Source organism: Dipodomys merriami, unplaced genomic scaffold (assembly GCF_024711535.1).
Source record: "Dipodomys merriami isolate MVZ:Mamm:240054 unplaced genomic scaffold, mDipMer1.0.p SCAF_185, whole genome shotgun sequence".
Lineage (NCBI taxonomy): Eukaryota > Metazoa > Chordata > Mammalia > Rodentia > Heteromyidae > Dipodomys > Dipodomys merriami.
In genome coordinates, this window is record NW_027203215.1 from 834,779 (window position 1) to 978,957 (window position 144,179).

General features: G+C 43.5%; 1 protein-coding gene and 2 long non-coding RNA genes across 14 annotated transcripts; 2 read left to right on the forward strand and 1 right to left on the reverse strand.

Moving 5' to 3' along the window:
* Positions 1–29,331: 29,331 nt before the first annotated feature.
* LOC138830178 (uncharacterized) lies at positions 29,332–70,583 on the forward strand. The gene is made up of 4 exons (XR_011372899.1): positions 29,332–29,497; positions 64,598–64,672; positions 69,044–69,124; positions 70,433–70,583. It is a non-coding gene; the product is annotated as an uncharacterized lncRNA (long non-coding RNA).
* Positions 64,677–79,045, reverse strand: Sema6d (semaphorin 6D). 12 transcript variants are annotated; one of them, XM_070026619.1, is made up of 19 exons: positions 78,937–79,045; positions 78,409–78,520; positions 77,716–77,776; positions 77,544–77,606; positions 77,351–77,452; positions 77,045–77,135; positions 76,497–76,616; positions 75,765–75,853; positions 74,824–75,041; positions 74,569–74,700; positions 74,075–74,230; positions 73,810–73,983; positions 72,725–72,865; positions 72,561–72,638; positions 72,112–72,212; positions 71,847–71,882; positions 71,665–71,721; positions 70,185–70,352; positions 64,677–68,509 (listed from the first exon to the last, which is right to left on the reverse strand). In XM_070026619.1, exons 1-19 carry the CDS (start codon positions 79,043–79,045, stop codon positions 67,221–67,223), a joined length of 3,297 nt encoding a protein of 1,098 aa, XP_069882720.1. In that variant the 3' UTR covers positions 64,677–67,220. The 12 variants fall into 12 exon arrangements, with proteins under 12 accessions (XP_069882720.1, XP_069882722.1, XP_069882724.1 ...); XM_070026621.1 differs by having other exon boundaries at positions 64,678–68,509; positions 72,112–72,173; XM_070026623.1 differs by lacking the exon at positions 71,847–71,882 and having other exon boundaries at positions 64,678–68,509; positions 72,112–72,173.
* On the forward strand, positions 74,965–78,992 carry LOC138830177 (uncharacterized). The gene is made up of 5 exons (XR_011372898.1): positions 74,965–75,049; positions 76,077–76,211; positions 76,401–76,492; positions 77,253–77,461; positions 78,910–78,992. It is a non-coding gene; the product is annotated as an uncharacterized lncRNA (long non-coding RNA).
* Positions 79,046–144,179: the final 65,134 nt, after the last annotated feature.

Genomic DNA, 144,179 nt, shown 5'->3' on the forward strand with positions numbered 1-144,179 from the left:
CTTTCACACACAGCTTGTGCTTGATTAGTCCTGGTTGGGCCATAGACACATAATTTTCATAAATTTGAATAGAAATACTTTGTGGCTAACACACACAATCTGAAGTTTAAGGTTCCCAGGTCACCTTTACAATGGGGTAGGTAATACAGAACTCTAAGAGTTCACTAATCTACCTGCCTTCCTTGAAGTTCTTACACCCCTAGAGTCTTCTTAATACTACCGAAGAACTCTCTTTAGAAGAGTCTTTAGAGACACTGAGATCTTGGAGCCTAAATTTAGATCTAAAGTAATCTGATGTTTGTGGCCACTTACCAACCTCTTGTAGAACATATCTAACTCTGACATAGGGTGTAGCACCATCATGTAAGAAACATGATCATCTCATTTTTCTTTACTCAGTGAACTTGGTATTTCAGTGATGGAAGCATCCTTCTGCTCCATGGATAGGTGTTCAAAACCTCAGGATACTTTAAAAATATTTTTATTTAAGTAGTTACAAAGGAGTTACATCAGTCTGTGAGTACGATGCATCTTGATTGAGATTACCCTTTCATCATTCTCCCTCATTTCTCCCAACCCAACCCATTTCCTCTACTTTGGCTTCCATTTCTTTTATCAGTCATGGGGTTTGAACTCAGGGCCTGAGTGCCATCCCTGAGCTGCTTTTTGCTCAAGGCTAGCGCTCTTCCACTTGGAGCCACAGCATCACTCTTCTTCTACTTTAGCCTCTTGTCTAATGGCTTTCCCTAGGGAGGGCTTATAACAAGCCTTGCTTGTTGGAATTGCTGGAAAGGGTCCAGTAACCATTCTTGGGCAATCCAAACGGGTATTCAGGATGGCAGTGACTTCCCATGATAGTAAAGTTCTTTTGAGTGCAATATCCTTCCCTGGTGACTCTGTACCTGGCATTTCCCTCAACTGTTAGAAGTCAGCAAAGCCAGAATCTCCATTTGTCAGCATCAGCATGTAGTGGTTTCTTTTTTGCCTCTTCCCTTTACATAATGGGACAGAATCGAGGACTGGCAACGTGAATGTCTTCATGTCATGCTGCTTTCGAGATTTTAGTTCCCACTGTCATGCTTCTTTCTCTACCCTTTGGACCAGCAAAGCCAGAATCTCCATTTGTCAGCATCAGCATGTAGTGGTTTCTTTTTTGCCTCTTCCCTTTACATAATGGGACAGAATCGAGGACTGGCAACGTGAATGTCTTCATGTCATGCTGCTTTCGAGATTTTAGTTCCCACTGTCATGCTTCTCTACCCTTTGGACCAGGAGAGACTCACTATGGAAGGATTTGATTTTCTGGACTGCCAGCTTGTGTTCAAGGATGTTAGTTTTCTCAAGCATGGCACTTAACAGTTTTAGGAAATGCTGATACAACTGTAGCAATTTCCCCCAATTTGTTTTTGACAAAGAATTCTCCTCAAAATTGAGTTGGCTTCTTTTCCTTTGTTCTAAAATGCTGGTAAACACAATTAGCCTCATTAACCCCAGCTTCAGTTTCAGAACCAAAAATTAGCCTACAATCACTGGTTTGCTGGAAAGCACAGTTGTAATTAGTCTTTAACTGACTGATATAAAAAAAAAAAGGCTGCCTCTTTTTACATTTCTTTGACATCTCAGAGTATAACACATGTCTGAACTCTCCTCTGTTGGCACTGGGGGGTGGAAGGAAAAACAAATCAGAGATTTCAAGCGGAGACTTGAAAACTGATATTCTTGAACTTAGAAACCAGTAGGAATTGGGTGGAAAGACTATATGGTAAGAAGCAAGGTAAATGCTTTTAGGTATGTTCTCAACTCTATTTTTGCGGCCCAAAGATGCTAGGATGGCACTGTTATCCCTAAACAGAGTCAAAAAATAGATGAGGGGGAAAAAGGGCTTGCTTTCTTGGCATAGGTGAGCATCACTAAGTCCTTGAAAACAACAACAACAACAACAATCACTAGTTTCAACAGGGCCTTGTTGGGGGAAAAGAGAAAGCCACATTTTAGCACAGTTTATGATCAGTCTCTATATTTGTCCTCATTGCGTGTTAGTACTTGAAAACAAGAGTTGTAGTCCTTGTGATCAGATGACTTGGGATCATGAGTCCATTCATGAAATGCTGTAACGCTCACCCCTCCTTTTGGCTGGTAGCCCAACGACATTTCCCAGTATAGAAAGATGATCTGCTGATACATGGAAAATAATTTGTGGTGGTTCAATGAGGTGTTTGGGTTTAAGGTTGACAGAATGTGGCTGGCAGAGCCCAGCCAGGATGGTTATCTGCTTATTGGAACCCAGAAATTTGAATTGGTCACTGGATGTCTTGATCTGTTCTGGCTGCTAGAACATAGAGTATCATCGACTGAATGTTTGCTGTACCACAACCTTGTTTCTTGCTTTATGGAAGCTGGAAAAGTCTTCAGCTTGAGGCAACTCAGTGCCTGGGGAGGAGGACCCACTTTTTAATTTGGGGTGCATATCTTCCTGATGGCTCCTCCGATGATGGAAGGGAAGGTTGTTTTTTGATATCGCTCTTAGAAAGATCCAGATTCCATTCACCAGGGCTCCACCTTCGTGATCTCGTCACTCGAATTTCAACATCGGAATTTGAGGCTGGATGCAAGCCTTCAGTTTGCAGCATTTCAGTAGACAGCACTGCAGTGTGCCTCCTGGATTGTTTGCTTTAGCTAAATACTTCAGCACCCAGAGTGAGAGAGCACTCCTCACTGCAGAGAGCATGCCCCCCCCCAGCCTTATCACCCTGAGGTCTTATCTAGCTTGGTATTTTTCCAGTGAATACAAAAGCAAAATCATTACCTCCAGGCTGAACAAGACAAGTCTTGGATTCTTTATCATACCCATAATTCCTTTATTATCCTTCCTTGCCTCCTCCCCATGCAACTCTGCTCGCCTAACTCCCATAGTTCTTGATTTTCGGCGTGCTTCTCTGGCATGGGCAAACTCAAGGACTCGGAATTGTGTCCGTGTCAGGGTAGACCCTGGCTGCAGGGCTGTGACATGGAGCCGAGTTGTTCTGTCTCAGTGCTCAAATTGCAAATGAGAAATCCTCTAATTCAAATTGAAGCTTTTCTGTGTCACTCCTGTAATAGTGAAATAAAATAGTCACTGAGTCAGGAAATAATCCAGGGCAGTAAAGTGGCTTTTATTAGGCACCTAAGGCATCAGTTGCAAATAAAGTAATGAGAGAGGAAATTAATATTATTTTCTCGGTGGCTCGTTGGCAAAAATGGTGTGTGACACTTGACTGAGTGGCAATATCTTTGGAGTATCTGTCTTGTTCTCCTCGGTGTGGTTTATGCAAGGAACTCCGTCTATGCAATTGGAAATGGTCACGTGATTGGCTAACAGGATTTACTCATCCGGAGTAAATCAGAGGATTTACTCAACCTCTGAATTGGAGGAATCTGTTTTAATAATTCTTAGGAATGATTTACTTCCTAAAGGGGCTTGCCCCAAGTGGTAGAGCACCTGTCTAGCAAGCCGAAGGCCATGAGTTCAAAACCCTGTATGCCCTCCCTCCAAAGTTCAATGGTTTTGAAATGTTGCTGGGCACCAGTGGCTTACCCTATAATCCCTGCTGCTCAGGAGGCTGAGATTCAAATATAAGGATTCAAAGCCAGTTTGGGCAGACAAATCAGACAAATCTAATAACCCCAAAATGCTGGAATTAGAGGCACAAAGAAACACCTGTGATTCAGAGAGCCCAGAGATAATGTGAGGCTCTGAGATCAAGCCCCAGGACCAGAATTCTCAGGAATGTACCATTTAAGAACCATCATATTCCAAAGAATACCATGGGGCTTCTTACTGGCAGAAACACATTTTTGCTTGGCCATCCCCCATCCTATTTAATATACTTTCTTTAGCCTTTTGAGCCAAATGTGGCCTTTATTTTCTGTCCATTTCAAGCAAGGGTCATCGCATGTCCTCTCCAAAGGAGAAAGACTCGGGTGGTTATTTTGACAAGATATTCCAGTGTAGAAACCTCTCTCTTTCCCTTTCATTTCTTGCATGTTTCTTTTGGATAATTAAACACAGAAAGGTCACCTAGCATCCTGGCAATAACAGGAAATGGGAGGGCAGGAAGGAGGGAAAGCAAAAACACACAATCAGTATAAGGAAGTCAACACTGTGTGTGTGTGTTTTTCTCCTACTTTCTCTAGAGAGGGATTAGTTATTTATTGATTATTCATATGCCACCTACTTCCCCAAAGATTTTTGAGGTAGTCCAATTTTCACGCACCTCACAAACACCTGCATGTTTCTAAATTTAATTTCTTGGCAAAACAACACTCCACTGCAAAATTTGATTTGAGTGCTTCTAAGTTTCTGTGAAGTTAAAAAAAAAACGTGTTTTAGCTAAAATATCTGAAACTTGCCCTAAAATACAAGAAATGATGGTTTCCTTTCTAGTCCTCCTTATTCTAGCTTTCATGAGGAGGGAAAGCTTTATTCCCATAGCCCCAGCATTTTATTTTTTGAGACCAGTGTCACCACGAACCCTCTAGCTTGTCTACAGTATTATTAACTCTCTGGAGTTCTTAGAGTTGATACAATGATGACAGCCATATTGAAATTATCCAGCCTCTTTTACAGAAGCAAAAGTATAAGATCCTGTCTTGTACTAGGTTCTACCTAGAGTTCAAGTAGCTGGGGCTGCAGACTTGTACCACCATGCCTGGCTATAATGTGCATTAGACTTTCTGACACATCCTCATTCTTCATAGGGTTTTTTTTTTTTTTTAAAGACTACTGCCACATGAAGCCTTTGGTGCTAGTTAGGAGTTATCACAATAAGGCTGCATAACAAGTAACCAAACTTGAACAGCATGCAGCAGGGACATATTTTTTCCCCCTTACAAGTCTACAGGACAGCTGCATGGTCCCTAGGGTCTCACTTTGGTTCACTAGTGTATGACAGCTGTGTCATATCTGACAATTTTGTTCTGTCCTGTTGTTTTATGATATCAGACCACTGTGTGATGTCAGACATCTGTGTGAGGACAGATTGTAGTACCAATCTTGCCCTGGTTCTATCACATGGAAAAAGGTTGGCTGGCTATGTGATGTAGCTTAGGATGGCTTTAGTTGAGACATTTGTGCGGTCTTCTTTGGGAGTCTCTGATTCTAGCACATAACCTCAGCTTTGGCCTCTTGGTGGTGAGATCCTTGTGAGGAAAAAAAAGGAAACAACCAAGTCTCAGCTTATTAGGCTCAGAGGGAGCACCCCATCACTTCTGCTACACCCTCTAGCTAAAGCAAGTGACAAAGCCATTACAGGCCCAAGGCTTGGGAACTAGACTGTACTTCTTACGCGAGGATCCACAAACATGGGAAAGATAAAGCCCTGGACAAACGTCTGCAAGTCAGTTGATGCAGGCTTTCTGTTTAACTGACTTGCAGTTTTCAGTTGTGGTTTGCTTTATTTTTCTTTGAGAGTAATTTAAAAGCGAAATATTCCAGGACTTGTTTTATCTTCCTTTATTATTCCCCTTGGAATCAGACATATTTTAAAAGACAAAAGCTTTCTTACAAGAGCAAGGAAAGATGGAAAGGAAAGAAGCACACACAATTTTAAATCTGGAGTGACTCCATCATTCTGTGTGACAGTTAGCCTCTATAAAGAGAAGACCAATAATGACACTTGCCCCTAGAACACACAGTGGCCTCCTTCATCCATATTCATTGACAAGTATGAGCCATCTACATACCCTACCACTCTAGCGTTCATTTCCTAATACCAGGCCGAGAGAAGCTATGTCCTTATCTTTACCTTTACCTTGGCTGCTCCCTTCCTCTCCTCACTGTGATTCAACTTCACACTTCAATGCTTTGGTCAGCTAGCATCCACAGTTTGAACCAGCACCCAAGTATAGAGATAAGAACAATAAGAATAGACATATAGATTCAGGAAGAGATTTCCTCTCCTTTAGTGTCTTGTGATCTTCACCTAATCAAGTGTTTCAGTTGGATCCTATAGGGAATGTGTGCTTCTCCTGTTTTTCTAGTCTGCCTTCCATCTCAAGACTCCCAGTGGAGTTAGTCTACCTTAGGCCTCCAGAGCACACAAAGGCCATTCTAATTGACCAGCTCATTCTTTGGCAAGCCAGTCCAGTGTAAGGGGTGAATTGTGGTCAGGGGTGAAAAGAGAAAGGCAAGATTGAGTTCTGTATTGATTCATTCATGTTGAGAGCTCGCCACTCTACAGAATGGAATTTAATTAATATTTCAGGGTTTTAGTGAAACTTGTTCTCACTATGACTTTTCCTGTCATTATTTATTTGAGTCTTCGGTTTGTAGAACTCAGTCTCAAAGAAGGTCTTTTATAATCAGTAGGAGTTCCCCATGGTTCTCTTGATTTAGTTTAATTCCCCAGTCCAATCACTGAGAAAGAAGAGGTTGGTTTTCTTTCACTGGAAAAATAGACTTTAAAGAAAGCCATATGTAGTCTGTAACTCTAAGCACTCTATTATTGGTTGCAGTTCAGTATATTTTTAACCTCTGTTCGCAATACAATGAGTCTTTGAGATTCATCTTGAATCATTGTCAATGAATCAGTTCCTTAAAATGAATGTGACTATGGCTTTGTGATTTTAGGGCAATCTAATGTCTTTTCTGGTCAATTATTCTCCACCGTTAGTGTTTCTCTGTCTGTAGAGATAAGTCAACTAAGGAAGCCAGGCCCAAGGAAACATAGGTCCCATGGTTTCCCTTATTTGCAATAACTAGTGTATGTCTGAGACAAGCAGAAAAGCTCAGATAAGATGATGTTAAGCAAAATGAACCCCAAGATAGGGACACAAGTGGTTTTTTTTCTTCCTTACTATTGTTTCTAACATATTTATAAGGGACCATGTGATTTTTGTTGTTGTTGTTGTTGCTTTGTATGTCCCTCCCCCAAGGTATAACCCCTGCTTTGACTGTATTTGATGTTGGTAAAATTTGGGGAGGGGAAGGAAAAGAACCAAAATGTTTAAATAGGGATACAGATTGACCCATTGCAACAATGAGATGTACAAGGCGCTATGTCAAAAAACGAACTTTACAGTTTAGGAGGGGGAGGGGACTGGGGGACGGGGGAGGGGGAGTGTGAAGTTGGGGAGGTGGAGGTAAGGAATGGTAGGGGAAAAACAAAGGAGGAGGCAACAATGCTGGATAAGAAATGTACTCGTTACCTTGCTCATGTGATTGTAACCCCTCTGTACAGTATTTTCACAATAAAAAATTTTTTTAAAAATTGCCGGACTTCTTATCTTTCAGGATGGTTCTCAATTGTCTATGACTATGAAGATTTTGTCTTTCCTGAATTTGAGTCTTTCCTGAAACTTACTTCTTTCCACATCACCTTTAAAAAAAAAAAAAAAGGAAAAAACATTTTCCCACTCTCGAATCATTTACTTTCTCTGCCATACTCAGAGTCTATTTGAACATTCGTATAGTAGTCTCTTAAGACTGGCTAGGAATGGTTACCAGACCTACAAATTTATAGCCTCATTCAGCAAAAAAAAAAAGAATGTGTTTCTTCAAATCCTTTTGGATCAAAGAGATCAAAATCTAACTCTAGCTTGGACAAAATGGGGAATATATTGATTCACATAAACCAGGAATAATTGGATACAGGGATCTCATCATCATCATCAAGCGTGTGTGTGTGTGTGTGTGTGTGTGTGTGTGTGTGTGTGTGTGTGTGTGTGTGTGTGTGTGTACTTGGAGGAGAGGATACAACAGGAAGTAATTTGTTCTTCATCACTCTTTGCAAACCCACCCTGTTGACTGTTGACCCTCTGATCAAATTTACAGTTGCTTTCAGGTTAATGCAAGTCCATTGCAGCCTAATAACAAAACTTGCCTGCAAAGTGAGTATTTTTCCCATCTCCAGCTGGAGCCTGATCATAGTTTGGAGATCTGTAGAAGGGCAGAGTTGCTGTGGTCAGCTTATTTTCTCTCCCTGGTCTTTCTGTCTCTGGATAAGCTAGAAACTGATGAATAAACTATAACAGGAAAATGTCACAGCTGGTGCTGTTTGTTTTGAGGTTGGCATTTTGTGGGTCTGGCCAATGTAAGTGGACTGGTTCTTCTGCTGTGTTATGAGATATTTGTGGTGATTTCCTCAGGTCAGTTTCCCATCAGGCCTAGGACTGTAGTTTCCTGAAGTGGGAAATGTGGGTTCCCATTGGATCCTTAGAGTACCTCATCAGCCTTGGACTTTCATGAGTCTCTGTCACACAATCCACTGAGGAACCTAAGCAACAGAGGCCTTAGCCTTGGGCCTATACTTGAAAGGGCATGGATCCATGGGTACATGACATATAGTCAAACCTTTCACCTCACTATTATGCCATGTTCCTGGTAATTAGAATCCCAGAGTCCCAGAGCCTGATTCTAAGGGGGAACAGGCCTCTTCTCTGCATGCATCCTTCTGTGGGCAGATGCTCCCAGTACCCATACCCCTGACCCAAGAGGCATTTGTTCAGGAGCATTGATTGTGGAACCTTATTCCAGAGTTGTTTATTACTGATACTTCCAAAGAATTCGCCAAAAAATGCATATCTCCCCTTTCTTTCTTTCATAATTAAAACGGCATGTATTTGAGCAGCTGCTATGTGATCGGTACTTGTATTATGTCCTGAGGATTCAAAGGTAGATGCCTTTAGCCTGAACCAGGTACCTTGTGTTGATTTTCCATCAGCCAGATCAGAAGCCAGAGCTTCCCAACTAGGAATGACAGTTTAACCTTGCTTTGTTTCTTCTTGCTCTCTCTACTCTAGAATGTTATCTTGGGCACTGGAGATTCCATACATTCACAGTTTAAAATATTAACTATCCTTCCTTTCTTTAGGATGTAAGTTTAAAGGAAAATATCTCTGTCCCCCCCCCAGCTCTTGAACACTAGACTATGGTGTTTCTAAAACTTTATGCTTTATCACAATCTAGGAGGTATAATCTTTATTCCATCAGTTATATGTATGCCTTTGCTTTTTCTAGCTATGTTTTTCCCCCTCCTGGAATTTATATTTCTGCCAGATCTTCCCAGGAACTAACAGCCACAGAATTTATTTCCATTTATTGTAACCTCACATTCCAACACCAATAAATAATTCATCTAAATTTATGAACCCCTGCTGACCTTTGATTTCTTATCAGCTTAACTTGAAAAAAAAAAAACACAACAAACCTTTGTCTTTAGCTTTTACAGGTTGGCTCTGATCTGACTCCCTTTTTCTGGTTACCACCTGAATAGCTAGTGTTTACTCTGTAGTTTCCCACCTTCTCCTGCTTCTCCAAGCACAGGCTCTGGTTTATCTCCTTCCCCCACCCCCCAATGCCCCTTCTTCCCAGTTCCTGAATCTCCCATCAAGACTGTTGTTTTGTCTGCTGCTTAGCTCTTATTGGATTCTGGTTCCTTTATTGTCAGTCCTCTTCTCTTCCTCTGTCCCAGGTCTCTGCTCACTGAATTCTCCTCTCTTATCTGACAGTGCAAAACAGAATGTGCAGACATTGGAAAGTATCTCATCCCACCCAGTCATTGGTACCCTGTGAGCTGGGAGCTATCAAGGCAGTTGATTTTTGTGGGTCAATGCTGTGAGCGAGAGTAATCATGCCTTGGGGCCTCTTCTCCAGATTCCCTGTTCAGTGTTCCTCTCCCTGTGGTTTCCTACTGGCTTCAGTTAACTTTACGGTGCCCTGTTAAGGCATGTGTTTAATATTTTTCTTTGAGAGTTCCAAAGTTCCAGACAAGTGATGAGTGGAAGGGTTCATTCTGATCACTTGAGTGAGTGTTCTTCCTGTGAAGATTTCCCCACTGTGAAATTAGATTTCCTTGCCTTTCCAGGTAATTAGTGTATTGGGGAACTAGTCAGAGACTATGGAAAATCCTTTTATTCATTCAGGTTTTATCCTCAGATTTTAGCTCTTATCAATACAGTTCTTGCTTGAATTTTTACTATGGTGGTTGTTAAGTGGTGATTTTTCCATATTGTCATTCCTTTTAATTCCTTTTAATTGGTTTCCTATCATGAAGAACTTCCTCTTGCCACCCATTAATTTATTCATCCTTTACTAACATCAGTTTAGGTTCTATGATCCAGCTACCTTACTGTTCTAGATTTCAACACTGGACCAAACACCTTGGTTTCCACAACTCTCCCTTCCCATCTTTCTCTCTTGCCCAGATATAGTGGCTTCCTATTTTCACCAACGTCTGGATAGCTCATCATATCCTAATTGGTGCTCAACACTACCATTACTCAAGTTATTAATGTCCTGCACTGAATCCTGTCTAAAATACTTGAAGAGGTTTACGTTGAATGCACTTTTAGATTCTCATTATTCTCCATTGGCCACTGGTTTTTCTGTCACGCTTTCTTTCTTAACTCTGACTAGTCTTTGGATACACAGTTCAAGAAACAGAACTCATGAAAACTAGTTCAACAAACAAAAATATAAAAGAGACAGTTACTGAAAGAATTAGAAAAGCAGCGCAGAGTACCACGAGGCAAGCAGGATAGTCTGGAATCATGAAGCAATACAACTAGAAAGTACCTTCCTTTTATCTTTTCTGAAGAACAGAGTAAATGGGAAAGGAAACGGCACCCCCCAGCCTCATTTTCCCATTGCTTATCCCAGTGGTCAACATGAACTCACAAGCTTTCTATTACTCTATCTCTTAGTCTCAATCCTTGCTTGTTTCAAGTGTCTACAATCTCAACAGAGGTAAGATCCAGGGTGTGGTTTACATCATAAGCTTCACTGCTTAGGAAGCTTCTGCTGAGGAAGCTCCTTTGAGGGCAGACATAAAAAGACAACCCCTTCAGTTCAGTGTCCAGTACTCATCTGTTAGTTATCTTACCTGAAAGCTATTTGGATATCCTGTTTGTGCAAATGTGAATCTGTGCATATCAGCGAAATAGAGAAACCTCTCCTAAGATACCACAAACAAAATCATGGGATAAATTACAGAACAACAGCTCTTCAGTTCATGGCTGAACAGGCAGTAGAGTTAGGGAAGCCAGTGGAGCTTGAAATGAAGAAAACTTTCCGCTCTGAATGGAAGAGAGTGAGAGAAATGGATCGTGGGTGGTGTTTTATTACATAAATTTGATAGTGAATGTAAGTGCATTTATTTTCTTTTATTATTACTGCTTAATGTATATAGCATTTGTAGTTCATGAATTAGCTAGTTATCCAGTGTATGTATATATGTATATCACGCCAGTAGTGACGCTTGAAATCAAGGCCTTACACTCTTGCTTAGCTTTTTTTATTCAAGGCTAGTACTCTTTCACTTAAACCGCATCTCTAATTCTAGCTTTTTGATGGTTAATTGGACATAAGAGTCCCTTATATTTGTCTCCCGGGGCAGATGGTGAACCACAATTCTGTGATCTCAGCCTCCTGAATAGCTAAAATTTCAGGTGTGAAGCACCAGCACTTAGCTATGGTACAGGTTCTTAAGTCTCAGCTCATAACTGGTTAAATCTTAGTTTTGAAGGAATGTAGTTTTTGAAATGTGGTCCCTTGCACTATTTTTACCATTGCTGCTCCAGAGTACTTGCACAGATGCAAATTGCTAGATTTTTCTACTCGAGTATGGAAATCCTTTGCAAAATGATTACTATGAAATGCCTCCTCCTCACTGTTATAAGAGATTACTAAAAGTTGTCTTCACTTTGTGATGACAGGAGAATAATTTGCAAGATTCTTCCTATCATTGAAAAGTCTTGATTCTTGATTCCAAGGCTTTTCCTGTATCATGTCAAGCACACCACTAGGCCTTCATGGCTGTGGAAGAAAAATGCCCTCCTAGGATCTCACTGTTTTGTTTTGTTTTGTTTTTTTTGCTGTTTAATCCTACTCATATTAACTCACTGGAAAGTGAGTTCGGTTCTTAGGTCCTGGTGTTTCCAATTAGTTATTCCATATTTCCATATATCCTTTGGTATTTTGTGTATAAGTCCATCCTTCAGATTTGTGACATTCTCCAACTGACAATAAAGTCTCAGAGTTGCCGTTGATCTCCCCATTCATTTCAATATTAACAGACCCTCAGCTCTTGTGTTACCTGTCTGACAAGGTCTAGGGAAGTAGTTCAGTGATAGAGTCCTTGCTTAGAATGCATGAAGCCTTTGGTTCAATCCCCAGTAGTACAGCAAAAACACATCAAACAAAGACATATTTCCAGGGTTCCAGTCTCTTCTCCAGTAGTTTGCTACAAAAGCCCTTGAATAATAAGATGTAGTGGGGATGGAGAGAATGAACATAAACTTCTGGCGAAAGTACTGTACATGCAGGTATGAAATATACTTGTGAACATATACTTTAAGAGAGGAATGAAAGAATGTAAAACAAGTCCTGTCTGGGATGTGGGAACTAGTAGCAGGGGTGGAGAGGATCAATAGAGACAGTGAAGGTCACAATCCTTTCTGTACACGTGTGAAAAGAGATCACTGAAACCTGAGAATGGTTAGGGAAGGGAGCAAGGGCCGGAGGGGGGTGGGGAGGTGAGGGACAGTGGTGGAGGGGGTCACTCTGGTCGAGGCACATTGTATAGATCCATGGACATATTCAAATGAAATCTCCTGGTACAAATAATTGATACTAATAAAAAAATGTGGGGGAAAAGAGGAAAATACAACAAATAGAAGAGTTGATAACTTGGCTGTGTCAAAACTGAACATTTCTTATTAGTAGTAAGCAAATGAAGAGAAAAGATCCGTATTGAACAGTGTAGCCAAAATATGACCAAGAAATGTGTGTAGCATCTACAGGAATGACCATACACAGATGGGGGGGGGGAGGTTGGGAAGAGTGACTCAAATGATAGAGTAAAATCCCAAGTAGGGCAGGCTCTGAGCTAAGACCCCCCCCCAATATTACCACACCAATAAACAGATAGTAAAAAAAAAACAGCTCCATTGGGCTGGGAAGGTGGCTCAGTGGTAGAGTGCTTGCCTTGCATGCATGAGGCCCTGGTTCGATTCCTCAGCACCACAGAAGCAAAAAGAAAAAAGCCGGAAGTGGCGCTGTGGCTCAAGTGGTAGAGCGCTAGCCTTGAGCTGAAGAGCTGAGGGACAGCGCCCAGGCCCAGAGTTCAGGCCCCACAACCAGACCCCCCCCCAAAAAAAAAAAAAAGTTCCATTGCAAATGTAAACAACAGATTTGAATACATTCTTCTTGAAAGAAGCTATGCAATAATCACATGAACAAAAGGCCTGATAGATCATAATCAGGGAAATACAAGTGAAATCCACGATGAAATGCCACTTCCATAGACTCTAGTGGCTGGATCAAAGAAGGGCAGGGATTAGGGACAGCCAGAGCTCTCAGACTCTGCTGGTACAAATGAAACAAAATGCTAGAACTACTTTGGAAAACCGTTTGGCAGTCCCTTCTAGTGTTAAACATACGTCTACCCTTTGATCTGGGATTCTACTCCTGCTCAAGGCAAATAAAACATACCCACAAAAAGTCTTGCACAAGAATCTTTCCAGTAGCCATAGTCTCAACAGCTTTAAACCAGGAACTACCCAAGTTATCATGTAGTAAGAGTGAGCGTGTAAGTTGTGGTTGTCATTATCTTGCATACAACTCACAAATAAAAACGAAGGAATCATTGCTGAGTGTTTCAACACAGGTGAATATCAAAAGCTTGTTCTGCAAGAGAATCAAATGCCAAAGACTCACACAGTATTCTTTGATTTACATGAAGAATCAACAAAACTCCTTTTTTGTTGTTGTTGTTGTTGGTCGTGGGGCTTGAACTCTGGGCTTGGATGCTGTCTCTGCACTCTTTAGCTCAAGGTGGTTAATTGTGGTTAATTGGAGATTAGAGTCTCATGGACTTTTCTGCCCTGGCTGGCTTTGAACTGTGATCCTCAGATTTCAGCCACCAGCACCCGGCTTCAAAACTCCCTTTTGTGTGTGTGTATGTATGCTGGTACTGGAGCTTGAATTCAGGACCTGGGTATTGTCCCTTAGCTTTTTGTGGTCAGGTCTGGGGCTCTACCACTGAGCCACATTTCCACCTCTGGCTTTTGGCTGGTTAATTGAAGAGAAGACTCTCACATAATTTTCTGGCTTCCACCCAGAATCTTCAGATCTTGACCTCCTCAATAGGTGAGATTACAGGCTTGTGCTACCAGCAAGAGGCTCACTTTGGTTTATTTTGAGAAACTGAGATTTGCATTTAGGACTTGCTGCTTGGTAGGTAAGTGATCTACACTTAAGCCATGATTTATGCTCTGATTATTCTGAGCATAAGATTGTAATTTTTGCCTAGGCTACCCTGGAACTATGATCCTATTGATCTCAGCCTCCTCAGTAGCTAGGATTAGAGGGCTTGAGACATGGACATCTGGTCCTAAACTCACCTTTGAAATCGAAGCAGTAGTTTCCTTCCAGAGGATGGAGGTGTTTGGGCATTACTAGAAGAGACATAAAGCAACTTTGGGGGGTTTGAAGATATTCTGTGTCCAGTTAGGTTAGTATCATAAGTGTGTACATACACTCATGCTTTACCCACACTTGTGTTCTGTATGTAAATTCAATTCAATAAATAAGCAACTTAACAAAGCCAAACTGAATTCCATCAAGTCTCAGGACAATAACAAAGTGACATTTTATCTGGCTTAATGATGGAAAATATATAGCATCCGATGAAATCAGTGTCAGACCACAAGACAAAAAGAGCTGATAACAGAAAGCAATTTAGCCTTCGAACACTGTACGTTTTGTGGATTTTTACATTAAAGCTCTCCACCAATCATTTTTTTTCCATCTTAATCGTTCCCTAGCAATAGTAGTTTTATTTCTCGCCTGTAAAACAAAAACTAGTTTGCCCTGTTGACTCATATTGGTGAAAATAATAAATTCAATAAATCATCGTGGTCTTCCACCCTCTTTGCTGGTCTTAAGTTACTGACTGGCAGTGTGGCCACCAGGTTTGGCACTATCTGCATCAGCAGCCTTGCTGATTGCTGCTGCACAACCAAGGAGAGTTCAAAAGATTAGAGGAAAGCAGTCAGGGAGGTGAGGCATTCTTTATAGGAATTAGTGAAGATGGGCTGCCCAGCCTCATCAGCATAGATGAAAGTAGGTGTGGTTACTCAGCTAGGCCTGCTCTACACAGAGATCTCCTAGTGTGTTCACAGAACAGCACCATGTCTGTCTTCTCGATCCATAGGAAGTGCCAATGGTCATTTGACATCGTTTGCCCAAGCCCTAGATTGCTGAGTTAGCTCAGAAGTTGAATGTGACTCAATTGCTTTATTCAGTTTTATTATTGATATAAGGTGACACCGGTCCATCTTTCATTTGGGTGGCCATACTGTTTCGTATCCTTCTAGATATTTCTGAGACTTCTGATCTTGTTGTCTTTGATGATATTGTGTTCAACCCATTAAATAGAGGTTGCCTGGTCATCAGTGGGATTATACACTTACTGGTCCATCAAGCTCAGCTCAAGGTTTAGGGAAACATGGAGATGCATTCCAAGACTTGCTGGGAATAAATTCGTATCAGTTGCTTTAGTTTGCTTGGACTCATTTCACAAGCATCTCCAAATCTGGATGGTGGATGAACGGCGAACATTTCTTTTCCTGTTCTGAAGACTGGAAAGCCCAAGATCAAGGCAGATTCAGTGTCTGGGTGAGACTCTGTTTCACAGACAGTTCTATTTGTGTGTTTCTGTTGTGATAACAAAATGCATGAGGCTGGGTACTTATTGAAGGAAAGAAATGTATTTTGTTTGTGGCATTAGAGGATGAAAGTCCAAAATTGGCCAGTCTCATTTGTTTGTTCCAGGTAAAGCTCCCCGACCCCACCCACACCCCCCAGGCTGAGTTGCAACATGGCAGATCAGTAGAATAGGGAACCAGCCCCATAAACAAGGGGCAGAAAATGTGGGATGGCCTTGCTTTATAACATTACAAGGCCCACCTCACTCTACCCAGCCAGCATTGTGCACACACTCCCTTCTGACACCTTCCCCTAGCCCTCACCTCGTAAATACCACCTCGCAATATTGCTGTCACTGAGAAAGAAAGTTCTAGCACGTGGGCCTCTAGGCGAACTTGTAAGTTTTGGAGGGACACATAATCAGACCGTTGTAGTTGTGAGGCCTTAGTCACGGAATTCTTAGCACAGATATAGCCTCATCATCGGATCCTTTTCCTGGGAGCTGCTTTCTTTGGCCCTGATTGCTTCTCTCATTGCTAGAAGTTGTGCTTACTATTGTACACCCACTTTCCTGTGTTCTCCCCTATGTTTCCACTGAGAATGGCAATGAACAAGCTCTCAGAGCTATCTGATTAGGCACAGTAGCTTATTTTGTCTTGATAACTACATTCCTGGTCAAATAGTTGGCCCTAGATCCAAAATGCCTTCAAATAAAAGAATGCTGCAAGACACTCTGAAAACATTACAGGATGGAATAGGAGAAACCCTACGTCTCCTTGGCACAGGCCGAAATTTTCTTAATAGAGACCCAAAAACACAACAAATCAAAGAAAGGTTGGATAAATGGGATTGCATGAAATTGCAGAGCTTCTGCATGGCAAAGGACATAGCTAGCAAGACCAATAGAAAGCCCACAGATTGGGAGAAGATCTTCACTAGCCATAGAATGGACAAGGGTCTCATATCTAAAATATACCTGGAACTCAAAAAATTAAATCCCCAACAACAAATCTTCAAAGAAACAACTGCCCAATAAATAAGTGGGCTAAAGACTTAAAGAGAAACTTCTCTGAAGAGGAAAGAAGGATGGCCAATAGACACATGAAGAAATGCTCAACCTCCCCAGCCATAAAAGAAATGCAAATCAAAACTACATTGAGATACCACCTCACCCCAGTTAGAATGGCTACAATCAAGAACTCTAATAACAACAGATGCTGGAGGGGATGTGGACAGAAGGGAACCTTACTGCATTATTGGTGGGAGTGTAAACTTCTTCAACCACTTTGGAAAGTAGTATGGAGGTTCCTCAAAAGACTCCACATAGAGCTCCCCTATGACCCAGCAATCCCACTTTTGGGCATTTACCCAAATGTTTACAAACAAGACCACACTAAAGCTACCAGCACAACTATGTTTATTGCAGCATTATTTACTATAGCTAAGATATGGAACCAACCCAGATGCCCCTCAGTAGATGAATGGGTCAAGAAAATGTGGTATATATACACAATGGAATTCTATGCCTCCATCAGAAAGAATGACATTGCTCCATTTGTTAGGAAATGGAAAGGCTTGGAAAAAATTATATTAAGTGAAGTAAGCCAGGCCCAAAGAAACATAGGTCCCATGGTTTCCCTTATTTGCAATATCTAGTATATGTCTGAGTCAAGCAGAAAAGATCAGATAAGGTGATGTTAGGGAAATGAACCCTAAGATATGTATTCAAATGTTTTTTTTCTTTCATGTGATTGTTCTAACACATTTATAAAATTATTTCTTTGTTGCTTTGTATGTCCCTCCCCCACAGTATAACCCCTGCTTTCACTGTATTTGATGTTGATATAATTTGTGGAGGGGAAGGGGAAAAACAAATTGTTTAAATAGGGATACAGGTGGACCCATTGCAACAATGAGATGTACAAGTCATTATGGAGGATGGGAATGGATGGGAAGGGGAAACAAAGGAGGAGGCTACAATGCTTGATAAGAAATGTACTCATTATCTTGCCCATGTAATTGTAACCCCTCTGTACAGTATTTTCACAATAAAAAAAGTATGCTGCAAATCCTTGCTCATATACACACCCATATTTTCTATGCTGAAAACTGCCTTCCTGCAGTAGTGTTTTTTTCCTTTTAATTTACTTTTTATAAGCTTTGAACTTGCGTTGCTAACACTGATGATCTTTAGGCTAGATGCTTGTGGAAGCTCAGACTAATACAGAATATAGTTTAACCTAGAGTTGGGGATGGAAGAAGAAAGGGAGATCACAGCCAATCTACGTTGTACGTAATAACTTTTACTGGATTTGAGTGCGCACTTTTTGCACGCTCCTTTTTCAGCTCTTCTACTTTCTTTATTATGAACGTGGAGACTAGCTAAGCCCGTGTGTGGCCTCTTCATTTGGGCATTTGCCTTTGGACCCGTGAGATTCCCCTTGTCCAGACTGAGAGCCAGTCCCACGTGGTAGCCAGCAATGGACCTATACAGTCAAAGAAATGCTTCCCAGCTGCTCAGTTGCTTCGGCACTACCTTTCTGCTCTGCTGATGGAAGAGTCAGAGTTCTCCAGTCTGCGAAGGTCAGCTTCATCTCATGTTTCCAGACTACTGTTTCCTGAACGCTGATCTCTCCCAAAAGCAGTGTTGGAAGCAGCTTGGCCAATTTCTCGCATGTCAAACAAGAAAACACCAAGACAGTTATTCTTGGCTCCAGCTTCTGCTGCCCTTGGTTTTTATGTTGTGGCAAACTATTTTACCAGATTTGCAACCCACAGGTGCAGTAGGTTGCTGAGAACGGGGTAGACCTTGGAGCCTGGGGCTTGCTGGTGGAGACCAAGGACAAACAGCCTCGAATCCAAACATTTAAAAGTGGGCTTCACCAAAAGGATAACCTTTTTTTTCTTTTTTCTTCCAATACCTGGTTCTAGGGCTTGCATTGAGGGTCTGGGCATACTCCTTCAGTTTTTTCACGGGAGACTAGCGCTTTACCTTGTAAGTTCCACTTCCATTTTTTTTTTTCTGCTTCTTTGGAGATAAGAGTCTTCTGGACTTTCCTGCCGGGGCTGGTTTTGAACCTTGAACCTGAAATCTCTCTGCCTCCTGAGTAGCAAGGATTACAGGTATGAGCCACTGGTTGCCTGGCATAAGCGCTAATCATTTGTTACTAAAGGAACAGCTGCTAATGGGAGGTATGTCAGACCATCTTTCCTACTAGCACAATTTTATGATTGCATGGCGCAGAACCAGCAGGGTGCCAAGTTTACTGGGTGAATGTCTGTGAGGGATTAAGAAACTGAAGCTGAAAATGAACATTTCCACTAGCATTTTCTACATCGGTGCACCAGAATACGTAGCAATAGCTTCCTCCTCCCTTTTTATTTTTCTTCACCTTAAATAATACGAAGAATTGCAGATAGACAGCTCAGCTTGGGCCAACCTTAAAAGCCCACCACCAGATCCCCACCAAGATGCTAAGCAGCCCTCATACTGAGGTGATCCACCATCAGCTCCAAGAGAAGTCTGGGGCCCCCGCTAGGGGAAAGAGGAGAGTGGCTTTTACAAAAATAACATAATTTGGCTCCTGGAGAGAAGGAAAAGCAAAATGCGAGCTATGCTCTTTCCCCTTTCCCTCACTCACTTCTCCCAGTGGAAGCGTTCATTGGCTTAGTGTTCATTAAGGGGAAGACAGAGAAACTGCACGAGCAACCTGACTAGAGAGATGGTCAGATTTGAGGGTGTTCTACTGGCTTATTTGTTTCAAGATTTAAGGGGAACAGATCCCCTATCTTCCTTCTCCAGCTTTCAAAAGCAGCAACATAGCAAGCAATACAATGGAAAACTTTTAGTAAGTGTGGAACGTGTGACTCAGAACGATGAGAATTACTTCATCTGCTTTCTTGAGCAAATGTTGATTGAAGGGTTACTATGTGTCTCAACATGATTGTTGCTATAAAAATATTTTAAAAGATTCAGTCAAAAGGGTTATCTTGGCCAAAGAAGCCTTTCCACTTTCAGAACCAAGAGATTAGCTTGGCCTGATCCAAAAGAGTAACTGCTGAAATGCGACAGGTCCTTTCTGAGTCTCTTCTGTAGGGTTGCTGTGATTTTAAGAATCAAGCACTAGAATCTTGGAACTATTTATCTTCGCCGTCTCCCCTCCCCCACTTTCTACAACTAAATTATTTTTATCACACTGACATCACTTCTGCGAAACACAAACCAAATTTCCTTTCCCCTATCTGCCCTCAGTTTCTCCTCGATCCTGGCAGATGCTAGTTGCATTTGAAACTAGTCTCTGCTTGTCTGAAGTCCGAATGGTGATTGTTCTAGTTTCTTGCCAGTCAGTCGATTATTGTTTTTGTTCAGAGTCTTTTGTATAATGGCACATCTTTTCTCATCTATTGAGAGAAGAATCCTGGATAGACTCAACAAGAGACTATCGTTGGTTCCAGTAACCTGGTATTGCTTTTTATGTAATGAATACAAAGATTTCAGCAATGTACAGTTTTTGTTGTGGTTGTTCAGGACACACAGCTCTCAAAGATCTACAGGAATTTTTCCTTAGGAGAAAGATGTTGGTTCCATGATATTCTAAGCAGCTGTAAGTGGTCACATTATCCAAATAGTCATTTTAAAGTCTAGCGTGGTGTGTGTGTGTGTGTGTGTGTGTGTGTGTGTGTGCGTGCATGCACGTGCGTGTGCATGTAAGGGGAATGTTTGAAGTTGGAATGAAAATGAAACTAGGCCATTTTGCAGAAATTAAGCAATTACTCTTGGCTGATAGAATGTCAATTCATAAGTGACCCTTTAACAGCATCAAAGAACATCACTTGGATACTAAAAATTAACAGCCTCACTAAGCAAGCAGATGCATTTGTTCAGGAAAAAATGTCTGAGAGTTGCGTGAGCCCTCCAGCTAACATAGACTGCATATGATGGGACCCCACTTACCCATTGCTTGAAGAAAGACTCAGAAACCTCCATCATGTATAGCCAATAGGCTAGGACAGACAAGTGCATCACTTCGGAGGGAGACAATGACTTGTTTACTTTTCACTTGAGCTGAAAATGGAAGGTATTTCATACGATCTCAAAAAAACCTACCAGATGTTGCATTGTATTGCATTCTTCTGACAGCCCTATAACATGATGCTAAGAAAGGCGAATAAATCAAGTAGGTACAGAAAGCTTAGGGACAACATTCCTGAGAACTGGTACCACAGGAAAACACCTCTTTTCTAGGTGCTAGAGTAGGAAATCTCCTAACTTTTTTGGATGCTTCCTATACAAGCTAGTGTCAAGTATAGAACATATTTACTCATGTCTCCTCTCTTCCTTTTCTTCTTTCTCTTCCAATTTTGCCAAGCTAAATATTGTGAAACCAGAATAGAAAAACATATCATCTACACCGCCGTTTCAACTTGGGGACATTTTTTGCTTGACCCAGAGACACATAACTAGGAATAAATGCTGAGACTCTTTAAGATAACAAGTTTCTTTTTCCCAGAGTCCAGCACAGAATGGAGAGCTTCTGGTTCATTTTCCTTTCTCTACTCTTTGGACTTCTCAGGTGTTTTTTTTTAATAAAAGTAAGCGTTCGTAAATAGCATTAGCTAGAGGGACTTTATTCTGGGCGTCTGCTACTTTGTTTGGATCACTATTCTGCCCTAGTGACCTCAGTCCCAGTTATCTTCATCATCTGTTGTTGAGTAGCAAATTCCTTTTTGAAAAATGATGGCTCAAGACACAACAACATATATTATAATTTCGATGGTTTAGGGACTTAAGAACACTAGCCTCTGGCCTTGGATCCCTTGTGAAGTTTCAGTCAGGATGGAGATCAACAAGGGCTGTGGGTAGAGGACTGATTCCAAGATTGCACACTCATATTGCTAGTCAGGGGAGACCTCAGTTCCTTGTGAGGATCCTTCCATAGGCTACTGTACACCCCCAAAACATAGCGGTTGACATCCCATGGAATGCCCTAAAGAGAATAAGCAGGATATTTTTTATATAATCTAGTGTATGCAATGGGGCATGCTTTTATGCCTGCTTTCTAATCCCAGCTCATATTCAGTGAGTGGAACTGGCTACCATGGCTTCAAGGGAAGAATTATCGACATATCCTAAAGCCATCCCAGTGGCTGAATGGACTTTCTAGTTAGTATGGTTGCTAAGAGGATAGAAATAAATACCACACATTGAAGAAGAAAAAATAAAAGAAAACAAAAAACTGGCCAGGATGGCATAGACCTGCAATTTCAGCACTCGGGAGGCTGAGGCAGGAGGATTGGGAGTTTGAGGCCAGCCTCAAGATAGTGACACCTTGTCTTGGAAAAAAAGAGAGAGAGAAAGGAAGGAAGGAAGGAAGAAAAAAAGGAAGGAAGAAAAAAATCATAACTTTGCTGAAGGGTCTCTCCATTGTGCTCCAATAACATCTATTCCAAGCCCTCCCCCCCCCCATGCCTTCTCTCCACCTCTCCACATCCTTAGTTACTGATCTCTCACTAGTAAATCTCAACAACATTCTCACCTGCTAATAAGAAAAAAAAAAAAGCACCGATAGGACTAGATACCCCAGAATCCTGTAGTTATGGGAAAGCCAAGTCTATGTATTCAGAAGACAAAAGAGAAATGGTTGTGAAGAGAAATTCCCCACAGATGGGATTCTCTTCGAAGCTGATGTATCCTGGAGTTCTGGGAAGCGTTGCTAAGGCTTCCCAGAGGATTCCCTTGGCTCCCGCCAATGCCAGAGGCCAGGAACTTGTCTGTGTGGGGCCAGTGTGGCTGATTTCTCACCTGTAACACCCCTGAAGCTCCCCTGAGCTTCCAGCCTTTGCTTGGTAGTAGTACTCAGGGTAGTAAATCACCTGTCTTCCCATTATTATCCAGAGCCTGCCCGTAGACAGCTTTATATCCCACCTGGAAGTCTGTTCTGATCAGCCCTTCACTGACTTCCTTTCATGCTTACAATGGGCAAGAAAAGTGGCTTCTGGGACTACCAGCTCAGCCGGCACAGCCAGTCCTAATGGTCTGATCACTCGGCTACCTGCTCCTCCTTCCCACAGGATTCCCAGTTAGCATATCTGAGCCAGAGAGTCTGGCTGAAGCATCTTATTACCGTTTTATATAAAGCACTTACACAATTCCTAGAGGGGAGAAGAGTCTCCAAGGGAAACTCATCTCATTAGCCGGCTGCCCGCTTTCCCAGCAGCCAGAGAGGATCTGAGCAGCTGGGAGAGGTGTCGGAGGGGCTTGCTGACACTAATGCACTCACCTCTGGGCACATGGGCAGCATCATAGGGGGCTGACTTCGGGGGGGGGGATGTTTTTTCTCCTCTCTTCACTTTAGAGTCTTGAAGAAGAAACAAAGACATCTTTATAGAGGTATAAAAAAAATGTCCCTAATATCAAAGTTTCTGGGTTCCTCTATCTAAACAGGTCTCTTTAGGATTTGTTCTTTTCTCTCCACTCCCTTTTTTTTTTTTTTTTAAAGAAAATCTTTTCTTCTACGGCTCTATAGGACTCTGTACTTAGCCCCAGATAGATAAAGCAAATGGCTTCTGAAGATGTGTGTGTGTGTTTGTGTGTGTGTGTGTGTGTGTGTGTGTGTGTGTGTGTGTGTGTGTGTGTGTGTGTGTGTGTGTGTGTGTGTGTTTTAAAACACCCTGGGGAAGAAAGACCAGAATTTTTTTTTTTTAAAGGCCTTTGGTCACCATGTCTTTCAACTCTTGATTTATAGGAGCCATTCAAAGGAACTCTCTGGAAAATGGCACTCTTTCTTTCTTTTTCTTTTTTTTACTTCCTTTCTTCTTTTGCGACGAAAGCATCAGAGAAAACAAGCCAACTCCCAGGTTGACAGGAGGCTGTCTTCAGAGAACTTGGGGATTGACTTTGCCAAGGTTTCCAGAGCAGACAGATGAATCTGGATGTTATGTACTCTGGATGCCAAGTCATCAGGGAGCTCATCTTCCTGCCAGGACTCAGGACTCAGGGAGGGGAGAAACAATCCTGTAATGCAGAGGTGGACAAAGCAAGGCTAGGTCTTCTGAAAACTCTCCTGCCCCACCACGGACCTGGCAAATCTCTCTTGATCCTCCATCCAAGGTGCTTCACATAGTGTTAGCTCACCTCATCTCCTTCTCATATGGGGATTTTTAGCCAGCATTTCCACAGTTACGGCAGGTGGTCTGAGGATGTGTGTGCGTGTGTGTGTGCATGCGAGTGTGTGCATGTGTTAATATTCACGTGTGGCAGCACCCCCTTCCAATATCTGAGAACACCTGGTTATCTACAATGACCTTCTAAAGGGTAAGGTAGACTTGGAACAAAATACTCCTTTCCTAGGATGTATTTTCTTTTTTATTTTAATTTTTCAACAGAATATGGAACCCTATCATTACAGCTAAGAGCAAATATTCTCATACTTTTTAAAGGATTTTTGGCAGAACTGTCTTTCTCCATTCTCTTTGAGAAAAGGGGTAGTCAACTGATGACCTGACTTATTAACTCACTGAAGCATGAATGGAAATAATTGTGTCTATCATTTCCTTGTGGAAAAGTTACTGTGTAATCCATGCTTTTTACCTACCAAGGTAACTATTAATAGTCCACATGATGACTTGGAACAGAGCCTTTACCACTATTGATGGATTTTCAGGGAGAGAGAGAACTAAACTTTTGTTGTTACAAGACCTGGAGAACATTGGCTTGCTTGTTGCTGCAGTCTACCTGATATTTACAGTTCCCTCTCAGAAGGAAGGGACGTAAGTTGCCAATGGTAGTGAATTTATAGGAATAATACATGTTTTAGAAACTTCTCGCTAGAGGAGGGATCAAAAATGTTTCATCTCTAGTCTAGGGATCTATATATTATAAAAACTACAAGAGAGAACCCCAGATTTCATAAAAATTTAGCTTTGTATCCCTTCTGCTATGGGAAGATAAGGAATCACTTTTTCTTTTTCAATTGCACTGTTATAACTCAAGATTAAACTAATCTGTTTTTCTCCTGTGGCTGGTGTGCAATCTACTACTTCTACAACATATGTAAATCTGCTATTTACATTTTATCCAAGTGCATTTTATCCCTTGGACAGGATTAGGGTGGAAGGAGAACATGAAGTAATCATGCAATCTGGCAGTATTCTTGTCCAGAGCGTAATTATTTTCTTAATGAACTCTGACATCTGCCATCTGTAGAAGAGACTTTGGAATAGATCTACTTCAGGACCAATAAGAATAAACAAAGGCTGCTTATCACATTTTACTATTGTCAGATGGATTAGTAGGAAGTCTTATGTGAAGAGTCTGCATGTTAAGATTAATCATAATCGTGATTGTGATTATTTAAAAATTAGGGAATCTTTGGCTAAGAATTGAGAGCCTGGATTTCTCAGAAGAGTATTTAATGCAGAGTTTAAATACTATTGCTCTATGGAGGACAAAGTCCCAGGACACTGAGTGAGTCAGTGGAAGGTGACAAAGTCAAAAGCCGTGGCTCCAGAAGGAAACATGGTTGGGTGCCTGGAGGACTCTGGGGGGCGCCATGGGGATCTACTGCACCTCAAAACAATCAGTCACTGGAAAAGTGCGAACACTTTTCTATTGATTTCTTTCTTTCCTCTCCCTCTTACTGATCAGATGTCTGGATTTTTGTTATGTGTAGGCAGTTAAATGCTTATCATCATAGATAGCTGTCAGTGTGTTTCAGGGGGTTGCGGGGCTTCATGGGAGAAAGCCACTTGACTAAGGATAGAGCTTAGATGCTACAGACTATGTCTACACTGACGGACCTTGAAGGCCAAGACTGTTGGGTAACACAAGGCCTAGGTAACCTACTGGAAACTTGAGAAAGTGAGACCTGAATCCATTTTGCAGAATGGTGACATCTTTTACAAAGCTAAGGGGCCGGCAGATATATCCAGCACATTGAAACCAGGGAGGGTTTGCCAGCCCATGTGCCTCCATGCTCTCCATTCAACAAAGCCAAGGTGTTATGCTACTCACAGTTAAAATAGCCGCAAGAGTAAGCTGTACCTACTTGGTACCAGAAATCAGCCAAGTAGCTAAAGTGAATAACGTAGATGCTAATGCATCTGATTTATTGCGGTAGTTCCCAAGATGCAATGTGAGGAGAAAGTGAAGGGTTGTATGAGCAAAAATGGAAACACTAGACAGGTCTTACTCTGAATTAGAGTACTTCAACAACCCCAAGGCTTCAAGGTGCCTTATTTTAATGACGCATGCTTAACCCAGTATTCCCCAAACTTACTTCATCATAGACTGTTTTCTTTTTTGTATTTCCCATTATCCACCGTCCAAGGAACTGGCAAGACTTAGAAAACATAGAGATTGTTTTGAAAGGCCCTGTGATCAGGTAGGCAGGAATTAATCAGCATCAGAAAACCTGAATGCTGCGCGCCACCCCTGCGTGTGACATTAATTCGTTGTCACTTTGCAGTCAAGCCAGACACCCACACCCTGCGTTCATTGCTTCGTTTTCTCAATTGAAATAATAGTATGTTACGAAGATGTCAGAAAGGCCAGATGAAGGAATGGATGTGAAGGCAGTTTGAAAAGTGAAAAGGAAAGGAAAAGCAAATGAACTCTCTCTACTCTTCAAATGAACAAGGCGGTCTACGACTGATTCAACAAGCGCTCTTCTTTTTTAACAAATGAGTTCTGCGCTGATCTGAGCAGGTTTTGTCTTTTTTCAACAGACTCTCACATCGTTTTATGAATGCAGACAGCCAAGAAGAGCGGATGTGGAGTGGTTGCCAGAGTGAAATGAGCAAGTCCTGCTGCCAGCTTCCCACCAAAAAAGTAGGTGCTTGGACCGTTTTATTCAAAACCAGTTCTCTGAATGAGCTGTGTGCTGAATAAATAACACGGAAATGTGTGTGGGACTCGGCTTGGGAAACAGGAAATGAATCTGAGTGGAAGGTCTGCTCTGTCCATGTGTCTTCTTGCCTGATCTTTCTAGAGGAAAAAAAAAATAAAAGGAGTATACATGGTATAGAAGTCCTAGAATGATAGGGCAGAAAGGGATGTTTAGAGCTATATTTATTTCTTTATTAAAAAGCAATTGTGTGTGGGCTAGAACTGGGGCTTGAACTTAGGGACTGAGCACTGTCCCTTACCTTTGTCACTCTGCGCTCTACTTCCTAAGTCACGGCATCACTTCCAGCTTTTTGAAGGTCAGTTACAGATGACAATCTCACAGACTTCTCTGTCCAGGCTAGCTCCTTCCTGTGATACTGGGATCTCAGCCTCTTGAGAAGCTAGGATTATTGGCACGAGCCATTGGCACCAGACCAGGCCTCCATTTGATAGAAGGGTGAACTGTGATTGAAGAACGACACCAGTTTATCCCTGGCCTAAGGGATTATTAGAAGTAGAGCTGGACTAATTTTCCATGTTGTGTTGCATACGATCTCTATAGGGCAGCTGTGCAGAAGAATCTGCTCCACAATTCAAAGGGCTTTTCTGGAAGGAGTTGTACAGATGTGGCAGACTGGAGAGAACCACGCTGCAAGCAGCCTGACAGAGGATGGGACGAAGGAGAAGCTCATGAAGGATGTGGTCTCCCAGGTGAGGCTGAGCTATGGTCTGACACATGGAGAAGGGTCTGGCGTGACTGCCATATACAACAGTTCTGCCCTGTGGGCAAGGAAATCAGCAGGCTCTGGCTGTGGGTTTCTAAGGAGGCTGCTTTTCTCTGAGGACACAGGAGCAGTTTCCAGTGACTGACTGTCAGCCACCCTGCGCAGCAGGTGAGACTGGGGCCCTGGCTGGTTCAGGAATCTAAGCCTGGACCCCCACAGAGTCTGTGGGGAAATACATAGGGAGAGAAGAAAAAGGGGTAATGGTAGGGAGGAACAGGAGGCATGTGTTGACTGGCTAACCAAATGTACTGAATCTTTGGGTGATCGTCCCCCAAGAGGTAAAATGCTTCTCAACTTCACATCTCCTTCAGGCTGTCTCCTGCATTTCAGGTATCATTCGGGTGTGATTATATCCCGATACCTTGGCAGCTGTCTGTGAGCACCATGCTGTCCAGAGTGGCCATTTAGAAGTTTCCCACTTGGGATGGGGAGTAGCCAGCTATAAATAGTACTCATAGAGTCTCAAGGGACTGGGTACTCCTAGCTTGAAAAGTGGGAGAGCATTTCCCTCCATTTTCTTTGGTATATGAACTTGTGTCCCAGGCCGCAGGAGTCAGTGCCGGTGGGAATTTTAATTCATTTGCACGAAAGTGTCCACACTACTCTCAAAAAGCAAAGCCTGCTCCTCTTATCACATTGTGGAGAAAGCCATTAATTCATCACTTTGGAGAGATTAGGATTTGACATATAATCTGTCGCCTAGCATTTGACTGTTGAGAGAAACGCCTCAGGACAAACCCAGCCCAACCTCCTTCCATAAACAGGGAGAAAAGGAGACCCAGAGAAATCGAATGCAGTGTCAATCTAATTCGTGGCAGGAACTTTACATGTCAGTCTTGTACAAAACAAGAAACTAATAAAGTATGTGTTGCTTAAGGACCAAAGGTCCAAAGCCACATCTACCAAGCTAAGTAAGAGCCAGTGGCTGATTCTCAGGAAGGCACCAGGCACCAGGAAGAACTAATCGAACCCTGTCATTGATGCTTGCTTCATTTGAAGACTTCAAAGGGTAATGGGGAAAGAGGAGAGATCTGTGAAGCATGTGTAATACAATGGGCCTTTTACTAGAGTTTCAGGCTTCAGGTCTGAACTCTTGGATTCTGTATGTCAGGTCCACCAGTCACCCAGATAAAGAGACAAGTAATGATGGAGTCAAAGAACTGAGATTTAAATTAATGTGGCATGGGTGTACTGCGGGGCCAAATAGGTAAGCACTTAGCCCATCTTCCCTACGTGGATATTTAGTTTAGGTTTGGGTAGAGGAGGAGGAATTGGGCAAGGGGCTGTTCCTTGTCTCAGGATTAGTCAGGTGGGACTTGTTACCATGGTTATCACACTGTCTGAGAGGACTGCTTTGCCCTCTTTCATTGAATGTTCATCCATCAGTTCTGTTTTTTCTGGATTCCAAGGTGTCTACAAAGCAACTTCAGGAGACAATGACTTAGTGCAAAGAACACAGATAATAAGTAAGGTAAGATGGTATAACCCTTGTTTTCACTGTATTTGATTCCAGTGCCCTGCATCTTGTAATATACATTTTTCTAATTTGGGGAGGGGAAGGGAAATTACAAAATGCTGAAACAAGGATACAGGTTGACCCATTGTAACAATGAGAGGTACAAGACACTATGTTGAAAACGAACTTTACAGCTTGGGGGAGGGAGGAGTTGGGGAGGAGGGGAGGGAAGAGAGGGTAGAGGAAAAACAAAGGAGGAGGTAACAATGCTTGAGAGGAAATGTACTCATTACCTTGCTCATGTAACTGTAACCCCTCTGTACAGTATCTTTATAATAAAAAATATATTTAAAAAATAGGTAAGGATCCCTAGCTGTTACTCTTTTGATTCTTGCATGCTCAAGGTGGGGGAGGGAAGAGTCAGTGTTTTAATTTGGTCTGACTTGCTTGGCTTGGCTTAGCTTACCTTTGTTTTGTTTTGCTTTGCTTTCTTAAAGCAAAAACCGCTTTTAAGAACTTGCCATATTACCGTCAAAATTTGATGGGTCGGATTTGGGAATTCAGGAATGAAGAAGGGACACGGCTTGAGTTGATTTGTGTGGCCATCAATCGGGGGCAATGATAATGGATCTGGAGGAGAACTGGAGACGAGTTCTGGGTTTGGAAACCAAGCTGTCAGTGAAAAGGTAAGAGAGACAGGAAGGAGAGACGATGGAATTCCAGAGCAGGTTGGACCTGTGGCCAGTGTAATTTGAAGAGCAATGATTATGACTTCTTAACTAGCAGGGTCCAGTAGATGGAGTTACTAGATACCCTTGGAGCCATATGCTTCAAATGCACTTGCAGGATTATTTCTTTAGGGTATTTACCTTTGCTTTAAGCTAGTGCTATTAAAAGTGTAATGCCTCTGAATGCGATTAGTATAATCGAAAAGGTAATACCGTCAGGAAATTTGTTGACAGCTAAATGACAGCTAGCTGAAAAGATGATCTGAAAGGAAGGAAAACAGAAGAGGTACCTAGGGGACAGGGAGTTTGGTGCCAAGAGAGAAAAGATGCAGAAAGGGAAGGTTTTTGAAATTTATGCACGTGGCATGCCCTGTCTAAGATGGTATGTGTAGACCAGGCATTGGGTCAGCGGGAATTTGATCTGGCCAACAGGCTGACCAGCAGGGCTAGAAGGAGCTCTTAAATCGATTCTTTTCCTTCTGAAGTCTCTGTTTATCGTAGTCTGTGAGATGAACTAATAATGTACACAAGGAAAGCGTTCAAACTTATTAACACACATACGCTCAGAAGCCAACGTGTAAGATTCAAAAAGGAGCCAGGTGTTCCAAATTGCTTCACAGTGGTGTTGCACACACACATAGAAATTTAATCAGACTCACTCCCTCACTGATTACTCTCTCTTCCCAGCCCCTTGTTCTTCTATTGTTCAACAGCTGTCAATCAATTCTGTTATGCACCTTCATTTACAGATGCGATGGATTTGGGTATTGATCACCCTCTAAAGAATCCTTTCTTCTCCCGCCTCTTTCTGATTTCCTTCACATAGTTTCACAATGACAAACATGCCATTCATACATGGAGAACGATGATCCTGTCTAGGTTTGTGCATATTTTTATCTTTGAGAGTTAGCATCCAAATAGGAAAGGAAACTTGGGACTTTGTCCTTCTGAACCTAGCTAACTTCATTAACGTTCCCAAGTTTCATCCATTTCCCTGCAAATGACATCGTTTCATTGACAATTCACAAATGAGTAACAGGAAAGGAAGAGTGAAGGAGCGTGAACGTGAACAACGTCTTTTATGTACACGTGTGAAAAGGGAACAACAAAGCTTGTGGAGATTGGTTTGGGAAGAGGGATGGGACCCATTGATGGAGGGGGTGAGTCTAATTAAGCTGTATCGAGTGCATAGAAGGGAATGCTAAAAGGAGATGCCCTGGTGCACGTAGTTGAGGATGGAAAAGAAAGCTAATAGCTTGAGCTCTGCAAAGGAAGGGAGATATCACAGCTTGGGGGGGAGGGCGGAAGGGAGGATGGCAGCAAGCGAGGCTTGTCTCCTGATGGAGACAAAGTCCCCTAAATGGCAGCTATTTGGCATCTGTATCTGGGCTAGTTATTGGACCCACAGATCCATCTCTCTTCCTGCGAAAAGATCTGTCCTCGGCAGATTGGAGAGCTCTGCATCTGCTGTTGACGAATGTGGATAGATATAAATTCCTTTGTACAAAGGGATCGGTTTTCAGAGCAATTCCTGTGTCTGTAGAGATCTGCAGTGTCTCAGAATAACCAAGTGGAAATATATTAGAGAAGTCTGTTTGGGCTAATCGTTTTGCTCTCACTCAGTACCATGACCCTCAGTTGGGAAGGGGACCCTGTCTATATAGACCAGGGGTGTCCCTTCAGCTTCACAGTGGCCTCTGGAATTGGAGCCCCGCTGATGAATAGGTGCACCTTGTTTGGTTTGAAGGGTCTGAAGAGGCAGTGCTGGCCTCCTTAAGACTTCCTTACTTCCTCTTCTGGGCTAGGGGAAAATGACAACTATGACTCCAAACTAGACTCTGCTAGAGACCTGTATATTACAGATTCCCAGTCATCGTTATAGGTTTTCATATGCTGTAACCTTCAAGATTTGAGTTGTGTATATCACCAGATTTAGATGATGTGAGCTGTGTAGGCTGGCACCTGCCTGTAATCCCAGTGCTCCAGAGGTTGAAGCAGGAGACTCCTGAATTTGAGCTGCAAATTGAGACATTACATTGGAGGCGTGGCAGGTGGCCCCCGGCCATTTTCAGGCCACCCTCGTTGAGGACTGCTTCATTCAAAGGTTATCATTAAGCAGAAAGGAATTAGAGCTGTAGGGTTGATTCTAGTGGAGGGCAGGCAGGGAAGGAATGTAAACAAAGGCATCTGGTCTATTTTTTCTTCTTTCCCTTAAATTTAGTAATAACACTCCTTTTTACTTTGGGGTGTACTGTCATCATGGAGTGATGATCAAAACTATTCTCCCACTTTTCCTGCCAGAAGTATGTGATCCAAATCTGACCAGTCAGGAAAACCATTTATCTGGCCAAACTGACACCTTCGGGGTGATTGAATCCACGTCAAACAGTCCCTGTGGAACTTCTCTATCAGTGCTCTGGATTCTGGTGCTCTGGTCTTTATTGGGTGGCAATGCCATGGATTCTGAGTCTGGAGATGAGAGCAGCAGTCATAACGAGCCCTGGTAGAGAGCTTACACCTATGTTGCCATTTGAGAAGTTCCTAAAGCTGCGTCTCCAATGGGGCTGTCAGCAATATCACAAACACCTTGTTTTTATACTGAGTTGGCCTAATCAGTGTCTGCCATTTGCAGCCAAGTTTGTACAACTCATTATCACAGAAACAGGAAAGTTCACATAATAGTGCCCTAGAGCTGTCAAGAAATGAAACCAAATATGGATTCCCTAGGGGGGAAAAAACAACAAATTGAAAAGAAATAGTAACATCAAAGGAAAGGCAACCAAAAAGGTAAAACCCGAGGGGGGAAAAAATAGAAACAAAACTGTTGGAAGAAAGAATGTAAATCAAACACAAACTAGAAAAAAATTGAGTGTAAATATTATCACAGACATAGGATTGATGTTAGAATCTCAAGTTTTTAAAATGTTATTAATAATAAAATGATAGAGGCTCAGTGCCAGTGGCTTGCACCTGTAATCTAGCTACTCAAGAGGCTGAGATCTGAGGACTCAGGTTCAAAGCCAGCTCCAGGCAGGAAAGTCCATGAGACTCGTATCTCTGGAAATAGAGCTGTGCTAGCCTTGAGTATAAAAGCTCAGGGACAGTGTCCAGGCCCTGAACCAGGGAGAGAAAAAGAAATATATATATAATAATAGAAATAAACTGAATATGCAAGACAAACAAAAGTAATTATATGCACGATGCGTGTGACTTATGTGTAGGTTCTATATAACTAGTATTGATAAATAATACATATTTGGGGGCGTGTCGGTTATGGGACTTGAACTCAGGGCCTGGGTAGTGTCCTTGAGCTCTTCTGATCAAGACTAGTGCTGTACCACTTTGCACCAGAGTGCCATTTCCAATAATACATACTTTTTACAGATGCTTCTTATATGTCAAGCCTTTCATAAAGCAATATTAACTCATTTGTTTTTTTTGTGGGGACTGAGACTTGAACTCAGGGCTTCAGGCTTTCTTGGCAGGTGCTCTGCTGCTTGAACCATGCCTCCAGTTCCTTTTAAGCTACTTTTTTTGAGTCTGGCTTTTTCCCCCAGCCAGCTTAGACAGCAGTCCTATTTCTTCTTCCCACCATAACTGGGATGGTAGGTGTACACCATCACAAGCAGCTTTTTCCGTTCAGGTTAAGTCTTACAATTTATTTTTGCCCAGGATGAGCCTGCTACCACAATCTCTCAGTCCCATTTAGTTCAGGTCACTTAGGTTGGTGGCAGAGCTGAGATCTGAAACCTGTGATCTGATTCTAGTGTCTCTGTTCTAAACTGCTAAGTCTCAAAAAATATATGTATTCACATATATGTACACACATGCATACAGACACTTCTATGTCTATACACATTTATACACTGAGCAACTAGAGTCTTAGAATATTCAATAATGCAATCAAAGAAAACTTAGAAATGTTGGTGGTCAGAGCAAAACATGCATTAGCCCGTGCTATGTATCAGGCTCTGCAAATGAGAACACTGGGCCAGCAGAAATCATATTCAGTATTATCTAAAATAACTGCCACCTAATGGATAAGCAAGGATAAAATATGGATCAAACCCAAAATATCTATAAGAATAGGGAATAACAAAGAATAGAAAAAGTCTTATTGCATCCAAGCAGATAATAATTGCAAGGAAAAAATAGCTTACTGGTCTTCAGTTTCTCACCAAAACAGGTTAGGACACAAATATTAGGAGATTCTTCTATTTTTTTTTTTTTTTTTGGTTGCTCGTGGGGCTTGAACTCTGGGCTTGGGCGCTGTCCCTCACCTCTTCAGTTCAAGACGAGCGCTCTACCACTTGAGCCACAGTGGCACTTCCGGTTTTCTGATGGTTTATTGGAGATAAGAGTCTCACAGACTTTCCTGCCCAGGCTGGTTTTGAACCATGATCCTCAGATCTCAGTCTCTTGAGTAGCTAAGATTACAGGTGTAACCCACCGGTGCCCAGCAATATTAGGAGATTCTTTTGATAAAAATGGGTTATCTTTTTTTAAAGTACAAGAAAAATAAGAACATAATACTTAGCATATTATATACGCCTTTATTATCTACTTCAACAGTGAAACACATCAGTAGTTAGAAAAATACTATTTACTTGTCGGATTATTTCCCTATTTTTATTTGCATAAAAACTGGTGTGGTATGTCTAGTAGAGTACTTGCCTACTAAGTGTGCATGAGATACTGGGTTTGAATCTCCACACTGTAAAAACAGCAACAATGAAACAGTAAACAAATAAAACAGTTTCACATGTATGTTTCGATGCTGTTTTATGAAGATACATATTTTACTTAACACTAACATTTATAATGTTTTAAATGCTTAAGTCGAGAGTACTGGGTTTTTATTTTGATCTTGCTACTGACTTCAGAAATCTTAAGGCTGGACAGAGTAGCCTAGAACTAAGAGGAGACAAGGGGTAGATGCTAATGTCTTCGTCGCTTATACGTGAGGATCAGTAAGCACAGTTTTAAGACCAAAATAGGGAGCTTTCTCCCTCTATTTTATTTCCTTTCTTGTTTCTTGTTTTAAAATTACAATAGTATTGTTATTAAGGTGTTGTACAGAGGGATTACTGTTTCATAATGAGGTAATGAGTACATTTCTTCTTTTACACAATGCCATTTCCTCCTTCACTTTCTTCCAGTGCTCCCTTCCCAATCCCTGCCCACTAGTTACAATTCATTCTTCACAAGAGTACCAGGCCCACATTTGTTCACCCTTCTTCCCTGTCTTTCTATACCTTCTTTAAAAAAGACAAAAAGCAAAAACCCTCCACCACCACCAACAACAACCAAAATCCCATGTTTCTATTCCCTGAAATTTCTTTTGATGAATAGTATTTTAAATATTCCAAGAAGTTACACCTTTGGGTTCTTCCCCTAAAGGTATCCTCCTTTCGTCTGGGTATGGAAATCTCGAATCCTGTATAGGTTACCATGTCCAGTTACATTTTACATCTAGCTTCCACATATAGAAGAACATGTTGGTCGTGTATCTGTCTGAGCTTGGCTTATCTCACTTAGCATGATTTGTTCTGGGTACATCCATTTCCCTGCAAATGACATCGTGTCATTCTCTCTAATGGATGAGTAAAATTTCACTATGTATAGGTACCATTTTATGGACCCCCTGCTCTGTCATAGGGCACCGGGGTTGTTCCCATAACTCGGCTGTTATGAATATCGCAGCCTTGAACATGGATGCACAAGTGTCTAGCCATACCCTGACTTGCCATGGACTGAATAGATGCTCAAGAGTGGTACAGCTGGGTCATAGGGAAGGTCTATGTGCTTTTTTTCTTTTTGAGACAAGGCTTACCCATGTAGTAACCTAGGCTGGCTTCAAACGTACAAGTCCTTGCACCATAGCTGAATGGTGGGATGGTGGGAGTGTGCCACCTGACCCATGTAAGAGCCTTGTAATATGGTTCTTAATCTTTTAAATGTTACCCCCAAAACTCTTCTTGAAAAATAGGCATCTTTTAGAAAGCTCAACAATTTTAGACCAATATAGATTGACTTCATTTTGGTTACATACTCTGAGCATTTGGTTAAATGTAACATATTTGAATGCAATGAATCATGAGTTGTCTTTATTTTTGTGAAATGTTCATTCCATCTCCCTTCTTTCAGGGATTAGATACTTGGAATCTCTTCCAGGCTTTTTTCTAGCTGATGTGCCATGTGTGATGTCCTTACATTATTCCTTGTAATATAAATTGCTTGGAAGTTTTTTTTTTTTCCCATGAGCAGCTATTTTTGTTTTTAAAGACATGCAAGAGCCAACGTGTACATTTGTGTGTTTCGAGAAAACAAAATCATGTGGGCCTCGCTCACCAGGGAAGATGCATTGTTTGACAATTTGTGTAATTGGGGTTTCTGGCTCCATGATGCCAACCATCACCATCCTGTTGGGTTCTACCTGAGATGATTTGCATCATCCTCACTGATTTGCATAACGCCATATGCTGCCCCAATGGAATCTTTGCACAGTATGAAATAATTTCTTTTGACAGGATAACTACTAGTACAGCAGGTAGGCCAAACGGGGAGAAAACAATAATCAAATTAAGGATACAGTAAGTAGTCAATTACAGTGTGCCTGCCACCAAATGCTGGCGCTAATCTGTTCAGGGTGTCTGCAGAGCATGCTTCTGGAAATAGCTGGAGGGTCATCTACCATGCTCCTGCAGCACGAACCTGGGCCTCCTGGAAGCACTTATTCATAAAGTGTTTATGCCTTTCTGAAGTGTTAAGTCTTGGTTTTCACCCTATTAGGGGACATGAACATTTCTGTCCATGCTTCACAATCCAACAGCGAACGGGACTACAAATTGGCTTTCCTGCTCAGCCTTATGTATTAGTTTAATAATCATGTCTCTTAATTTTTGTGTCAAAGGTTAATGTGTAATTATCTAGCAGAAAGAGGCATTAGCGTGGTTGGGAATGTCATTCTCAGACATCCTGCCCATTCTCTGACCCTATCCCCATCCCTTCCTCTTCCTCCTTTGCTAGCAACCAGCAAGCCATCTCAGGAAGCTGCTGAGTCAGGAGGTGATTTACAGATTTCTCTGGGTTCTCCTGAATGAGCTTGCCACAAGGCATTGCTAGCCCCTTTATAATCAGCACAGAAAATTGTGCTTTTCCCCTTTCCAACATGTGCTTCGGGACAGTGCTGAAGACACTCCCCCAAACCTCTGAATTCCCTTGCTCCTCACCACGCCTCTACCCCACTTTTCAAGCTGGAGGATCTGTGCATGTGGGGAATGTGAGAGGTTCTAGAGTTCTCTGGACAGCAACTCTGAGAGCTAGGGAAGCCTGGGTTTTGAAGGAGGCTGAGTAATTCTGGAGATGCCACCACTGCGAGAATGCTTTTTATTGTCTCTTGAAATTAGAAGAAAAATATTCAGAGTATAACTGTGGGGGGGTCTGATGTTTGTTTAATAACTCAGGTCATTAGGCCCAATCCATTAAAGTTTACCTGCTAGAGCATTTTGCAAAACAAATCAATATCTCATTTATTAAAAATTAGAACCCATATTACATGAGTGGAAAATAAGAAAGCAATATAACAGTAGAAGCTTAGGGAATTATGAGAAAAGGCTACCGTGTAAAATTCTGATTTTAATACACCACAAAGTAGCCGAGTGTCATATTTCAACACATGACATTAGCATAATCAAGCTCACATACTCATATTTCATGAGCTGTAGACAGCAGTACTTGTATTGTTTCTTTTAAATCATAGCCTCTAACCCCAAGTAGGAAAATAGTAAGATAGGCACTCACAGAGGGGGGAGAGAATATTCAAGTGATTGGTTTCTATTGAAATACAACAGTTAATAGAAAGCATGGTAGGAATTTTCTTGCTGCACTTCTTATTTGTAGATAATTCATTATTATTCATGATAATTATTTTAGAGGTAATTGTGTTTGAACTTGGGGTGTCATGTTTGCCAGGCAAGCCATGCTATCACTTGAGCCATGAACCTTGGCTCTTTTTTTTTTTTTGCTTTAGTTTGTTCTTCAGATAGGGTCTCTATGCTTTTTGTCCAGGCCAACTTCAGACCACTCTCCTCCTACCTGCATGACTGTAGTAGTTGGGAATTGCAGGTGTGAACTATCAAACCCAGATTCTTTTTGAGATAGTATTTTTTTTTCCAGGCTGGCCTCAAACTGATTCTTCTATTTCAGACTCCCAAGTACCTGGGATAGATAATAGGCATAGGCCACCACACTCAACTCCCATTTGTAGAAGTTGAGGCTTGGAGTGTAGCCTAGCATTTGGAGTTTTAAACGTTACAAGTCATTCTAATGAACAGTCACATTTGAAAGCCGTTGACATAAGCCATTGGTTCTTACCATGTAGTCCTCCGACCAGCAGCATCAGAATCACCCAGAAGTTTGCTAGCAAAACAAACTTTGGGGTCCCAACTCAGCTGTACTGAATCAGAAAATGAGAGTGGGCCCAGAAATCCATATTCCAAAACTTCTTTTTTTTTCTTTATTTTATTTTATTTGTGAACATACTGTACAGAGGGGTTACAATTACATGGGCAGGATAATGCATACATTTCTTACCAAGCATTGCAGCCTCCTCCTTTGTTTACCCTTCACATCCCTTCCCAGCCTCCCCCCTCCCTCCCCCCAATCCTTCCTCCCCTCCCCCCCCAACCGACATTGCATATTCCAAAACTTCTGCGGTTAATTTTGCTATGGATCCAAGTTTAAGAGCAGTTGCCTTCAGTTAAGCTTTAGAAAACCCATAGAATGGATGTCAGCTCCATTTACATAACTACTGCCCATCTCCTAAACTGGTGTCCATTTTAGAAGCAGCAAGAAAAGTAAGAAACTATGGGCTTTGGAGTTGGACCAGGCCCAAGTTTGAATTCCAGCCCCCATCATTTATGATCTGTGTGAACCTAGGCAAACATACAATTTCACTTCTGGGAGCTTCAGTCTCCTCTAGTCTGCAACAGTAGAATTTTTTACCTAACCCCATCATGTGAAGAAATTTATATTAAATAATAGTATCTAGAATGAGTTCAGAATATTTTCAATTGGGTCGTAGTTCCCTGGCTTTCTCCTTCCTCTTATCCCAAACTTAGTAAACACTAGAGGGAATTCGTGGAATCGATATGAGATGGCATTGTTTGCCTTCTTATCATATTCTCTTATCTGCCCTCTTGTGATGCCACCATTGATTTTCACCTGAATTAGCAGCATGACACAAGACTTCATGATTACCTGAATCCTGTGAGCCAGCATGGATCTAGGCTGTGATTATGGGGCCAATGGAAGAGAGTCCAACTATGGCCTTCTCAGGTATTGAGGGATAAGAAGTAAAGTCAGACCACTTAGATCCAATCTGTCTTTTCCCAGAGCCAACCCAGGTCATGTGCATTTCTTCTTGGAGCACTCCCAGTCCTCACAAGTAATTCCCTTTGACAAACTGCATAGAGTAGCCCAATCATTTTCCCATTCTCTTCTACATAAAGGAGTTTCACTTTAATATCAGGACTCAGAATCCCATTATTACTTAAGGAAAAGGCCTACATGTTCACCTCACGATAAACGTGTCCATACAGCATACTACTTGATAAGAGCAGTGCCAACAATATCGGAATGAATTGTTGCCATTTAACATCACATCTGTTACAATCCATGTTACTCGCTCAGCTCATTGAGGGAGACCTAACTATTGTACAGAGAGAAAGCCGAAGGTAAAGTTAGTGAGAGCAAGGTCATACAAATAGCTACCAGAGCTGTCTTCCTGACACTCCCCACACAAGCTTTGATTTTAATTGTGAGAAGCGGTAGTAACATTATAAAAACCCAGAGCCCCCTAAGGTAGGTACAGGATTGACTGCTAGAAGACAGATGCTCTGAGATTTATGGTCTAGAATAGATTTATGGCTCTAGAATAGTGATTCTAATTCTTTATTTTCTATCTATTGCCTTCTGCATCACCTCCCTCTTCATATTGGCTCCAGTATTGTCAGTCCTTATTTTATGTATTTCAAAAGTACTTACTCAGGAACTCCCAGTGTTCCCTCCTCTGAAGTTACCAGAAGATGTCTTAGAGCCAGGCTTGTTTTGTAGGACAATCAGCATTATCACCAGGGAAAAATACAGGCTTCTAGACCTGCCAGATCAGAGTACAGCACAGAACAAGACACCAGGTCTCCCCATACATCAGCCGTTCCTAAGAAGCTCCTAAAAATGCCAGCGTGGCTGGACACAGGACTGTGCTTTGACAACAGACTTTTCGAACCTCTATGTTTCTCCCTCTGCCTGCCTACTTGCCCTTCAGGCTGAGCTCACTGTGCTGAGCTTAGCCGAGGACCTACCCTGCCACTTGAGGGAAGCAGGGGCGGGGGGGGGGACTTGAGGGGCTTATGAATCCCTAAGATCCCTGGTTCACAAGGCAGGTGCTCCAAGTATCACAGGAAAGACTCTCAGCTCACCCCTCTGTAGCAGTGAAAGCTGATTATGCATGAAGCTGATTCCAGGTGTGTCTCTGTAAACGAGTCAGGACAGGGGAATCGTTGGTATAAATGATGCCTTCAGTGGATCTTGTCATTCAGGAGGTGCTCAGTGGTAGAATGCATGCTCAGCATGTGTAAGGCCCTAGGTTTGATTCCCAGTACCATCAAAGGAAAAACAGAAAAAGGAGGGCTGGGATGTAGCTCAGTGGCAAAGCGCTTGCCTCGCAAGTGCAACGTCCTGGGTTCGATCCCCAGTACCAAAAAAGAAAAGACAAAAAAAAAAATACAGTTAAAAAAAAAAAAAAGAAAAACAGAAAAAGGAGTATGGCTCAGGAGCCTTGTGGGGTAACAGGGTAAATTTTCTAAGAAGATTTATTATGGGATGTCTGTCTGGGTATAACTGACCTCTCCAGTTTGATTAGGAAATGACCCTTTTCCTTGTTTGTGCCTATAGCCACCCTGCAGTTACCCCTTGATGCTTTTGATCTCCTGGCAGTCTGCTAGCACTTACCTGGGCCAGGTAGTTGTATTGTGCTCCCTAATTCCTGCGCTGCTCACCCCGGGTCCCATATCTGATGTTGAAGTTATGCTTGACTGATCCTCTGCTGCCTAGATGTCAAGCCAGCTAGCACACAGCCATTTTCCTCCTGCTCCCTTGGCCCTAGGGAAAACAAGGAAGATGCACGTGAGGTCTCATGTCCTGAGTGACTTAACTCACACAAAGCATAACTTCCAATGTTCCCATCCTACCCAAATCCATGCCTTTCCCAGCTCAGCCAAAATCATCAGTGTCCCCATGGCTACTCTAGCAGAACGCTCAAGCACAGTTCTTCCCTGAATTGTTCATGCCCACAAAGCTGGCATGATCCACCAACTTACCATCCAGAAAACATCCTGGAGGTGCACTCTACCCATCAGCTGCCAGTCTTCTATGCCACCCGGAAGCCAGATCATTTCCAAAACATTTCTGAGATTATTGCTGGTCGCCCTACTCCCCATTCCCAAACACTTAAATGGACACTCAAGAAAATGTAGATTGAGGGCTCGGTCTCCGCTTCTGCTCTTTCCTATTTGCTCATTTCTCTCTCTAGGACAGCCATCCCCTCTGTGGGTGACCATGAACCGATCTCATCTGTGGGTGTTTTTGCTGCCATTTCTTTGTATCTGAAACGTTTCCTTTCTCAGAGGATCGCGTGACCGCTTTCCTGTGCTCCGGTTGAAACTCAAAATCCTGTCTAAAGAAGCTGTCCCCTGATAAACGATCAGAAGAAGCTAGTTCTTATACCAATGAATAATAGTGGAATGTTGTCTAAGCCAGTCACTTTATGTATACCTTTGTGGATTTTTCCGCTTGTTCCTGCGTGTGCCACCACTGGACTGTATGCATAGTGCCTATATCTGCAGATAATGGCAGGAGATATGACCAGTGCCATTCATCTTCTGTCCTTTTGGGGGGAATATTGGGATTTGAACCCAAGACTTTGCACTTTCAAGGCAGATACTCTCACCCTGAGCCGTGTCCCTAGCTGGCTTTTGTACTGGTTATTTTTCAGCTAATTGTTCACTTCCTGCCAGGTGTGTGTCTGCACCTCAGTCCTAGTTTTCACTTCCAACAGGGGTTAGGATAGCTGGTAAACACGCTGCCATGCTGCTGCTGCTTCTTGAGATGGAGTCTTGCAGATTTTTCTGCTGGGGTTGGCTTTGAACTTCGATCCTCCTGATATAAGCATTACCCATAGCTGGCAGGACAGGTAGGTACCTTTATGCCTAGTTACTGGTTGAGAAAGGAGTCTGGAATGTATGCCCAGACTGGCCTCAAACTGTGACTTTCTGATCTTAGTCTCCCAACGTAGGTAGGATTACAGGCCTACGCCACCAGTGTCTAGCTCTCAGTTGTCTTTATAGTGTTTGTGAGAAAGACAACATTCAAGCTAGCATTGTAGGTTGGAGAGTGACAGGCAGGTGGACTTATGCTTGGACCATGACTTGATCAGGCCTGAATCCCTCACAGCTGGGTCATGACTCTGGCGACACAGTAGTCGGGACAAACCCCCAAATTATACATCCTACAGAGGAATGAATTGTAAGGGTCATGTGAGAAGGGGGAGAGGAGGTTGAATCAAGCATTGAGTTGCCTAAGCAAAGGAAAAATACCCTTCCTAGTTTCATTCAAGATTAGAATGAGTATCCCACGTAGACAGACTCACCTTTACACCTGTGGAGACGAACTAATACTCTGGTACATCTGTACTCTTGATTTGAGAATGTCTCGAAATTGTGTCGTTGGTAATCCAACAACTAAAGGATGAACCTTCCCCCCACCCACAAAGAAAATGACCTAAAATGTAGACATTGCTAACACTACCTTTCCTACCTTCTATGTAAGTTCATCTCCTTGACTTGTCCTCCATATCTAATTCCCGGAATTCTGTGTTCCTTTCCCATGTGCATCACTGACATCTGAATCATCTGTAAAGATAATTACTACACTGATTACCTCTGGCTCCAACAATATCTCTTTCCTGAGATACACCCATTTATGTTTATCTGCTAGGTAGATAGTAAAATTAGCAAGTTTATTAAGCAAAAGTATCATACAAGGAATTTTACATATGTAACCAGTAAAATTGGATACAACTGACATGTAGATAGCTGAAAAGCTGTCCATCAAGATGAACGGACATGTTTGTCACCTCCCAAAGGTTCCCAGTGCCTACTTGTGATTCCTTCTCCTCCTCCTTCACATCTCCAGGCACACGCTGATCTGCTTTTGGTTATTATGCTCTAGAATTTGTATGAAGGGAGTCTTTTAGTACGTAGTCGCTACTGTCTGGCTTCTTTTAGCATCATGGTCTCGAGACACATCCACATTGCCGACTAAATCAGCCACTGATTCCTTTTCACTTCTAAGTAGTACTGCACTCCATGGTCTGGATATACCAGTTGGTTCAGCCAATCACCTGTTGATAAACATTGGAGGTATTTCTATTTGATACTGTTACAACCAAAAGGACTAAGAAGATTTCTATACAAATCCTTGTACAATTTTACTTCGTTAGAATGAATACCTTGATATCAAATGTTTAACTTAACTCTACAATTGCCTTATTAAAGGCTTGTAGCAACTTGACCTTTCCCTCCTCAGTGTGTAAGAGTTCAGGGACTCTATTCTTGCCAAATTTGGTATGATCAGTCTTCTTAATTTCAGCCATTAAATTCCAGGCACTATCTTACCTGATTCATTACTACCTCCTACCCAGGGCAGTCTTCTTCTATACCTTGTCTCCATGATATACTTGAAGCTTCTACTCAAGTCTCAGATGTCTTTCCCAGAGTTTATATTACCCAAAGAATCTGTCACTTCTCACCGCCTCCCACATTTGTACATAGAAACAGGTGCACCTGGTAGGTGTGAGCTACAATGTACTATCTTTAACAGGGAGAAGGAAAGAAGAAGAAGAAAAAATCCATGCCAGCATCGCTTTTAATACATTGGAATTCATAACAAATGATATTAAAAAGTTTCACCTTCTTAAGGAACAGTGAGTTATGTTGCTATTCAAGCTGAAGTTTAAAGCAAGCTTTCTCTTTCAAATAGCTTCTCTTTCTTTAATAATTTCTCCCCTTCACACAAGTACCATTTGTAGTAAAATATAGCCTTCATATTTCTGTGCAATAAACCAGAAGAGAGAACTAGCAAGAAATGACTGCAAATGATGTTTCCATTAAGAATTTCCATCCTTTGCAAGTTTCAGCGTGCAATTTAAGTACTTGTAACCTGGGGGGAAAAGAATTCTAGAGTTGTTCTGCTCCAGTTTTGGGTAAGAAGCAGGACTATCTTCCCGATGCCCCAAGACCTTAACAAAAGCTTTGTAACTTGAGGAAGGCCTACAGTCCCTACTGGGACTTTAATACAAGCCATATAAAAGATGTAAGGTAGCTGGAGCAGAATGAAGATTATTTTGTGTTTGTCTTTCATTTTGGTAAGTCAGGTATCATTAGAGGCCCACCCTTTTGACCATTTGTTCACTAGCACAGGTATACACTCTATGTAATCTGTCTGTCTGTCTTTGCTGCCCAGTAAGCACAGATGGAGTTTGAATGTCCCAATCTCAGTATCACTCCCTAGAGGTAATTGGTCTTACGACTTAGCTCTTTTGCTTGCCAGCCTGGTGTTCTGTTGTGTGGAGAGATCTGCAGTTCTGCCCTGCATGCTTCTAAGGAGAAATGGATCGGATTCCTATCTGTATGGCTGTTGCCTGAATTCTGAAGGAATTGAAAAACCACTAGCCATTTTGTTGCTGTTGTTGTTGCAGTACCAGGATTCGAACTCCAGGCACTTGCTAGGCAGATAGGTGCTTTATCACGAGAACCCCTGTGACCCTTTATTTCGTGCTGGCTATTAAGCATGAATGTGGGCCGCGAATTTGTTATTCAGCTATTTCACCCCAGTGTAGCTGGGCTGACAGGCATGTACTTCTGCACCCAGTTCTCAGTTGAAAAGGGGTCTCTGTCTCTGTCCCTGTCCTGGGAGTCTCTCAAGAAGTTAAAATTACAGGCACAAGCCCCAGGTATTCTGAAAACCAGCTGTTCTTGATGTCAGTGAAACAGAAACCCTGACTCAAGCCTGGATACCAGAGATCTTTAAGACCACTCTTGCAAAGTCAGAGGACAAGGATAGGGCTGGGGCTCAGCAGGTGGGAGGATGTCAGCAATTAGTGACCCATCTTGATCCTCTCCTGCAGGGGTGAGTGTGTGACTGAGTCAGTAGTAGCCCACGGACTGGGGGCCTTGGAGCAACACTGCTGAGAGTGGAAGTGTGCATGCTTACCGCAGCAGTGAGCATCGCCTTCATCTGCATGAGGTCTGGAGTGTTGCATTAGACATGCTTAGGGCAATGGTTTTTAAGCCAAAGAAAGGAAATGATTCATTTTTTTTTTTTTTATCTTGGAAAGGAAGTGAAGGTCCCCAGAGCAAGATTGCATAACCAGCTCCCAAAGTGTTTAAATTCCAAACTGTTTAAATTTAGGTGTACAACGCATCTTGACCCATGAATATTCTTTCAGTACCTGCCCACGTGAACATGCATGGGCACATACATACACACATACGCATGTGTGCACCCACATGTACATACACTAAAAGGGTAGCTTTAAGGGGTGGATAAGAGCTAGTGGCACAATTTTTGGTAAGCTTCCTACTGAGACTTGAGGGCTACTTGCCCTCTCAGTGAATCTGAGCTGGCCTGTGAATTCCCCCTATAGTGGGATGGGCTTAGTCTTTAAGATAACTGGTTATCCTGCTGAATAAGACGCTCAACTACTTTCTGCCAGAGAAACTACAGGTGGAGAGATATTACAGGCTGAAGAAGAGGAATGCACTGAGCTCAGCCTTCCAGCAGTTCCTGCCCAGGCCCAAGTGCTTTGCAGCCTGTGTCCCAACCCAGTGATCAGCTGAAGTCTACTGACTCTAGTCAACAAGCACTGAATGCAAAGACACCAATTCTCTCTCTTTTTTTTTTGCAGTTTGTGTAACTTTATTAGGGAATTTTTTTTATTGTGAAAATACCGTACAGAGGGGTTAAAATTACATGAGCAAGGTAATGAGTACATTTCTTATCAAGCATTGTTGCCTCTTCCTTTGTTTCCCTTTACCATCCCTTCCCCCTCTCTCCATCCAAGCCCCATGACAAAGTTGTAAAGTTCATTTTTTGACATAAAGTCTTGTACATCTCATTGTTGCAATGGATCCACCTGGATCCTATTTAAACAATTTAAACCCTATTTAAACAATTTGTTCTTTCCCTTCCCCTCCACAAATTATACCAATATCAAATACAGTGAAAACAGGAGTTATACGGTGGGGAAGGGACATACAAAGCAACAAAGAAATCATAAATATGTTAGAAGCAATAGAAAGAAACATTTGAGTCCTTATCTTGGGGTTCATTTTGCCTAACATCTACTTATCTGATCGTTTCTGCTTGTCTCAGACATATACTAGTTATTGCAAATAAGGGAAACATGGGACCTATATTTCTCTGGGCCTGGCTTCACTTAATATAATTTTTTCCAAATCTTTCAATTTCCTAACTAACAGGCAATGTCATTCTTTCTGATGGAGGCATAGAATTCCATTGTGTATATATACCACATTTTCTTGACCATTCATCTACTGAGGGGCATCTGGGTTGGTTCCATATCTTAGCTATAGTAAATAATGCTGCAGTAAACATAGTTGTGCTGGTAGCTTTAGTGTGATCTTGTTTGTGATCATTTGGGTAAATGCCCAAAAGTGGGATTGCTGGGTCATAGGAGAGCTCTATGTGGAGTCTTTTGAGAAACCTCCATACTGCTTTCCAAAGTGGTTGAACAAGTTTACACTCCCACCAACAATGCAGTAAGGTTCCCTTCTGTCCACATCCCCTCCAGCATCTGTTGTTATTAGAGTTCTTGATTATAGCCATTCTAACTGGGGTGAGGTGGAATCTCAATGTAGTTTTGATTTGCATTTCTTTTATGGCTAGGGAGGTTGAGCATTTCTTCATGTGTCTATTGGCCATCCTTCTTTCCTCTTCAGAGAAGTTTCTCTTTAAGTCTTTAGCCCACTTATTTATTGGGCAGTTGTTTCTTTGAAGATTTGTTGTTGGGGATTTAATTTTTTGAGTTCCAGGTATATTTTAGATATGAGACCCTTGTCTGTTGTATGGCTAGTGAAGATCTTCTCCCAATCCGTGGGTTTTCTATTGATTTTGCTAGCTATGTCCTTTGCCATGCAGAAGCCCTGCAATTTCATGTAATCCCATTTGTCCACCAAGACACCAATTCTTGACCCATATAAAAAGAACTGATTCATGGCCTTTGCGAACTCCTTCTTTTTCAGTTCATTCAGTGTTTGAGTATTTTGTTACAGAGCAATAGATTCCTGGAGTCGCAGGAAAGAAAACCTGGACAGGAATGTGTAGCCTACGTTCAAGACTCCCATTCTCCTCACATAACCCCAACAAAATCCTGACCTTCCACCCCAGACTCGCCCCTAGTTTGGATCTCCCAGGTCTCTCTCTTTTTTTTCTCTCTTTTTGGTGGGTGCCTGCTCTTGGGCTTGAACCCGAGCTTGGATTCTGTCCCTGAGCTTTTTATTAGCACACTTAAGCCACGGCTCCATGTCTGGCTTATCTTGTGATTCATTGGGTGAAAGAGTCTCATGGACTTTTCTTCCCAGGCTGGCTTCAAACTGCAGTCTTCAGATCTCTGCTTCCTAACACGTAGCTAGGATTACAGGCATGCACCCCCAGCACCGGGCTCCTAGGACCTTTGAAATACAGTTTTCATGAGACAAAGGGAGCTGATTTGAACAGGTTCAATTATCCTTTACTGATGTAATTACGGAGCCTCGTTCTCTGCTGATGCAGGACATCCTGTACATGCATTTTCCTTGTTGTCATAATTGTTATTTCGGAGTTAAACAAACAGATTAGGAAATGGATTATGAGGATGAAAGACTACATGTGTTCAATTTTTTTTTGTCTTGAATTGGAAACATTCAAGGGCAGAAAGTCATGAATAATTAGGGAGTGTTAACCCTTCCCCTCCCCCCCTTTTATTGTTGTAATCATTACATGGCTCTTACCCCAATGTCTTAAACTCTCTACTGCATTTCAGGATATAGATTCAAAGGTTCCCAATTAGAGGCTCTGTTTTGAGCTATTTCTCCTCATTTTCTCTCTCTCTCACCTAGCTAAAATTAGCCTTTCTGGCTGGGAGCTGGAGTTAACGCCCCACACACGGCTCCAGCTCCGAATCAGACGCCAGAAACACCTTTCCAGCCTTCCCAGCATGCACATTGATGTATTGTGCATCAATATGATGTTCAGTGGTGCAGCGTTGTTTCTATTCTAACGGATACATTGGACTGTTTATAGAGCAGCAAGAAACAGACTAATCTTTACCTGCTGACACAATGAATATGGGTGGGACGCTTCTAGATTCATGGTACTGATGTATGTGAGCAGTCATCAGCTGACGATATGTGGTTTCCTGCAAGTAGGACCTGATTGGATCTTAGATCCTCAGATGGTCTTTTGATTGGATACAGCACAAAAAGAGCTTTTCACAGCTGGGTAAAAGCAAGAAAAAAGGGGGTTTCTAATATGATATGTCAAGGTGACTATGTCCTGTTTATTGGGGAGTGTAATCATTTCTGACCCTCTTCCATCAACTTGTAAGATAGTTACCAAGAAGTATTTTCCAAGTACAAGAAGAAATACAATTAGTCTAGGGAAGAATGTAATGGGTTAGTTAAGACTTTCTTTTAGAGTTAAAGAAAAAGTAGAATGGTTAAATGATTTTTGTTTTCACACTAGGACACTTTGAAAGTTGGTGCCTTCTAATAATTCACCAGGATACATATAACCGGTGACATTCTTAGCCAGTCAAGGGTGTTCCGCCCTAGAGCTATCCCAAGTCACTTTGGCTTTTGCTGTAAAGGAAAGTCACTGATCCACATACCAAGAAGTACAGAGGGCTGCTGGGCATCGGAACAGCTCAACCAACTTCTTCTAACGTCTCCACTCTGCCACTCTGTCTCATCCTAACACTGCCTCTTCTTAGGGTTGTAGGATGGATGCAGTTAATACACTACTTTTTAAAAATTGTGGAACTGAAAGAAGCTTAGTTTCCCGCTAGGCTTGGTTAAGAAACTTCAGTCATCTGCCCTTTGCTGGATAGGTGACATGGCTGAGGACATGGATACCTTGGTTGGCTTCAGCATGTGAGGGCTCACTGATGGAGTTGTAACTATTGGGAATAGTGCAGCAATGCCCATGGGTGTGCAGGTGTCTTTATTGTATTCTGATTAGATGGCCAAAACTGGTATGGCTGGATCATAGGAAAGTTCTGTGTGAACTCCTGGGTGCTGGCCTCTAGCTTTTTCACTTAAGGCTGGTGCTCTATCTCTTGAACCACAGTTCCACTTCTGGCATTTTGCTGGCTAATTAGACATAAGGGTTTATGGATTTGTCTTCCCAGACTGGGCTTCAAACCACAATCTTCAGATCTCATCCTCCTGAGTAGCTAGAATTACAGGCATGAGCCACTGATACCCAGTTGGCTATTTAACTTTAATCCTTTAACATGTCTTTGAAGATAAGTGTATTTTATACACTACAGTGTTATTTTTTCTGAATCTGTGGATAGTTTCAGCAGTTACTAGAACAGAAGGAGTGGAGTGTGGGAATCCTGATTTGTAACTGGTTTGTCAAAAGATCCAAAAGCCCAGACTTGGAATGGAGTCTGAAGCGGAGGCGGTTTAGGCCACGTTCTGTAAGATAGATTCCTCATTCTGATATAGATATTCTGATATAAGATACAGACAGAAGGAATCAGATCGGGCTTAAATTAGAGGGCATCTACCTAGCACCCGCTGGAGGATGGCTTGTGAGAAGGGAGAAATTCCCATAGATTTTGATGTCCCAGATGACTCATGTTTGCTTGTGGTATGACAATAAAGGAGAAACACCACGCTGATTTATATTATCAGCAGTACAGAAATTCAGGGCTTTTTCTGGTTAGTGAGGAAATAATGAAGGCAGGTATGGATGCCGTGAGAGGAAGACCCAGGGGAAAGTCTGCAGTGGGAGAGGACGATAGAGAATAAGCAGATGAGTAAAGTTGTCTTTCCAGAAAAGTTCACACTGTGTCCATCCACAGTGTCTGTCCTTCTTAAACATCACCACAGTCTAACTTAGCAGAGTTTTCCCAATGTCTCACGGTCAAGAAATTCTCCCTTATATTCGAGATAAATCCCTGGGTTGTCACCCAAGCCCATTTTATATCCTCCTGCAGGGTAAAACACGGCAAAGGTTTTCAAGACATGGAATGCTGAGATGGAGCTTTAGAGATACTGCAGAGGAAAAGTGACAGGGCTTAGTGACATCCATTTCTGCGTGACGGGAGAAGAGGGTAGTGTCAGATGTAGGTCTGAGATAGTGCGCATGAAAGACGAGGGAGACAATGGTATCTGTGACAGAGAGAGAGAGAAGAAAGAAGGTTGGTCCGTTCGATAAGGAGTTGGATTTATAAATATGAGGTGGCATTAGTAGGGCTTTGAGGGGAAAATCAAAATGGTGCCAGAATAGTAAAGAAGACATTCTCTCTTCCTGTCTGCCTTCAACAAAGTCAGAAGCTAAAAAAGAGAGGAGAGAATAATATTACAAGCAACAATAATGTTCAGCAACCTGCATCCATTGTGCTGAGGTTTATGTATTACTTTTGGGCGGGCGTGTGGGAGAGGGGGCGGTAGTACTGGTTGGCTTTCTTTGTTTCCAGGGGTTTGTGGAACAAAAGCCATTCTATCCCAGAGGCTGCAAAGCCACCTTTGCTGGAAAGCACTGACTCCTTCCTGGCACCTAGGAATTAACTACAAGCCTGAGAGAAATCAGGCACCCCTGAGTCTATGTGTCCTTTGCTCTGAGCTCCCCGCTCTGCGGTCAGTCAGTCTAGAATCCAGCAAGGGCAGGACTTACCCGTAACATATAAACAAGGGGAAGGTGAGGAAATTGCCCCCGAGGAAGGAGCAACTGAACCACCCACCTCCAGGCTTTAGTAGATTCCCTTCAGGCAAATCTCAGCTTGCTTATCCAGACAGGGATAACAGTTTCTCTGAAACTCCTTCCCAAAGAAGAACTGAGATAAAGGACTACCAGGCCCTACAGGCCATACTGGCTCCCAGCCCAAATTCTTTGGTCAGAAGACCGCCCCCCCACCCCATGTTACTTCTTTCTATGGGGCTGCTTGGGCTTTGTAACAGGCCTCCTTCTGCTGCCCTCCACCATTATAGTTTCCTGATATGTTTGTTGGGGTAAGTGGCTGGACCCGATGTAACTCCTTGAGTTTGGGCCTCAGGCCAAAAAATATGGTTTTAGTACATTTTAAACACTGTACATGAATGAAATTATAAATGTAGTCTACCTTATAAATGCAGTCTAGACTGTCAGTAGTGGCTTCTCTTGTATAAATATTGTATCTCTGTTTCCAATTGAAGGCAAACAGTGCAAAAAATGATGTTTGGGAAGGAAAGAAGGAAGGAAGGAAGGAGTGAATCAATCCATTAGCCTTGAGAAATTCATTCCAGGCACCGAGTTTGTTCCTGAGAAGCTTCGAAATGTTTTGTGCATGTACTGAGGTCAAGTTGTCAAGTTAGAGACACAATGAAGTTGCATTTTTGTATTTTAAATTACATCTTCCCCTAAATTTATTAAGATGTTTAAGAATTTAATTCTTGCTTAACCATTTGACCTACCACTGTCCACTAGTCTCAATTATTTAACAGCTTAAACTGACACTTAATAAGTATGTAAATGAAAGCGCCCTAACGTAATACAGGTATCTTCCTAAGTGCCAATTATATGCCTCAACATTCCCTTCAATTTGAATGTGTTAGTAAGAATCTAATTACACTGGTTTATAGCTGATGGAATTACAGAAGGAGAAGATCTCTCTCCTCCATACTTATTAGACCTCAATAAGGGTTCCTTTGCAATCTGTTGCTATTCAATTACCAAGTAATAACTGTCTTAATGAATCTAATTGAAATGCTTATTTCAAACTCGTACCACACCAAGAAAGAGGCTTCACTTGGAGAGCTCCCCCAGAATGAATGGTGCCTGACTTGTTTATCCATAAAGAAGGGACTTTAGGGGAGCACCCCCCCCGACATCCTGGGCATTCATGACTCTATCATCTCTATATCACAAAGCAGAAACCTGTCCACATGACCTTGCTACTCATCCATACTGGTGTGTACTTATGCCAACATTCCACCTGCTCTCTCCCCTCACAGAGCAAACTTTTGCTTAGCTCTCTTTCTGTGGAAAAAGAAAAAACAAACCTAAAGTAATTGAAATACCTGCCATTAATATGTATAGGATATTTACTATGTAACTAGTCTTCACAAACTTCCTGACACAGGCATATAGTATTGTCCTCATTTAATGGCTTTGGGAACTTGATATAGTTTATTCTTTTGGAGGAGCCCAAATTCAGATAACCAATAAGTTCATAAATGGTTGAGATCATGATGTAATCACATCATGGCTCTAGAGTTTGTCACTCAGAGGTAGAATCTCACCAAAGCAAATATTTGAAAGAACATTAGTGTCCCATTGATGCAAATTCTTGTTACTACGCATACCGAGTCTTCAAATGTACACAGCAAAAAACAGGATGTAACGTTCCAGGCCCGGGCCTTGTTTCTGTGTTGAGACTGGGCTTGGATATGCAGTCTGGGTTAGCCTTGAATTCCAGATCTTTTGTTTTATTGTAAAGGTGATATACAGAGGGGTTCCGGTTACGTAAGTAAGGAATTCTAGATCTTTTTTGCTTCAGTCTCCCTAATGTTGGGGTTACAGGCATGTCTAACCAGTCCTGTGCATTTTGATCTAAGCTATGTGGTGTTGTCTAAAAAGAATAGAACAACTACCAAAGAATAAAACTTCCTGAGCAGAAAGTTCTTTAACTGGAAGGAGGAAAGATGGGTGAATGAGACTCAACCGGAGGTTACTACAGGTGGTCTTCTGTGGTCTTCTGAGTCCTGCTACCAGGAAATGTTGCCTAAGACAACATTTGTTTGTTGATGCACATTTGCTGATGCACAAGCAGTCCTGAACCTGCCCAGGCTTATGTCAGCTCTGTTCCTCTCTCCACCCTAAGCTCAGAAGCTCTTATCACCACTTGCTCCTTTCTTTGATTTTTTTGATAGTCCTGGGCCTTGAACTCTGGTCCTGGGTGCTGTCCCTAAGCGCTTTTTGCCCAATCTACCACTCAAATGACAGCACTGCTTCTGGCTTCTTCTATGATTCATTGGAAATGAGTCTCACAGACTTTGCTGCCCAGGCTGGCTTCGAACCACGATCCTCAGACCTTGGCCTTCTGAGTAGCTAGGATTATAGGCGTGAGCTCCCGGTACCCAGATTCCTTGAACTTATATTTTATTTGTGGCAAACCAGAAAACATGACTATCTATTTAGGAGTCCATCAAGAGACCACCCCCCAAGTCTCCTGGAGTCAGTGAGGATTACTGGGGCTCATAGCCCGTGCCTCAAGTCCATCATGCAGATGATTCTTCCTCCAGGTCACCACAGGTCCCTCAGAGGGAGGGGGCAGTGGGGTACATCTGGGCCCACTTAGATCTCCAGTTCAGTGGTCTCTCTCCTTGTCAGGTGTTCTCATGAGCCTCTGTTTTCTTCAGCTTGGCCATTTCCTTAAATAACCCATGGCTTGGTTCTCTGGGCCCAGATCACCCATTTTTGTTACTGCAAGAGACTTACTTTCATCCTTCTTGAATCTCCAGCTATTCAAAGTCTTCTGCTTCTCCACAAAAGTCACTACATCCTTATTTGAATAATTAAAGAGTTAAATGACTGAATAAGCAATCCTGCCTTGTGAGCCTAGAGAAATGAAGTTCCCTCCTTATGGTGGGAAGGGCCTTTGGGTAGAAGACTTAAGGAGGATGGGTTTTTATCATTATTTATTCTGTTTTTGCCACTAAGAAGGAGTGGAGCATTTTAAATAATCAGGGCGTGAGTTAGTGATCAAGGCTGTTTTAGAAAGATCATTCTGATGATTGCGTAGAAGACAGATGGCTGTGGTAATAAATTTAATATATGCCTAAGCTTTTGTTGTCTTCTAAGAGTGACAGTGGAAAGAAACATAATTGAACAAAGGCTTTGAAATTCAAACACAGGCGCAACCGTCTCCATTTCATTGTTTATTAATAGAAATAAACATTTTACCCACCTTACATAGTCTTAAGTGTGTTGTACAGTTTTAGAAGACAGTGTATCCTCAGGAGGCAAGAACAAGCCAAGTACGCTCAATTAATCATTTCAATAGAGTACAGTGTCACCAGGAACTCTCAGATCCTTAATGAAAAACAACACTATCCTCAAAGAGAGATGTTTACACTTTCATTTTTAACATCTTGCCTCTAGGAAAAAGAATTCTTTGATTTTAGCAGCCCTTAACATGTTAGCTGTCAAAGCGTGTGATTTTTGTAGCCACTTCATTAAGATTCAGAAAGTTTCACCTGTAGAAGATTGTATTTCTACACTTAGAATTTTCTCAGAACCGATGGAAAGATGTTAGCCTGTAGCTGTCAGTGACTTGATTTCATCTTCTGATGCTTTTTGCACTTCTGAGACCATCTAAACACCTCTTTTGTTCCCATGACCCCAACAACTCTAGTCCTTGATCTGGACTAGTTTTGACCCAAAGAAAGTGGCAGGTGTGATTTTGATGTGGTCTCCAAGCCTCTGCTTAAACAGATCTTAGAGTTGCAATGCTCCACTTGGAAAGAAGCCTGGGTAGCCATGTTGAGTATGAGAGACCTTACGGAGACAATGTCTAGCCTTCCCAGACATCCCAGTGCAGACCCAGGGCATAGCATAGCGACCAGCCATCTTTGTAGACAGCTATATCAGAGGCCTGACTACAGATGCATGAATGCTCTCAGTCCCAACGAGGCCCTAGCTTTCATAATTGTAAGCAAACAATACGGTATTGTTCGCCATTACATTTGAGCATGTTGTGATGGACAGAATCCTAGATGTGGCCTGGCTAAGAAACCCAACTCCTGATTATGCCATCAAATGTGAATTTAGTGTAACTGGATCCCTGGGCAAAAAGCCCAACTCTGGAGTTTCCAACATGTCAGGTCTAGTCCATTTTCCCCCTACGCCAAATGAAAGGCCAGCAGTGGTGAAGGGCAGAGACGCGTTTATTGCTTCGCCCAGGGCCAAGAAAGAACTTAGTTCATCTTCAGTGTTCAGACGTGAAGTTTAGGTTTAAAGAGATGAAGAACTGGGGCAGGAAGAGCATCATATGCCTAATGAAGCACTACTAGGTACCATGTAGCCTGGCTGGTCATGGATATAGTTCTGGTTCTCTAGGGGGTTCTGGAGAAGAAGTTGTTGCTGTTGTCACTTGAGGTGAGTGATCTGGTCCTCATGAGATGATCACCCCACTCCAGGTAGAGTCTTGTCATTGCGCGTGACTGTCCTCTGTGTACAGGGAAGTCATCCATGCTTTGCTGCTCCTTTTCATGGAGGTTATGCTGCGTCCTCATCAGAAAGACGGTACAAATCAGTCTTGTTCTTCCTAGAATTCAAGGTGGTGGCAGAAGAGAGACACTCATTAAGAAGGTAGACAGGGGTGCCAACCTGTTCTGCTTTGGGCCTTTTAGAAGTGCTGCTGGGAAGAAAAATTGCTACTATGGCTAAAGCCCCGGGCTCTCTGGCTTTACCATACTTTATACCATCACCTAAAAAGCCCCATGAAGAGGTTCACAGTAGCAAGTGTTCTCTGGCTGGCAAAGATAAATGTCATGGAGATTGAAATAATCAGAAGGATTAATGTACTCTCACTGGCTAAAAGAGGGAGCAGCCTCGTGACCAGGGCTGTGGGCACATTCTAGAAGTTAAGAGTTAGTCCCAGATGATAAGCATTGGGAGACCTGGGACCTCGGTCCTACAGCCAGGTGGACCTTTTCCCCCACAGTTGGAAACAGGAGCTTACTCCACCTAACGATCTTTTATTATTGTTTTTTTCATTGCAGCACTGAGCTCGTTGTGGTTGGTGGTGGCAGTTGGTTGGTTGCTTTGCTTTTGGTGCTACTGGGGTTTGAGCCCAGGTTCTTACCCTTGCTCGGCCACATCTCTAGCCTGGCTTTCTGCTAGTTCCTTTGGAGATGGAATCTGCCCAGTCTGGTCACAAACTAGTTTCCTCTGGGTTGCAGTTCTTCTCCATGGAGAATAGGGCTTTCACGTAGGACTTGGCACTTGCTAGGCCGGCAGACACGTAACTACTTGAACCCATCTCTCAGTTATTTTTCAGGCAGGGGCTTATTTTTTTGGCCTTACATTATTACCTTCCTGCCTGTGTCGATTCTGCATCTGAAAATAAGGCATGTGACAGCATCCTTGTTTGTTGGGTGAGACTGAGGGTCTTGCTAACATTTTGCCCGTATTAGTCTTGAACTGCAGTTCTTTACATCTCTACCTCCCACTTAGCTAAGATTACGAGGCCTGAGCCACCCTGCCCAACCTTACTGATATTCTCATTCAGTGTTGTGAGCGTCTGAGTAGTGAACCCATACCAGCTTGTCTATGTTTCTCAACCCCAGAACAGTAGGCTAATAAATGAGAATTGCTCTGATCTTGCAACTTTGAACTGTTTGATGCAGCAAACTAAAATGAAGACTATTTTATAACATCCTGAGTAAAACATATGCTAATTTTTTACAATACATAGGGAAGAGTGTGGAGTAGAGAATTTCAACTCTGGCTGCATACCAGACTCTTTAAAAATACCAGTGCTTGGGCCCACCTTAGAGATACTGATTTAATTGATTTAATTGTTCTGGGATGTGGCCCAGACATTGGTATTTTTTAAAAAGCTCCCAGGGTGATTGTAATATCTAGCCAGGATTGAAATTCACTAATATAAAACAAGTTATATGTAGGCAGATAGATAGATGACAGGGGCAGATTTCCGCCTCATCGGTTCTCATCAGCTCCATCCACTGTGACATGATGTGTTGGTGACTCTACCATTTGGGGTTCTTTCAGCTGGAAGAAATAGTATCTTAGCAGCAGCAGGACAAGGAAGATGTGAATCGCTCCATCCACAGGAAGTGTAGCAGCTCTAAAGTTGGTTAGATTAGAAGCTGTACTAGTCCATCATGGACTTGAGGTATTAGCATCTGTGCTCCATCCCCACCATAGTACAACAGAGTGATGTCTATCCAGAGGTCACATGCCCCACACTCCTTTTTCTGTAAGGGAAGAAAATCTTCCCCAAACCCTTTTGTTTAGATACTGCTAATTACAGTTGGGTCATACTTCCATGTCTCCCCTAGAAAAAGATTTTTTTCGTGTGTGTATGTGTGTGTGTGTGTGTGTGTGTGTATTGTGTATTGTGTATTGTGTATTGTGTATTGTTGGGACTTGAGTTTGGGGCCTCATATTCTCCATTGGCTTTTTCTGCTCAAATTGGCACTCAATCCCTTGAGCCACACCTCTACTTCTGGAGTTTTGCTCATCCACTGGAGCTTGAAACTATGATCTTCACATCTCAGCTTCTGAGTAAGTAGGTTAACAGGCATGAGCCATCAGCACCCAGTGAATTTTCAGATTGTGAAGGGGTGGCAGGCTCCAATAATATGTTCAATGGGGGAGCTCTGGTCAGCCACCAGCAGTGTTCTTCTTTCACACATCTCTCATCCTCATAGAAAGGTAGAGATGGATGAACAAACACATGGGTGGAACGTACCATACGTGTTGTACCATACGTGTTCCTCGTTGTGGTCATTTCTCCTCTTTCCTTCTCCTGTTGTTGTTATGGTTTAGATTTGTTGCACTTTAGTAACATTTTAATACCTGGTGTTTATCCTTCAGTAATTTTCTCAATGTTTTTGTAAGTCATACAATATTCATATGCCAATAATCTTGACCAAAATAGCAATCCGCAGTCTATTACAGCAGCTTTTTTAAGTCAAGTACATAAGGGTCAAATTCCTATCCATCACCGCCTAACTTCTCCATTTTCCCTCTTATTCAACTCTCCTTTCTACTTCCTTTAACTTGTATCAAAGAATCCAGTTGAAACTTGCATGTGGTGTTTCTTAGCCTTGTTCATAGAGTGTTGTTTGAGATACTGCAGTAACATAGTTATGAAACAGAAGTACTTTTCTATGACTTGTTTGTATTGAGAGATACCCACTTAGTTTTTTAAGACCTTTCCTTCTTTTTTCTACCTTCCTAGTAAAAGCCTGTTATTAATTCTGTCCTCCTGTCTAGAAGCTGCATTGACCTCTGAGGGAAATGATGTTTTGCCTGTCTGAGCCATCCCTCAAGACATTTTCTCTGAACCCCAAAGGGAGTTTTTGTACAAAGTTGTATAGCTCACCTATCTGCCAAGGATTTGTTGTTGTTGTTGCACGATACTGCATTGTCATGTGTGTTTAGGAATTCTGACATTTTTCTCTTATGTTTAATGAGATGTGAAACCAAATTGTTAGATTGACACAGAGCTGTAAGACATAGTCAACTTGTCAAACGTAGTTATCTTGAGTCCTTTTTGCAGTCTTTCTAAATAGTGTCCTAAAAGTACTCCCATAAGGGAGGAAAGAAAGCCTGGGGTATTAACTACGTTAGATTAGGGTAGACCAGTTACTCAATGTGTAGAAGGCCTAGCCCGGTCTCAGGAGTCTCAAAAAGTCATAGCCAGTGTGTTTTCAGAGCTCTAGGTACTGCACATTTAGAAATTACCATTACTCATTATAATGGATTGCATATGAAAAGCTGAGAAAAATACTGTTCCCCCAAAGATTTGTCTTCATTCTCAGGCAGTAATCTATCAATCCAGATCCGAGCAGACCATGCCCGGCTATGGAATAACTAAAACTTTTCACCATTGGGAGTTTATTTCCCTTGTGGTGGCTTTCTCCCTTTTACAGGCTTGTTTTTAGGGAGAAAGACCTTCCTGATGAATTGGCTTGGATCAGAAGAGCAGAAATACCAATGGAAAAGTAAGACCCCAGGCCTACTCTTACAGTCCAATTCCCTTTGGGCTGGTTGTGCCGATTAGAATCATCCTGAAACATCTTCATCTCTTTAAGGCAGCCCACAAGCTCCCTCATGACGGGGCGGGGGGGGGGGGAGTGATTCTTACACTGAGAAAATTTACTTATTAAAAGTGGAGGGAAGGAAGGAAGGACGGGGAACTTTGCAAGAGGTGTGGCTTACCTGACACCTCAATGCCAGGCTGTCACCGAGGAGAAGCCTTTGCTCTCCTAATTGCTTGGTATTTTCACAAGATGTCATTACTGCAATCATTTCATTGTCCTCAAAGCGACTTGCGCTGTCTTTGTGGTGCTGCTTTGCTCTTTGTGTTCTTGAATCGAAGGGAGAAAAAGGAAGACAAAGGAAGAAAATGGAGCTTTCCCGTTTTCTCAGTCCTTGCCCTTTGAGGCAGGAAGAAGTTGAAGCCCATACATCCTTTTCCCCCCAGCCTTCTTCTTGTATATTCCCAGCCTCTGCTTATGCCTGCCCCGCCGCTGCCCCAGCTACTCTGCCCGGGTGGTTTGTTTCTCCTCACCAAGTTTCGTTTCTGCCTTCTGGTATCTTCACAGTTCCCATACTTCAGTGCCTCAGCAAAAGGAAATTCTTGTTTAGATACTTTAGGAACCTAAAGACAGGGCTGGGAAGGTGGTTCAGTGGTAGAGCGCTTGTCTAACATGCATGTAGCCCTGGGTTCGATTCCTCAGTACCACATAAACAGAAAAAGCCAGAAGTGGTGCTGTGGCTCAAGTGGTAGAGCGCTAGCCTTGAACAAAAGAAACTCAGGGACAGTATCCAGGCCTTGAGTTCAGGACTGGCAGAAAGAAAGAAAAGGAAGAAAGGAAAGAAGGAAGGAAGGAAACCTAAGAACATCAAGTTAATTGATAATAATCATTGATGTCTCCTTGCTCTAGAGCTTTACAATGATAACCAGAGACTTCATCTTTTAATGAGAATAGATAAGGTAAACAAAGTAAAGAGCTGTCACCAAGATTTCTCTTCTTTTTCTTTTATACTTAGAAAAAAATAATAGAGAATTGAAAAACCATTAGAATGAAATGTTTTTAAAGTTTTTCTGTTATTTTTATATTCATATTTGTAACCATCTAAAATAATTTTAGTTTTTTTGCTATTCACAGTCATCTGTGATGCTTAAGTAAATTAAGTAAATATTACTTCACCTCTGTGGAAAAGGATTATCACAAGGTAATTGGAAATCATACTTTAATAAAGTTCTGGAAATGTGGTGGGATTACTCAGCCTTCCTTTAGAAAGAAGTCTGAACAGGAATCTCGTTTTTCTTCTCGTTTTACTTTTATACTGATTGGGGCCTGAACTCTGGGCCTCTCTCACTCGACTTTTTCACTCAAGGCTAGAGCACTACCATTTGAGCCACACCTCCTTTCTAGATTTTTGCTTTTTAAATGAAGAGTCTTTTAGATTTGTCTGGCTTTGAACCAGGACCCTCAGAGCTCAGCCTTCTGAGTAGCTAGGATTAAAAGTGTGAGCCATTGGTGCTTGGCTGGAATCTTAAGTTTTAATCTTTATGAATCACCCCAGGTACCCATTGACCATCCGAAGTCTAGATTGCTGGACCAGTGAACAGCTGTCAACTTGATCTAACTTTAGGTTATACTTTAGGTTATATATATTATTAGGTCATACTTTATGACCTAATAATATGTCAAATGCTATCACTTGAGATTTCTAATTTGCAAAAGTTTCCAGGGATTCCTGTCCCTTTTTCTACTTTATAAAGCAGTTCTCCACAAGCAGAAATTCTCTTTGAGACCAGTTAAAGAATGCTGTAATCGTTTTTGTGATCCTGATTAGCAAATCAGCGATTTATACTTGTAGAATGCTCATTAACATCAACAGGTCATGTTCTAATGAGCATCTGGAAATGCTCATTAGCATTAAAGGGTCTTATGCTAAGACAGGTAGTCAGAGTGAGACCCTAGTGCAGTCACCAAAGTCTTCAACAGACTTCTTTTCTGCCCCACAGAAAGCAAGAAAGCTTCAATGATCAGAAAATACTCTATTGATAGTCTATGTAACTTCCCCAGTCATAGGGAGAAAAATATAACCACATTTAACTTCCATTATACAACCCTAGCTGAGTGTAGAGCAACTGTAGATTAAGAATTCTCCCCAGTTGGGCTGGGAAGGTGGCTCAGAGGTAGAGCGCTTGCCTTGCATGCTCGAGGCCCTGGGTTCGATTCCTCAGCACCACATAAGCAAAAAGAAAAAAGCCGGAAGTGGGGCTGTGTAGAGTGGTAGAGTGCTAGCCTTGAGCTGAAGAGCTGAGGGACAGCACCCAGGCCCAGAGTTCAGGCCCCACAACCGGACCCCCCCCCCAAAAAAAAAGAATTCTCCCCAGTGACCCTCTGACAGTCCATAGATATAAATCTAATCTGGAAGGATATCCTAAATTTACTTAGGTACAATTTAGATACATCAGATTTTTGTAACATCTCTGAATACATCCTCTAAGCTTACTGCTAGCCTGTGCTGTGTTTAGCTATGCATTTTCCCCCTCAAATAATTGATTTGCATATTAGTTACAATGGCCCAGCAAGTGACCACTTGCACTGAATGTTTTATTTTCATCGGAGGTTTGACATATAACCTTGACATATAACTATAATTGTTCTACTTTTTAATGGTTGTAATTTCTCCTCATTGTACATAAAAGTGCTGGAAAGGGGCCATCCATCCTGATTGAACAGTGATCCACCCTTTCCAACACTTCATGGAGAGTGTTTGTGCACTGGGCTTTGAGTATGGGAGTATGTAAATCAGCCTTTATTCGTGCATTGCCTTCCATTTATATTTCCCTAGTTGTCACATCCACACTAACCATAATACCTGCACCCTGCAAATGGGAAAGACAAATCTTACCCTTTTCCAAAAAAAATCAAAATAAAAGTAAGTGTGTGTTGAGATTGACTGAATAGGTCTCAAAGCAGTAGGAAACCTCTGATAAGGCAATTCACAGAAGCCTGAGGGGCCAATAGAGGCTGCTGGGTGCACCTACTATAGTTTCCAAATAAGAGAAGAAACCTCAGGCTAGAGCTCTGGCAGAGTGATAAAGAGTGAGCCCAAGTCTCCCAAGGGTAGGATTGTCAGAGGGTCTCTAGGGAAAAGACTATTGCTAGGTACAAGGGTAGCTATACACAAACAATATATAAGGTGCATTTTATCTTTTAATCTGAGTTAAATCACTCCATAGAGCTATGGATCTGGGGCAGATGCTCCTGTGCTGTAGTCTGTCACTAGCTCCACCCTAAGTGCTCAGTGCTCATCCATGCAAGGCTACCAAGCTAGATTTGGGACAGTTCCATTCCCAGAAAGTTCCAATGTCGTGGGCTTCTTGATAGTGACCAATATTCCTTCTTCTCACTACTCTAATTGCCTTGAACTCTGTCTCTCTACAAATGTAACATTGAAAAGGTTCATCTCACAAAATAAAGAGCATTCATAAAAAAGGTACACACACACACACACACACACACACACACACACACACACACACACACACACACACACACACACACACACACACACACACACACACACACACACACACACACACACACACACACACACACACACACACACACACACCACACCCCCCCCTCTGTATTTTCATCTTTTCTTTCATCCAAGCCTAGCATGAGCTTAAAGTGCATTCAATTGCATGCTGTAGAAATTTATCAGCTTGTAATCAATACCTAATTTTAGAGAATTATATCATGGGATAGAGACTAGAAATATGTTATTTTCCTTTATGTGTGAATTTTGATTCATGGTGTGACCTTCCAAGACATTACCTACTTCTCCCCTATCACCCTAAGAATTAGATTAATTTTATTATAGGTCCATTCCTCTTTGTTATAACCTCTATTTAATGAAGAATACAACCCTGGTAGAGATTCAAGTGTTTAACATGTTATATATGCAAAAAGGGTAAATTTCCAATATAGATCTGAGCTAAATAGCTTGAGGTACATTGTTTATCATGCTTTATTTTATTGCTAGTCTCACATACATTGCATGTCTAAGAGGGAACAGACCTCACACCTCCATAAATAGCCTAAAAACCAAGCTATTGAATAGCTTGGCATGGCTCGAACAGTTAAGCATAGCAATCATAAAATAAGTAATAGAATTACCAAGTTGACAGAGACCATAGAACTGTCAAAGAAATGGATGTCAAACCATCTCTTCTAACAAATGGGATAACTCAAGTGGAGAGAAGTAGAGTGACGGAGGGAGGATTGGACCTGCGGGGGAGGGCTGCTCTTGCGGTGTTCTCTGCCCCAGACTGGCAAGGAGGATGACTGAGGTGATACTGGAGGGAAGGACGTTGGCTTCTCTCAAAGGGTGGGTGGTGGCAGCCGGCATCTTGGCTATCATGGTTGGGCATAGGTGATCCTCTTTCTTCTTAGCCTGTGTCAGCCTTTTTTTTTTTTTGCGGGGGGGGGGGGGGGCGTGGTTTGTGGGGCTTGAACTCTGGGCCTGGGCGCTGTCCCTCAGCTCTTCAGCTCAAGGCCAGCGCTCTACCACTTGAGCTACAGCACCACTTCCGGTTTTCTGGTAGTTAATTGGAGGTAAAAATCTCAGTGCCTTTCCTGCCCTGGCTGGCTTTGAACAGCAATCCTCCAATCTCAGCCTCCTGAGTAGCTAGGATTACAGGCATAAGCCATCGGCGCCAGGCCCCACTCCTAGAGTAACCTAAATGTCCAGTCAGTAGGATTTCTAGAACCAGATCATGAATGTTCTGCCCTGGTTGATTTGTTTTACTTGTGCTTTATAATGTATTCCCAATGAAAAGCTCCAAGTTTCGTTACCCTACTTCCTTCAAATGGGATCTGAGCATTTATCTTGAGAATCCATAGATGTAGTGGTAGGAGACTACAAATTCCCTGAAAAGAACAGTGAATTCAGCTTTTAGTCCATGGCTTCCATTAAACTAGCCAAGATGTCCATGGTGGGGGCGGGGGGGGGGGGGGAAGCTAAAATGTTTCTAAAAGGAGGAAAGTCATGTGTTTAGAAGGAAAAAAAATGTGTTACTGAAACCAGAAAAACTGCTCTGGGGGCTGTAGCTATAAGAAATACTAATTGAATAGACAAATGCAATGTAAATGAAAGATAATACAATGTGTGTGGGGGGGGGAATGCCCGGGAAGAAACAGACTGCACATGTATTTGTCTTATTTCTTCATCAATTTGACCAAAGCTGTAAGAGTTACGCGGTGAGACAGGAGACGCCTTCAGCCAGCAGCAGGACAGTGGGGTACTTGCCTTGTAGCATGTCCAGCTCTGGTGCTGGCTACTATGAAGAGAGACAGATTTTCCACCAGACCAGTTCTCTTGCCTAAGGGTTCTTGCAAATTCGTCCTCATCTGGAACATGCCATAACGGGCCTACAAAGGGACCTCCTAGCTGAAGTGGTAGTGAAATGCAGCAACCCTCATTAGATGACACTGAGAGCGAGAATAAGATCCTAGACAGGAATATGGCAGAGTGTGCTTTTGTGTAGAGATGCCACTGAGGTCCCTGGAGACCCTGCGTGCGGGGACTGAGAGACTGCATGCAACTGGCTCTGGGCAGAAGCGTGGAACCAAGAAGGCAGGAATTACTACCACCACTGATATGACCCTAAGAAATGGTATTGTGCCATGAGAGCCATCACCGTTAAGTACAAACCAAGGGAAAGACAATGGAACCCATTGCCTTAAAACGACAGATTTGAGAAATTCCAAGCACCTGCAATAGCCCAAATCCTGTATGCCAGTTGTCATTTTGAACGAAAATGATTTAAAATTTCATGTGGGAATACTACGCACGAACTTTCAAAGTATTTGTTGTAGCCCAATACACGAGAACCACTAGTGGAGTGCTTTAGCTCAGCTAACTTTCAAAATCGTTTATTTTTAGAGGTTCCGACCTTCAGTATCGGCCTTCCAACCAGAAAATGGTAGTGTGACCATAACCAGAAGGCAAATAGTCCAGGTAAGAATATTTAGATTTTTTTTTAAAGAAATTTTTGCTGGTGTTGACTGACTTTAAAATACGATGCACTGTAAACCTCTTTAATATCAAGAGGCAAGATATAATGATTGTATATTTTATTTTGACTTTACATGCGGTGTTAAAAACCCAAAGTACATATTATTTACACATCCACAATACAAGTTTACAAGATCTCTATACATGTTAAAGTACTCTATAAAACAGTATAGAGCCACTTCACTGAGGGTTACTTTTTAATGCCGTACCATTAAAAAAGATACAATCTGTGTTTACCTTTGCACAAATGGATAAAGCATTTAAAAAATTAAATGAACAGAATAGAGACTAGAGTCAATGTTAGAAATCTCAACATAAATACTGATAGAACTCACATTACAAACTACAAGGCAGCACAATGTTATCTGGGGTCACACAGAGTTACCACGCTGGGATTAATATTGGTAAGGTAAATTCAAACACATCTGTTGGTGGTGGACTGAGTAGTGTTTATCATTGGTTGGTTTAATTTATGATTAATCTGTAATATTTTAGTTGCAAAGCTGAAGTGTTTCAAAAACAGATGAGCTTCCAGAGATCACAGGAAAGCATATTCTTTGTCAAATAATGTTCTCAAAGGAAAAGAACAACTCTTATCAATAGCCTAGATTCTGTATAAAAAGGATCTGGTCTTTCACATCCCATACTCCCCCCAAGTAAGATAACCTCATCAGCATTATCACAAGAAATCAGCTGAACTTATTTGTGTGACAAATCAGGAGCCTTCCTTTGCCGTGGTACTTTTAGCTTAGGTTCAACAGACCGTTGGGCTATGTGCAGCATTTTAACTACTGTATGAGGGTCCTGCCAAACTCTATAACTGACTCTCCGTGGTCTCCACAGGTGGTATGTATTCTCTGGGAAACCCCATTTGACTTCACATTGATACCATTTCCTCCTTAGGAAAGTGGGAGTGGAATGTTTTGTTTTGTTTTTATCATGGCAAAAGATGTAATGCTGCTATTCGAGTGGATTGTTTAACAATTCACTGTTGTAGGTTGCTTTTATGATTTCTTTTTTTAAAAGTCTTTCCAGGTGCTGGTTGAAAAAACATTGACAACTGGCACTCAGTAAATGATGTGCTATACTCAACACACTTGACATATTGTAGTGATTCTATAATTCTTGTGAATAAGGCACAAAATGCACAGATTCAGGTAAACTCACATGTGGTATTTACAGTATACTGTCATTACCTGCATGACTCAGGAGAAAATTCTCACATGAACACAACATAGACAACATGACTGTACCACTGAGAGGTTTGCACAGACAGCTCCTGCTAAGTCACTCAATTGTAAATCCTTTCCTATGTCTTTCTTTCCACGTTTGCTTTTACTTTTGCTTTGGAGAATAGGAGGAGTTACAGGAGGAAAACTTTTACATATTGGGGAGGGGATAAGAACTCAACACAGTCTAAATCAACTCTTTATTAGTGTGTCCAAGGTTAAGTAGTGTAATTCAGGCTTTGATTCACAGTGGACATGAACATATCACTACTGAATACTGATGGGTGAATCAAGGATACCTCTTACTAGCTCTACCTCTAGCTCTTTAAGCTGGGGCAAGACTGGAATCAAAGTCTGAAATGAATAGCAGCACAAAATTTACTTGGAACTCTTACATTCTGGCATTGGGTACCACACCAGGTGAGTGTATCAATTTGAGTGTCCAGGGAGCTTTGATTGTATTCTCTCAGAGCTGAACCCAATGACTGATGTAGGATGAAGTTTAGTTTTTTTGTTCGGTCATGCTCAAATGTAAACAACTCCATAGCACAAAAAGATGCAGTGAGCAGCTAAACAAATCCTAGTGGGTACACATCTTTCTCACTTTCTCCCAAATGCCTGCACACACGCACACACACGCGCACGCACGCGCACGCACACACACATTCACTCACACTTCCAACAGTTTGTCAGTGGCATGAAAAAAAATGCTACAGTTTGGGGTCAAAGACTGATTTTTTTTTTTTTTTAGCAAACTGCTGGGTAATATACAAGTTCTCTTTTTTTTTCGGGACATTACCATCTTTTTTTTTTGTTTTGTTTTTGTTCTTTTTGACATTTGTGCAAGAGGCAAGGTGAATGCATACATATTAAAATGTTCACATTTAATGGGAAGACCACACAGAATGGCAGCCTCAAATTGAACCCATTTTCAAGTATTTGTTCACAGATTCTTCTGAGTACTGTTCTCAGCTCTTTTATCCTGGTTAAGGTAGCCCCTGGGGAGCTACGCATCACTTTAGCTTCCAACCACAGAAATGGAATTACCAGCACCTTCCTTTGTGTGTAGTTAAGCACACAGAAGTTTTGCTGCAATAGCTACATGTGGCAAGTTCTGATGTTGCCAAAGTTAAAGAGAGTCTCTTTGGCCACTTGGTTCTCTTAAAATACGAGCAAGCCTCTTGTGTTAAGGTACCCCTTACAACATCATCCTCTCAGCAACAGGATAGGATAAAGCCACGCGGGAATAGCACACTTGAGACCTAGTAGGTGTATTTGTTCAGTGGTCTGACTGATGGGGTTTGAGGAACAAAGGAAGGCTTTGGTGGCACATCAGGTTTTAAGGACGGTGTCCTCTTTAGTCCCGTCCTGGGAAGGGTGCCATTACTGGTATAGCTGCTCTGTCTGGAGAGGGAAGGCTGCAGGTGGACGCTCACTGGTGTCCCCTGAATATAGTCTACCTTCGCCCCAGTCGGGGTGGGCATGTATCCCCCATGGTTCATACTAGGTTGTCTGGATAACAAAACACCGTTTGGTGAGTTTAAGTTTTTAGGCATAGCAGATATAGAGTGCCGCTGTGAGGAACTTTTGTGATAACCCCGTTGTCTTTCCAGGGAAGTCATTGGGACCCCAGGAGTAGTGGGGACATCTACTCGCTTGGTTGGACTATTTCTGGGCAGTGTTGAAGGAGGGGAGTAGAGGGATGCCTCCCGGTTAGGGACCTTCGGCGGGACCTCCGACACTGGGCCCACAGGATCCAGCATTAGGGCCTGGTGAGCCATTTGGATGTCTCCCATGATGGCTTTGGGGTTACTGTTTGGGTCATTTAGATGCTTCAGGAGGTCATTGAGGGTATTTCTGGAATCCACAGAACGCCGGTGATCTCTCTTACTGGCTGACTTGGTAAGAGGGTGATCAAGGTTTTGAAGCTTCTTTTCAGCTTTGTGTGCATTGGAGTTTGAGAAAGATGTATTGTAGTCATGAGTAGCATTTGGAAGAACAATGGCACTAGGGATATGCCCATGACTTAATGGAGAATGAGGTGGAGGACTAGAAGGAAAGAACTGAGGGGTTTCCTTCCTGGAAGCTCCATGGCCATGGGGCTTGTCTGAGTGGCTCTTCATGGACTGTAGTGGCTTCTGGTGCAGCACAGGTGTGGACTCTGGTGTAGGGAGAGCAGCCAGCTCTGGAGGTTGGCCTCGATGGTCCATTACCATGGATTTTGTATCCCCACTGGGTGGCAGCTCTTTCCGACTGGTCAGGAGGTTGCTGTAGAGTTTAGGAGAATCAATATTCTGTTGGTATTCCTTGACTGGACTGTCGAAGAGACCATTCAGTTTAGCGAAACTTCCACTCGAGTCTGTGCATGACTGCGCCGATTCTGCATCTTTATGTATCTTTCTGTTCTTCCGGACAAACATATCACGGTAGCAGTAGACTGCCACACCAGCAATGAACGCACCCAAAACGAAAGCGGCAAAGACACAGGTGATGAGGACATTCATGTGGACCATCTGGTTGGATTCTCCAGATTGGACTTCCCATCGGACACCTGCAGTAGACACACAAGGCATGTCTGAACAAGGTGCTTCCACGGAGCTGACCCTCCCCTCACACAGCCCACTTGCCTAGCTTGGAGGGTCCAGCATACGCTACTGAGATTTTTCTTTCATCACAGTAGGTTCTCCAGAGACATATGATTGCTGCAAAACTCTTATTTCCCATTGAGCTATACATTTTTTTCTGTCCTTTAACCCCTCATCTCTCTTAAGTAGTTGTTAGATAGTGCTTTCACCCAAAAAAAAAAATTAGTTAGAAGGTCTGTACTTTCCAAATAGCCAGTTTTAATCCCTTGAAATGTTTCATCTCATGATTTTCTCTTCATTCATAAATCAGGATTAAAGAGCAGCTGCTGGGATTAGGAAGATGCATAAATTAGCATAAACATATATTATGCTAGTAGAATTACTCTAACTTAACTAGTGTAAGAACACAGGATTTGCTCATAAACTAAAAGCATCTGCTTGATCATTGTGAGGCACAAGTACAAAGTTTCATGCTTGTATTGTTTTCCATTCCATTTCAGGGCAAAGCATTCTTGAATTACCTGCTATAGAAGAAACCCAGTATAAGGAAACAATGTAAGGAAATATTTTTTATGTTTTAGGTAAGTAATACCATAACATTATCTGGAGGTAGTTGAGAACTATTTAAATTAGACCTGGAGGAGACGAGTGAATTAGTTTGTAAATACTGGAATTTTTAATGCAACCACAGACACCTAACAGTCATTCAAAGAAATGTTAGTTTAAGAGGTATCTAAGTCTATTACATGCTAATACACACAGCTATCCCAGAATAAGTGAGCTAGAGGGTTTTGACAATTCTACATAGCTTTAGGTCAGTACTAAGGCCTTGGAATATTAGTTGTTTTAAATAAATGTTCATGGTTATGGAATTCAGTGGCATTGTGAAAGACCGAGAAAGAAAACTAGAAATGATGTTATTGAAGAAAATCAGAAAGAAGAATGAAGAATGATTATAAAACTTTATAGTAAATATGTAAAAGCAAAAATCAACAGATGTAAATCATAAATGACAAGGTATTGATTGACCAAAAAAAACTGATTGGAAACCGGATACCACAGTTTGGTAGGCACTGAGGAATAGATGTTTGTTTGTAGAGTACTGTATCTAATCAGCTAACTCATCACGAGACTGTTTTGTAACGCTCCATAACCATCACTTTTAGTCCATCGTAGAAGCAATCTCTGTTATGTGTTACTGCTCGTGGCATCCACACAACTTTTTACCTTATTTGCTCCTTGCTAATTGCATTTTGGATTAAAGCTAACCATGAGGCCGGGAAAGGCTCTTAGATAAAATATTTGACATTGGAGTGTTTGCCATTCATGAGTATACTTTTTTGATGTTGAGGTGATCCTCAACATTCCTTGATACCAACAGGTTCTCAGATTCTTCAGAGAGAAAGCAACACAGATTAGATTGTCTGAGTGGCTGTCTTTAACAGCATTCCAGGCCTTTCCTCCTTTAAGGAATGCACTCAGATTTAACCATAGAAAACCAAAGGCAGTATGGCCAGTGTGGCAGAGGTGTGGTGGTGGCAGCTCCATTTAGATTCACCTCTTCAAACTGCACACTCCTCTGAGAGATTGGGAATCAGGTTTCCACACAGTTAAGAGATGAGTTCCCTGGTAAAGCCTTACCCTTTGGGATACCCGATAAAGAATCAGTAAAATCAGAAGTGTTTGGGTCATCTTGAACTACAAATTTCCGGGAGCTCGTCAGTTTAGGTCTCCAGGTATCAATCACTTTAGGTGTAATTTCTGGGATACTTGCCACTGTGGTAATAGAAGATGAAGATACCTCCATGTCTGTGGTGGCAAACAGATGTTCATTAACATGGTAGCATCAGAAAACTTTTCTGATTGGTCTGTTGCATTTTTTTTTAAAGTTTCAATCCAAATGATAAGAGAGCCTGTTCTACTATTTCATAAAAATACATCTGAGGAGCCTACACCACATCCTTTTCTCTCAAGAGACGAATGAGAACTCACTGAAGACATATTAAACAGACTGCAAAATTGAAGACATTCCCAGGGATACTGGGTGATTATGCTGCTCATCTCCTGTGATTTCTGTTTATGTAAATTTGACAAAGAAAGTGCTTTTATAGATGATTGGACCTTTATTTCCTTCACTGGGGAAGCTACCATCTGATTCCACCCTAGTTATGTCTTAGTAAACACTTGATATTGATAAACCTATTCTGCCTGACCCTGTCCACTAAGGGCCTCTTTCTAGAGCAGAGAAGGCACCTAGCTTTATGTTCTGAAATGCCTACAGAGTTTCTTCCAAAGAGGAAGCAGTAATATAAGCAAAAGCAAAGATGTTTAGATACGTAAGATCTTCCATCCTTCCCCCTCACCTACTCTGAACCCCAGAAGCAGCAACAGGATTTGAGAGTTACTTAGCTTTTTTTATACGGCTATTACTAACTTCCACCAAGGTAATTTCCCTCCAAACGTAAGTACATTAAGCCTTTAGGCTAAAACCTTAGCTCCAAGTTCTTTACTGGGGCAGCAGTCGCAGATGAACGCTCCCACGCAAATACAGATTGAGAAGCATAGAGAACCACTGGATGTCTTAACACATCAAAACTCTGCTTCATCCAGCCGAGCTCCTGATACTATGACATTCAGAGAGAGTCCCAGAATCACCGCGAAACAATCCTTAAAACTCACGAATACACATTTTCAGGGAAATGTGTATTTTGTTTATTAGGTCTTAGGGAAGGTGAGGGGAGAAGAGGAAAAGTATGAAATTCTGCCATCCATTCCATATAGATGACCAGAGGAAACATTCACGATGCAAAGGGGTGAGAGAGAAAGAAAGCTGGGGGGGGGGGGGGGGCGTGCGTGCAGCTGGAATGCAGTTCACGTGAACCTGTTGGAGTTTTCTGAAACGATGTGCCTTGCTCAATGATGAACTGTTAACATGCTACACAGGGGGTGGAGTGTAGAATTAGAAGAAGTCTTTGGGTACCATCATAAGTGGGGTTATGAGTCAAAGCGGAAAAATGAAGGGCTGCCAAACTGCGCAAAAGGGAGGGGGGAGAAGGGGTTGAAAATGTTGAACTCAAGGAAAGCAAAGGTGGTTAATTCAAAAAAATGAAACAAAACTAACCAGATGTTGGACCGCCAAATATTTTGTAATCTGGTGTAGTTGAAGTAGGCAAAATTTCTAAAGGAATTAAAGGAACAGGAATCAGTGAAAAGTAACCAAAAAGAAAGCAAAAAAGTTTATGAATTCCACGTAACTTAAAAAAGTTAAAAGAAAAGCCTACAAATTAAAAAAGATTAACCTACTGGTTAGACTACTTTTCTCCAGATTTTTGTTCTTTCCTATGAAATTGTAAACCGGTGAGGAAAAGAAAAAAAAAGAAAAGAAAAAGTAAAGGTTATTTTTCTTTTATATCCCCCATGACCAAACAGCTCAGCTTTTGCGAAGTTTTAAGTTAAATGCTAGGTGGTGTGTGTCCTGGGTCCTTCTGAAGGCTTAGTGTAAAATAATGTTCACGTGCAAATGTGGTCCAAAAGACATGGGTAAGGAGAAGGGAAGATTTTGTCTTACCATGGCAGTCCCCTAGATGGGCCGTGTTGCCGTATTCTGTGTCTTGTTCATACCCTCCAGCACTGTGGTTATGGAAAGCAAAGAAGTCTTCAGTTAGGAGCCTTCATAGGGACCCAAGGGCAACCAGTGCAGAACCAAGAAGACAGACTGATTAGTGAGGATGGGCAAAAAGCACACATTGACATTTCAACCTGACTGGCTGAACGGTGTTAACAATTTAACTAGGCTGGTTGTAGAGGTAGAAGGAATTTTGTCCCCCCCCCCCCCCTATCAATTTCTCTGATGTCAGTAAGATCCCTTCCTTTCTTCACATTTCAGGTTTTCTTTTGACTTATTTCTCAAACAAAAATGTGAGGAAGGAAGGAAGGAAGAAGGGAAGTTTCTAAAAGTTACAGCTTTAGAGATCCTGGAGAAGACAGTTGATCACTAACATGACAAAGCCTACTTACGCCATCCCTACTGCTACTCTTCCACAAGTACCCTGGCTTAACCAGCCACAATACGGGTCACGAGATGCAATGCAAGACCTGTAGACAAGTAAACAGAGCATGGTTGGAATTTTCTCGTCCATCAAGGTCCAAGACCCAGGGTAAGTACAGAAACGTGAGCTTACTTTTTACATGATCCGTACCGCTCACAGCGGCTGAGGGGAATGCGGATCACACAGCTGGAGAAGGCCACAAACAGAGCGTGGCGGTCTTTATCCAGCTGTAATGAGATGACCTTCTTCTCTTCCTCACTCTCTGCGCTGCACCTGTTTTATGGGAGAGATTTTTGAAGACATACTTTTTAGTGGGTCAGAATCTACATGTGCAAGGCATGTATGGCTTGGCTTTGCAGTGACTGGGGAAATCTTAGTGTTCTTGGTAGCAAGCCAGGCAGGTACATCGTTTGGGGACTGATAATCATGTGATTTGCATTGATGGTTAAACTTCTGGTGGGACAGAGGGTTTTCAAAGATTACATTTGTAAAGGACTTGGGAGCTTCTAGTGGCTTTCTTTTGAGGGGGCGGGGGGGGGGGGAGAGGGCGGTCATGGGGCTTGAACTCTGGGCCTAGGCACTGTCCCTGAGCTCTTCAGCTCAAGGTAAGCACTCTACCACTTGAGCCACAGCGCCACTTTCATTTTCTGGTGGTTAATTGGAGATAAGAGCCTTATGGACTTCCTTGCCTGGGCTGGCTTTGAACCATGATTCTCACATCTCAGTCTCCTGAGTAGCTAGGATTACAGGTGTGAGCCACCAGCGCCCGGCTCTAGTGACTTTTTTTTTTTTTTAATATAATTGGAATCATCACATGTTTGAAGTGTTTCCAGATGTTTCCTTGGCTCTAATTCTGTTAACTATATCTTGTTTTTCTTAATTGCTCAAATAATATCTTATGTTCTGGTTTGAAGAAACCAGTAAACTATCAATGCTATAAATATACGTGCCTATGTAGCATTCTGAACTATATCTGGAAGATACAAGGGGTAGTGCTAAAATATTCTCATTTCCACAAGTGGAAAACGAGGACTGAATTATATGCACATTCATCAACTATTCACCCTCTCTCTGTGCACTAGCGGGCTCCAGAAAACCAAACCAAACAAACCAAGACCACTAATTTAAAAGGCTGAGAGGAAGTGAGCAGAAGAGTTGGAATATACACCAGAAATTTCTGAGCAGTGCTGAAGAGCTTTCTCATAAAATAGACCTACTTTGCTTGGTTGTAAGCTTCAATTTCTTCCAGTAATACGCTGTCATTCAACGAGAAAGGACTGGTCTTTGCCAAAACTTTAAGTACAATGCCAGCTTCGGAGCCAACGAAGATGACTGTGTAGTTCTGGTGAGGCCCTGCCGAACGGTCCACGGCGATGGCTGTCAGTCTGTACCTGCCAGAGGAGGTGGGGTAAGTCAGATGGGAAAGGCAACCACCAGAGAACACAGGACAGGAGCCGGCCGCCCAATCCCACACCGCCTCACCTGACTCGGGTCTTTGTGAACCAGGGCTCATCGGCAATGGGTGGGACGGCGGAGTCCATCAGGGGGTGGGACTTGATGAATGACAAGGTCTCATCGGGGAAGTCGATGGAGGTTTTATACTCTTCCGCAAGGCCATGTTTCGCACAACAGCCAGGCCTGAAAGAAAAACGGGATTCTTTTCCCGCCCCCACCCCACAACTGTATCTAAGGAGGAAGTGCCCAGTCTGAAAGGAGAGGTCAGGAGAGTCAAAGGTGACCAGGAAGTGATGCTATTTCTCTGATATCCACATTGGCAAGCACAGGGTGATTGCAGTCTGCAGGGGGGCTGCTTACTGGCTTTGTCTGAGATGCTGCCCAGGCCCCCCCGACCCCCACCCCCAGTCCTGGGCTGGGAGGTTGGCCCAGCTGCTCTTTGAAGATGGATGGATGCAACCAGTGACCACAGGGGATTTTTGTGCAAGAAAAAAAAATCCTTTTCAGTGGGTTGTCTTTACCTTGGCTTGGGTACTTTGTCTTCGGGGACTGCTGTCCAAACGGAATCTGGAGTTTTCTGTTCTTTAAACCGTCCTTTGAACACCTTCTCAATGTCTTCCATGCTGAATGCACACACTGCAGAACCGGGAATGCTGAGAACAATGAGAAGCAGAAAACAATGAGGAAGAAGGGGGGGGGGTACAACAGGCACGTGGCCCCCGGGCCCTGCGCGGGAGCACGGAGCATCTCCAGAAGCTTCCGGGACAGGTTCTTACCTGTTGAGCTGTGTGGTAAACACCCCAACCACAGTGGGGACGCCGTTGATTTGGATTATGTCTGTGATAGACTGCAGAACGTCGAAGTAGAAAAAGGAATCGCCAGGGACTGAACAGTTCAGCCGAGCCTTCAGAAACGAAGTCCAGTGTTTCTCCAGGACCCGCTGGGAGCCACCCATGTCATTTTTACATATACGAGCCACACGGGAATACACAGCCTGTCCAGGTACAGAGACAAGCAATGGGTTATGAGGATGGGTCGGGACTGTGAACCAAATGCCGATAGGAATGCCATGAGAGACTAGACGTGCTTAAGATACTTGGCTCAAAAATATGTAGCCACCCTCTCCTGAGGGATCTATACAGGAAGAAGGCAAACTAGATTGACCTGTGAGAAAAACAAAAGAATGGGGGGGAGGTAGTTGACTGTTCTTACATTGCTAAGGAGATGTACAATCTCAGGACCATGTAATGGTGTATGCCTGTAATCCCAGCATTTGGGAGATAGTAACCACCTAACCTGTACCTCACGGGAAAAAAAATATGTGGTCTTTAAACTTGGCATAGGAGAAATGTAAATAATTTACCATCACTTCCTGAATTAAACGAGATCCCCTACTTTTTCAATCTTGCCTTTTGACTAGGTAAGAGACTAGACTATCAACGGATTTCTAAAGAGCAAGGTCAGAGGCATGTAGAGAATACTGCCTGTGGTGATATTAAACAATGCAACCTTCTGAAGGCCTAAGGTTGCTGTCCCATTCTGGTCATCATTCATGGGTTTCTAGCAAATTATTCTCCCCAAAAAGCACCTAGATCTCTGACTTCAGCCTTCCATGCACTGAACCGAATGCTGGAAACGTTTGCACGCCAAAACATCAATCTGTCCCTCTGCAGAACTAGCCTCAACTCCCAATACCAATCAACCCTGCAGAACTCACCTTGCCTAAGTTGTTGTGTTCCACAGCAATTTCTCGGAAGAAGAAATAGACATAGTTTCCATATTCTATGGCATGAAGAAAGTGTGGCTCTGAAAGAAAAAAAAAAAAAAAAGAGTAATTAGCCTAAGCTCTCCACTGCCAGGTATGACAGACAGATGCTGGAGAGTCACACCAAGGTAGTGATTTCCAGGAGCCCCAATCTGGGTGGGGGTTCAAGCTTCAGAGAGCCTGTGAATGTCTTTGGAGTTAGCTAATGGACTGTAGAAAGTCCTACGGGGAACTATACTGCAGCAAAGATCTTTGTTTCAACAGATTTCTTCATTAACCTACTTAACTAGGGAAGAAAACTTATTACCCTGAGGATAAAAAAAAAATTCAGTTGCTAGAATCTCAAGAACCAAATGACTGAAGCTGTGGGCTCACGGATTCTCCTCATGGATTCTCAAGGTGGGCAGATGGGGGTGGGCAAGGATGCTATCTGCATTTGCAGTTAGACAAATTGGTACACCAGACAGGAGTGCTCCCTAGGTTTTTGTTTTGGAGCTCCTCGATGAACTTCTTCCTGGCATGCCCATTAGGCTCCCCTTTTTGACCAGTGCTCCTGTCCACCACCAAGGCAGGATGGTTTTGTTCCAGGTGACCTACCAGAGTCCTGCACTCAACTTCCGGCTGGCCCTGGCTGCTGCTCACTCCCAAGCCACCCCGCCCACGTCCACTGCTCTTCAAAGGTACCTTTTATCCATTTGGAATCATATTTTATGGTGCGAAGAGCAGATCCGTCTCCCAAGCTTCGATAAATCACAGCATCACTGGCCAAGAAGTCAGCTACTGTGGCAGAATATAGTTTCCCATCTGAAACCAAAATGATAATTGGGTAAAATAACCATAATTATGTAGCAGTGTGTTTAGACCCCTTACAGCGTTTCCACCTGCTTCCATTATCTAGTCAGATAAGTACATACCTGACGCTCAGCCTCTTACCCAGCTGTCCCATCATATTACCTCATTTTACAGATTAGGGGTATAAACATCCACAATTAAGGAACTTACTCAGGGGTCACTGGCTTAGTTAACAACAGAGCCAGCCACATGTCAGGAGACGTATAACATGCACTGAGATACATGGGCTTTTAAGTTTTCTTTATAAAAATAGTTTGCATTTGAGCCTTTGAGATACCTGTGTCTGCCAAAGTTAGCTTTTTAATTCCTCCCCCATTTAAATTCATTTTGTAGCTTCAGTGTCATTAATCATTCATAGTCAGGGTGCTGCAGGTTCTTACCAGCGAACAGGGCAACATTGGTTTGTCTGGCATCAAATGGGCATCTTGCCAGGCCACTAATTTCTTCCCCATCATACTCTAAGGTATTCAACTATAAAAGAAAAATAAATAGATCTTGTCACATCTGTTCAATGTACCTGTCTGAATGCAATATTGCTTTATTTAGATTGAAATTGTACTTGAAGAATTCTTCTTTGCTTATTTTTAGTGCGTTAGCGATCAAAGAAATTTCTGGAACATAGAGAAAAGGACTCCATGTGAATAGTAGTCCAGTGAAGACCAAACAGGATCAAAAAGCACGCTTACCCTGTAGTATCTGCACATGGGATTGAATGCATTGGTGCCACAAACAAAAACCATCTCATCGTTTCTGGGAACAAATACTTTGATAAAGTTGTGGCATTCATCCTAAAGAGAGTAAGTACATTGATGTTACACATTGCATATGCGGATGTTCTGGAATGTTCTGAGTCTAGGGGTCCTTGTCTGCTCCACTCACTTTATGCTTGCCTTTCATAGCACAGTTTTCTCGATCCTGTTGTCTTGACCTCCATGTCAGCTTCTGTATTAAGCAAATCAGGGTTTAGTAGGGACATATTTGGAGGGGGGGCGGGAATAATAACTTAAGTCCTAAGTAAGCGTGAAGAAATTTCCTAATTGTAATGGCTCACCTTGCTTGGAATGACTTCTGTTTTGGGGATTTCATTTAAGTTGACTGTATAAACTTGATCCCTGGTGGAGATAAGGGAGGAAGTCAAATCATGTTGAATGCGTAAAAATGTGAAGTTGCTGCTTATTTAGTTTTACATATCTGCCTTTATCATGTTTTGGAGAGCCTCTGGATCGTCTCTGTCCCAAACAAGATTAACAGAGTTCTTTTTCATTACTGAGGTGCATATATATATATATATATATACACATATATATATACATATATATATACATACATATATATATATACATACATATGTTTTATATATATATTTGTATAATCAAAAGCAAGTTCTCCAAGCCTGAGTCAAACTGCCAATTGGTATTAGCATAGGTATATTTCTAGTATTTGCTCCAACAATTCTGAGTTAAAAGAGAATAAGGAACGATTTTTTTTTCCCTGCTGCTTTAGGGAAAAAAAAAAGAATGGTGTATGGTTTTTTGATGGCAGTAATAAAATAGCAGTGCTGAAGGCTTTTTAGCTCTGTATTTTGTTTTTGGTATACAACACTGACTCTTCTCCATGAATATTTTTGGCTACTTGCAATTCTCGATCACAATCACATATTAGTTTTTCATGAACTAGACACATTAATGCAAGCACCACAAGAGAAAAGAATTTTAATCTAATAAACCAATGAGAGGAAAATTACCTGCCAGCAATATAAAGTGTGTCTCGAATTTTCAACATCAGCTGAAAGTCCAGCCTGTGTTGTGATTCATTGCCTGAAGGGCGCCCTCTAAAAACCGGATATTGCCTTGAATCTGCAAGTAAAAATGGGCTAAACCATCAGTCAGGATTATGGAGCTGAAGAATCAATAGACAGCATTGATTAGCTGTATATACTAGTTGTAGAAAGGTTTTAACTAAATTCCTCTCTTAAGGTCTTGAATATAAATGAATAAAAGGCAGCAAATGTCAGCAAACGGTCTTTTTCTTTTTTTTTACGGAAAATAGATAACATAATGGGTCCTTTTGTTTATACTCAAAAAGTATATGGGATATATAGAAGCTATATCTGTACCTCTATGTGGGTTGCCAGAAAAGCAATCAAACTGTTCCGTTGTTTTCAAAAACAGTGAAATGATGACCGAATAAATTAACAGGCAAAAATCTCTCTCCGGTTCTGAAAATGAATATGCTTCCTTCTTAGGAGAGAACACTGCTTCGGATCACTTACAGTGGTAGTCCACAGTATTGAGGGGCTCCTCATCTTCCGGAAAGCTGACTGCCCTCAGCTGTGAAGCCATCAGGAGCAGCGTGCAGACACAAAGCAGGAAGAGCTTCATGGCTGGGCCAAGACGAAGGCAGAGCAGCCCCTCCTCAGAAACCCGACTCAGCTACCTGGAACACAGAAGCCGTTTGGAAAGGTGTGAGGCTGTGTAATACGATGGTTTTCTCATTTGTCACCAGATTCTCCCCCAGCCTCCTCCCTCCCAGCGGTGGTCCATCAGGTATCTTTGAAATCACAGGCCAAGGACAGCAGTGTGCCAGACCTTGGTAGAACATGTGGTTCGCGTATTGATGTTTTAGGCAGACTGGCCAGAATTTTCGAGGTAACTAAGTTTGTCATCGCAGCGAGATCACCAGCACTACAAACAGAAATGCTAGCTGCTGACTTGGCAAGGAAGATGGGCCACGTTGGGACCCGAATTTTAATTAAACTCCATTCTGCAGCCCTTCCCCCAGTCCTGAAAGCTATCCAATACAGTGTGTGCTCTGCCCACCCCCAACCCCCATAAATTGCCCAAGCTGCCTCAAAGTTATCTGGAGAGCTGACCACCCTGGCATCTCTCATCGGCTCTTTGCTTAAGGCCTGCCAAGTTCCCAGCTCTAAATTCTTAAGTAGAGCGCTTCCTACAGCTTCGCCAGACCCACACAGAATTCATGACAAGTGACTTTGAATCAGGGGGAAAGGGACTGAAAAGCAAATGATTTCCTGATAACCAATCAAGCAAAGCAGGTTAGGGTGAGGGCCACAGCTGACACCCAGCCCCTGGAGATGCTCACGTTTTTACATAAAACCATTTGGACACAAACCAATAATACCTTAAGTACCCCCGACCTCTTTGCGTTATTGAACTTCCGTACTCCCGGGGCACCTGAGGGACCATCAAATCCAAGCCTCTCAGCTTTCAGGGCTGGGAAAATGAATTTGCTCAGGGAATTGCATTGAGTCAATTTGGGAGCGATTGGAGGCCACCCATCAGCTGAGTCCCTGCCCAGGTTCGATTCTCCAAACTGGACGTTAGTAAGAATGCTTGCCTTAAACTATCTCATCTCTCTCTCTCTCTCTCCCTCCCTCTCTCGGTTCTATCCCTCCCTTCACCTCTCAGTCTCCTCCCCCTCCCCCCTCTCCATGTCTACCCTCCTCCACTCATACCACCCTCTCCTATTCCCGCCTTTCTCCATTCTCTATGTCCTCTCCCTCCTCCTCCTTTCTCCCATCTCTCCTCCCTCCCTCCCTTCCTCCTTCCCTCCCTCCCTCTCTCCCTCCCTCCCTCCCTCCCTCTCTCTCTGTTTCTGTTCTCTCTTTCCTCTCCCCCTCTCCTCTCTCCAGTATCTCCCTCTCCCCTGCCTGCCTTTCTTCTCTCTGCTTTCCCTCCTCTCTTCCCTGGCTAGCCTGCTTCGTGCCTTCCCCCTCTCTTTCGCTCTCCCCACACTCACCACTCCCCTTCCTCTCTCTTTCCAACCCATTTGTCCTCCTTGTACCCCTTCCCACCCCTCCCTTCCTCCCAGGCCTCACCATGGTTCACAAAGGACTCTGTGCTCTTCCTCTCTTGGACATTTCTGGGCCCTTCCCCACCTAGCCCTCTACACACTCTCACCTGTCCCTCACCTCTTTTCTCCTGTCTCTGTCTCTCTCCTCTCTCTCTGGCCTCTATCACAGTCTTCTTTTCCCCTCTCTGATCTCTCTCTCTCCTCTCTGGCTGTCTCTCCCTCCCATCCCCCTTGATGCCCTTCCCTCTGTCCCCCTCTCTCTCTCTCTCTCTCTGGATCTCACATATCTTTCTGTCTGTCTGTCTCTGGACCTTTCACCTTTCTCTCCAGATCTTACCTATATATGTCTACATATATATGTGTGTATCTAAGTATATACACACACACACACACACACATATATATATATATGCACACACGTATATATATGTGGACCTCTCTCTCCACATTTCTCTCTCGAGCTCTCCTCTCTTTTTGAGAGAGGTACAGCAGAGACACAGAAAGCGATGAGTTGTCCAGGGAGAGGTCAACAGAGAAAGAGGAGAGTTTTTGAGATGAGAGGTCAGAAAGAAAGAGGTCCAGAGTGTGTGAGAGAGGTGAGGTCCTTACCAGAGTGTGTTGAGAAATCCGGGGGTGGGGGAGAGCTGCGGGGTCCAAAGGAGGGGGGACGGATGAGAGGGCCTCTCTTTCCTGTCTCTCGCCTCTCATCTTCCTCTTCTCTGCTCCTTGCTAACCGGATGCCCTCTCTTAAATACACCACTCACTCACTTCTACCTCTTTCCTCTGTGACCTCTCTCTGTCATACTACCTTCCCTCTCTCCACTGCTATCCCTTGCTAGAGCCTGCCTTAGGGTGTACTTTCTCTACAACTGCTTGTTTTGTCACTTTAGAAAATGAAATACCATAAAATCTAGAGGGGCTCTAGTCATCATCCTTATTGAGATGCTTTCCATGTTAAATCATACATTACAGATACATACAACTTGTTCTAGATCAATACCTTAATAAATCCATGGAAACAGCATTAAATTATATAATAATCCCGGGAAAATAACCAGAGTCAGAAACATAAAAGACCTTTCAACATTATCAATGGATTGCAAAACAGAAACGAGAGCCCTACTGCTTAAGTGGGGGAACTTTTCCATACTCTGCTTTGCAAAACATTTGGCTTTATCCTCAGTGCTCTCCACTTAATACCAAATTCCAGGTGGTAATGGCAGTCCAATTGTGCAACCAAAACACTTCCTGTTCCAACGCTGTGAGCAGCAGTTTCCTATGGAGAAGATGTGACACCATCTCTTTTCACGCTCACAAGGAACTAAATGCCTAATACATGACCAGGTGAAGACCCTAAGAGTCCAAACAAGGTTGGGGGGAAAAAAGCCAGTTTTCCCCAGTGAATAGCTGTTTAAAATACTCAAGGATCACATTGAGAATAAGTGTAAGAATCTGCACATATTTATCAAACTTGGAAAAATGTCGTTTTAAAAAAAGTAATCAGCTGGGCGCTGGTAGCTGACACCTGTAATCCTAGCTATTCAGGAGGCTGAGATCTGAGCATCGAGGTTCAAAGCCAGCCTAGGCAGGAAAAGTCTGTGAGACTCTTATCTCCAATAAACCACCCAGAAAACCGGAAATGGTGTTGTGACTCAAGTGGTAGAGAGCTCGCCTTGAGCTGAAGAGCTGAGGGACAGCGCCCAGGCCCAGGGTTCAAGCTCCATGACTGACCAAAAAAAAAAGTAATCACCTAGTTCCCTTCTCTTAGGGATCCATCATCCTAATCCAACAGCACGATCATTTGTTGTCGTCTTTTGCCACGTGCACATTTTCAACCAAGAAAAGATGACCCTTTTCACACATCTGCCCATTTTTCTGAAGCACTGTCCCTCTCTCTTGCTTTTCCATACTGTTTTCAAAGTCCTAGTAACAGCAGCGTCAAAGGGCAACACGTTGCTTCAGAGGTAGATTTTGCAAAGTCGTCATCCAGACTACCTGGAGAGTTAGTATATCTTTCTCCTAGGCCTTGGGGGAAAGTCATACCCATGCATGATGACCTCCACGATAGTAAGCTAATGACTCACATGGAGCAGGCAGAGCCTCTTTGTCTCACAGAGCGGGGCAGAGAGGGGCTTCACCTGGCGTAGCTAGTCTCTGCTACAACCCCAGGCTGGGGAAGAACTCGCTGGCTGACTCGCTGGAAGCATTGAGCATCCAGCTGTAGGCTGAGCTATCACTTCCCACAACTCATTATCGTGACAGTGCAGCAAGCACTCCTCCAAACTCCCGGCCTCTAGCCAACCTAATCCTCTGAAAATAAAAGCCCTACCACTAGCTGCTTCCTGTACCCACACAAAGCTTTGTTTCAAACAAAAATTACTGATTTGCCATAGAAGGGAAAAATGGAAGTGTTTAATATCCTACAGATAATCAAAACAGGGCTGGGTAGGAATAGGAAGAATCTGAAAATAGCCCAGAGAACTATATAATAAGGGGAAATATTTGTATGGAACACCTCAGACTACTTAGTTCTCACTGGATTTAAGGAAAAGCCTGAGGATTCCAACACTCACTGAAATCAGGGAACTCATTATGTTGGAAGAGGGCGAGGCAAGAGGTAAGAGAGTGTGAAGAAAATTTCTGTTAGAAAAATCTGAGTTCAACTTCGCTTGTGACATTTACTTCCTGGATCTGGACTTCAAGTTGACTTAATCTTTTTTTAAGATTCGCTTTCTTCAAGGGTCATGACCTTGACTACATTCATGGTTTCTTCTTAGGTCTGAGATAATCTGTAGATAGAGCATCTCACACAGAGAGCTGGGTTCAAAGAAAATGTCTAGTCATTTCTTGTTTTTTAGTAAATATACTTAATTTTCACCCTTTCCTCTTGCCCAGCTATTTTCAAACTTTAGGTTTCTCATCACAACAATGACATAGAATAAGTCACAGCTTCAGAAATGTAGATGCCCCTAGAAAGGAGGAGAATGCCTTCCTCAGGTATAAGCTTACAAAAAAGAGCCTATTCCTCCAAATCAGACCTCAGGGGCGCCCCAGGGAGCGTATGTTGACTTTGGTGGTATCCCATTCCCCCCTCATTACTGACACTGAGTTAAAAACACAATGAAGAAAGCTCTTAACAGGAGTACTGAGCTGCCAAGACAGCCAGGGATGGAGCCGTAGGTGGTTGAGAAAAGGGAGTTTCAGGAGCTGCCTGGTGAGCTTAACACCGTGGGTTCAAATCCTAGCACTGCTTAAAAAAAGAAACACGTTGAGTTGCAAGCACTGAGCTCTACACTGACACTTCTCACCTATAAGATGTGCTCACTCTTAAGTTCTCTAGAGATAAGGGTGCAGCTATGGAGACTACAGCTATGAAGAAAAAAATATACTTTTGGGAGTTTCATGTAGCATACACCAAGAATTGGTGTTGGTAGGAAATATCTAAATACTGTTTTCACTATTGAAAAACTGTACCAGGAAAGTAAAAATTTAACATAAAACATGAGGGAGTCCAAGCTTCTGATTCCTGACAAACTTAAGACCCAGATTGGACGGGTATAAGGATATATAATCTTGTATTCTAGCTGCTTGCCAGAAAAGATAAGATGAAATCTCTCTAGAGAGATCATCCAGAGAGTATAGGGGTGTTTTTTTTTTTTTTACAAGCAGGTTTTTTCCCCCCTTAAAACATAGGAACAGTAATTACATTCCCATGCTAAGAGAAAAGCAATAAAACTGAAATAGACTCAGAGATAATTCAGACATTAGAGTAATCAGACATGTTTAAGAAACAACTCTGCTTATTTTATCTAAGGGAAAAAAGAAAACATGGGAATGTAGAGTTTCACCAGAGAACTGTAATTCCTAAGACAGAATTAAATGGTAACTATACAACACTAGAATTTCTTAATAGATGTAACATATTGTTTAGTAACTATACATATTATTTAGCAGCATATTGGTCTTAGATAAAGAGAAGATTTGTGAACTGGAAAATAGATGAAAAAAATTACCAGACAGAAATATGGAGCAGTGAGAGATTGGAAAAAAAGAAATTGGGCAGTCTGAGATACCTATCATCTTGTGAAAAGATGTAACCTACTGGAGTCCTGAGAATGGAGAGAAAAATGGACAGAAGCAACACTTAACAGCACTCTTTTTCAAAATTAACAAAAGACTATCGCTGTACATTAAAAACCTTTCAAGGACTACACACAATGGAAAATCATACTTAGTAATAATCTAAATGATCTATTTTCAGTGGAAAATAAAGACAATAGGGTAAAAAAAAGCTAAAAGATATATTAATTTCAAAGGAACAAGAATAATCCGGACAGCTGACTTACCACAGACACGATGGAAAGCAGTAGACCATGGAATGAGATTTTTAAAAGTGCTGAAAGAAAATAAATGTCCAGCCTAGAATTCTGTAACCAGTGAAGATACCTTTTAAGTAGAATTTTAAAAAAAAATAAAGATGTTTCAGTCAAATAAAACGTTGAGATGTGTTATCAGCAGACTCAAACTGGAAAGGAACTCCTTATGTAGGAATATTTACACAGGATACTAATGCTATTAAGTATACTGGCCAAATCTGAAATGAATGATTCCCAGATGATGAACTGGTATATAGTCTTTGGCCCTCTTTGACTGCTTCCTTGGTTCAAAGGAAGTGAGTATGGAGGAAGGAAGTAGGTTTGACTTTATCCCCAGCCCAGGGAAACTAGGAACGCCCACTAGTTTGAAAGCCCTCCCTTGGTCTCTTCTGGAGATGCCACTTCTGTAAGAGGAGGTGCTCAGAGCCTCATTTCCCACCCACCTCGAGATCTGAAAGTGGAGGTGACCCCTTCTACTCTGCCAGTGACGTCTGCAGACCTCTGCCTCCCGTGGCCTCACAGAAAGTCTTAGTTAACTCGATGCTCTGCTCCTTCTCCCCTCTTTCATCTGATAACTTCCCAGTTTCTCCAGCTTTTCAAAGATGTCAGTAGACCCAGCCCAACGTCCCACCCTGGAAAGTCATGAAGTCAAGCTTTGCATGCTCTGATCCCAATCGCCTGTCCTTCCAAACTGGTTTATCTGACTACCTTTCATCAGGGTCTGGAGCCTGCAAATTGCCCTTCTTTGTTTTGACATTCCTTTTTGTCCCTCTCGGACAGAATTGGCAATGGTCAGGAATTTCGTCCAATGCTTTCTACCTGCCTCTGGTTTCCTTGCACAACCCTTGCAAGGGATGAACTCACTTCCGTAGTCGATGCAGAATGCTGAGCCCTGAAGTCACCACACTCAGGAGCAACTTAGCAGAAAGGAATCCTTTCCCTTCACATATAGCCCCCACCTTTTGGAATATGACCTTGAAGACTTTCCGAAATGTTCTGCATCTTGTCTCTGTCTCCACATCTCCGGGACTACAGAGGTCTTTGATTTGTCTACGAAACAGAGCCCACCATCCTGTTTCTCTACCATCCTGAGCCTTGGTCCCTCTTGACTTGTACTCTGCTATGCTGGCTCTGGTTTTAGCCCTGAGATGTGTCATGCCACTGACTTTATCACCAAGCCATGCGACTCCTCCCCTGGCCCTGCTTGACTCCTCTCCCTAGCTTGGTGACTGTTAAGTCCTCTAAAGTTTTCAAAGCCTGGAGCAGCTTTCCAGTCCCTCGGGACAAGTATGTCTCAAAGTTGTCAGTGCCCGAGACGATGGTCAATGAACCATGGGTAAGAGGATAAACAAACTAATCATGTGTTGTGAACCACCACAACCCTGCAGAATTGCTGAGGGCATGTTTAGCATTTTGGATTCCTGTCTGATTGAGGTTTCTATAAAACTATCAAAGCACAGAGGGCAGTAGACCCTGGGAGGACCGCCATCCCGGCTGCAGGGTTGAACCTAGAACTGCAGCAGAAGGGGCACCAATGCATTCTGGAGTCTAGAAATTCCAGGGGGGGGCACTGCTCCCACAGAGTGGATGGGAATGAAATGACAGCCCAGAGCATACACAACTTGTATAGATTTACCGCCTGACAGCCTTGCATGGAATGGAAAAGGAGCAATGGGGTTAGGAAGATTGAAAGACCGCAAAGAGAAGCAAGGTAAGAGCCGTTCCTTGGGGCCTAGTAGGACACATGATTATAACTGCAGGTCTATTAAGAAAGAGAGACCTAAGTGTATACACGATTCTCTAGTCTGGATTCCAAGCACAGTGCTGTGGGGGTGTGGGGGGGAGGGGAATCTGGATTTTAACAATCATCAACAACATCACTATTTGATAAGAACAGTATGACCATAGGTGGACAGAATGCCTTTAGACCACACAAAAGCAGTATACCTTCAACTGTATGACCTTCCATGCATGCTAAGAAAACCTGTCTGATGTGTACAGATGCCAGAAGACCTCTTAAGTAGAGCTGGGCCTTCCGAACCATCCAGCCTCACTAAGCAACTCTTGGCTGATGAGGTGTCTTGCGGGGGGGGGGGGGAGGAGCATTTACCCTTTCATTGAAAGAATCTCTGCTGCTACCCTTCCCATCCTCACCCAGTCCTCTCCCGCACACAGGCTTGGAAGCAGGCCCCGCCACATCAGAACAGACACACCTCTTCCCTTAGCAAGCCAGGTAGCCAGGAGCCTTCCACTCTGAGATGGCCCCTCCTCCCTCTGGGAAGCTGGGTACCCAGGTTAGAGGAAGAGCCTGCCAGCACTATTAGATGGGACTTTTAAAGCCAGGTGCTGGTAAATCACACCTGCAATCCTAGCTGCTCAGGAGGCTGAGATCTGAGGACTGGGGTTCAAAGCCAGCCCAGGCAGGAAAGTCTGTGAGACTCTTATCTCCGATGAACCACCAGAAAACTGGAAGTGGTGCTGTGACTCAAGTGGTAGAGCAGTAGCCTTGAGCTGAAGAGCTGAGGGACAGAGTTCAAACTCCACAACCAACGGGGGAAAAGAAGACATTTTATAAAGAACTCCCTACAACTTTAGGAGTTAATTTCCCACTAATGGTTTAGTGGGGAGATGACAAAGCAGCTCTGACTCATCTTCCCGAGGCTGCATCCTGACAGATACGGAAGTGGGGCTGCATCGTCCGGGAGCTGGGCTGAGCGCTCTGGAGGGCAGGGGGACGCGGTTCCAAGTCTAGGATGCTGCTTCTCCCCATAGCCAGTGAGAGGAGATACCAGGCTCCCAGGCCCAGGCTTGGACAAGTCCCTTTGGTGTATGAAGGCACTCAGGCCAACTAGGCAAAGTGAGGTTCTTCATACACCAAAGGACAGCGGGATAAGGTTAAGTGAAAAGCTCAGGGGTCCTCAAAGGATCCAGGACCCTTGGAGCTGGTTCCTAATTCCCCTGCCACAGCCGTTACTGAACCTCAGTTTCAGAGCATTTCGGTGGCTCTCATCACAAGCACAGCTAGCTAGCTGACCTCAGGCTGCCTGCCTCTGCCGGATCCTTCTCTCTCAGCTCTTCCCCCCCAACCGGGGTCAGCCTTCTCCCCAGAGCAGTCTCAGTGCATTGTCTCCAAGTTCCCTCTTTTCTTGGTATTTCGAACTCATTTCAGTTTCTCTTCTGCCCATCAGCAGCCTGATGACCAAATCCAAGACAGTCTTCCTCTGCAAGGGCTCATCTCCCTGAGACAAGGGAACACAGCCTGAGACCTGGACACTCCATCTCTGGCTGCCCTGTGTCTCCACCCTGCTCTACTCCTTTCCCCAGCTCATGCTAACCTCTTAGATGTGATTCTTCACCATTCCGGCCCGCACAGCCACTACCACCAACCACCGGAATCCCAAGTCCACACGCTCAACACAGACCACGTTCCTCAGCTCCAGACCCAGCCATCCAACTCTCTGCTTGAGGCTCTTTGCATTTAGCAGGCCTCAAGTAGAACCTAAGCAGCTTGGTCTTCATTTCTCACCCTGAGAAATCTCCTACACAACACACACCAGCCTAGAGCTCAGAGTATTTGGGTTCAATTCTAGGCAGTATCACTTACTGACCATATGGCCCTATGGACGCAGTATTTAATCTCTTCATGTCAATTTTCCCTTCTTAAAGGAGGATAATAACATGAATGTTAATATAGTGATCTGATGTCTGTAAATCATTTGCCCAAGTTTTTGTGCTTGGTAAGAATCCCATGATTACAGCTATTATTATGGATACATTTTAGATCTCAGACACTTGAGTTTAAACTTGGGAATTATCCTTTGGTCATCCTCTTCAGATCTCATCAACATATCTTGCAAGTCTCCTCTTCATTGTTCTAGAATCCCAACTGCTTTTTTTTTCTCTTCTAGACTTCTAGTTTATTCTTCACAAAAGCAAATAGGACCTCTCCAAAATACAAACGCTATGGCATTAATTTCTTGCCTGAAAGCAGTCTGATGGTTCTCAAAGACCTTTATATATAGTCTGAATTCATTTCTAAGGTTGACAAAATCCTTTAACAAGCTGATTCTTGGCAGGTTTTCCACCTTCACCTACTCATCCCTCCCCGCTATGGCTCCCAAAGCAATGTCTGTCCACAGGCTCCTCTCCCTTAAATGACCTCTCGCTGGAGCTCCCCGACTCCTTCCCCTTCCCCATCCCTCCCCAGCTCCATCTGGGGGCTCACTCAGGATGACCTATCACAGGAGACCCTCCCATAGGATCGCCGTACCATACAAACGCTTCCCCCCGGCTCACGGTCACGGTACAGATGGCCACATTCTTCTTTAAATGTGAAAGACAACGTTTAGCGCACAGCTCCTGGAACCTAGTCTCACCTGGAGAAGGAAGGGCTGCTAGAAGTGAACAGCCCCTTCTTTATTCCTGGCGTGAGGCGCAGCACCTGGTCCCCGAAGAGGCTGTCAGTGAAGAAATACACGGAGCGCATCTAGCACACATGACTGCGCTTGCTGCGGCATGCGTGACACCGTGCATGAGCTCTGTCACCCCAACCACTAGTTCCTTCTGTCTCCGTCATTCCCTTAACCTTAGTCACACAATCAGCAGGAGCCCCAGACTACCAGTTACAGGCGCTATAAGACCAGGATGTTGTTCATGAATGGTAACTGGTGTGTACGCACACACACGCGCGCACACACACGTATGCTGCAATTTCTACTCATCTGGCAACTTTCCCAGAACAAATGGGAGGAAACGGAGCCATTCCTGCAAGTAGAGCGTGGGGGGAGGGGTACACTGCTGGGAGTTTCCTTGAATCCTTAGTACCCAGCAAACACATGCAGTCTGAAAGTCGGCCTGTCTAATGGGTGTCTTAAAATTCTACAAAGGAGAAACACCATTGACTATGGTCATTTCCCTCCCTTAAGACGTAAGTTGAGTTAAAGCGCAACAGAAGCCAAAAACCCTTATGCAAGGTTTATACTGTAAGTCTTTCTTAAAGTATATTAATATCTGAATCACTAATGCTTCTGGTCACATATTAATAATTCAAAAAGGAATTCAACTTAAAAAGAGCTGGGCAGGAAGGGACAGAAAACAGGATCTAACTTGTCTTGGGTGAATTCTAAACAAATCTAAGCAGGGATCACAGGATTTGACCTTTGATCAGAACTTACTGCTCTCGGCAACATAATTCCAGTGACAATCTGCCTACGAGTCTTTTCTCATTGGCTGGCATGCAGATCAGATAACACTTTTAAAGCTAAATTGTCCTAGAAACAATCCTCCTTTAAGGTGAAAATAACACAAAGAAATTGATGAAGTCTTGGGGTCTCAGCAAAAAGAAGCTGCTCCCCGCCCCTCAGAAGAGGAAAACTTAAATCAACTTGGTAAGAGATCAAGCTGAGGACTAGCTTTGCAAAAATAGAAAGCATGTGAACCTTCTGCAAATGAAAAAGGGTGGGGGGTGTCATAGTAGGACATCATTTGGACTGAAGTGAACACCGAGTCTCCTTTTTACAAGAAGGATGGAAGGGCTTTCCAGACTAACCAGTGAAGAGAAAAATTCCAAGCGTTTCCTTTGTTACCTTCTCCATACACGGCCCTCGCCAGCCAGCTTCCACTGGGTCTCCAGGAGAAGTTGCCATTCTAGACAAAGGCAGGGCTCAGGGCTCCACGCGATGACCGGCATGCCAGAGGACTCAGCTTGTCTTTGGAACATTGGCTTAATTCTACCAGATGACCTGCTGGGGCTACCATATGGCCTGCGTGTGACATTCTGTTCAGGATAATGGGGCCTGGGTCGCTGCCTGGCTTTGCCCTCTGGGCTAGGATGACAGGAGTGGAGCATGTTTGTTCAGATTCCACTGGCTTGGCTGGCGCAGCTGTTGTTGATACACAGCCTTCGGCGTGGGCCACGGGGCCTTTGCAGATTTGCAGAGAACATGAGTAACACGCAGGGAAAGAAGGGCAAAGCATGGGCTACTTCTGTCAAGGGAAGAGGCTACCAGCTAAAGCAAGGGATTTCTGATCCAACAGAGGTCCAGCCAGCCTCAGCCCGTATGTCACGACAGAACCCAGCCATTCTGGCTTGTCACTTCTGCCGCCAACACCCGCCAACAGGAACTGGTTGTGTTCTGAGGAGATCTTCCAGCTTGCCGATACCTGAGGGGCCCTCCAGAGACTCCCAGGGGCTTGCTTGAACGAATGATTCACGGAAGGGTTAAGAACGCTCACAACCCCGACAAAGAAGAACCAGCCAACAAACCAAACTACCCCAACACCAGCAATTCTTAGTCCAAGTCCTTTGATTTTGTTTTTTTCCAGCTGCCCCCAAGTAGGGCCTTTGTATCTGCCCTCTGTAGTTGCTCGTCTGGGGATGGAGGGAAGGGAGGCTGGTGATGCTGAGCTTCTAGAGCGTTAGCGATCAGCGGCATCCCTGAAGGCAGTTCTGGATTTTTAACACTGCTCTCGCCTAGTTCAGGTGCGCTGTGCTGCTGTGGGACTGTAGGAATGTCCTGTGTGTTATGCCACAATTTACGTTTGTTTTGTTTTGGAGCTGGCACTGGGGCTTCCAGGCAGGGACGCTGGTTCTTGTTGGGCACCTTACACCCAAGTCTGGCACTCTTCCCTCTAGCACTTGAACCATCTCTCTGCTTCTGGCTTTTTGCTGGTTAATTTGCAAAGAAGAATCCCCTGCGCTTTCCCGCCCCAGGCTGGCTTCACACTGCCAGCTTTAGAGCTCTCCCGAGGAGCTAGGATTACAGGTGTGGGAACCACTACCTGTTGGGCCAGAATAGTTTCTGTTTTACAAATATATTTTGTCTTACTGATGGAGATGTGAAGTTCCTGGTGATGTCAGTTTAACCACACAGCCTCTGGACAAAGAAGGATGTTGTAACCAAGAATGAGGATGGGGTTGGGGTTTAATGGCCAGCAGAGGTGGCGGTGGGGGGGGGTCTCCCCTAGATTTGTGTCTCTGAATCTGCAGTCGTGTATCTGGATGCAGTGAGCTTTGGAAACCTCCAGGTCCACAGAAGAAAACAACAGAGTTTGGATAAATCCACACCTAGCCTTAGAATCTCAACTGCCTGCCGTGTTTCACTAAGACAATACAAGATGACCAGATGAGGGCATGAGCTGGGCGTGGCTTTTCCCACTATCACCTGCTCTCTTGTCCCAAGTACTAGACAAATGGGTCCCACCATCCAGGTAGAAGCCCATCTGCTACCCAACCGGGGCTAAAGTCACAACCCTTGAAGGAGGTGTGTCCTAATCCGCCTCATACTTTCTGTCACCTTTATCTGCACTTATTCTCACGTCCCTTTGTGAATCATCTCAGAGATGGTTAGCCATCGCCAGACAGCAAACACACCTGGAGATAATAAAGAGGCCTTGGCTTTGCTTGTAAGGAGCCAGGAGACCCAGAGAAAGTCCACTCACCTCCTCCAGCGTCAGTTTCCTGAATAGATAATCTGATGGGAGAACACATGGTCTGGGATTTCTAGGACCTTTTCCAGTTCATGAGGTTTTCGGAATCTGAGTTTGGGGACCCGGTGGAAAACGGCTCTTTGCCCAAAGAGAAATGATTACCAGTTCACGCTTCTACCTCTCTCCATCCCATCCACGTTGCCTAGGATACAAAATGCATGCGCTTGCTCTGAGCCCTGAGTGGGAGCCCCAGTCACCTCATCCGGGAGGCCAAACCGCAGATGCGATCGGAGGGGCGAGCGAGACTCCCCGGGCACTTAGGGCCCTGCACCTGTGGGGTGGTGGAGTTTCCCCGAGGGCAGAGTGGAGGATGTGTTTGTCCCCCACAGCCACATGGCCTCAGGGAATAGGCCTCTAGCTTCTTTGGCTCCCAAGGTGTTCCCCAGCAGAACTTTCTTCTCTAATTGTGTGAGACCCACCCCGTGGGATGCCCAGGACTCCGTCCCTGCCTGTACTTCGTAGCTGTAGTTCATTAACGACCTGCTGCTGAACGGTGGTGGCTCTCACAAACAGCACCAGCCAGGGGTTGTGGGGAATCAGCGTTTCGTTCTCCAGCATCTTCGGCTCTTCAAGACAAAGCATGTCTTCACTACTTTGCTCCTTAGACTTACTCTTGAAGGCATAAGCAGAAAATATGATCTCCCCTGAACTTCGTATCGGAAGCCAGGTGTGTGCTGTGCTGTTCTCCACTTTATCTTTATAACCCACAGGAGAGCTGACACCCAGGGTCTATTTAGTAAATGTGTGCTGAATGACTGACTCACCACTTTACAGACCAGGGGTTAAAGAACTGCTTGCGGTCACCCAGCTCAGAAGATGCGTCTTGATTATCTGTCTCTAAGTCCACTGCTCTTTCTAATACCAGGACAACAAATCTCTAAGTGGCTCTGAGTAGATCTGCATGGACAGAAACGATCACTGGGGACACGGTGCCATTCAGCAGGGGTCTAAACGATGGCGCCCCGGAGAGACCAGAGGGCGGGGGAGGGGGTCTCCACACCCTTGTGGAGTCACCTAATTACATCATCAAACCCAGCTGCTCCCATGCTGCCCTGTGGCCCCCTGCTCACTACCTGGAATGTTCTTGCTGTTGGCAGCTAACTCCAGGAGTCGCTCTCTGCCCCTTCGACCACCTCCAGGCCCTAGGCTGGGCTTTCTGGTGGACAGGCACATGGTACGCCCCCCCTACCCCACATCCATCCTTTATTTAGTCACAGTCTGAATCTGCTGGGTAGACCCACACCCCCTTCGCTTCTGCGCGTGCGCGAGTGAACAGGAATATTCCCACTGCCGCCCTACAGATTCTCGCCTGGCCCTTTGCATCTGGAAGGATGCAAAGCTTCCCTCTCAGGTCACCCCCATTTCCCGCTCTGGGACAGCTGACAGCTTTCTGCTCTGCTCCCAGGCCTCCTCTCAGGCCACCTTTTAGGTTTGCTTGTTAGCTGGTACTGGGTTTCAAACCCAGGACTTCCACTTCCTAGCAAGCACTCTCCCACGTGAGTATCTCCCCAGGCTTGCTTTTTTTTCTTTTTAGTGGGGAGGGGGGCAGGAAGTATCTTCAGGTTTTAGCTAGAGATTGAGGCAGATCTCATCTGTGTCTCCTGCACAGACTATCTCCTCTGCTTTCCTGTCTGTGCTGTCTGCACGTGGCAGACAGTTGGGGATCACAGGCATCATGCCCTCCCACGCCACGCTCCTCCTCCTAGTTTTCCAATGGATTCAGCACTATGAGTAGTCACGACCATCCACTGGCCCGCCTTTCTGATGAGACTGTGGTTTCTAGGAGGGAAGAGCTATCATGTATTAGTAGAATTGCCTGCTGACGTTCTCACTGCGTTTTCCCAGGGTGCACCTGGGAGGCCCATGCTGGAGACCAGAGAGCAGAAACAGTAACGACCACTACAGGCTGCTGACCGCAGCGGTCACTGCACGCAGCGTTCAATATCTTTACTCACTTGCAGATGAGGGAATAAAAAGGTAATTACCTGCCTTCAAACAAACAAACAAAAATGAATAGCAAGGTTTACTATGTTTGCCTCCCATGTCTGAGGTCTTATAAAAAGCTAATGCAGAAGGAGAAAGGTATTTTCAGTCTTCAAAAGGTAATATTTCCATCTGCTGGTGGTTTTATTACTTCAATCTAGCTTCTGGAATGCTCCGATCGGGAGGCTTGCCATTGGAAGCTAGCCTGGGGCAGGAAAGTCCTCCATACTCCAGCTCCAAAATCAAGAGCAAAAACCCAGGCTAGAGACACTGTACAGATAGTAGAGTGTCAGCCAAACAGGCAGGCTAAGCACAAGGCCCTGAGTTCAAAAAGGATTCCTACTGTCACACTTTTAGCTTGATTGTATTACCATTTTAAGAGATGAACAGCACTGCTTTCTTTTTCTCTGGTCTAATGGTCTCACAGGTATTAAATAAATAAAAGTTTAAGGAAATGGAAAAAAAAAAAGACTCATACAGGAAGGAAGCCAAGACGCCATCTTTCTGAGATGTGGGCTCTGGCTCTTCCACTAGTCTCCACCTGTCACATGAAGGTCAGCGCGAGCCAAGGACTCTCCCGGCTGCCCCTGTGTGCAACAGCAAAGCCATGAGCTGTGTCTGGGACACGTGGGCAGCTGGAAAGCAGAACCCACCCTTGGAGGTCAGACAGCGAGTGGCCGAGTCCCTTCATGTTCAGGTGTCCCCGCTTGGGCACAAGCCAGGCTCAAAAGCTTACAGAGATCCCTCTGCCTCCCAGTTCCTTCAAAGGTTAAAGAAAGGCACACTTTGGTCTGGCAGAGAGGCCACAGGGGCAGGAGAACATGGGAAGTCTCCACCGCCAAAAGGCTTGCCTACTTCCAAACTCCCAAAAAAGACCTGGCCAAGGTCAACCTTCTTATGCCCAGCCTATGTCTGTGGGAAGGGTTTTAAAAACTGTAAAGGCAGAATGTGGCGCTGGACCGTGGCTCACCTTCTAGACACAACCGTGAGCAAACACCTCCATATATATCTACCTGCAAGGAAACAGGCTTTATTTTAACAATATCTGTGAGACCTTGGAGAAACGGCTTCACCGTGCACACTTTCACACTCACATTTATGACAGCACTGTTCACAACAGCAAAGGTATGAAATCAGCTGATATGCCCAACAACCCATGGAGGGAGAAAGGAAACATGGATCTTAAGTTTTAATGCTGTTGCTGTTTAGAAGTGGGTCTGTACTCACACACTAGGAACCTGGCCTGTGACTGCTTGAATAACAGAACATGGAGGTTGGATTGCCATGCCAGTTCTGGGTATAGAACTTCACAGGTGAGGAGCTTTTACTTCCCATTGCTTTCAATGTGGTTGGAACCCAGCCACCATACTGTAAGGAAGCCCAAGCTACTGTGCGGAAGCCTTCAGGGAGAGGCTTCAAGGAGAGAAACTAAGGACTCAGCTGTCAGCCTTGGCGGGCTGCTAGCTGACAGGCAGCATGTTGTAACCTCCCATGTAGTAAGTCACCATCTTAAAATCTACTCCTCCAGCCTCAGTTGAACCACCCTGATAGATACTTGCTGGATGAATATCTCTACTAAATTCTGCCTAAATTGTAGACTCATGAGCTAAATAAATGACTGTGGTAGTTTTAAACACTAGGTTTTGAAGCATGTGGCTATGTGATACACTCCATGTTTGCTGTCCATGTGTGTTGGAGGAGGAGAATTTCTTCCTAGAATCCCCAAATATTTTTCCTTTGCTTCTCCTCTGAGTTCATGTGAAGACTGAAATTGTGTCAGAGCTGGACACACTGCAGACCACGGATTGTCTGAAGGCTCAGTTATGATGAGAATTCTAGCCACATTCCTCCCATGGTCCTCTATGTCGGCCACCATAAAACCTGCCCTTAAAAATGGCTTGCCCTATTCTCTTAAAAAGTATCAGGCTTCTGCAGTTTAAAAAAAAAAAAGTATTTTCAGGGCTAGGAATGTGGCTTAGTAGTAGAGTGCTTGCCTAGCATGCATGAAGTCCTGGGTTCCTCAGTACCACAGAAACAGGAAAGACCGGAAGTGGTGCTGTGACTCAAGTGGTAGAATGCTAGCCTTGAGCAAAAGAAGTTCAAGCCCTGAGTTCAGGCCCCAGGACTGGCCAAAAAAAGAAACTAAAAAAAACCCAACATATTTTCAGATTTCTTGGAAGCTTGATTTTGCTGATGAGAGTTAGGGAATTGGGGCCTATACAGCTTGCAGGTGGTAGGGTGAGCTGATAAACCAAACTGACAATGAAATGGGAAGAACAAAGAAGCGAGGACAAAAGAATGGAGATGTAAGGACTGGACAGCAGTAAATCCTTGGACTTACAAGGACCTTATAGAAAACAGGATGGAGACCTACCAATCAGAAAGCCTTCTTTAAGGACTCCAATTATTATTTTCTGACCCAATATCAATCTCCATAACTCTGAAGAAGGCAAGAGATGGCTGAGACAGGATGAAGAGTTGTCTTCCTGTGGCATGTCTATGCCTCTTTGTCTTATTTGTTTTCTCTCTGTCTTATTTCTTTTCTAATAAACTTTCCAATCACCTTTACTAATGTTCATTTCTTGCCTGAGTTCTCTTGTAAGACACCAGGACCATGGTCAATTTATTTCCTCAATTTCTGCTAACTTATTTCTTGCCTTGGCCAGAAACTTAGGGATTGTCTCCTTTCATTGAAGGGTAATATTACAAACTTCTAATTTTATTGTCTTATTATCAAAGAAGCTATAATCCAAACAGCTGTGTATTGGGGGGGGGGGGTAAGGCCCCAATGTAATTTTAGGCTTCATAAACATTCCCTAGAAACTAGAGAAAGTACATTCTTTGAAAGGAATAAATATCAAACTATGTCTATTACTTTGACCTCATTAAATAATGTAAGCCTTTAATATTTATTAACTTGATTCATTAAAAGATTTGTTAATTCCCATTACTATTATATTCTCACATTTCCTGTGTATCCAACAGGTTTTATTTGATGTGTTTTCATTTGTCATTATTTGGCAAATGAACATTCTGTATTTTAGGAAAAAAAGTTTTTTGAAACAGTCATATACCTTTGTGAATTTTACCCAATTTTGATGTACATGAGGTTTTTGGGTGTGTGTGTATGTGTGTGTAGAAATACAAGTAAAAAAAAAATCAAGCTTGTGTGCAATCATGGAAGAGAAAATGAAAGGAAAATTCCTTAATAGTTGTTCACTAGTGAAATTACCTTTAAAACAATAATACTACTCATATAATACTACAAGTTCAGATGAAATTGATAGGTTGCTTAAGGTGGGACAAATCAGCACAACAATTTGACAACATGAAATAAACACATTCCTGTTTCCATAAATGCACCCCTATGCCAACTTTTCACCCAGGTTTACTTCTGAAAATTTGCCCTATGCAAATAATCGGAAGTAGGAATAAGAAAATACTATTGGAAGGTATTTATTAATAATAGTGAAAAATGGAGACAACTTCTATGGAGAAGGGATACAGAGAGATGGTTAAAATCGAAATATATCAAAATAAAAATATACCAGCCTCCAGGAATATTGTAACCATTACAACAACAACAGCTAATAACAATAATAATAATCCTCCTCTAAGTGGAAAAAATAAGAATACAATGTATGCTTTCTGATCCAAACTTGATGGAAAGGTACATATAGACAAATACCAGGAAGAAATAGAAATGGAAGTTATTTTCAAGATTTGTTTTCCTTTACAAACAATACTTGCCCATTTTCTTTTAATACCTAACAAAAGAGGGAGAAATATATGTTCCATTAAACACATAAAAGTTACCCTTACTCCTATAGGCTGAAAAATTCTTGGTGAGGATAGTTATTGCTTATCTGTTGAATAAACTTGTATCCTATGGGCTATTTTTCTTGAACCATTTGAGTTATTTTAGATGGCCACTTCCTACAAAACAAATCTTTATCAGTCTATCGCACATTTACACTGTGGGTATGTAGTAAGGGAGAAGGGAGGTCATTCACAGACTTCCGCTCAATTACCATATTGTAATTTTGGCTTTGCTCTTCTTCCCTTCCTACCTGATTTTTTTTCCTTCCTAAGCTTCCAAATATAAACTGCTAAAGTAAAACCAGCAACAACTTCTATTTTTAGAGTGAACTTGAATCCGATTTTTACAAAGATCTATGCCAATTTAAAAATCACGGCTGTTCTTTTGGTGCCAAGAATGGCAATGATTGTCTTTTGCATTAAAAATTACGACTTACAAGTCAGACTGGGGAAGAAAACCTGGCTGAGACTTCTCAGTGGTCACATCGACACCAGAAAAAGCAAATGGAAAATTGATTCACACTGTGTACTTGGTTACTAAAAGCCAAAAATCATTTGTACCCCAGTTGTTCAAATATTGGCATTAAGATCTTCTTTCTCTACTCCGAAAACATGCACAGGAACACAGTGAATGAAGAACCAGCTCTGTGAAAACCCAAACTTCCCATGAAGACCTTGACCTGAAGAAAGGGCATCTTCTCTGCCAGCCTTCCCTGCTTTTCCCTGGTGTGATCACCCTAGATCTACCATGACCCAGGTAACTAACCAGCTACCCATTATGTAAACTTCTATTTGAGCGTGTAGCAAAACGTTGAAGGCATGTTTTCATAAGCCAATTGATAACCAGTTGAACTGTTTCTATTTTGGTCCAAAGATAAATGGCTGCTGGAAGGCAGAAACTATTTCCAGAATTTGGTCACATCCAGCCATTTTTCTTAGTCATAAAATAAATACTACAGCAGATAAAGGCAATTTTGTAATTCTGCATTTTGTGGTGAGAGCATGAAGTCAGACTTCATCCATCTCCTTGTCCTTCTCAAGTCAGCCTAACTGGATGCTAATACAAATGTAAATACATTCTCTGAACTACCAGGAGAGGATGGAGAAATACTTTGGGGGCAGAAATGTAAACTTCTGGTTAGTCCCAAAGATTCCAAGAGAAGCATCCTGCTGTCACACAAGAGAAACAGGCAGAAGTCAAGATGTCCTCCACCAAAATACAGTTAAATAAGGCTCAATTTACAAATCAGTAAATAAGTCAAGCATGGTGGCACACACTTGCTAGCCCAGGAAGCCTGCCTGGGCTACAGAATAGGATTCTGTCCTAAAAAAAAAATAAAATAAAAAATAGGTCAGGCACCAGTGACTCACACCTGTAATGCTGACTGAGAGATGAGCATTGCAGTTCAAGGCCAGATGAGCAGGGAAGTTCATGAGGCTCTTTATCCCAAATAAACTACTCAGAAAAAGCCAGAAGTGGTGCTGTGGCTAACGTGGTAGAGTGCTACCCTTGAGCAAAAGGAGCTTAGGGACAGTGCCAAGTACCAGAGTTCAAGGTCCAGGACTGGCATACATAAAAATGAAAACGAAAGAAAGAACCTTCTCCTCCCAAACCGAGTCATTTCTGTTCAGTCCCAAACGACATGATGGAGCTTGAAAGCAAACCATTCCTTCTCGTTCTTTTTTCCTCTCTCAGCCTCAACTTTTGGAGTTGTTGAGAAGAATCCACATTAACACCTCTTCATCAGAGTCGCAGTAAAAACTGCTTAATATTTAAGTGATGAAACTCATCACGATAAGTGTTGTGGCTTTGATCCTAATTGGCTCCTGATACTGTGACTTCCGCCTGAGTCGTTTGTGGCTTTTCATGTTACCGACGGGCTCCCTCAGCTCTTTTCTGCTAAGCCAGGATCGCGGCCTGCTCATGAAGCGGAGAGGCCTGCTTATTGAGAACAATATCTAGGAGGGTGATCAGAGCCACTTTGAGTGTCACATTCTCTCATCACCTCAAGTTTGCCCAAGTCAACGGTGGCTTTGGGCAGAACCGAAGGTGTGCGTAAAAATGATTGCTGAATGTCAGCAATTTCAGACTTGTGTTCCTTGAAATGCCTCTTATCATTGCAATTTTCCTCTAGCCCTCAAGTTGATGATCAACTAAGGTTGTCTGAAGTCTGGGCCTGCCATTAAACAGCTCCCCATTTTTAATGTAGGATGTGTAACTGTGCTGATGGAGCTCAGTCAAAAGAACCAGTAAGATCTTGGTTCCCATACTGACTGGAGACCGGCACTGTGATGGTGTTACTCTTTTGCGCCTTCAGGTGTGGCAGTTTGGGGAATACACCCTAGCATCCTCATGGTGCCGAACCCAGCCCCCTCAAGGATGCTTTGATTGGCTGATACCCATGCCAGACATCTGGCTAAAATGTTTTGTCATCATCTCAAAATACACCTAAGTTCTTGGGCCAAAAATCAGAAGCTTCTCAGAGATGCCAGTATTTATATATTAAGAGTTTTAAGGTCTTGGGTATAGATTTCTGGTTTGAGTGTGATGAAAGTACAGGAGTGACTTAAAAGTGACTTACTATAAAATCGAAGGGAAGCAAAGGACAGCTCTGAAGGAAATTTGCAGAATGATGCCAGGACTCCAATTTCGGGCTATAAAACCACCAAATGTCAGCTAGGCCCAGGCTAGAAGTCAAAAGTTCTGGCTACATAGCTCTACACTTTGCTTTGGAGGAGTCCTAACTTTTATTTTACTTTTTCCTTTGGCCAGCCTCAAGGTCTAACTTCTAGAGAAGGACTCCACAATCATAAGCCAGACTCTAGCCTGACCCCACTGGACTTAAATCTTCAGTCTGAAGTCTTACTCTTCTGAGGCGTGAAGGTCACTAGCTTGCACCTGGGCACCAGGAAACTCAGGAGAGTGTGGGGGTCTGTGGCTCGGTAGGCACTGGTAGGGACTCCTTCCAATTCATGGCTGCCTACTCAGATCAACACTGAACACAAGCCTTTGGATCAGCCTCCTGCTGGGCTAGGATCAGCCAATGCAATATGCAAGTGTGACCCTAGAGTATGAGGAGTTTCAAGACAGTGAGAGGATAGAAGAGGGCCACACACATGACCTTGAAACTGACCCTCTGGGTAAGTTATTCCATCCTGATCCTCTGAAGGCAAAAGGAAAGAAAGGCTCTTTGAACACTGAAAATGTTTCAAAACAATCTATTGCAGGTGTGACTAAGCGAATCAGCAAGAAAGAGTGAAGGGTCTTAGAAGCATCTAGAAAATTACTACTAAGATGCAGGGAGTGGTGGATGAGCTAATACCATGACTATTTGGTCCATGTTTTGAATGTCACGATCGTAATGAGAAACATTTCAAGGCATAATGAAGGTTCCCAGCCTTACCACAAGAAGGTGGCCAGAACCATGTCCCATAAGCCATTGCCTACACCAACTGTCCTTCAACGTGATGAAAGAAATGCTAAATTCTTACTTCAACCACTCTCACCCTTTGTCTAACCCTATGCATCATAAGGTGGCTATCTGATTATATTCTTTTGGAACCAATCCATGCACAAACTCTACAAGTCTTTTATATATGGATATTTCTTTTTCATTTTGGTTGGTTGTGGGGCTTGAATTCCGGGCCTGTGCACTGTCCTTTAGCTTTTCAGCTCAAGGCCAGGGCTCTACCATCTGAACCACAGTGCCACTTCCGGATTTCTGAGTGGTTTATTGGTGATGAGAGTCTCATGGACTTTCCTGTCCCAGCTGGCTTTGAAACGAGATCCTCAGATTTCAGTCTCCTGAGTAGCTAGGATTACAGGCGTGAGCCACCAGCGCCCGTCAGTCATAATTGATTTTAAAACAAGAGTAATAACAAACCTATGATAATTTATGGAGTCTTATCCTCTCAGATTCCAGGCTAAGGATTTTGCATTTCTCTCTTCCCAAAGACCTTATGATGTCCCTGTGAGGTAGAAACAGGATGCTAACTACTTCGCAAGGCTATCTACAAATTCCATGCAATACCTGTCAACATTCCAACCTCATTCTTCAAGGAAAGAGAAGAGGCAATCCAAAAATTCATATGGAACAATAAAAGACCCTGAATAGCAAAAATGATCCTTAACAAAAAGAACAGTGCTGGAGGAATATCAATACCAAATTTCAAACACTACTACAAAGCCATAGTAGTCAAAACAGCTTGGTACTGGCACAAGAACAGACCTCAGGACTAAAGAAATAGACTTGAAAACCCAGAAATGAACCTACAGACCTATAGCCATCTAATCTTCGATAAGGGAGCTAAAAAAAAATAGAATGGAAGAAAGACAGCCTCTTCAGTAAATGGTGCAGGCAAAATTGGTTAATCACTTGTAGAAAACTAAAGCTATTAGAGTTCTTGATTTTAGCCAATCTAACTGGAGTGAGGTGGTATCTCAATGTTGTTCTGCTTTGCATTTCTTTTATGGCTAGGGAGGTTGAACATTTCTTCATGTGTCTATTGGCTTTCCTTCTTTCCTCTTCAGATAAGTTTCTCTTTAAGTCTTTAGCCCTTTAAGTCTTTAGCCCACTTATTTATTGGGCAAGTTGTTTCTTTGAGGATTTGTTGTTGGGGGATTTAATTTTTTGAGTTCCAAGCATATTTTAGATATGAGACACTTGTTCGTTGTAAGGCTACTGAAGATCTTCTCCCAATCCGTGTGCTTTCTATTGATGTTGCTAGCTATGTCCTTTGCCATGCAGAAGCGCAAGAACTCTAACAACAGATGCTGGAGGGGATGTGGACAGAAGGGAACCTTAGTGCATTGTTGGTGGGAGTGTAAACTCTTTCAACCACTTTGGAAAGTAGTATGGAGGTTCCTCAAAAGACTCCACATAGAGCTCCCCTATGACCCAGCAATCCCACTTTTGGGCATTTACCCAAATGTTTACAAACAAGACCACACTAAAGCTACCAGCACGACTGTGTTTATTGCAGCATTATTTACTATAGGTAAGATATGGAACCAACCCAGATGCCCCTCAGTAGATGAATGGATCAAGAAAATGTGGTATATATACACAATGGAATTCTATGCCTCCATCAGGAAGAATGACATTGCCCCATTTGTTAGGAAATGGAAAGACTTGGAAAGAATTATATTAAGTGAAGTAAGCCAGGCCCAAAGAAACATAGGTCCCATGGTTTCCCTTATTTGCAATAACTAGTATATGTCTGAGTCAAGCAGAAAAGGTCAGATAAGGTGATGTTAGGGAAATGAACCCTAAGATATGTATTCAAATGTTTTTTTTCTTTCATGCGATTGTTTCTAACACATTTATAAGATTATTTCTTTGTTGCTTTGTATGTCCCTCCCCCACAGTATAACCCCTGCTTTCACTGTATTTGATGTCGGTATAATTTGTGGAGGGGAAGGGGAAAAAACAAATCGTTTAAATAGGGATACAGGTGGACCCATTGCAACAATGAGATGTTATGTTGATGAGTTGTTATGAGTCATTATGTTGAAAAGGAACTTTACAACTTTGTGGGGGGGGAGAGGGGCGGGGAGCATTGCATGAGAGAGCGGGGGGGGGGGGGGGGGAGGATGGGAAGGGATGGGAAGCGGAAACAAAGGAGGAGGCTACAATGCTTGATAAGAAATATACTCGTTATCTTGCCATGTAATTGTAACTCCTCTGTACAGTATTTTCACAATTAAAAAAAAGAAAGAAAAAAAAGAAAACTAAAGCTATATATATCACCCTGCACCAGAATCAACTCCAAATGGATCAAAGACCTTGGAGTCAAAGCAGACACTCCGAAAACATTACAGGATGGAATAGGAGAAACACTAGGTCTCCTTGGTGCAGGCTGAAATTTTCTTAAAAGAGACCCAGAAACACAACAAATCAAAGAAAGGTTGGGCAAATAGGATTGCATGAAATTGCAGAGCTTCTGCATGGCAAAGGACATAGCTAGCAACATCAACAGAAAGCCCACGGATTGGGAGAAGATCTTCACTAGCCATACAACAGACAAGGGTCTCACATCTAAAATATACCTGGAACCCAAAAAATTAAATCCCCCAACAACAAATCCTCAAAGGAACAACTGCCCAATAAATAAGTGGGCTAAAGACTTAAACTTCTCTGGAGAGGAAAGAAGGAAGGTCAATAGACACAGGAAGAAATGCTCAACCTCCCTAGCCATAAAAGAAATGTAAATCAAAACAACATTGAGATACCACCTCACCCCAGTTAGAATGGCTATAATCAAGAACTCTAATAACAATAGATGCTGGAGGGAATGTGGACAGAAGGGAACCTTAGTGCATTGTTGGTGGGAGTGTAAACTTGTTCAACCACTTTGGAAAGCAGTATGGAGGTTCCTCAAAAGACTCCACATAGAGCTACCCTATGACCCAGCAATCCCACTTTTGGGCATTTACCCAAATGATCACAAATAAGACCACACTAAAGCTACCAGCACAACTATGTTTACTGCAGCATTGTTTACCATAGCTAAGATATGGAACCAACCCTCAGTAGATGAATGGGTCAAGAAAATGTGGTATATATACACAATGGAATTCTATGCCTCCATCAGCAAGAATGACATTGCCTCATTTGTTAGGAAATGGAAAGACTTGGAAAAAATTATATTAAGTAAAGTAAGCCAAGCCCAGAGAAACATAGGTCCCATGTTTTCCTTATTTACAATAACTAGTATATGTCTGAGACAAGCAGAAACGATCAGATAAGTTGATGTTAGGCGAAATGAACCCCAAGATAAGGATTCAAATGTTTTTTTTCTTTCTTGCCATTGTTTCTAACATATTTATAAGATGATTTCTTTGTTGCTTTGTATGTCCCTCCCCCATGGTATAACCCCTGTTTTCACTGTAATTGATGTTGGTATAATTTGTGGAGGGTAAGGGAAAAAACAAATTGTTTAAATAGGGATACAGGTGGACTCATTGCAACAATGAGATGTACAAGTCGTTATGTCGAAAAACGAACCTTACAACTTTGGCGGGGGGGGGGGGTGGTGGTGGTGGTGGTGGTGGTGGTGGTGGTGGTGGTGGTGGTGGAAAGGGATGGGAAGGGGAAACAAAGGAGGAGGCAACAATGCTTGATAAGAAATGTACTCATTACTTTGCCCATGTAATTGTAACCCTCTGTATGGTATTTTCACAATTAAAAAAAAAAAGAAATAAGATGCTAACTATCCAGAGGGGATAAAAGATTGCTATGAGAACCAGAACTTGAACTCAGGATCATTTAAATCTATCAGGAACAACAGTTGGAAAAGAACAATGGAATAAGAACTATTATAGGCCTTTAAGAAACAAGACGTTATTTAATAAAGCCTATATGATGTTTCACCTTGGTGGAAAAAAATGCAACTATAAAACATTAAGAGTAGAAATGTCAGATATTGAAAATCTAGGCAGTTAATTTTTATAGCTTCATGCAAAGGCAGATCAGCTGTACAAAGAACGGCAAAGGAGGAGCTCCTCACCCACACTTTATGGGGCCTTAGACCTGATTTATTGTTTTACTGTTCCAGGAAAAAGAGGTTAAACAGTACAATGTGCAGCAAGACTCAGCCAGGCTAAGATTTCCACTTTGGTAACCTGGAATATATTCCATTAAGAGACAAGAAAAAAGTTAAAAAGTGGTAACTTTCTTCAATTATATAGGATTTATCATGTAATTGAAACACAAGGAACTTAAAATTCAGAACTTTAATGGTCTTCTTTCATTAAGTAAGAACCACAAGAAAATGTGGATTTAGAATTAGGAAATGTCTCAGATTTAAAGAGAATCTTATTGTTTCTCTCTCTGCCTCCCAACAGATAAAATCACCTTCATAATTATGGGTTGTGTTTATTTACCATGAGGTTTCCAAGTGTTGTTCTGGTAGGAGTATCTTACTTTCCTATTTTAAAGAATTGACAAAATGAAAGATGGAAGTATATCTACTTTGTGGTAGCATTTTCCTTTGATGTCAAAGTTTGGCCAGATATCAAACTTTTATAATTTGTTAAAAGTTTGAATGCATCTATCTACAAGTAGGTTTGTGTAATATACATTATATTCACATAGAACAATGTTTAAAATACAAGGGGCTGGGAAGGTGGCTCAGTGGTAGAGCGCCTGCCTTGCATGCATGAGGCCCTGGGTTCAATTCCTCAGTACCACATAAGCAAAAAGAAAAAAAACTGGAAGTGTTGCTGTGGCTCAAGTGGTAGAGCGCTAGTCTTGAGCTGAAGAGCTGAGGGGCCCAGAATTCAGGCCCCACGATAGGACCAAAAAAACAAAATACAAATGCTTTGAACAGAATGCTAACTTTGTTCATGCATCCACAAATAAGTCAACTGCCCACCTCCCACTCCCATCTAGGCCAACCCGAGTGGTTCTGTTCCATGTGTAACACCACGTCACACTCCAGTCTATATCAGATGACATTATCCTATTGAAAAAGATGAAGGGAAGTCTTTCAGAGGGGCAGGGGTGGGCTGGTCTGAGGATCTGGTAGATTATCACCAGGTGAGTATTAGTTTTATTAGAAACATGAATATACTACCTCAAATATACTACCTCAGGGTGAGACCAAAAGGCAGAAAAGACCATGGAAAATATTCAAGGCTTTGATGACTTTGTTGAGCCAAATAATCAATCAACCTTGGAGACAGTGTATCTGATTTAACAGGGTCTTAATTGTCTTAACAATTTTGAATGGGTCTTTCCATTATTTTCAGTCTAAAACTTCCCAACGACAGAAAATGCAATGTGACTGAGCACCACATAGTGTTCTGGGAACTGAGGAGGCCAATTCCCATGCATTATCTCCAATTGATTTTACATCTCTTTGAGAATACACTCTCCATTTTACAGAAGAGGTGGCGAAGTCTCAGAGAAACCAGTGGAATATCCAACTTCAACTTCTCACATCCATTAAGAAGAAAGAATAGGATTTTAACCTAAGTCTGACTTCAAAGACTCTATGTGAGTGTGAGTCCTATAATTTCACGAGCTCTGCAAGTGAACACACTGACCGTTGGGAAGGTGCTATGTATGTAGTATAAGCGCTGATCTTTTTTTTTTTTTTGCAACCAATTCAATCAAGCAAATCAATCAATCACCATTAGCTCCTGCTGTGAGCGTTAGTTCTCTTTACTTCTCATGAGTGTGATAGTCCAGCTTAGTTCCTATAGCTAGCTGGTAACTACAGGTGGCATGTGCATTAAATACTTATCAACTTGTACAGGAGCCAGGCCTACTAAGGGTGTTATAAGAGAGATGTGTCTGAAAATATGAACTGGAAGTTTCTCAGAACGAATGATCTGTAAGTTCTAGTCAAGCATGGTGCTTCATAGAATGGTAAAATCTCAGGCCATTCTGACCCGTGTCGTCCTGGGTCTCTGGGCTGTGAATCATCTCTTTGTCCAAGGACCCATGCTGTCCACTTTCTCCACTATCCGTCACTTAGTAGGCATCTCAATTTCCTGACAACTGAGGCAGTATCACGGTGCTCGTGTGTAAGAAGCTCTGTCTTTTACTTAAGAATGGCCCAAAGTACAAGAAGAGTAATGTCAGCAATTCAGATATACCAAAGCGAAAGCAAAAAGTGCTATCTTTAAGTGAAATGGTAAAAGTACAATACAAGAAGGTACTTGGGAAAGACCACATCTGTATTCCCTTTTTACTCTATACGTTATAATGGCTCTATATTGTTATCACCTTTGTTAAATCTCTTGTGTCTAATTTGGAAATTAAGCATCACTGTAGAGATTGGCGCATAGCAAATACACAATTTCTATCAGTTTCTTTGTTTTCTGAAACATCAGATGTCCACTGCAGGGTTTGGAGCAAATTCTTATACAGGGTCTACTGTACTCAAGCAAGATGGTAAATTTGTTTTGTAGGGCCTACCACACACCCTCCTTTTTTCAGAGAAGATTTTGTGCGTCGATAAAGGCATCCTTTTTTTCTCCCTGACTTTGGATGCAAGCCTAAAGATTTCTGCAAGACAAGCTCCAACAGCCACGACCAGTAAGTTCCATTTGGCTCTGTCTTCTGAAACTCCTCTGTCCTTCCGGCGCTCCGTGCTCAATGGGGGATGGCCCTGCAGGGACACGGCTGAAAACCGCCGAGATTGTGCAGTGGGAACGCATCAGCTCCTCAGAGCCGCGCCACGTGCAATTACTGCAAAGTGAAAATATTATCTATGTATTTCTGAAAATTGAGTCTCACAACTATATTAGCAGCAATGAAGTTTAAGTGATCCCGAAAGAAAAGGGCAAAGTATTGTAAAAGGCAAATGGTAGTCATCATACATTTGAGACGTTGGAAAATCTGCATGTCTGTTCCATCGTACGGCGGGAGATGGCTACATCCACATGCATGGTATAGATCCTTTTTTTTTTTTTTTTTTTTTTTGCTGGTTCAAAGCCAGCCTGGGCAGGAAAGTCCATGAGACTCTTATCTCCAATAAACCACTGAGAAAAAGACAGAAGCGGTGCTGTGACTCAAGTGATAGAGCACTAGCCTTGAACAAAAGAAGCTCAGAGTCTGTGACCAGGCCCAAGGTTCAAGCGCCAGGTCTGGCAACAAGTATAAATAAATAAATACATAAATAATCTTATTACAAGAACCTTGGAGGTAGTGCGGACTCTCTCTGCAGCCCATGCTGAGCTTACTTCATTGTAAAGACAATACCAGAACCACCAAGGCCCTGATCTGTCTATGCATGCTGAGGACGGCTACATTTTCACACTCCCAACTAATTTCCTTTGACAGAATTTTTGATGACAGGTATATATTTTGAACTTCAAACTCCTATTAACCTCTGATACTAGCCCAGTCTGTACTGGAGAGCAGAGAGGAACAGAGAAATGGGGAATGGGGAAGGAGAGGCCTCTGATAACTTTCTACCATTCTTTTGGAGACCTAGCAGAATGAAGGTCCTGAGATAGTCCCTGACCCCCCGAGGATATTGGAGCCTCGCTAGCTGCAGACATCTGGGCCAGCAGCACATGTTCAGGAAACCTAGTCCAACTGGTCAAGAGAGGGTGCCAGAAGCAGCAAATGCAGGGACAGTGTCCTGTACCAGCTTTGTTTAGTCCCTCTTTGCTGAACTGACAGTGCATCAGAACTCTAGAAGTGGCACTCTGGTCCTCAAAACGCTCCTTGTTCATTGAGACCCAACAGAAAGCCAGACGGGCCTACAGAATCGTGTGGAATCAGGTGGATACGATCTACCCGCGGGGAAACCGAATGGATGCGTGTGTAGTGTGCTTAGCACAAAGTAAGACTTGAAGATCAACAGGGGTAATATCTGTATTGCTGCTACCTCGATTATTCCTAAAAACACCCAGCTTATCATTCCAAAAGCAACAGAATTCCCCTCTCCAACTACCTCCTATGGTTTTATTGTTTCCTTTGCTGATTAAATTAAGTAGGTTTTATGTTGTGCGGTTGAGATCAGGGACTTGAGGTCAGGCGTGGGCATGCATGAACTCTGACTCAGTTACCATACGCTTCTAGCAAGGTACTGGGATAGGCAGAGTGACATGCCTAAACCCAAAGCGTTCATGCCAAACCCCTGGAACCTGTGGATAGATCTATCACCTGTGATGACATCGGAGATGCCTGTGACATGAAATAAAAAGCCTTGAATGAGGTGATCCTTGAGTCCTCACAAAGATCCTTCACTATGGAAGCGGGAGGCAGAAGAGTCAAAGAAGACACAATTAAAAAAGCACAGGTTGGAGGTAGGAGATGGCTGGTTTGGGAGAGAGAAGCAAAGACAGCTTCTAGAAGGAGGAAAGGAGAGAGGGTAGAGAATTCTCTGGTATTACTCCAAGAAAGATTTCTGGACTTGTGGCTTCTAGAACTGCAAAGTAATACAGCTGAACTGTTTTGGGTTACTAAATGTAATAGTCATCTTGCTATAACACATGCCCCCTGACTTATGTGTCCTCTCCTAGAAAATGGGAATTAAAAAGCCAAATGTGCCCCCCCCCACAAAGATCAATTCAGGAGGGAGCACTGTACAAGGGAACGTAAGCAAATTGCTTTGCTGCGTGACGCAGATTAAGAATTCAATAAAGGTTCAGTCATTATGCATAGGTTATCATCACATAGAGCATAAATTTATATACCGCTGATTACAATAAACAGTGATTCCATAAAGTATACTTCATTATGCCATAATAATACCTTACACTGGAGCCGCACTTAGCTGGCGTTTATGAAGCACTTTCGTTCATCGCTTTATTTGCTGCTCGTGACGGTTGCGCGGGTGCAGCGGGGCAGCTGCAGGTGGGGGCGTTGGTGGTCCTGGGTCCCTGTCGGCTGGCCCTGGCTGGACCGCTTCCACGGTGAGACCGCTCCCGGTCTCGCTTGTGCTACGTGGAAGCGCACGCACGGTACGTGGAAGCGCACGCACGGTACGTGGAAGTGCACGCACGGTACGTGGAAGCGCATGCACGGTACGTGGAAGCACACACACGGTATGTGGAAGTGCACGCACGGTATGTGGAAGTGCACACATAGTATGTGGAAGCGCACACACGGTACGTGGAAGCTGCCGGGGAACTTGCTGCCTGGACCCCCCAGCTCCCACCCTTCCAGGTGTGGCCCCAATACTCTCTCTAATACAGCTGATCAATTGTGCAACGCATAGGAGGACCATTCCGTCCTGACCAGAAGCAGGCAATCACCGTAGGCCCTCGAGCGTGACGTCTGATTACCCTTATCTCAGTTTATCATTACATCAAAAAAATAATAACTGTTGATATGAATACTGGCCTAGGTCTCCATGTAGGAAAGAATACAGGCCAGTCGGCAGAACCACGCGAGCGCCCTTTTTCTTTCGTCATTTCTGTTCACTAGGGAGAGCTTTTGCAAACGGTGTTGAGACCTCTTTAGCTCTGAGCAGGTTTGATTACCTTCTTCAGTCTTCTCTGAGCTAGCTGAGACCTCTTGGGCTCAGAATACCTCTCTCTGTGCTGCAGGCAAGAGGGTCTCAGGTGCGCACGGCGGCCGGCCGGCCTTGGTGTCGCATCTGACACTGAGCTTGCGTGGGAATCTGCGTTTAGACAGGGTGAGGCCGGCAGCCTGTGGGCTCACTGCTGTGCTCTGCTACACACCAAGGGGGGGAAAAGGTCAGGATGGACAAGGGATGCGTGTTCCCTGGACCCCTGGTGGCAGGGTTCTGAGAATCTGCACTTGAACAGACTGGGATGAACTGGAACTCTCTGGGGACCGCTGGTAGAGACCAGAGAGCTGGGAGATGGGGGGTGTAGGAGTGACTTTCCCATGGCACTCTAAGTTTTACCAATCCAGGTTGCCTCCTGGAACCCAATAGAGAACAGGGAGCCAGGTATCATTCTCCAACAGCTGATATCTGGGCTGGTGGGAGTCCTCCTCTGAGCCCTGAGGTCGGGGCTGCCAATCCCCGGCTCACCGAGACCTCCCACTGCATTCCCTTCTCCAGCACGGAGAACCTGCAGCCACCACGGCACGGCTGAGCGAGGAGGCAGCTGCCGGCTGCAGGGTCTATGGAATCAGTAAAGGTAAAGTGATCAGACCACACGTGGAAGGCCAGCACGGGAGAAGGGCTGAAAGCCTGGGCTCTGGAGCCCAGCTGCATTTATTTTTACTTAACAGACAGTGAGCCATGTATTTATAACACTCGTCGTATGCCAAGCATATTGTAAGTGCTCTTCAAATATTAATTCATTTATGTCTCACAACCTCTCTTGGAGATGGGGTACGACCGCCACTGTCCTCCGTTTACAAGGTAAAACAGGCTCAGAAAAGTTAAGTCATTTGCTGAAGATCACGCCGCTTACTAGTCAGGTGGCTAGGATTCAAAAGCGTTTGCACAGTTCGTGGTCTTGCTTTTGTGTTTGTGCTGATACTGGGGCTTGAACTCAGGGCCTGGGCACTCTCCGTTCGCTTTTTCACTTAAGGCTGGCGCTCTCCCACTTGAGCCACAGATCCACTTCTGGATTTTTTTTTTGGTAGTTAATTGGTGATAAGAACGTCACAGACTTCCCTGCCTGGGCTGGCTTCGAACCATGACACTCAGAGCTCAGCCTCCTGAGTAGCTCAAATTACAGATGTGAGCCCACCGGCCCCAGGTTTTATGTTCACTGTTCTTAACCACCTCTCAGGGATTCCAGTCCTTGGGTTCCACTACTCACTAGGCTTGTTGATCCTGGGAAAATTATCCTGTCTCGTGCCTCAGTTTCCTTCTGTGTAAAATGAATATATTACTCAATAGCGGCACCCTTCTCCAAGAATGCTGATCAAAGGATTTAATACATTGACTTACAGAGTGTCTGGGCACACAGTAAGGCCTCTTCATTGTGCTAGCTTCCAGCAGCAAGTAGTCTTAACATTCTCCAGGGTGGAATAAGGATTAAATTAGACGACATATTTAAAGTGCTAGGCACAGTGCCACACGGTAAGCACACGGTAAGTGCTAGCTGTTATTATTAGTCCAGCTGAGCCAGGCCAGTTTATTTTAGGTCCCGTCTGCAGGCCACGGCACTCTCTTCACAGGGGAAGGCAGCTTGCCCTTCACGTCAACAAGCCACTGGGTAGAAGCCAGACCAATTACTAGACTAAACAGGTTCTCTGTTTTCTGCCACCGGAATATTCCTGAAAAGTTCTCCGGATTGAATGTGTTCATGCTTTCGTTCTTTTTCCCTATTGACCTGTAGTTTCTGATTGATCTTTAATTGGAAGTGATATTTCCGACGGAACATTCTTCTGTAAGACTGGCCTGTCTGATAACCATTAACTTATACAAGACTTCATTCAATACACCACGGAAAATTGAACCATCCAAGCAAGTCTTGGCAAAGCAATTGACTTAATCGTTCCCTAATGTGACTGTTTTCGTTTTACTTTTCCCTTTACTATGTTTTCTAATAAGCACACCTCCATGGTGGAACTTCTGGACTTTCAGAAGTTTACTCCCTCCATGACTAAACTGTGTGTTGATTATACTGTTAAGTTAACCAAAGGGTTAATGCTGGCTAGGAAACACTTCCTTTACAGGAGCTGGGCATAGGTAGTGGGGGAGGGGGAGGGGAGAGGAAGAGGAGAGCATTGTGGAAATCAGAAACATTGGAAGCTGATCATGATAGATGGGTTTACCCTGAAATCTCAGGACCACAAGAAGGATCTTCAGGGATGGAGTTTTCCAAGAGCGTTTTCGAAGTCGTTTTCCCTCTGTTAGGAAAACAGTCCCAACCCATTCCTTGCAATTCATTAGCCATGATGGGCTACGCTTGCGGCGTAATAAAAAGTAACTCAGTTAACACACTTATTCAATAATATGCTGCACATTTGCGTACTATGGGCAAATTCCTCTGCCCACTTTCAAGGACCTGAGTGACAGCTCAGGGCCGCTGCCGTCTCAGTATCCCCAACCGCGCTCCTTCGCTCTTCCCAGCTCCACGCCCACCACCCCCTTAAGTTATGCGTTTTGACACAGTCTCTAGCTGCAATCTTTTCCAGTCAGAGAAGAAAGAAAAGAAGCAGCCAATGACGTCACAACCTCCCAGGGAGGCTCTGCTACTGGATTCTGTGGGAGAATGGTCTTGCAGACAGGGTGATTTCAGGCAAACCATGGTCGGCAGCTGATGTGTGGGGTTTTAGCTCTGATCACGGAGCAATCTACCGAATTGCCACAAGATTGATCCCCTTCATTCTGATGGCTTAAGCTGTGGGGCCATCTGCTGAATGGCTAAGGACGGCAGCCGAGACACTCCATCCTTCTCTGCAGATTGCATAGCAAACTGCTTTGGCCTACCTGAAATGCGACTCTGTGTGGTAGGTAAGGACTCCTCGTAGATAACTGATCTACCCACACCCCCAACACTACAGGGCCTTTGCCTAAGCTGTTCTCTATGCCTGGAATGCCTCCCCCCCCCTTCTCTGTCCACCTGTCCAAATCCTACCTAGTTCAAGGACCAGCTCAAATGTCAGCAGCTCCACAAAGCCTCCCCCTGCCCACCCTGGCCAGAAATAACCTCTCACTCCTCTCGGTTTCCAACAATCTGGGTGGTATCTCCTCTGGCACTTAAAACATGGCCGGTGTTATCGTGGCTCTTTGTTTATTTCATCTTCCCTTTATCACTCAGTGAGACTCTCGAGTGCTGACACTGGCTCATGGTCCTCTCTCAGCCCTTCCTGCCAGTAAGAGGAGCTACTCAGAAGCAGTGGACCGGATAAATGTGTGTGCCAGCAATGGTCAGAACAGAAATGACAATTCTCTCATCTTCCTTCTTTTCCTTCTATACCTTTCAAAGCTATCTTTTTCTTGATCCACCAATTTACCCAGGGGGAGGTATGGGAACGTATGAATGATAGATGATAAGTGAAGACAACTGTACAGACCAAGAAAAGCTCCTAGTACTGCTTTTACTAGCAAGTGAGGTATGAGACCCAGGTCAGAGCACAGAGTTCCTGGCCTGCTGCAGACTACAAGTATTCCTATACGGTAGGGCTTGGCCAAGCACAAAGTCTTGACTATTTTAAGTACAGACTCCAGTAATAGGCTAAGTAATTGCAGGCCTTCCTAAGGTCTTATTATACACACACTGACATACTGAACTTTTAAAACCCATATTTCCTCCCTGTAACTATATGTTGAAAACCTAAAATTTCAGCATTATGTGCAGCGGTGATGTGTATTTAGTTTTCTTTTTTTCCCCTCCTTCCCATAGAAATCCTGAATTAAAAAAAAAACAAATAAAAAGCATAACAACACACACACACAGAAAGTTAATGCATGGGTGAGAATTACTCAACAATATGACGGATCAGACAGGTAAAATGACTCTTCTGCAGCCATCTACAGGAATAATGTGGGTAAATACACCTCGGGCCTACATTTTCCACCCTGGGGCTGCTAAGTGCTCCAACAGTTGTAACTTTGCCTTTGTAACCCTAAGTACTCCTGGGAAATGAGACAGAAACATAATGGATCCTCACAGGCTAACATCAGGGAAACGAGTATCAATCCCGTAGACACAGGAGCACTTTTTGGAGGCAAGTGACGGATACTGCCATTTGTCCCATGCTGGAATATTCTTAGGAAAGCTTAACATGGAGAAAAAGAGTGGGAGAAGATACATTTTCAAAGACATTTCACAAGAAGGACATGTCATAATTATTCACTCAATAGGAATAAAAATGCAAGAAAAACGACAGTGTGATTTCGTTTTGAAAGAAAGGTTCTGATGAAAGAGTAGATCCACACTGGCAATATTTCTTTCAGTATAAAAATTTCCCCTAAAAATGTGACTCTTATATTGAAAAAGAAATGTCAGGAATATCACAGGCATAGAAGATTGCATCGTGGTCTTTGTTCACAGAAGCAATTCACCCGAGTGATCAAAACGTGGGCTGAGATGCCGGGGGATCTGAGTTCAAATTATCTGACTCTGTTACCTCCTCATTACGTGAACTGAAAGAAAATGACAAGGATTTGGTGCCTCTGTTTCTTTTTTTGGTAAGGCAATAGTAACAATAACAGAGCCTACTTCATGTGGATGTTTGGGGGTTGACGATATAAATAACAAAAAACACTGTGTTATGGTGTGTATAATTTCAGGAGCCCACTATACTCGCTGTGAGGATGTGTACTTGGTGGTATTTCCTCTGTCTCCTCTCTCCTCGGCTTTCTCCAACATCATCACCTTCTCTTCCCTCTTCCTCCCACATGTTTTGGAACTGAATGCATTCACAAATGTTAGGAAACTCCCAGACATGACACAGTGTCCTCCCTTTTGCATGTCAAAGAATTTATCAGTATTTCAAGTTAGACAAACAAATGGGAAAGGCATCCACCTAACTCTTTTTCATGAGCAACTACTGTTCCTTGCAAATGGGCATCTCGCTTAGTCGTTGGAAGCAACAGGAGACAACCATCCTTATTTAAGATTTAGGTGTGTCCATTCTTTGTGAAAAACGGATGAGGCGAAACACAATCAGTTCACCAATAAACTACACTGGTCACCTTCTGCCTTACTTGAGAGCCTAGAGTAAAAGCTACTTCCTTTCTTCCTTTTTCAAACAATGAACTCAATAGATAGGAGCGGGGTGTGAATGGCTCGGGTTCATTCTGTAACTCTGGCAGTTTCATCTTCTCAAGCCTAAAGGACCTTTGCTGTGGTCATGTATGGTTGGGGCAAACTCTATGCGAAGTAGAAGATGCCTTTATAAGCCAGCAGGGCTTGAAGGCCAGTGCCCTTCTAGAGATGGACAGAGAAGGGGCCTGGCACCGGTTGGAAAACAATGGAAACTTCCCGTTCTGGGTGTTAACTTTAGTTACCACAGCCAGACAATGCTGCCAGTGGTGTGGAAGAAAAAACTGCTGTAGCCAGCTGTGCTGTTCACAGTCGGATGGATTCTGTGTAGCTCCAAATGGTGACGGAGCCAGCAGCCTGTTGTAGCCAAGGACAGGATGATGGATGGTCTACATACTGGGTCCAAGTGGAGAGAATGGCAGAAGTTCACTTCAGGGTTGTTAAAATGCTAATCTGGGTGAGTTAACAAAGGCCTGAAGGAAAAGTTTCTGAAGTAAGTCCGCGTCATGGGGTATCTTTGCGGAGTGCTGACTGACGGGACCCAGGGCCTTGGTTAACTTTACAGCTGTTTTTCAAAGTTAGAAACTTTGGTTGTTTTCCTGGTGGGAGAAATGGAAACAGCTTTCATGATCCATGTGGCTGTCACTGTCTCCAGCGTCTAACGAGGAAAGCTGTACTCAGTTGACAGCCCCTCAAATGAAAAGTGTCATGGTCTACTTAATATAGTTATGCAATCTTATTTTCTCTATGTGGTTCAGGACTAAATCAAAACACATCCTTTTCCCCTCCCAACTAGATGATGTTCACAAAATAATCTGCATCCTAGAACACTGGATCTGGGGCATTTTAACACTAAGTCTCTATTCACCTAAGCCACAGATGATGCCGTCTCCCCCGGTATTGACAGATCTGATACATACGTGGCTATAGTAAGAGAACATTACAGTTCTCATTTATGTTAAGGCCCAATCCCTGCCAGTATTTGATGTAGACAATCTTGCTTTAAAATCTTTATGCTAAAAGAACATGCTCAAAAAGAAAGGTACATGTTTACATTCCTTCTTCTCTTTTCTTTTCTTCCCTCTCTTTTCTCCCTCCCTTTCTTTCTTTTTTTGTATATGTGTGTGCTGTACTGAGGCTTGAACTCAAGGCCTGGGTCCTGTCCCTTAGATTTTTTTTTTCCCCCTCAAGGCTAGTGCTCTATCACTTGAGTCACACCTTCACTTCCAGAATTTTGGTGGTTAAAATTGTAAAAGTCACAGGACTTGCAATGGCTTTTGAACCTGGAGGTCTAGATCTTAGCCTCCAGAGTAGCTAGGATTACAGGCGTGAGCCACGAGAACCAGGCTCTTTTTATTTTTGCTAAAGTTGCATGAACAGGAACATGTCTCCTGATAGATCAGCTTTTTGCAAATGACAAACACTCAGTAAACACTGTTTGGCCTTACCCCTACTGCCTCTTGCTTCCTGTAAAAATGAATGTGGAATATACAGTCTTCAAGTCTATTAATCGAGATAAAAGACAATATTTTTCCTGCAATATGCTAAAGAAGGGGCTTACCTCCTATGGTTATACTAATAATGGTTAGGCATTCAGCCAGGCTCTTAGTGCTGCATAACGGCATCAGATGAGTGAAAAATGACCCTGTTTCAGATGCATTTTTCACTCTTTGTATCTTGGTGAAACTCAAACACAAGAACAATGACTAAGCTAATTACCATGGTTCATTATGATGGAGCAGCCAGAAGTGAAAACTTATCCTTCTGTGCACTCTGTGGATTCATAACTGTCCGGAACAGTGACGGGCAGCTTTGCAAATCCAAGCTCTGATTCCTGGTCACTTGCCTGTGGCCTTTTCAAGGGATGCAAAGAAACCCCACACAGGAGGAAGAGGCTAGCTTCCCCCAACTCCACTTACTAGAGAGAGCCTTCTTGTACAACCGAGCCCATGAACTGAAGTCCTCTGGGGTTTCTGAGTTGCCTTCACTGGAAGGTCTGACAGGCTCATGTCACAGCCATGGTTCCAATCCACCAAACCAGGGGTGATATCACCAGATGGTATTATTAGAGGGTACCAAAAAAAAAAAGTGGGCACGATGCCCACAGATCTAAATCAAACTCAAGTCAACCAGCTGTCTGGTGATGAGAAAATTTACAATACTCCTGGCACATACGTGTTTCTCAAAACAAAACAAAAAACCTCCAAAAGTTATTTATGTCGTGATTCCTACCAGACGTGAGACCACGCTGGAGGCTCCGTGGAAGATGCGGCTGTGCTACACCACACACTCCCGTGAGGAAGCAAAGCAACTTGCCTTTCTGGGAGCAGATTCTAGACACCCAACCAAAAACACAGACACTGACTAGCAAAACAAAAACCAACACTCAGGGCTGAGCTAGCATTTGTTGATGGTAACATGTTAATGTTCCTTGAGATGCTGGACCCAAATCTTAGAGCTTATCTGGCAATTTCTATTTATCTAAGTCAGAGTAAATGTTTGTGTGAAGCCTGGGGGCCTGCCGCTTGCTCACTGCCTGGAACACACTACACACCACTCCATGTCCCAACTTAGATACCTCAGAAGAGGGGTGTGCGTGTGTGTGAATAATCCCCCATCAGCACCCACTGTCTTACACCACCAAAAGGACAGTGAACCCTCCCTCCCCACCCCTGGCTGAGAGCAGATTTCACCACAGCACAAGAGAGAAACCTTGGCCTTTTTTTTTCTCCCTTCAGTCTTTCTCCTACTCTGGGGAACAGGGATGGAAAGCCAGCCTTGAAAGGAACCTCCACTTTATCAGACAGACAGACAGATGGGGGGGGGGGGGCATCACCATAGACCGCACTACGTTGCACTGACAATCCCGAGTAGCCAAAAGTTTTGCGGGGGGGGGGGGGGGGGGAAGGAATCAATCACCCCGCAGATGTACTGTATTTTCCCACCCAAGTAACCGGAAATGCCCGGCTCCGTCTTGTTTTTGGGGTGCAGGGGCCGCAGTGGCGGCGGAAAGCCAAGGTCCAAGGGCCGCCAGGGACGGGGACGGGGACGGCCGGGGCTCCCTCGCGAGGGAGCGGGGCGCGGGGCGTCCCAGGGTCAGCGGCGGGGTGTGGGCGCCCGCCCGGGGCGCGGCGGGGTGCGGGCGCCTGGGGCGGCGGGGCTTAGGGGGGAGGGCTCCCCATCCCCGGCTGTCATCGCTGCCCAGCCACCCCCCCCATGACACTTAGTATCAAGTTCAGCGGTTCCAACCCGCAGCGGGCGGCGGTGGTGCGGGGCCCAGGGGCGGGCGCTGCCCCCGGGTCTCGGGTCCCCCACCGCCCACGTCCTGCGGGGCGCAGACCCGGGGCCAGGCTGGGGCCGGGGACCACCAGCGCCCCCGCAAGCCGGAGGTGGGGACGGGAGGAGATAAAAGTTTCCCTACCTGGGTCGTCAGCGTGGCCCTGCGGGGCGGCCCGCGGCTCTGGGCCGGCGCGGGGCTCGTGCGGGGCTCGCGCGGGGCCGACTCGTCCTTCCCGGTCTCCAGCGTCTCCCGCGCGCAGCCCCGGCCGCCCGCCCGGCGGGGACCCCGGCCTCCCCTCGCGCGTCTCCAGCCGCAGAACAAAGCGGGCAAAGTTGCGGGGGAGAGGGGGCCCGGGAGGGGCAGCGGGGCGCGGGGCGGCGCGGGGCGGGCGCGGGTCGGTGGGCAGCGGGCGGCCGGTCGCCCGGCCCCGGGGCTCAGGGGCAGGCGGGAAGGGGGCGGCCCGGCCCCGCCCCTCCGCGCCCCGCCCCGGGCGCGGCCCCGCCCCAGCCCGTCCCCCCTCCCCGTCCGCCCCGAGCGGTGACAGCGCCGCCGCCGCTGCTGCCGCCGTCGCCGAGGGTTCGAGTCCCGGCCCGGAGCGCGCGCGCGCGCGGAGCTCCGTCGGCTTCGGGGCGCGCGCGGCGCCGCCGCCACCCCGGCCGCCCCGCCGCGCGCGGGGAGCGCAGGCTGGCAGCAAACTTTTCCTGGCTCCCCTCGCCAGGCCGGGGCTGGGGATGCCCGAGGGGGGGCGGCGGGGAGCGGGGGTCCGCGCGGCCATCGCCCCGGCTCGGGCTCCGAACCCCCGGCTCCGCAGCGAACTGTCAAGAAGCAGCAGCAGCAGAGCCCCAGCCCGACCTTACCTCATGGAGGGAGGCCGGGAGGCGGAGGCTGAGCCCGGACCAGCGTGTCCCCCAGATCGGGACGGCGCGCACGCCAGCCCCCGGCGCGCGCCCCCCGGGGTCGCCTCAGTTCCGGGGTTCCCGGAGAGACCCCCAAAGTCGCGGCCCGCCGCCGCCGCCGCCGCCGCCGCCGCCGCCGCCGCCGGTCCTGCGGGAGGAGCCGCGGGACTCAGCAGCGCGAGCAAAACAAACTGACGCGCGCCGGGCAAATGGTGAAATCCGATCCATCTCCGCGTCAGGCCGCGGGGAGCGCGCGGCTCCCGCGCCCGCCGCCGCCGCCACCGCCGCCGCCGCCGCTCACGACGCGGGGCCCGCCCGGCGCGCCGCCCCGCGCCGCTCCCCGCCCCGCATCCCCGCGGCGCCGCGGCCCCGCCGACCCCGTCGCGGCCCCCGCGGGTCCCGCGCGCGCGCTCCCCACGCCCGGCGCCCGCCCGCCCGCGCAGGGCGCAGCCCGCAGAGCCCGCCGCCCTCCCAGCTCTTCCCCGGGGTTCTTTTTATCTTTTGTATTTGATTTGGGGGCGTCCCTCCTACCCCCCATCCCGGGCCCCCACCCGCCGCCGTCCCTTCGTCCTCTCCCCGGGCGCCCGGGGCGCCCCGAACTTCTGGGCTGCACTTTCCTGGTCTTCACGTCGCCCCCTCTCCCCCGCTTCTCCCCGGGGCTCAACCCGCCTCCACGTCACCTCCCCGCCCGCCGCCGCCTGGTTTCTCTTCGGAAACCACTGAGCAGCGCCGCTGGGGAGCGGCGAGCAGACGCGGCTTCATCTTTATCACACGCAGAAATTGCCTCCTAAAGACCCCGACCCGCGCGGGGTGGGTGCGCGCTCGGCACGGCTTCTCCAGGCTTCGGAGAACCCGTGGGGGGGGGGTTGGAAATGTCCTTGAAGTGACATCATTTCCAGCTGATTGTCATCGATGAAGGTGGGGGGGGGGTCCACACATTCCTAAAATGGGAGGGCTTTTAACACACCCCAACTCCATTCCCAACCTCTGGCCGCACTGGTTCACTTCTAGCTGAATGGAGAGGGCACTGGGGGTGGGGGGGAGCTGGACATGGCTGGAACATGGCCCCGTGGAAAGAAAAGGAGAGAAGAAAGAAAAAAAAAGTTTTCCTCTTGACTTGACCATTTCTTAATTACCATGGAAGAGAAAAGCAGAGCCAAGGGGGGGTAGTTCTTTTCCAAACACTCGCCCAGCTTTCTCTCAAACGTAAAAGTTCCATGCTTATACATTTAGGGGAAAAAAAACCACTCTTTTTCCAACTTATACTGCTAGCCTTGATGAGGAACTCAACCGGAACACAAGAAGACTCCTTGAGAGACCTGATTCCTTAGTGCTTAACACTTTGTGACCAAAAGGGACAGGAGAGGAAGGAGGACTGGGGGAGGGGGTATGTGGTAAATACCAGCTCCCTTCCTGCTGTTCCTTCCATTGCAAGAAAAGGGTAGGGGGCCCGGATGAACACTTTTGGCAAAACGTTCACTGATTTTTTTTTCCTTTCTGTTGTCTTTTGTTGCCAGGCTAGCTGGCTTTTTCTGGTAGCGTTGGGCACTGACATCACTGCAAGTTACTTGGCAGTCAAGGCCTTTCCATGGCCAACTTCTGACCCAGAAAACTACCCTGTTTCCTGACCATCCAGTCTTCCAATACTTTCTCCACCAAGGGAGCCAACCCCACTTCAGGTAGAGGACACTGTGCCTCACATGAAGATGGGGGCGGGGAGCGGACTCCTGGAAATCTAACTTGGTCACCCACTTGGAGACAGAAATCGTGTCAGTGTCTTGGGTCTGCAAGTGAAGGAATAATACAAGTTCAATTCTTCACATTTCCTAGATCCTTCACTGAAATTCTACACCCAAATTCTATGGAGATTAAAATACCCAGGGAAGGAAGTTTACTTGAGACTGAGATCTTAAATCTAAGAATACCAGTCTCCTAGGTGGCAGAAGAATACATAGATAGGCCATTGCCAGCCATGAGTTTAGAGACCTGTGTTCAGCCTAGACCTCAGAGTCTGTCCCTGGATTTGGCCTGTGTCTGTGGGAGGCAGAGAGGGAGGGAAGTGAGTCTCTGATGGGGAAAGAATGGCCATCTCCTTCTCCCAGGCAGGATCTGAACACTACTCAAGGATTTGTCGATCCCTGGTCCAGAAAGTCTTGATGGTAGTCAAGAAGAAACAAAATGGCGCTCTCTCTTTGGATTTCAGTGGAAAGAAATCGCATGCAAGTACTCACTCCTGGAAAGCCAGCACTGTGGCCCTGTGAGATTCTGCCCACGCCTTCTGATGTTAGATTTTAGGCACTAAGACTGGAAGCCCCAACTCTTGGTCGCTCTGCTTGCTTTTCGGGGTACATTCCTCATATTGCTATATGGCTTTTTATTTTTATTTTTCCCCTCTTAACAACAACAAAATATTGTACTCCTCTAAAAAGTTATATAATTTATCAAATTGAAAGGATTGTTGTCTGTTTAGGGTATTTGCTCATCTTTTTTTTTTTTTAACTGTATTTGTTTGCATATATTGAGGCACTGGGGTTTCAACTCATGGTCTTAGTTTTACCACTTCCGCCATTGCCCCAGTTCTTTTTCCTTTAGTTGGTTTTTATGGAAGATCGCTGTTTTCTTTGTTGCTTTGCTTTCTACCTCTAGCTTCCAAAGAGCTGGACTTGACAGGTGTATCCTCTGGCTTTGTGTTCTTTACCTGCGCAGTCTCAACACCTAACCACAGGGGTGGACTCTCTCCATAGAGGCTTTTGTTAAACAGAGCTCATCATGGGAGCTATCACGTTCTTCTACCCTTCTGTGCCTAGCCAGAAAACAGTCATCTCTAGGTTGTATGCTCCTCCACAGAAAGAATTTATTCACCCCATGTCCCCAGCGCTCACAACACGACTGGCATGTAAATGTTTGTTAAATGGGGCGAATGAATAAACCAGTGAATGGAGATATTTGGCTCTTTTCATGTCCTGAAAGAAACCTTTAAGGCCTTCACTCCTCCGTTCCACCCTCATATTGTCTAGGTGTGTTTCTCATCAGTGATGAATAGTAACTTAATTTCCAATCTAGTTTTAAGTTTACAAGCCATCTGAAAATTGTAGAAGTCTTCTGAGCATAATTGTCAACAAGACACAACTCCTAAACTATTACAGTGATTAAACAAAACCTCAGGATTTCAATGCACCAAGCTCTGTTTAAGCACCTTATAAATATTAACTTGTAACAATTCTGTGCACTAAATATTATTGCCATTTTAAAGATGAGGAAACTGAAGTTTAGAGAAATATAAGTGATTTGGCTAATGCCACTGACGTAGCAAATAACTAGGCTTTGTATTCATTTACATAGTTATAAGAATGGTTAAGGATGATGTCACAGTTGATAGCAGTAGTTAACAGTAAAGTCTTTGGAGTATTACACGGCTTGTGTTAAAGTCCGGATTCATCCACTTCCTGCTATTGTGACTTAAGATAATTTATCTAATCACACTGCACATTAGTCTTCTCCTTTGTAAAACAGGTATGCTGACAGCAATATTTCAAATGGATTTTTATGCTGACTGAATAGAGGAGATAACTCACATAGAGTGCATTTTATGTGGCCCAGATGAACCTGTGGATGAAGCATCCTCTTACAATACAGAAACTTAATCGGAACTCATGTTTAAGGTGACACTCAGGCAATAAGAAAATATTTTGCCTGAATTGTAATGAAGAAGATAGTTTAGGAGGTAGAATTTCCTGCCTCAAAATAAAATGATAAAGGTTTTCAAGTTTCAGAGGTAGCTACAGCTTCTATGATTATTTTCATTTGGAATGCACACAGAGTATGCTTTGCAGCCACACCTTAAGAGAAAATGAATGAATCTAAGCTCTCCAAGACATGCAAAATCATTAATAATATAGACCAAATTCCGGCATCTGCCTGGGCACCGCTGGCCTCCCGAGTCAACATTCTGCCTACAAAAGTGACTTTGCCAAGATAATTCCCTCTAAGGAAAAGTATTCACCAGGGTGAATCTCATAATGTGAGAAGAATATATATTATATCACATATAATATGATTATATATCACATATATATTATATATCACATATATATGATTATATAGCACATATATATGATTCTTATCACATATAATGTGATATAATACATATATTCTTATGCCCATTAGAGCGATGAAGAGCACACTGCCGTTGATAACACCAGCTCCTTTGAAAGAAACATTTTAGCTGCACCTCAGATCTGTCCTTTTCCCCAAACAACAGCTCTGAATCACTTGCAAATTATGAAGATTGATTTCACACCATGCACTTCCATGCTAAATAATCTCATTTGATAACCTATAAATGTTTCCGTTATGGTTAAGGTGGGAGAATCGTACTTCTCCAGACCTCATTCAAACTGTCATCACTGAATGTTCTCCATACAGAAACTTCTAGACATTAGCTTTATAAAGACTGGATTTATTGTTAGAACTCACTACAGCCATCTACTGGTTAAAAACAAAAGAATAGGATTCTGGGTAATTTTTGTCTTTTGGAATACTGCATTTAATGGTTGCTTTTTTTTTTTTTTTTCTCATGTCCTTCTCAAATAGAGTGTTTACTATTATGGACATGTTGCTAGCACTGAATATATCGGAATTACTAAAAAGTATACTGCTAGTATGCCAGGGAGTGAAGGGTGGTGTGTGTATGTACTAAGGTTAGAAGAAGTTGATATTGTGGAATAAAAGTCAATAGTGAGGGCTGGGAAGGTGGCTCAGTGGTAGAGTGCTTGCCTTGCATGCATGAGGCCCTGGGTTCGATTCCTCAGCACCACATAAGCAGAAAAAGCCGGAAGTGGGGCTGAGGCTCAAGTGATAGAGTGCTAGTCTACAGCTAAAGAGCTGAGGGACAGCGTCCAGGCCCAGAGTTCAGGCCCCACGACCGACAAAAAAAAAAAAAGTCAATAGTGAGCTGAGCATCGATGGCTCATGCATGTAATCCTAGCTACTCAGGAGGCTGAGACCTGAGGATCGTGGTTCAAAGACAGCCTGGGCAGGAAAGTTCGTGAGACTCTTAACTCTAATAAGCCACCAGAAAACCGGAAGTGGCACAGTGGCTCAAGTGGTAGAGCGCTAGCCTTGAGCTGAAGAGCTGAGGGACAGCGCCCAGGCCCAGAGTTCAAGCCCCAGGATCGACAAAAGAAAAAAAAAAGTGGCCCTTGGATGTGGTATTACTGGGTCAGCAAGGACAGAAGGTGACAGCAGTCAGGAGACTCCCAAGTTTTGACTGGATTCACGTAGTACTCTGCCCCTGATCTCCCTGTCCCTCAAATCCTTCTGGCCTTTGAACTTTGCCATTCAGCAAATCAAAACTATTGAGTTGCTGTAAAGAATCTAGGTTAGATTTACACATGATCTGACTCAATGTTGTCTAGGATGAGCTCCACGGTGGCCCTCTTCTAGAAGTTTGACTTGTGATGCAGGTTGAAAGATAACTTCAAACTTAAATCTCTCTCTCCCTGTCTCTGTCTGTCTGTGTGTGTGTCTCTCTCTCCATCTATCCATCCATACTTTACACCTTGAGACCCAACATAGCTGGTTTGATCCACATTTTATTTCTGAAACCCAGTGAACTTGCCTACCTCCCGTGTAGCTGGGATTACAGGCATATGCCTCTGTTTCAGGCTTCAAACTTACATTTTAAAGGAAAGCCGAGAAAAGGAGCCTTATAGAGTTGGCCATTGACATTCGTTTCAATTATAAAGCAAAAAGAGGAAAAAAAACGGTTGAAAGCTTTTCTGGAAAAACTGGAAAGTTTTGGAAGGATGGATCAGAAGTTTTTAACAGTATCACACACCATTATAGTTGAATATTTCCATTTTAGTGTTCTCTTTAGTGCATGGCTTTTCCAATTTTACTGCATCTGGATTTATGCATCGTGTGTGTGTGTGTGTGTGTGTGTGTGTGTGTGTGTGTGCATTTCCTCCAAGAATTTCTGTATAAAGGATTTATGAGTTTTTTTTCTATATTAAAATCTTTAGAATTATGCTCATAAACTACCCCAATATGCTCTGAATTTCTGGGTCATAATTACAAAAAAACCAGATTCATTTCTCATCATGAATTTTAATTAAGAATTCTAGTTATGCGATTATTTGCTAATAAATAATACCTTCTCAGTACCAAGGCATACTATTAAACATGTTTACTCCAAAGTAGGTTTTCTAGTCAGTTTCTGTTGGGTCAGTTTCTCATTTGTAAGTCATCAACGTTGGTAGCTGTCAAATTAAAATAAAAGGAAGATACTTATCTCCTCTATCATTAGGATAGGTGGTACATTCTGGAGATAAGGATAGTTTATATTTGCTGGAAATAAGCTAGTTTAATAATGGGGCTAGTCAGCTTTATTTCAATGCTTCATAAGTATGCAACTACTGCATTCTATGGTTTATTTTTGGCTAGATCAATTATCTAGGTTCTCCTATAGACTACGTGTTGGTTGAGTTTGTCCCCATACGAGAGGAACTTATTTGAATGCGTGCTTTGGAAACAACAGCAACAAAACAATAACAACAAAACAACAACAACAACAAAGTCAGGAAACAATCACTTTGCCTTTGATTTATTCCCCAGCTTACACGGTGAAGTACAAGAAGAAAGAAAGAAAGAAACAAGAAGAGTAATCCATTTTTGAAATCAGGTAAGTGCACAGCCAGTAGGAGGAAGAGCTGGTGTTTTTAGAAACTGGATACCAAGTTAACCCTTTCATCTTTTAATCCAGTACAAACTCACAAAGGCCTACATTTCTGCAGATGGTCTAAGGCCTGTGAGTCCTTAGAGAAGAGGAAGCTCACAAATCAAATCAAGGCATTACAAGATCCAATCGAGGTGACACGCAAGCATCCCTAGGAAAGTCTGTAAGCAAGGCGAGAGGGGACAGGATCATTCACTCATTCTTTCTCGCATGCATTTGGCTCACCATTTGTTATTAATAACTGCAATCTGCTTTGTGTAAAGAACTGTGCTGAGATAAATGGGAAGTCCCTTGAATTTAGACAGCAACTTAAAACCTCAGAAGCAGTTTTATCATTCAGAGTCCTGGCAGGGAACAGATGGCATACTTGGGTAATTTCAGGAGCCTTTCATAAGGGACTTGTTGGTGAGGGTGGGGGATGGGCTTCGTGGAGACCACAGGTGCCAGTTCCTTCCCGGCCACACTCATCCACTCAGTCCTAAGGAAGCCGAGGAGGGAACAGGTGGCAATACCTGCAGACACAGAGACTTTGCACCCCTGGGAATGTCAGACAAAGGACTCTGTCACCTTGACCTGTAAGGACAAGGTAAGGCGATCAATAGGACAATCTATCCTCTTTCAGCTCTCCCTGTTGGGTTGCTTCCTGGCGCTACCTTACTGACAGCCTAAAGGCAGCAAGTCCCACGGGTGCAGCCATGAGGGAAGCCGATGGGGGAGGAAGGAATCGCGTTGAGGGTGGGGTCCACTGGAAACAAAGAAATTCACTATTTGATTTTGATCCTCCCAGGGCGCCACGTAGAGCAGACCCTGCTTGTGCTGATGCGGGCTGTGCATGTGATGATGCAGTGGCCTGGGCACAGCCAGCTCTGAACTTGGCTCTTTGGAAGCTAATTCTGGAGCTTGGCACTACCTCCTCATTCCCTGCCCCCCGAACTCCCTTACTAGACTCCCCTCACCATGTTCTTAACTATCTTCTCGCTTACGTGGGCTGAGCCCCATCAAAGAGGCAACTAGGTCATTATGTTATTTCTGTCTGGAATCCCGGTGGGGACAGGAGCCCTAGAGTACTGTGATGGATGGAAGAGAGAGACAGACAGAGAAAGGGGGAGAGGAGAGAGGGTAGACAGGGGAGAGGGAAGAGGGAGGCAGAGAGGGGAGAAGAGAGGGGGGAGAGGGGGAGAAATAGGGGGAGTGACAAGGGGGGAGAGGGAGAGAGAGGATGAGGGGGAGAGAGAGGGAGGGAGAGGCAGAGAGGGAGAGAGAGTGATTAGAGGGAGGGAGAGGGGGAATGGTGAGAAGAGGGAGAGATAGGGAAGGAGAGAGAGAGGGAGAGAGGGAGAGAGAAAGGAAGAGGGAGAGAGGGAGGGAGAAAGAAAGGGGGAGAGAGAGAAAGAGAGAGAGAGAGAATTATTCAGCCTAGACAGATGTGCAAGGGATAACACTATGCACAGCAGAATGCTGTAAATACTAACCCCAGGAGTAGAAGGGAAATTCTGTGGACATAGAGAAGAAGGGCAAAGGATCATGTGGGTTGTAAAAGGTCATGTGACCTAGGCCATGAGCCCAGTGAAGCCCCTCAAAAGCCAGAGGTCTAGAGGGAGAGACTCTGAAGCAGTACTGCGACAGGGGCCAGCAGAGGCAGGAAAAGTAGAAGGGCCTGGCATGTCTAAGCCACAGTCAGTGTTCTTGGAGGGACTTAGTAGTAGATGTGATCGAAAGGATACGAGAAGATCATGGTACAGAATGTCTTAATCAACACGTGCTGGAATGTGAATGGTTTTGGGGAGGTGTTTAGAAGACATGGATCTTTTTTGAGGACCTAGATTATCGGAATGTTCTTGGGACATAGATTTTTGTCAAGGAATGGATTACCAGGCTTCACAGAAAGAGTGAGTTCTCAGTATGGAAGAAGACCAGCTTGGAGAAGCAAGGGGTGGGTACGGAATCCATGAGGGGAGGCCCAGCAGAAAACTGGAAATTATGATCATAATTTACAGCTAGTAAACAAGGGAAACTTGTCTAAGGAGATCTCTGTGCATCAGATACAGATCAGGAGAGGGGAAAGCTGGTCTTCATGCACTCACACAGGTGAATGGAGTCTCACGTGCACAGGGTGCCAAGAAAGCTGCCTTCCTTCACCCACCCAGACTCCAGCCATCAGCACTGGACCTGATGAGACCCCCGCACTTCCTCCCATTCCTTGCTCACACAGAGGAAAAGGCAGGCGTGGAAATTCATAGCATTTATCTAAGACCTTTTCCCGCGAATTGTTCAGTGACATCTTCTCAGCCAGATGCTTTTACAGAGAATGCCGATTGGATCCTTTTTAGAACTTGTCTTTGAAACGTCCCAAATCATTCTTCTAGGAACACTTAGAGAACTTTTGATCTTCCTTCATATGATGTAAATGAGGAAGAAGTGTCCAGAATCAATTTCCTTCATCGTTACCACCTGTAAATAACTAAGATTAGACAACCTTCGGCTCTCATCATCAATATTTGTATCTGGAACCTGGATGAATGTGGGAAAACATAGATCAATGGCTTCTCTGAGTTATCTCGGGCGATACAGACATTGCTGGTTTCCTCGATGTAGAGTATTGCAATGAAATCAATAGGGAGCGAGGTAAGCCAAGAACGAAGAGACAAGCAGTACATGGTCTCCCTGATAAGTGGATGCTAAATCCAAAATATTAGGTGATATGACAAAACTAACAGGACTTAAGAAACAAAGAACTCCCACTCATCTGGTTGAACCACTACCAAATATCTCCATGCTGCTGATCACATATATGGTATATAACATGTGAGCACCGTTATATATTACAGACTGTGATAGACAATTTGCTCCAGGAAAGTTAGAATGAACTTGTGACTTTAAATGAGCATCATTATTCCACAATACTGTGAATTTCCGGAAATTATGTAATCACTTAATCACAATCAAAAAAAAGAACCTCGGGGAAGGGAGGGAGGGAGGGGATGGTAGGGGGAAAACAATGGAGGGGGTAACAATGTTCAAGAGGAAGTGTACTCATTACCTCACTCATGTAACTGTAACCCTCTGTATAGTATCTTTACAATAAAAAAATTAAAAAAAAAAGAAATCAATAGGGAGCGTGGATCATTTCAGAGTAGGGAATTGCGACTTGACAGAGAGGTGATAAAATAGGGAGGATGGTATCATGAACATGGGGGCTTCTTTAATGGTCCCGATGGACTTTAAATAAAGACCTTTTTGTTGTCGTCAGTACTGGGCTTTGTGCTTGCTCAGTTGACACTACCACTTGAGCCCTGCCTCTAGTCCAGCTTTTTTGCTGGTTCATTTCTACTTAGGTTGGCCTCCATTTGTGATCTTCTGGATCTAGTCTCCTGCGTAGCTAGGATGACAGGTATGAGCCACCAGTGACAGTACTTTTAAGATAATGTGTAATATAAGAGTGAAGGGTAGGAGGAGAACAGCTCCTCACTGACTTTCAGGCAGATGGTGGCTCAGACTGACCTCAAAGTTTTGCTCCTGCCTCAGTTTCCCAAGGAGCTGGGCTTCTTTTCTGCGTGTAATACCGAGTGTCTTCATTTCTACTATGTGGGCCATTTCAGAAGAACTTACACAGTGTTCTCTTCATGTGGGGTGAGGGCAGGGAAGGAACGGCAGATGAAAAGGGAAAGGAGAACGAGAAATCTAATTAAATTTAATGGCACATTTCCAAGAAAAAGATAAAGTCTTTAGCAACATCTGCAGTTTCAATTTCTAAATTATAGGTACTGACATGGGCAGAACTCAAATCTTTTTTCTTTCCTTCCCTCTTTGTTTTATTGTTCGTCGTTAACGGCAGGAGAAAGAAAATAGATTGAAAGTATTTGTTGATTTCACGGAAACCATTTCGGAATTACCCAGAATGGTGCAGAATGTATGCTTAATTACATAAGCAACCTTGGTATTAAAAACATCACTTTATTACCCTCCATAAACATTTTATGAATCAGTTTAGTTTATGATTAAATTAAGAGATAAACTACAAAGGATTTCTTTGCTCATGTTTTAAACTGACTTCATTAGAACTGTAATTTAGTCACGGAGTAATCCCACAGTAGAGATGGGACAAATCTATACTTTTATTATTTAGTCAAATGTTGAGAAAGTACCACTTGGCTTTTGATGAATATTTAATATGCGAGAGCTCTCACGATTCCTCTTCAGCAGTGAGATCTGGGGCAGATTCAGCCGAGACGGACCTGGCCCCTTGAGTTCTTCCTACTGCTTTCCTTCTTTTGATTTTCCTGAAGTTGCAAAGAGGCAGCAGAACATAAATCGTCCTTCACTCATAAGCTTCCCACCTGTGCTGTGTAATTAAGGTAGATTAGGAAAGGGATTGTGGGATTGCGGCGGCTCCCGGAGGGGCGGGCTGCCCTTAGTCTGAGGGCTGGGAACTGTAGCTGGCCAGCCAAGGTTTCTGACCGGAACAATCCGAACCCGCTTCCACAGTGAGCACAAACTTTCCCTGCAGGCATATGAGGTAGTTATAGACTTATCCTTAAGGTTGGGAGTGGCCTCAGCAGGCATAACCTCTTCATCTTCAATTTGGAATTCATTGAGTCCCATCCCAAAATGGAAGCAGGCCTGTGCACGATTCCTCCCCAACATCATCCTTTCAAACACTGAAAAGTTTAATCCGAATTCCAATTTGGATTAAGAACTTTAGTGCCCGTCCTTTTGTTTTGTTTGTTTGTTTTGGTGCTGGTTCTAGGGCTTGAACTCAGAGCCTGGGTGTTGCCCCTGAGCTATTTCTCTCAAGGCTTGTTGGTGCTCTACCATTTAGAGCCACAGCTCCATTTGTGTTTTTTTGTTTTTTTTTAAAAACTGGTGGTTAATTGGAAATAAAGTTTTGTGAACTTTCCTGCCCTGGCTGGCTTCAAATTGCAATCCTCAGATCTCAGCCTCCTGAGTAGCTAGGATTACAGGTGTGAGCCACCGGCACCCGGCTATTGCTTCTTCTTTTAATGTCCTAAGAAGCCATTGATGAATGCAATCATGCTGCTTTATTCTTACATTCTCTTCTGTGAAGGCAGAGTTTTTAGGTATGTTTGTGATCCAGATGGAGTTAAAATTTCATACGACATGAGATGAGGGTCTACCTTAATTTTCATGCATGTGAAAGGACTAATATTCTTAATATATTCAGTGCACTTCAATTAGAAAAAATACAGATATGCCCCTAATAAAATGGACAGTGATGTTGAACAGGTAATTTCAACCAAGTGACCTGTAAAAAGATATCAACTCTAATAGTCATCAAAATGCAAATTGGAAAAATCAATTCCAATTTGCATTCGGTAAAGTTGGCTGCAAAAACTCACCATGTAGAGTGATGAAACATATTTCAACCATTTAACAATATTTAAAGTAATGCTACACATTAAAACTTGGGGCATGGAAAGATGTTCACCATATACTGAGATAAAGATAAGCTACCAAGATGATCTTATGTTGTGCACTGCCATTTTTGAAAAACAGAGTCCTGTTTGTGTATCTGTGTGTCAAAGGGTAGAAATCAAAATTCTTAAAATCCCTTTATTTTATGTTCTGCTATGTCACTGAGAAATTTCTCTGTTTTCATGGAGTGGCAATTAATTCTACTGGTAGGAAAATTTAAACCTTATTACAAAAATCTGAAGCTTTGTCAAGCTTGCGATACGTTCCAACATTCAATTCATATGTGTGCGTGTTGTGCACATTAGTATGCAGACATGTACACATACGCATGGGTACACACAAACACACACAGTTCACATCTCCCCTTGTCCTGAAAAAAGAGAGAACGGGACTGTTACTCTGTACTGAACCCAAGCATTATTTTAATCTCCAGTATTGATTTGGCTATTTCCTGAAGATTTCTTTTTGGTCAGAATTGACTAGGTAATGTATGAATTTTTAAAACTTCCTTTATATACATGTACTGTTTTCCCCTGTAGGAGTTTTCTGAAATTGTCCTAAAGTTCAATGCTGCATGACAGAATCTCTCATCTTTTTCCACAGGAATGTTGATACATATGAAAGCTCACATATCTGTGGCAAAATGTTTCATGTTTTGATGTCTCACACAAATCAGTTATAGCCTTTGTCATAAATTCAAATAAATATGTACCTTTATATTTACTTTAAACAGAAACATATTTCATGTCCTCTTAAAAAAGCATGTGAATATTTTTTATTGATTATACAAAATGCCCTAAAGTTCTATAAAATGAATGTGTCGCCTATAAAAATACAATTCTACCTGGACATATATTAGTTACCAAAAGTTAATGGGCTAGCTAGAATAAACATATAACAGGTGATTAATGACCTGCTTTAGAATTAAAAATTCTTTTGGAGTATTATTTCAATAGTATGTACTTAGAAAAAAATCTGAAATAAAAGTAGTTTTGCTAGCTTGGTATTGGCATAAGAACAGACCTCAGGACCAATGGAATAGAATTGAAAACCCAGATATGAACCTACAGACCTATAGCCATCTAATCTTTGATAAGGAAGCTAAAACAATAGAATGGAAGAAAGACAGCCTCTTCAGTAAATGGTGCTGGCAAAATTGGTTAACTATATGTAGAAAACTAAAGCTAGATCCTTATATATCACCCTGCACCAGAATCAACTCCAAATGGATCAAAGACCTTGAACTCAAAGCAGACACTCTGAAAACATTACAGGATGGAATAGGAGAAACCCTAGGTCTCCTTGGCTCAGGCCGAAATTTTCTGAATAGAGACCCGGAAACACAACAAATCAAAGAAAGGTTGGACAAATGGGATTGCATAAAGTTGCAGAGCTTCTGCAGGGCAAATGACATAGCTAGCAAGATCAATAGAAAGCCCACGGATTGGGAGAAGATCTTTACTAGCCATACAACGGACAAGGGTCTCATATCTAAAATATACTTGGAACTCAAAAAATTAAACCCCCCAACAACAAATCCTCAAAGAAACAACTGCCCAATAAATAAGTGGGCTAAAGACTTAAAGAGAAACTTCTCTGAAGAAGAAAGAAGGATGGCCAATAGACACATGAAGAAATGTTCAACCTCCCTAGCCATAAAAGAAATGCAAATCAAAACAACATTGAGATATCACCTCACTCCAGTTAGAACGGCAAAAATCAAGAACTCTAACAACAACAGATGCTGGAGGGGATGTGGACAGAAAGGAACCTTACTTCATTGTTGGTGGGAATGTAAACTTGTTCAACCACTTTGGAAAGCAGTATGGAGGTTCCTCAAAAGACTTCACATAGAACTCCCCTATGACCCAGCAATCCCACTTTTGGGCATTTACCCAAATGTTTACAAACAAGACCACACTAAAGCTACCAGCACAACTATGTTTATTGCAGCATTATTTACCATAGCTAAGATATGGAACCAACCCAGATGCCCCTCAGTAGATGAATGGGTCAAGAAAATGTGGTATATATACACAATGGAATTCTATGCCTCCATCAGAAAGAATGACATTGCCCCATTTGTTAGGAAATGGAAAAACTTGGAAAGAATTATATTAAGTGAAGTAAGCCAGGCCCAAAGAAACATAGGTCCCATGGTTTCCCTTATTTGTAATATCTAGTATTTGTATGAGTCAAGCGGAAAAAGGTCAGATAATGTGATGTCAGGAAAATGAACCCTTAGATATGTATTTTAATGTATTTTTCTTTCATGCATGTGTTTCTAAAGCATTTATAAGATTATCTCTTTGTTGCTTTGTATGTCCCTCCCCCACAGTATAACCCCTGCTTTGACTATATTTGATGTCAGCATAACTTGTGGAGGAGATGGGGAAAAACCAGTTGTTTAAGGATACAGGCGGACCTGTTGCAACAATGAGAAGTACAAGTTGTCATGTCCAAAATGAGCTTTACAACGTCGGTGCGGGGGGGGGGGGGGGAGGAAGGGGGGGAAGGAGAAGGATGGGGATTGGGGTGGAGGGGGGAGGCTGGGAAGGGATGTGAAGGGTAAACAAAGGAGGAGGCTGCAATGCTTGGTAAGAAATGTACGCATTATCCTGCCCATGTAATTGTAACTCCTCTGTACAGTATGTTCACAAATAAAATTAAATAAAATTTTAAAAAAAGTAGTTTTGCTTTCTACACTGATGTATAGAGTTTGGTTCAGAATCTTTCTATCGATCCTTTTCTTTTAAACATATGATGTACACATTGCCTTTACATTAATGGCCACTGTTGGTGGTATACAGTTTATGGGTTTAAAGAAATCATCAAGATGCATATCTATCATTATTTGTGCCATAGAGAAGGATTTTCTGTCCTCAAATACTCTCTGTTCTCCACTTATTCACGTTTCTTACTCTCCTCTCTAACCTTTCGCAACCACTTATCTTTTTACTGTCTCTGTAGTTTTCCCCTTTACAAAACGTTACATAGTCAGAATCACACAGTATGTAGCCTTATCATATTGGTTTCTATGTCTGATTTGTGCTGGCGGCTGATAGTACGTTCCCAGGATGACTGACCTGGCAAAAGAGGATGCCAAATGCCTAAGCTCTTATTCAAAAGGTAGTTCGGTAGAGTGGCAAGAGCATTGCATATAGACAAAAAACAGGTGACACCCCAGATCAGTTCCGTTGATAGCTGTTTGACCTCTGAGATGGTACTTTAGTCTGATGGGTTCTGATTTCCTCATGTACAAAACAGGGATGAAATCAATCTGCACAGCCTGACCAAAACCCTTATACAGTACTTGGCACCTACTAGGCTTGCAGTACGTAGCTTGCTCTTTAATGTAAATCCTGTGAGTTTAAGGGGGTGAGTTTCAGCAGTGACATACAAGGGCTCACTGAACAATGAGGAATGAAAGGAGATGCTACAGGAAAGGGTGACAGGCAGCTGGATTCTTCTCACAATCATCAGACCAATGTGTGATCAACACACTCTCTATATAGTATTACAGTAAAAAGCAACTTAGGGATTACCCTTTCCTCATGTTATATCAGTATTTTGAAAATCATACCAATGAGAGACCTAGTTCATCTCTAGTTCCTCAGAGGTGATTAGATGCAGTGTGTTTTGCCAACCTGCATAGTTACGCTATGAGATGGTGGTGCATTGACAAAGGTGTTGTGGCCATGAGCAAGATGCATGGAGAACGAGCATCATGATTGATTACTTATGTCTGCAGTGGGTAGAGTAAGACAGACCTAATGCTTGTGTGCTGTGGATTTCTATTGCTTATTATGTGGACTAAGTATACAAGAGAAAAATAAAGGAGCAAGGAAAAAAAGTAACAGGTGATTTCCAGACACAAAGGGAATACTCAAGTTTATAAATGGTTCTCATTTTAGTAGATTCACTTTTCTGGGCCCCATCTCTCTATTTTTTTTTTCCAAAAAGTTTTCATTTCCCTCCTGAGACATTTACCTGGTAGGAAGATTTTAGTGGCCAGGCCTCGAAAAAGTCTTCAGGGAGTTTTATTTTTATTGCTACAGGTTTTGTGGTAACTGCAGAGAACATTTATAAAATTTTGTTCTTGCCTTGGAAAATGTGATCATTTTCTCTGTTAACTGACCTGCTTTTTTTTCCTTTCTTATTTTCTCATCTCTTTTATTGGTTAAAGACAGTGGTAGAGCATCTAAAATACGGTTTTGTTCACTGTGGATTGAGCACTCTTTACTTCATTATGAGCATTGTTCAAAATAGATTTCATAGATTATACAAAAATATATAATCATATATATATGAATCCACTATTGAAATATGAATAGTAGAAAATAGGCATTTTTGAGAAAAAAAATGGAAACCTTGACAGTGTTTTTCCAGTATTTCTGACAGAATGGACTTTGAAACTGAATGTGTTCTAACGCTCATGGGGCTGGGGTGGGGGGTGGGGGGGTGATGGTGGTCACATGTCCTATTGCTACCGCTGGGATTGCTGAGGCCCAGAGAAGGTAACCATGCCCCAGGTGAGAAGCAGGTGAGAACAGAGCTTAAGTCTTGTGACAGTAACTCTACACTACGTTCTATTCCTGTGCCTCAGGCGAATCAGCTGAGTGGGACAGTGACTCAGGGGCCTGCTTAAGGGAAAGGGTCTTGGGTTTTTCCGATGGGAAGATTAAGCAGTTGTAGTCAATGATGGCAATTGGATTAATCCTTGTTAATTTTGAATTGTTATAAAGGAATTTGCAAGAATCCAAAGGACAGCTGAAAATACGAAGGGCTGAAGGGGCTATTTGGGATGTGAATTCTAATGCACGTAATATATCAGATGAGGACATGAAGATGACTAAAGAGGAGAAATAGGGTGAAGTTAGGAATCCAGGTATAAACAAATGGGGGGGGGGCGGCGTGCTACAACTTTTGCTAGTGGAAGGGAACAAGCAGGAAGGACAGGAGAGCAATAGCCCTGAGCCTGTGAGTTCTTGTGAGAGCTCAGAGAAGTTTAACAGTTAAGCGTGGCCCAGTTTTTTAGGGATGCAGACTATCTGTTAAGCTTTGGAATTCATGTCAGGGTAACCCCGCTTTCCCGTGGCCCCTGGCTCTGACTGAGAGGAAGAGATGCAGGCCACTCACCCCCTAAGTTTCTCAGCTGCATCCCTGACTTTCCTGGACTTTATCCTAATCATCACCATTCCCATGATGACCACGATGACAATGATGATGATAATTGCTGCTTCTACACACTGAGTCCCTATGGGTCAATCAGGTTCTTTATAATAACTGGACACGTATTCTCAGTGTTGGGATACTCTGACCTGTGTCCTCAGCCCCCGGAATAGAGGTTCAAATGCCAGCTCTATGTGACTTAGTAGGACAATCCTCTCTCTTGGACCCCTCCCCCCTCCATTTCTTAAGATGGGAATGACCCCACGGGGGAGCTGTTGATGAGTGAGCCTTCTGGCCACCAAGATGGTGGGCGGATGCCAGTCTCTCACCATACCCGGCTCCTTCCTCTTCATCTTGGCAGAGCTACCACCAGACAATGCAAACCACTCCAGCCTTCCAGTCTAAAAGTAACTGCTGAGAGCTGTCATTTCCATGAGCCTCGTGAGGCTGAGGGGACCCCTGTGTTTTCTCATCCTCTAGCCATCATTTAGAGCAGGGAATATATAAACCCGAGGACTTTCACGTCTGGGCCATCTATAAAATAACGTTTGTTGGAAGACACACCAAAGATAAGGGGAGGTATTTCTCTTGTATTTTCTCTTCCCATGACTTCTACACAGCTAAGAGACTTGAATTGTCCTAAGTGATCAGCCAGAATATGTTAACAACAAAAAAAAAGTTCCTAGTGGAAAAATCTGTGGAAAGCAGGGCCCAGGTAAACCTCAGAAGCCAACTCGACTCAAGTGTAAGAAGACGGAGGGAGCGAGGGAAGAGACTTCCTTGGTGCTAAGAAAAAAACATAATGTCTTCATGCCTGGAGGACGGAGCGGCGTAAACACACCAACATTTGTAAACACATTCGTGTTTGTTTCTTCTTGTGACAACTGTTTGCAAATGCAGATGACAACTACCGATGACCTACTTAGCAACGCACATTATTGAAACCCATGTTTACTGGATATACTGATAGTTTACGGGTTACAAAAATGTCAGCTCACTTTATCACAGATCAATAACTCATTACATGCTTCAGAATATACAAAAAGCCAATAGGAATCAACTTCCTGTCACATTCAAGAGCTCAACTCTCGCACAGACAGGAACTTTTCATCATGGGACTCCTCATTCCCCGCCCCCTCCTTCCCATCCTCCTTTTGAAAATTAAAATATCTTTTCTATTTTGTTAAGTGGAAAAATAATAAAAATTCCCCTTCCCTTTCAAGGTTTTGACAGTCAGAGGTCAAAGCAAGAGAGGCTGATGAGAATTAAGAGTCTGATACCTTTCTGCGCATGCGTGCAGGGCAGGTCTGAGATGATCACACTTCACATTGACAGAGCTCAGTCTTTGTTTTTGTGCAGCTGATTTCAGATGATAACCAGTCTTGGCCCATCATAAAGGGATGAAAATGCCCCCCAACTTGGCCTCCACATCCTTTACCCGCCTAACCCATTAGACCCTGAACTACACTTTCACTGGAAGAAGAAAGGTCATTTATACCATCAGTTTTGCAAGACTCTGCAAGGTAAATAAGAATGCATTATCATTATTATTTCCACATCTGCATTTATGAAAGTAGTACTTAGGTCTGCTGCGTATCAGCTCAGCCCACACAGGCTTCAGTGTCCTGGGCACTGGAAGGAAGTGCAGGAAATATGTCCACCAAGTGCTGACAGCTAGGGCAGCTAGGCCCTCTGCCTGACTGGGGAACTTAGGTCTCACGTCCCAGACGCATGCGCAAGGTGTTGAATGAATAAAGAATCTCCACCAATATTCATTGTAAATCTTGCCTAAAGCAATGCCCAGTTCGAATGTCTGTGGTGTGTGCGTGGGGGCTGTGGGTTGCTCCTCACCAGCCTGGCCTCTCCCTGCCGTGGGACACGCTCTCTAATTGGACACAGATCGAGTCTCATTATAGACCTTTTCTGCCATGACTGTTCATCTTTGTCATTCTGGTATATGAAAAAGAAAAAAAGAGTCTGATTTGACAAAATCTGCCATCTTCTTCCTGTACCCTGCTGCAAAACTTGCAGCTGAATGACCACACAGACACGCACGCGTGGATCTTTTCACAGCCGGGTTGTGTGTATTCATGTGAGCCCAGGAAAAATATTGCTACTAGTGTCAGGTGAGTGATTCCATAGCTCAGCCTAGGGATCTCAGTGAGGAGACTGGTGGCCCCGAGCAGGGGGTTTGGGGGGGGGTTCATGTCAGCCCCCACATTCCAGGGGAGGGAGCTGCAAGGGGGTCAGGGAAGCAGCGGACCTCCTGAGTTTATTGTACCATAATGGCAGGGCAACAAGCCTGTCTTCAAAGGCGTGGTTTGGCAGGTTGAAAGCAGAGGGGTACAAGTCTTCCTTTTGTTGTGTGTCTGTTAGTTTATTGTGCCCTACTTGCAATGGGGCCCTCAGTCTTGCTCGCTTGGTGCTCTACCACTTGAGCCACACTCCTAAGCCTTTTAGCTTGCAGTTACCTTTCTGGTAGGATCTCAAGATTTTCATTCAGGGCCAGCCTTCCAACTGTGTCCTTCTTACCTACACCTCCCATGTAGCTGGGATTATCGGTGTGCACCATTATGCCTGGCCTGGCTTTGAACTGTGATTCTCACAGTCTCCAAATAGCTGGGATTACAGGTATGAGCTACCACGCTCAGGATTGTTTCAAATTCTTAAACATGCTTAGAAAGTAAGATGTGCATGGATCAGAATGAAGTAGACTAGTGAAACTTTCTAATAACACAACATTTGTAGAGATAACATTTTTTTTGGAAGTGGTTTGTAGCTTCTTGATTCCTTTTGACCTCCCAACAAATAAAATATGGATGGGATAGGCTCTAGCCAACATCATTCGCTGCACCATGGATTTGCTCGACCCATATCAGGCCTTTCTGATTCAACAGCTGTGATGTGGACCCCAAATACTCATGTGTCTAAGAAGGTCCTAGGTGACTCTGACAAGGGCCACAACTTGATGATCTTCTACACTAGACTAATCCAAGTGTTTCCAAAGTTAGCATGCCTGAAGCACTGGAAAGCTTTGAAAACAATGCCAGATCCTAGGCTCCGTTCCCACAAAGTGTAGTTGAAATTGATCTGAGTGTCCAGGTCAAAGCTTTGTCTTAAAACTTTCGAGGTGATTCTAACTATGCACAGGCAAGACCACAATTTTAGCAGAATTCACAATGATAGGCGGGCAGGGGAGGGAGTAAGGTAGGAGAGCTTGTTTCATTTGAATTTCTTAGCCAGTTGATGCTTTTCTCACTATAAACAATTACAGTTAGGTACCAGTGACTCACACTTGTAATCCTAGCTACTTGGGAGGCTGAGATCTGGAGGATCAGGGTTTGAAGCCATAGCCTCAATAGAAAAATCCTTGAAACTCTATGTTTAAGAACCAGCCAAAATGCTGGACCAGAGTTGTGGCTCAAGTGGTAGGGGCACTAGTTGTGAGCAAAAATGTCACAAAAGCACAAAGCCCTGTGTTCAGGTCCTAGTACTAACAAACGCACAGGTACACATATAACCAACCAACCAAGAAACAATGTATTAGTTTACTAAAGCTGGCATAAAAGGTACTGTAGTTAGGTAGCTAAAACCACAGTACCAGAGGCCAAAAGTCCAATTATCCAAATGTCTGCTGGGTTGGTTCACTTTGAGGATGGTGGGGAAAGATTTGCTCTGCGTCTCCCCTTGGCTTTTATACCCTGCTCTTCTGCCTCAGTCTCCTTTTCCTAACATCTCTGTGCCTCTGGGTTCACATTTCCTTCTTTCAGATAGACGATAGTCCTGCTGTATTAGTGACCACTGATGTCTTAATTTAACTTGACTACATCTCTAAAGACTCTATTTCCAAATAAGATCACATACTGAGATACTGGGAGTCAGGATTTCAATAAATGCCTATTTTTCAGGAGTGGTGGTAGGGATATTCTTGAACCACTACACTGATACAGTGTGTGTTTGTTTTCCATCTAAAACTGGGACTATCTAGAATTGGGAGGAATACTCTTAACACAAACCAGTGCCTTTCCTCATCATACAACCATCGGTATTTGGTAACTGTCCTGTTGTCAGGCCCTGATGGCAGTCTCCAAACTTTGCATATGGTGCTTTTGAGGCGGAGCTGCTAAACACCAGGATGAAGCCCTCTGGGTCGTGGCTACCCAGCCAGAAAAAACAGTGGCTGGCTCACATTGCACGAAACCCATCCAGGTGACAGCATGGGTGATGTGTGCACGCAGACCCCAAGAAAGCCTGGCCATCCTTTCCAGTTTAGCTGGCAGAACCTTCCCCAGTCAGCTTTTCACCTGACTCTGCTCCCAGCACTGGAGAAACAAGTGTAACATGTTTTTAATGTACTGCGATGATAGTTAAGGTGTTAAACAACTCTGTTTTCACAGCTTACCTCTGTGCTGAAGGAAGGCCATGTGTGTAGCATGCTTAGGGGATTTTTTTTTATTTTAAGCAAGAAAGAACAATGTTATCAGAGAGCAGACCTCAGCAAGGTAGTTACCAGGTCAGCAGAAGAGAGTTGGCATAATTTTCTGAGCTGTTCACGGTGGAGAAAGAAACGCTGTGGAATAAATCGTACTTTCAGCTGGGAACAGAACTAAGGTAAAGGTTGGGGGTGAGATGGAGGCATTCCAGTGGTTTCTAGAAATGGTGAAACTGGGTAAAAACAACAACAAAAAACTCGGTAGCCATCAGCTGGAGAAAATATATGCAAATGAACCCTCTGGATATTTTTGGTTATTAGGTACAGGTGGCTAATATCTTGTGTTTTTGCCTGGGACCAGCCTAGGACCATGATCCTCTGCTCTAGGCTTCTTGCCTAGCTGGAAATGAGTGCACATTCTACTGTTCGTGGAGATGCTATCTCACTAACAAGACTGGATTTGAACTCCGGCCCTCCTGATCTCTACCTCCTGAGTACCTGGGACTACAGGCATGATCTCAGCTTTGAATTATTTAATTTTTTAAATTAATTATGAGGGGTTCTGGATACAATGATCTTTCAAATCTACAAGGAGAAGCCAGGATGGAGGCACACATCTGTAGGCAAGACCATGTGAGCCCAGACATTTTGAGACTAGCCTGAACAACATAGAGAGAGCCTGCTTTGTTTTGTTTTGTTTAAAAAACCCTAAAGGTCACTTCTGTTTTCAGGCCATGAAGCTTTCCATAGATGCAGGATGACCTGTGTGTGGCTGGCCTGGAGCTTCATGAATGGGCAAAATGCCACATCTGCAGATGGGCAGCATAGGTGTTGCTGATGGAGGTGGGCAGAGCCTCTGTCTACGTGAAGCTAACACTCCCTTTGATAGAGGGCTGGAAGCAGATAGCCAGGGAGATGCTGGCCAGATGGTACATTGTGTGTGTGTGTGTGTGTGGGGGAAGGGTGGGGCTAGGAATGAGGTAGTGATGAAACCACTGCATCCTGCATGGTCCTGCATCCAACGACCAGGCCAGCCAGGGCTCTGAGGAAAAGCATGCCAAGCAGAAGGCACAGGAATGGAGGAAGGGCCAGAAATATGCAGTCCAGGCCATTTCTCAGTGAGCTGGCAGGGCATCTTGGGGTGGCAGCAGGATCAGAGAAAAGGACATTTCTGTCTATGTGTATATGTGTGTGTGTGTGTGTGTGCACGCATGTGCATGTGTGTATGCTGGGAATTGAACCCAGGACCTGGCTCATGCTAAGCATACACTCTCAACCAATACCCTTAGCCTACAAATTAAAATGAAGAGTCAAGTCTCGTTCCTACATTTCTGGAGCCTTTCAGTTGACTGTGGCTATTGTCAGAGGCTCAGAAGGGAGGAGAATCCTGCTTCATTTTACCCAGTGTCCAGAGAACACCCCGACACCATCTAGAACTTGACTTGAGAAGGCCAGGATTCTCACCCTAAAACACACCCAACTAAATGAGTGTGGCAAAAAGTTTTCTGGGCACTGCCACTTGATTGGTGTAATTTTATACGAGTTTGTCCATGAAGAATACAATTTAATTTTGTGTAATGCAGCCACCTGATGACTTTCCTACATCTTCTAGGATTTTAGCCTTTCCTGAGTGGGCCATGAAACTGTAGGGATATTCAAATTATCTGCATGAAAGTGGAATTCAGAGGGATGACTAAAACTAAAAGGGTACATTAAAAACCCAAATTTAAAGGTCCTGTTGAGTGTGGTGAGTGTTAAGTAGGTATGGCTGATACGTCCAGCGATGCCAAGCCTAGATTACTATGTGCTCTGAGACATGGGATTGGCCAGGGCTGTGGAAAGCCTCCCAGCCCTTCCTTTTCCTGGGTGGGTGGGTGTTTGAGGGCTATATTAAATCCTCTGTACTTGTAATGATTCAAAATGATTTATCCATGACTCAAAATGGGTTTACACTGTCTTTGCCAACCTGCACAGTGACACA

Coding starts and splice junctions, on each gene's coding strand:
- Sema6d (XM_070026619.1), bottom strand. CDS start 79,045: ATGAAGCTCTTCCTGCTTTGTGTCTGCACGCTGCTCCTGATGGCTTCA. Junction 73,984..74,074: donor TTCACAAAGACCCGAGTCAG/GTGAGGCGGTGT, acceptor CTCCTCTGGCAG/GTACAGACTGACAGCCATCG. Junction 71,722..71,846: donor GGAGAAAAGTAGTCTAACCA/GTAGGTTAATCT, acceptor TAATTCCTTTAG/AAATTTTGCCTACTTCAACT.